Source organism: Muscardinus avellanarius, assembly GCF_963383645.1.
Source record: "Muscardinus avellanarius genome assembly, chromosome: 10".
NCBI classification, from domain to species: Eukaryota; Metazoa; Chordata; class Mammalia; order Rodentia; family Gliridae; genus Muscardinus; species Muscardinus avellanarius.
This window is the reverse complement of record NC_137796.1, coordinates 62,132,760-62,258,682: the sequence shown is the minus strand read 5'-3', so window position 1 is coordinate 62,258,682 and position 125,923 is coordinate 62,132,760. Positions and strand designations below refer to the sequence as shown.

The 125,923-nt window shown below is 53.7% G+C and overlaps 6 protein-coding genes across 7 annotated transcripts; 1 reads left to right on the top strand and 5 right to left on the bottom strand.

The window, feature by feature from the left end:
- Positions 1–22,696: 22,696 nt before the first annotated feature.
- EMC10 (ER membrane protein complex subunit 10) lies at positions 22,697–28,061 on the bottom strand (the record flags this gene model as incomplete). Of its 2 annotated transcripts, none has more annotated exons than XM_080702560.1 (7): positions 22,697–22,804; positions 23,809–23,902; positions 24,013–24,194; positions 24,604–24,708; positions 25,569–25,678; positions 27,050–27,122; positions 27,942–28,061. In XM_080702560.1, 7 exons carry the CDS (start codon positions 28,053–28,055, stop codon positions 22,697–22,699), a joined length of 786 nt encoding a protein of 261 aa, XP_080558686.1. The 2 variants fall into 2 exon arrangements, with proteins under 2 accessions (XP_080558686.1, XP_080558685.1); XM_080702559.1 differs by lacking the exon at positions 22,697–22,804 and adding an exon at positions 22,974–23,060 and having other exon boundaries at positions 27,942–28,055.
- Positions 28,062–28,365: 304 nt separating this feature from the next.
- On the top strand, positions 28,366–36,524 carry GARIN5A (golgi associated RAB2 interactor 5A; the record flags this gene model as incomplete). Its single annotated transcript, XM_080702563.1, has 5 exons — positions 28,366–28,408; positions 28,617–28,735; positions 29,069–29,199; positions 35,753–36,017; positions 36,468–36,524. The coding sequence occupies 5 exons, from the start codon at positions 28,366–28,368 to the stop codon at positions 36,522–36,524; spliced, it is 615 nt and encodes a 204-aa protein (XP_080558689.1).
- Positions 36,525–37,010: 486 nt separating this feature from the next.
- MYBPC2 (myosin binding protein C2) lies at positions 37,011–77,853 on the bottom strand (the record flags this gene model as incomplete). The annotated part of the gene is made up of 28 exons (XM_080703688.1): positions 77,820–77,853; positions 74,239–74,316; positions 72,851–72,937; positions 71,700–71,848; positions 70,770–70,887; positions 68,860–68,908; positions 68,634–68,693; positions 66,122–66,318; positions 65,727–65,859; positions 62,403–62,527; positions 62,226–62,331; positions 61,818–61,990; positions 59,428–59,593; positions 57,980–58,086; positions 57,660–57,689; positions 56,574–56,716; positions 54,889–55,048; positions 54,697–54,801; positions 52,442–52,630; positions 50,579–50,713; positions 48,254–48,421; positions 47,595–47,683; positions 47,313–47,508; positions 45,632–45,771; positions 41,964–42,123; positions 41,672–41,808; positions 39,292–39,478; positions 37,011–37,021 (listed from the first exon to the last, which is right to left on the bottom strand). Exons 1-28 carry the CDS (start codon positions 77,836–77,838, stop codon positions 37,011–37,013), a joined length of 3,417 nt encoding a protein of 1,138 aa, XP_080559814.1. The 5' UTR covers positions 77,839–77,853.
- Positions 77,854–82,431: 4,578 nt separating this feature from the next.
- SPIB (Spi-B transcription factor) lies at positions 82,432–88,385 on the bottom strand (the record flags this gene model as incomplete). Its single annotated transcript, XM_080702555.1, has 5 exons — positions 82,432–82,730; positions 84,875–85,025; positions 86,176–86,390; positions 86,672–86,744; positions 88,332–88,385. The coding sequence occupies 5 exons, from the start codon at positions 88,383–88,385 to the stop codon at positions 82,432–82,434; spliced, it is 792 nt and encodes a 263-aa protein (XP_080558681.1).
- A 2,090-nt stretch (positions 88,386–90,475) lies between these two features.
- On the bottom strand, positions 90,476–102,890 carry POLD1 (DNA polymerase delta 1, catalytic subunit; the record flags this gene model as incomplete). The annotated part of the gene is made up of 26 exons (XM_080702537.1): positions 90,476–90,581; positions 91,006–91,103; positions 91,363–91,415; positions 91,663–91,776; positions 91,850–91,982; positions 92,493–92,595; positions 92,706–92,858; positions 93,201–93,376; positions 93,974–94,111; positions 94,209–94,304; positions 95,781–95,928; positions 96,242–96,355; positions 96,484–96,600; positions 96,671–96,759; positions 96,833–97,024; positions 97,176–97,286; positions 97,355–97,495; positions 99,611–99,715; positions 100,130–100,296; positions 100,594–100,723; positions 100,798–100,879; positions 100,983–101,151; positions 101,219–101,344; positions 101,419–101,565; positions 102,301–102,414; positions 102,689–102,890. The coding sequence occupies 26 exons, from the start codon at positions 102,888–102,890 to the stop codon at positions 90,476–90,478; spliced, it is 3,324 nt and encodes a 1,107-aa protein (XP_080558663.1).
- Positions 102,891–111,071: 8,181 nt separating this feature from the next.
- NR1H2 (nuclear receptor subfamily 1 group H member 2) lies at positions 111,072–117,443 on the bottom strand (the record flags this gene model as incomplete). The annotated part of the gene is made up of 7 exons (XM_080702564.1): positions 117,362–117,443; positions 117,143–117,274; positions 116,138–116,430; positions 115,829–116,008; positions 114,954–115,053; positions 111,581–111,789; positions 111,072–111,218 (listed from the first exon to the last, which is right to left on the bottom strand). The coding sequence occupies exons 1-7, from the start codon at positions 117,402–117,404 to the stop codon at positions 111,072–111,074; spliced, it is 1,104 nt and encodes a 367-aa protein (XP_080558690.1). The 5' UTR covers positions 117,405–117,443.
- Positions 117,444–125,923: the final 8,480 nt, after the last annotated feature.

Below are 125,923 nucleotides of genomic sequence, written 5' to 3'. Positions count from 1 at the left end.
GGAAGCAAGAAAGTGGACAGGTCTTGTGAAGGGGGCAGGAGCAGCTGTGGGAGGTTGCAGGGTCCCCGGAGTTTGGAAACTAGGGAGTAAGCCCAGAACTAAGCCCGGCAGAGCTTCCAGAGCGCGGGGCCCTGAGCAGGGGAGGGGAGTCCAATGGGAGAGAGCCTGAGGGCGGGCAGAGGAGGCATGGAGTTGGGAGGCTGGCCCAGGCGGAGGGCTCTGAGGGGCAAGGGAGAGGAGGAAGAGAGGGAAGAAGGTATCCAGAGGGTCTGGCCCCGGGCTGGAGAGAATGTGAGGAAGTGACTGGAGGAGGGGACCCCGCGCCCAGCCGCGCACAGGCCGGTGGCATCAGGAGGTGCTGGCCCTGGTCAGGGACCCAGGAGATAGGCTCAGGAGGCACCGCCTGCCCTGGGAAGCAATTTGGGGGCCCCCTCAGGTGCCAGGCAGAGTGAGGGACTCAGAGGCACAGGGAGGTGGGGTGGGACAGGCAGGAGGGAACCCAGCTTGGGATTGCAACAAGCACACGCTTGTAATCCCAGCATTTGGGAGGCTGAGACCTGAGGATCGCGGTTCGTGGCCAGCCTCAGCTACTTAGTGAGGCCCTCCGCAACCTAGACCCTGTTTCAAAATAAAGAATAAAAATAGGGCAGGGGGTGTAGCTCTGAGGTCAAATGCCCCTGGGTTCTATCCCCAGACCCGCAAAAAAAAAAAAAAAATCAATTAATTAAAATAAAGTGAAAAGCCAAACTCTATGTGTGTGGGGGGCACTGCTGGGCACCCACGCCCTGTGCCTCCCCATCCCGGCCTCCTCCTGTGGGTGCGGGGAGGAGTGAGTCCTGGACTCAGGAACTTGGGATCTGCCGGGTCCTTGGCTTCTGTGGCAGAAAAGAATTTCAGCACTCACCAGTGAGAGACAGAGGGTGGGCAGAGGAGGCGATGGAGTTGGGAGGCTGGCCCAGGCAGAGGGCTCTGAGGGGCAGGGGAGAGGAGGAAGAGAGGGAAGAAGGTATCCAGAGGGTCTGGCCTTTATTCAGGGAAGTAGGAAGTGACACATTCAGTGGAGAACACGGGCCACCTCGAGAGGCCGAGAGGCCTTTGGGAATGCGGCTTTTCCTTTCCAGGGGACTTTCACGAGGGTGGGCAGGAGGTCTGTGAGGACGGCCTGGGAAGTCACAGGTGACTGAGGGTGGTCCTGGTCCTGACCTGCACCTCGAGGTCAACACAGTGCTAAGGGGCCGCTCTCTCCAGCGGTGCCCAAGGAGAGGCCTCTTCTGGGCGATCTGACAGGCGCCACCCGAAGGACGGTCCGCGGTGCTCAGGGGCTCTTGGGCCCTCAGGACTTTTGGGTCCAACAGTCCGAGTCACCGGCTTCCATATGAAAGTGACAGTTCCTTGTTCTCCCTTACGTCTCCTGTCTGCCTACTTATTTTTCCTACATCACTCCCACTGGACCCCTCCTGTCTCCAGATCCTGGTTCTCTTCTCCGAGGCCAGCGGTCCTCCCGAGGTCTCCTCCATCTCTGTCCCTCCCTTTGTCTATTTGTGTCCCTCTCACTGTCTTTTTTTTTTTTTTTTTTTTTTTTTTTTGCAGTGGATCGAACCCAGGGGCATTCTACCTCCAAGCTACACCCCCAGCCCTATTTTTTATTCTGTATTTTGAAACAGGGTCTCACTAGGTTGCAAAGGGCCTCACTAAGTAGCTGAGGCTGCCCTTGAACCGCGATCCTCCCAGTCTCAGCCTCCCGAATGCTGAGATTACAAGTGTTGCGTCACCACACCCGGCTGTTTCTGACTCTTTGTTTTTTGGTGCTGGGGCTTGAACCAGTAGAGGGGCATTCTACCTCTGAGCTACAACCCCCGGCCCTTTTTAATTTTTATTTTGAAACAGGCCTCACTAATGGCTCTTTATCTCTAGGCCCCGCTCTGCTCTGCAGGTCTCTGGGATCTCTCTCACCTCTCCCTCCTCTATCTCCCCCCTCCTGGCCCATCCAGGGTGGCAGACAGCTGCTGGGGCTCTGAGTGCTTCTATTCCTGGCCTGAGTGGCAGCCGCTCTGACCTTCCAGGTGCTTCTTCAGCTGTGGCCAAATAAGGTCTGGAGCAGGAGCCTTGAGGACGAGGGATGTAGAAGGGGCGCGGCCCCCAGCCCTCCTGGGCACTGGCTGGGCACCTCCCGTGTGCCCCACATACACAGGATGCTGAAGCCAGACCACACTCGGTCCCCACCCACCGGCGCCCCCCCCCCCCCGCTTCTCAGGGAAGCCTTGGGAGGGCACCCCCAGGGCTGGAGCTTCTGAGGACCCCCCAGCAGCCCCCACGTGGCCCGCAGGTCTGGGCGCCGGCTCAGCGGGGGGCGCGGTCACCCGGGGGGGGGGGGCGCCGGGCGCAGCTGTTCCCGCCGAGTGGCGGTGCCGACAGCTGATGCCCCGATTTAGCTCGCAGCACCGGCGTCGGGCCAGATAAGGCGGCGGGGGTCGGGCCCCGGCGCCCCTTAAAGCTAGGCGCAGGGCGCGGGGTGCTGCCGCCGCCGAAGCCAGGTGAGGGCCCGCGCCCGCCCGGCGCTGCCTCGGGCTCCCCTCCGCGCCCCGCTTCTCTTTTCGGACTTTGTCTCTCGGTTCTCTCTCCGCCGGCCTTCTCCTCTGGGTCTCCACGTCTCTGTGCGCGTTTCTCTCTCTGCCTGGATTATTTCTCTCGTCCTGTGTCTTTGCCTGCCTGCCTGTCTGTCTGTCGCCTCTCCTCTCTCCTCTCTCTCCTCTTTCTCTTTCTCTCTCTCTCTCTCTCTCTCTCTCTCTCTCTCTCTCTCTCTCTCTCTCCCAGGTTTGTTTTTTTTGTTTTGTTTTGTTGGGGTTTTTGTTTTTTGTACTGGGGATGGAACCCAGGGGCTGTTCTATCTACTCCCAGACCTATTTTGTATTTTATTTGGAAACAGGGTCTCACTAAGTTGCTGAGAGCCTCACTCAGTAGCTGAGGCTGGCTTCGAACCTGCGCGATCCTCCTGTCTCAGCCTCCCAAGCGCTCTATGACAAGCCTGCGGGCTCTGTTCAGCCTTTTCTTTCTGCGTCTGTGTTTTCTGTGTCTCTGCCTGGCTTTCTCTTTCTGCGTCTCTCCGTCTCTTCCTCTGTCCTCTTTCTCTGTCTCCCCACCCTTTCCCCAGTCTCCCTCCGGTCCCAGCAGCTCCTACGGAAGCCCCACCCTCTACACCTGTTTAATTTTTCCTTCTGCTGAATAAAGCCGGTTCTGTCTCGCCCTCCTCTTCTGCCTCCTTCCTTCCTCCTCCTGCCTGTGCCGGAGCTGGGGCGGCAGCCTGATCCCTGATCCCGGGCAGAGGGGGAGGGCCCTGGGGTGGGGACGGGGTTCAGAGATGGAGGAGTGGGCAGCTGGCGAGCCTGCGACAGACCCAGCAGCAGCACGACACCGAGACGGAGAGACCTGAGAGAGGCGGCGGGTGGTGGACGCAGAGGCCGTGGGGTCCCCAGCCGGTGGGGTGCGGGCCCTTCTCCCCTCTCGCCCAGCTGGGTGGCCTGGGGGCTGGCAGGGGGCGCCACACAGAGGCTGGGCCCACCTGCCCCTTCTCCGCCTCCACCTGCGCCTGCTGTCTGCTAGAGAAGGGCGCCTGCATTTATGTATCGCCTGCTGTTACTCCCTCCCCTCTCCCCCTACCTCAGTGGGTTCTTCCCAGGCTCCCAAATCCACCCTTGGAGGAAATGGGCATTTATTAAGCACCTAGTGTTTGGCCCTCCCAAGGTCCGGGCCCTGCCCCTCACCTCGCCATCCTTGTGACCCCACGCCTTCCACCAGACCCTCTTCCTCTAACACGCCCGTCCCTCCCTCCGCCAGGCTCCCCTCAACCACTCACCTATTTCTTTTCCCGCCAATGGCTTCCACTTTCAGCCCTTCCCTGGGGGAGGGAATGGACACATTTTGAGCGCCTGCTGTGTACAGGGCACTTTCTGTACTTTCTCTCCCCTCCCCGTGCCCTCTTCTAACACGGTCCCTCCTTTGTCCGCTCCTCTTTCTGGGCTCTCTGTCTCCTCCCAAGGCCAGGAACACGCTTATTGAGTGCCTATGGTATACCAAGCAGTGCTGTGCGTTCTCTCCTCTTGCCCTCCGCTGACCTAGGGTCTCTGCCCACCTCTGCTTGAATTCTGTTGTCTGCCAGGGGAGAGGACGGGCACTTATTATACACCTGCTGTGTGCCGGACACTTCTGTGAACTCACACTCCCTGGCTGGTTCCTCTCGCCTTATCTCTGGTTTCTCTTTGCCATCTGCTCCTTCTTGGGGGAAGAAAATAAGCAATTATGAAGCGCTGACTGCATGCCAGTTAAGACCCCATCTCATTTGCCCGTGCCTCTTTCTCTCTCCCTCTTCCTCCGCCAGCTTCTTTCCCCCTCTATTCTGAGTGCAGGCATTTATCTAGCGCCTACTGTATGCCCCATGACTTGCCCCCTCTGCCCTTCCCTCTCCAGATCCCTCTCCTACTCCCACCCCCCAGCCTCCACGCCCAGCCTCACCTCCCGGCCTCCCTGCCTCCTATTCTTCTCCTCCAAAGAAGGCACTTACTGTGTGCCGCCTGTTTGCCAGGCCTCCCCAGGCATGCTCCCCTCTCTCTTGCCCTTCTCTCCTCCAGCATCTCCCTCTCCTCCGGGTCCTCCCAGCCATCTCCTGGGGGACAGGAAGGCAGCGTGCACTGAGTGCCTGCTGTGTGCAGCTCCTCCGCACACACTGAGCCTGGCCGGCTCTCTTCTCCCCTCACCGTTTTCCTCCAGCTTCTTCGTGCTCACTGCCAGGGCAGGGAATGGGCCCATTTATTAAGTACCTACTATATGCCAGCCACTTACATATGTTATGTCTTTACCTCACATCTCTTCTTCTCTTTGTTCTCTCTACTAAACAATTTCTTTTCTCCCCCACCCCAGGAGAAAAGAACACTTAAAAAGCACCTACTGTGTGCTTAGTTGTCTCTGCCATGCCCCCTCCTGCTAGGCTGTCCCTCTTTTTCCTCTGCAGCCGTCTCTCCTCCTCCTTCCTCGCCTGCCTCCCCTCTCCTAGGGAAGGGAACAGCATTTATTGAGCTCCAGCTGTGTGCCAAGATCTTTATAAGCATTTTCTCCCCTGCTTACACTCTGCTCCCCCTTCCTCCCTGTATTCTCCCCCAGGAAAGGGAAGGGGCACTAACTGAGCGCCAGCTGTATGCGAGGCAAACCCCCATGCCGATGCCTCTCTAGTGCCCTCTCCTTCCCTCTCTCCTCCTCCTCTTCAATGGAAGCCCCCAGTTTTCTCTGTGCAAAGGGCTTAGGTGTCCCCTGGAGCCACAGTGTGGAAGGGGCAGGTCAGGGTCGCCTCGTGGTGCTGGGCAGACTGAAATGACGGCAGATTTGGGCTCGAGTCTGATATTTTGGGTACCAGGGATAGAACCAGAGACATTCTACCTTTGAGTTACACCCATGGCGCTCTTTCTTTCTTTCTTTCTTTCTTTCTTTCTTTCTTTTCCTCCTCCTCCTCCTCCTCCTCCTCCTCCTCCTCCTCCTCCTCCTCTCTTTTGGTACTGGGGATTGGACCTACTGGCATTCTACCCCTGAACTACATCGCCACCCCCCCCCTTTTTTCAGTTTTAGTTTTAGTTTTGTAGTACTAGGGATTGAGTCCAGGGCCATAGGGGCATCCTACCTCAAGCTACACCCCCAGACCTATTTTATGTTTAGTCTGAGACAAGATCTTGCCATGTTACTGATAGTCTCACTACTTGGTGAGGCTGTCCTCGAACCTGCGCCCCTCCTGTTTCAGCCTCCCCAGGGCTGAGATTACAGGTGGGCACCACCATGCCGGGCTTCCTCAGAAAGGCTGGACACAACTGCTGCACAGGAGGGGACGCAGGTTCTCCTGGGGATCTGCAGGCTGCCCAAACCCCGGGCCTCCGCCCCCTCGGCTTCCCTCCTCTCTCGCAGGCCCCGCGGCGGCTCGCTCAGGACAGCGGGCGGGGCCCCGCCCCGGGCAGCGGCTGGAAACCGAGGCCCCGCCCCGAGAGGCCGCGGCTCCGCGCAGCCTCCTCCTGGGACCCTCTTCCTCTCCCAGGTTCCCTCCATCCCGGGCTCCCACACGCCCTCCTCCGCCTCTGAGCCTCCTCGACCCCCTTCGCTCCTCTCTTCTCCCTCCCCGCGGGTACCTTGTTCCTGTGCCCCCCCCCGACGGCCTCGGTGCCCCCCCCGTGCCCACCCGCGCCTCCCCACGCTGCCTCCTTTATCCACCCGCCCGCGCCTTCCTGCGCCCTCCTCCGCCTCATCCTTCTTGTCCTTTCTCCTCCTCCCTCTTCCCTTCTCCTTCCTCCTCTTCCTTCTCCATCTTCTCATCATCCTTTCTCTTCCTCACAGTCCTCCTCCTCCTCCTTCCTCTCCTCTTTCTCCTCCTCTCCATCCTCCGCCCGCTACTACTTCCTTGTCTTCCTGTTCTCTTTCTCCTCCATCTGGAACGTCCTCCACCTCAGCCTGCTCCTCCTCCTCCTCCCTCTTTACTTCTCTCTCCTCCTTTCCTGCTCTTCCTGCTCCATGTCATCTGTCCTCGTCCTCCTCATCCTCCCTCTCCTTCATCCTCATCCTCCTTCCTCCCCCTCTTTCTCCTCTTCAGTGCCTGGCAGGTAACACCCCATCTCACACCCTCACCCTCTTGCCTTTATGTAGCACCTGCTGTGTGCTCTTCCTCTTCCTCCTGTCTCCTGCACTTTTATCTCCTTACTCCTCCTCCCCTCCTCCTCCTTTTCACTTCTTTCTTCCTCCCTTCTCTTCCTCTTTCTTTCCTCTCTCATACTTTCCTCCACTCTGTCTCCTTCTTTGTCCTCCTCACCTTTCCTCCCCTCCTCTTCCTTACTTCTCCATTCTCCTTTCATCTTTCCACCTCCTCTTTCTACTCTTCCAACTTAACATCATTCTCTTCCTTTTCCTCTTTCACTTCTATCCTATCTTCCTCTTCTTCCTCTGCCTCTTCCTCCTCCTTTTCCTCCTTCTACTCATCCTCTTCCTCCTGTTCCTTTTTCGACTTCTCTTCCTTCTCATTCTCTTCCTACTTCCACTCTTTCTCCTCTTCATCTTTCTTCAACTCCTCTCCCTCCTCCTTGGCCTTCTTCCTTCTTTCCCTCTTCCTAATTTTACTCTTCTTCTTCCTCCTCCTCTTTTTCTATTTCTCCTCTTCTTCTTCCTTGGCCTTCTTCCTTTTTGCCCTCTTTCTTCTACTATTACTTCTCCTCTTCCTATTTCTCCTCTTTCTCTTTCTACTGCTCCTCTTCCTTCTCCTTGGACTTTTTCCTCCTCTTCTTCCTCTTCCTACTTCTCTTCCTCCTCCTCTTCCTGCTTCACCTCTTTCTCTTCCTCCTTTGCCTTCTCCTTGGCTTTCTCTACCTATTCCTACTTCTCTTCTTCCTCCTCCTCTTCCAACTTGCCCTTTTCCTCCTTCTTCCTCCTACTTCTCTTCATCCTCCTTCTCATACTTCTCCTCTTCCTCCTCCTTGGCTTTCCTCCTCCACCTCTACTTTTCTTCTTCCTCCTCCTTTTCTTTCTACTTCTTCTTTTCCTCCTTTGCATTCCCCTTGGCCTTCCCCTCCCACCTCCTTGACCTTCTTCCTCCACCTATTTCTTCTTCTCTTTCACCTCCTCTTCCTATTTCTACTTCTCTTCTTCTTTATCCTCTTCCTCCTCCTTGGCCTTATTTCTCCTCTTCCTAATTTTCTTCTTCCTCTTCCCTGGCCTTCTTCAAGGCTCTTCTTATAATCTTCTTTTCCTACTTCTCTTCCTCCTCCCCCTCTCCTTTTCCTCCTCCTTAGTCTTCCTCTTTCTAGTTCTTCTTCTCTTCATATTTCTCCTCTTCCTAGTACTTGGCCTTCCTCCCCCTCTTTCTCTTCTTCCTTTTTTTCTTTCTCCTCCTTCTCTTCCTTCTCCTTGGGTTTCCTCCTCTACCTCTTCCTCTTCCACCTCTTCCTACTTCTCCCCCTTCGTGCCCTTCCTTTTCCTCCTCCTCTTCTTTCACCTTCTCCTCCCCCTTCTTTTTCTACTTCTCCTTGGCCATCTTCCTCCTCTCTCTTCCTTTTCCTCCTCCCCTATTCCTCTTCCTATGTCTCTTCCTCCTCTTCCTCTTCCTACTTCTCTTCCCACCTCCTCATCCTAACTTTTCCTCTTTCTTCTCTTCTTCCTATGCCTCCTCCTCCTCTTTCTATTTCTTCCTCTTCCAGCTTCCCTTCCTCTTCCTACTTATCCTTTCTCCTTTTCCTTCTTGGCCTTCTTCCTTCTCCTCATCTTCCTCATTCTCCTCCTTTTACTCCTCTTTGGTTGTCCTCCTCCCTTCCTCCTCTTTGGCCATACTCTTCCTCCTCTTCCTACCTATCTTCCTCCTTTTCCTGATTCTTGTCATTCCTCCTCCTTCTCTTCTTTCTCCTCCTTCTCTTCCTAATTCTCCTCTTCTCTTCTTCATTTTCTTCCTCTTCCTCCTCCTTGGCTCTCCTCCTCCTCCTTTTCTTCTCTTTGGCATACTCTTCCTTCTCTTCCTACTTATCTTCCTACTTATCTTCCTTCTCCTTGGCTTTTCTTTTTTCTCTTCATCTTCCTCCTCCTCTTTACTTTCCTCTTCCTACTCCTTTTCCTCTTCTTACTTATTATCTTTCTCTTTTTTCTTATTGGCTTTTCTCTTCCTCTACTTCTTACTAATTCTCCTCTTCCTTTCCTCCTCTTTGGTCATACTCTTCCTTCTCTTTCTACTTCTCCTCTTCCTCCTCTTCTTTCTACTTCTCCTCTTCCTCCTCTTCTTTCTACTTTTCCTCTTTCTACTTATCCTCTTTCTCCTTCTTTCTTCTTAACTTCCTCCTCCTCCTTTTCCTAATTCTCCTCTTTCTTCTCCTTGGCTGTCCTCCTCTTTTACTCCTCTTTGGCCATATTCTTCCTCCTCCTCTTCTTTCTACTTCTCTTTCTCCTCCTCCCTTTCCTGCTTCTCCTCTTCTTCCTTCTTGGCTTTTCTCCTTCTCTTCTTCCTCTTCTTTTTACTTCTCTTCTTCCTCCTCCTTGGTCCTCCTCCCCTTCCTCCTCCTCCTCTTCTTCTTCCTCCCCTTTCTACTTTTTCCCTCTTCCTTCTTCCCTTTCTACTTTTCTCTCTCTTTGTTTTTATATTTCTTCTTGGCCATCCTCCTACTCCTCTTTCTAATTCTCCTCTTCCTTCTCCTTTTCCTCTTTACTTCTCTTCCCCCTCCTTGGCCCTCCTCCTACTCCTCCTCCTCTTCCTCCTCCTACTACTACTATTACTCTTCTTCTTCTTCTTCTTCTTCTTCTTCTTCTTCTTCTTCTTCTTCTTCTTCTTCTACCTCTTCTCTTTCTCCTCTTTTGGCCTTACTCCTCCTCCTCTTCCTACTTATCACCTTCTTCCTCATCCTTTTTCTCTTTACTTCTCTTCTTCCTCCTCTTTGGTCCTCCTCCCCTTCCTCCTCCTCCTCTTTCTCTTCCTCCCCTTTCTACCTTTTCCCTCTTCCTTCTCCCCTTTCTACTTCTCTTTCTCTTTGTTTTTATATTTCTTCTTAGCCATCCTCCTCCTCCTCTTTCAATTTCTTCCTCTTCCAGCTTTCCTTCCTCTTCCCACTTATCCTTTCTCCTTTTCCTTCTTGGCCTTCCTCCTTCTCCTCATCTTCCTAATCCTCCTCCTCTTACTCCTCTTTGGTTGTCCTCCTCCTTTCCTCCTCTTTGGCCATACCCTTTCTCCTCTTCCTATCTTTCCCTTTTCCTGATTCTTGTCATTCCTCCTCCTCTTCTTTCTCCTCCTCTTCCTAATTCTCCTCTTCTTTCTCTTCTTCATTTTCTTCCTCTTTCTCCTCCTTGGCTCTCCTCCTCCTCCTTTTCTTCTCTTTGGCATACTCTTCCTTCTCTTCCTACTTATCTTCCTTCTTGGCTTTTCTTTTTTCTTTTCATCTTTCTTCTCCTCTTTACTTTTCTCTTCCTACTTCTCCTTTTCCTCTTCCTACTTATTATCTTTCTCCTTTTTCATATTGGCTTTTCTCTTCCTCTACTTCTTACTAATTCTCCTCTTCCTCCTCTTCCTTTCCTCCTCTTTGGCCATACTCTTCCTTCTCTTTCTACTTCTCCTCTTCCTCCTCTTCTTCTTTCTACTTCTCCTCCTCCTCTTTCTACTTATCCTCTTTCTCCTTTTCTTTCTTCTTAGCTTCTCCTCCTCCTTTTCCTAATTCTCCTCTTTCTTCTCCTTGGCTGTCCTCCTCTTTTACTCCTCTTTGGCCATATTCTTCCTCCTCCTCTTCTTCTTTCTACTTCTCTTCCCCCTCCTTGGCCCTCCTCCTCCTCCTCCTCCTCTTCTTCTTCTCCTCCTCCTCCTTCTCTTCTTCTTCTCCTCCTCCTCCTCCTCCTCCTCCTTCTCCTCCTTCTTCTTCTTCTTCTTCTTCTTCTTCTTCTTCTTCTTCTTCTTCTTCTTCTTCTTCTTCTTCTTCTACCTCTTCTCTTTCTCCTCTTTTGGCCTCACTCCTCCTCCTCTTCCTACTTATCACCTTTTTCCTCATCCTTTTTCTCTTTACTTCTCTTCTTCCTCCTCTTTGGTCCTCCTCCCCTTCCTCCTCCTCCTCTTTCTCTTCCTCTCCTTTCTACTTTTTCCCTCTTCCTTCTCCCCTTTCTACTTCTCCTCTTTCTCTTTGTTTTTATATTTCTTCTTGGCCATCCACCTCCTCCTCTTTCTAATTCTCCTCTTCCTTCTCCTTTTCCTCTTTACTTCTCTTTCCCCTCCTTGGTCCTCCTCCTCCTCCTCCTCTTCTTCTCCTCCTCCTCCTCTCCTCCTCCTCCTCCTCTCCTCCTCCTCCTCTTCCTCTTTCCTACTCCTTCTCTTTCTCCTCTTTTGGCCTTACTCCTCCTCCTCTTCCTACTTATCACCTTCTTCCTCGTCCTTTTTCTATTTACTTCTCTTTTTCCTCATCCCTCTTCTTTCTCCTCCTCCTCCTCCTCCTCCTTTCTACTTCTCTTCCTCCTCTTCATTCTCCTCCTTTTTCTCCCTCTTCTTTCCTCTTCTCTTCCTCCTCCTCCTCTTCTCCCTCATCCTCTGTCTCCCCTACCTCCTTCCTTTTCATCTTTCCTCCTCTTCCTCTTTTTCTTTTCTTTCTCTCCTCTTCCTCCTCCTCTTTCCTCCTCCCCCTCTCCTTTCTATTTCTTCTCTTCCTTTTCATCTTTCCTCCTTTTCCTCCTACTTCTCTTCCTTCTCTTCCTCCTCCCTCTTATTTCTACTTCTCTTCCTTTTCCTCTTTCCTCCTGTCCCTCCCCTCTGTTCTCAGTTTTCTCTATCGCTCTCCCTTGTGTTTTCTCTGTATTCCACACACACTTCTCTTCGTCATTTCGAGTCCTTCAATGATCTTCTGGTTCTTTTCCTTCTCTCGCCCCTCCCCTTCCCTGACTCCCCACTTTTCCAGGCCTGTGCCTGCCCAGGCTCGTCCACCCCACGCTGACATGTGCTGGGACAAGGGGCTGAGGCTGGGTCCTGCCTGGAGCCCTGCACCTCTCCCAGCCCGCCTCCCTCTCCCTGGCCTCCCTCCAGGCTCTGTGTCTGTGTCTCTCCCACTCACACACACACCAAGCTCTGCCCCCACCCTTATCCTCTTCCTTGGGTTTCTTTTTCCTTTCTTTCCTTTTCTTTTTCTTCTTTCTTTTTTTTTTTTTTTTTTTTTTTTTTTTGCGGTACTGGGGATGGAACCCAGGGGCATTCTACCTCCGAGCTACATTCTCAGCCCTATTTTTTTGTCTTTTTTTTTTTTTTTTTTTGGTGGTACTGGGGTTCCTGGAAGCCCTTCTTCCTCCGGGCTACACTCCCAGACCTATTTTTACATTTTTATTTGGAAACAGGGTCTCCTAAGCCAGCGCGCGCGGCTGGCTTCGAACCTGTGCGATCCTCCTGTCTCTGCCTCCCAAGCGCAGGGATTACAAGCGTGCGCCACCACGCCCGGCCATCTTTTTATTTTTGAAACGGCCTCATTGAGTTGCCAAGGGCCTCACTAAGTAGCTGAAGCTGTCTGCTGCGAATCGCGATCTTCCTGTCTCCGCCTCTCGAATGCTGGGATTACAAGAATACACCACGAGGCCCGGCTTCTCTGAACCTTTCTATCCTCGCCCCCAGCGTTTTTTCCTGAAACTCCTCTGTATTCTTTTTTTCACTCCTCATTTTCTCCGCTTCCCCCAGGGTCTTTCCAGCTGCGTGCAGCCTCCCACCTTTGTGCCACTTACCTTCCTATCTTAGGCCACTATAAACCGCTTCTAGTTTTCCTCACAGCTTGGGGGGGGGGGGTTTTCGAACCCAGGGGTGGTCTACCTCCGAACTACACCTTCAGGCCACTTAATTAATTAATTAGTATATTTATTTAGTTGTTTTCAAACAGGGCCTAAGTTGCTGAAGGTCTCCCTACGTAGCTGAGGCTGACCTCGAACCTGTGATCCTCCTGTCTCAGCCTCCCAAGTACTGGGATTACAAGAGCGCGCCACCCACCTGGCTTCTCTGCCTTTATCTGTTATTTTATCTTTCTTGACTATTCCCTTCATTCTTTCTTGTCTCTGCCTCCCATCATCGCTCTTCCTTCAAAACTTTGCTGATTCCTGTGCTCCTGTCCCCTCCACCCTGTCTCCCTTCTTCCTGTACCAGGCCCTATCACCGTCTGCCCTGTGCCCCTCCTTCCTGTCCTAGAGGCCCAAAGCTGGTGACCAGCAGGTGGCTGATTTTTCTCCCCCTTGAGACAACTGGCCGTTCCACTGTAGGTCGGCATTTACAGAACATGGCTCCCCTCCTGCCTGGCTCTCAGGTCGCAGCCACATATTCTTGTTATCCGCAGCTCATTGCTGATGGGACACAGGGTCGACTCAGGACCAGGAAGGACCCGTAGTCCCAGGGGAGTCCCAGGGCCCAGCAGAGCCTCCCTTCCCTGTCTCCCTGCCTTCCTCCTCCTGCTCTCTGCTGCCCCATCTCTGGGCTCTGTCCACCTCCCAGGGAGCCCAGCCACTTTGCCCTGAACCGAGCAGTCGCCTCTGGTTACCCCCGGCAAGGCCCTTGCCACCGTCCCCCGTGGCCACTGGCTCTCGCTCATGGTCCCTCTTTTCTTTGCATCCCCCAGTATCCCATCAGGCAGGCGTCAGGGCAAGACTTGAAGGTCCTGAGGTCCAGGGCTGCCAGCCGTTGGCAAGTGGGTCCTCCTCCTGGGTTGGAGACCTTGGGGTTTCCCCCTATTGTGGGCCACTGTCAGGGCCCCAGCTTCCCCTCGTCATCAGGAGCCATCGTCTGAGTCTAAATTCCTTAGATCAAGAGGTAGAGAACCTGCCCTCTGCGCTGACCAGGTTGCCTGTGGTCTTGGCAGTTTGTTATCTCTCTCTCTCTCTCTCTCTCTCTCTCTCTCTCTCTCTCTCTCTCTCTCTCTCTCTCTCTCTTTCTCTCACACACACACACACCTTTTTTTTTTTTTTGGTGGTACTGAGATTGAACCCAGGGGCATTTTACCTCTCAACTACACCCTCAGCCCTATTTTCTTTCTATTTTAGAACAGGTCTCATTAGGTTGATAAGAGTCTCACTACTTAGTTAGACTGTCCTCAAACCTGTGACCCTCCTGTCTCAGCCTCCCAAGCACGGGGATTACAAGCGTGCGCCACCACGCCCGGCTTTGTCCTTTATTTTGAAACAGGGTCTCCCTAAGTTGCTGAAGCTGGCCTTGAATCTGCAATCCTTCTGTCTCAACCTCCCACATCCTGGGATTCCAAGTGTGCACCACCACTGGGGGCTGGAGGCCTCCTTTCATTGCCCCTCCTCTCCTCCTTCCTCCTCCCCTCCCCCTCTCTTTGGTCCCCCCTGTGAGGTGTCCCACCAGGTGCCTGGCTTCCTCCCCTCTCTCCTCCTTTATCCCACCCCCTTCCCCTGGCTTTTCCCTCTGTCCTCTTCCCTCCCTCCCTCACCTCCTGCTCTGGACCCTCTGGGCCTCTGGCTGCTGGTCTCTCCTCCCTGCCCCCCCCCGCCCCCTTCTCCTTGTTCTCCCAAGATCTTCCTCCTCCTCCCTCTCCTGCCCATTTTCTCTTTCCCTTTCTCCTTTCCACTCCTCTCTCCCTTCTGTCCTCTTTTCCTCCCTCCTCCTCTCTCTCCTCTGCCTCTCCCCTCAAGGCCTCCCTGGGCTGGCACTGTGGGGCACACCTGTAAACCAGAACTTGAGAGGCTGAGACAGGAGGATTGCAGATTTGAGGCCAGGATAACAACCTAACAAGACCTTGTTTCAACATAAAATGGGGGCTGGAAAGTAGAATGCCCTGGTCCCCAGTACCACAGAAGTCTCCCCACAAGCTCCCCTCTGCCCCTGTGTGGTTCCCTCTCATCCTTGCCCTGTCTTCTCTCCTCCCCTCCCCTCACTGTCTCTTCACTCCTTCCCTCTTCCATCCTTTTCTCTCTCCTCTCAGACTCTCTTCAGAATCCCCTCTTCCTCTTCTCCTCCTTCCCACGATCTCCTCCTCCTCCTTCTCTTTCTTCTCCTTCCTCTCCCCTTCTCTCTCCTGCCCATTCTCCCCTCTTCTTCTCCCTCCCCTCTGTATTCTGCCACCTTCCGTCTCCTTCCTTTCTCTGGCTCTGAGCCAGTCTCCTCCTCCCTCCTCTCCCCCTTTTCCTCTCCTGGCCCCTCTCTGCTAGTCTCTGCCTGCCTCAGGAGCACCAGCACCCTCCTGGGCAGCTCTCTGCCCTCTGCCTCCCTCCCTTGCTCCCTCCCCTGCCTGGGTGCTGGAGGCTCCCAGCTCTGAGCAGGAGGTAAGCCTGGCCTGGGCAGGAGTCTGGCCACAGGAGCAGGGCTAAGAAGCCAGAGCCCTGGGGTGGAAGGAACTTTGTGACACCAGTTCTCTCTCTCTCTCTCTCTTTCCTGTCTGTTTTGGTCACTGGATCCCGCCCGGAGGAATCAGGCCCAGGAAGGAGGACTGGCTCAGAGACAGGAAGCAAGCTGCCTACAGACACACAGCATAGCTTGTAAGTGGCAGGGCCTGGGGCTGTTGCACTAAGTCTACACTGGGTGGGAAGGGACTGAATCCTGTTCTTTTCCCTCCTGGACACTCTGCCCTCTAATCCTCAGGTGGCAGGGAGCAGCACAGGAGGACCTCATCCACTTCCATTTTGCGGAGGAGAAAACGGGCCACCACGCTTCTGAAGACAGCTCAGCTATGGCGAGGATGAGCAGGACAGACCTTGCGGGAAGACTTTGGGGCTTCCTGTAGGGCACTTCCGGCAGCAGCAAGGAGCCAGTTCTGACTTGTGGGCCCTTGTCGCCACCTGCTGTCCGTGGGTGGAACTGCAACCCTGCTATAGTAGACACCAAAAATGTCCCAACCAAAATAAATTCCCGGTGAGGGAGGGATGTTGGGGGGATTGTTACAAGATTATGTAAAAATGAACACTTTTACTCCTAATATATAAACATCATACCCAACAAGCTCTTTGATGTGCCAGTTTACATCTTGGAACCGCATATGCTGTTCAATGAATCATTCAGTGGGTGGATTCACTCCTGCACCCTCATGGAGATACAACTGGAATGGCATTGTGGGAGAGAAAGAGATCAGGATTTGTTCTACACAAGTTTTCTTGGTAGACTGAATTTCCAGGAATTGGGCCAAATCAATTATGTTCCCTTTGCAACAACATTGTGATGCCTAGCTAAATGGAAGGTGGGTGGACTGACAGCTAGAGGCCCAAGAATGAGCCCTTTCTCCTCCCCATGGAGTCTCTCCAAGGTTAAGAAGCCCATTGAATTATTTCTAGAAGCCATGGTGTGGGGCAGTATAATCTTACACAATCCTAAAACTAGCATTTCATCTTCTAAGATTGTGCACCATACAACCACGTGTCTGAAACAGCTAAATGTGAGTATGAGAGCCTAACCCAGAAAGGGGAGCCTCCTGGCTGTCAGGGGACAGAAAAGGACATTGGAGGGGTGAGGCAGGAAACGGTCAGTGCCTTCACTGAGCTCTTAGACCTGAAGCCATGGGTCGGGAGAGAGGGTCCACGAAAGACAAGGGCTGATCGGGGGCCAGGACAGTGAAGACAGAGAGGAGGGCACATGGCAGACAAGGGCAGGACGTGGGGTGCAGGGGGGAAAAGCAGTGCCTGAGGTCTGGTCTGGTGGCATCTCAATGCTTCAGTCATCAACAGCCTCAAATGCCAAACTGAGGGGCTGAGATTTTGTCCTGGGGGGCACCGGAGGACCTCAGGGGGGTCAGCTGTAGTGTCAGAAGCCCCGATGAGGGGGATGGATGGGGAACGGGGGAGGCTGGAGGCTGGGAGGCCAGGGGGGAGGCTGGCTGATGGCCCAGGAGGAAGAAGATGAGGTTCAGTCTGGGCCTCAGTCACAGGGACAGAGAAGGGATGAGGCCCGGGTGACCCGGAGGGACAGGGATGGTGGTTCGGGGGCCAGGCCTGGGACAGAGCAGGGCCCTGCTCTGCGACGCCGGGCAAGTGGTGGTGCTATTCCAGAATGAGGATCCTGGAGCAACTGTCCAGGTGGGCACCAGGTGGGTGGAGATGTTGGCTTCCTTAGCAGTCCCTGGGGCTCCAGGAGCCAGAAGGCAGAGGCAGGTCTGAGCATGGCAACCAGGAGGGGTCTGAGCCGGCAACGGATCTGGGAATTGGTGAAGCAGGGCTTTTTGGAACCCCTGGTGTGGAGGGTGGGAGCTGAGACGCCAAGGAGCAAGAGGACACTGGGAGTCACGGGCAGACACAAGGCCATGCATAAAATGAAGCAGGAACATGGGGGTTCTTGCAGCACAGCTGGGCACAACTCAAAGACCCATGCACAGGGCAACACTGAAAGAAAGAAACTCTGAGCACCCATTTCACTGAGGATGATGGGAACCTCTCCAACTTGCATTGGGGCAGAGGGAGCAGGAACAACACGCTTTTGCAAAACCATTCACACAGATGTTTGCCTGCCAGTGTAGACACCATCTCCCGAACAATGACCAGGTGACAAAACACCTGGGCTGCCCCCAGCCAGGGGAACTGGGGGTGGGCGCCTGGGGTGCGTGGACGGTGCCTTGTTGTGGATCATACTGGACCTAAGCCCCCAGGTACCCTGGTGAGTAAAATAAGATGGTGAGTGAAAGCCAGGTGTGGTGGCACACGCCAGTACTTGGGAGGCTGACAGGAGGATTGCAGGTTCAAGGCCAGCCTCAACAACCTAGCCAGGCACTCATAACCTAGTGAGACCCTGCTTCAAAAAATAGTAATAAGCCGGGCGTGGTGGTACATGCTTGTAATCCCAGTACTTGGGAGGCTGAGACAAGAGGATCCAAGTTCGTGGACAGCCTCAGCTGTCGGGGCCCACTCGGCTGGACCGAGATGGCACCCAGGCTTGTTGCCAGCGTGGATTCAAGATGGCGCCTAGGCTTGCAGCCAAGTCATGAGACTCACAAGATGGACGTCTCCTTGAGCATGCGTAGTGTGCCATGCTACGTGCCTGCAGAATGATCAGTGACGCAGCACCTCGTGCTACCACCAGCCTGCCTATGAGAGAGTCAGAAATGTGCATGCCCTAGCTGTGGAAAGCTTGGGGTTGGTAGGGAATAGAGGGAGGGATTATGATGCTGATATATATTGTGCTTGCTGTACGCATTGTCAGACATATTAGAGAGATATTAAGACATATTAGGAGACATATTGAGACATATTAAGGATCCATCAAAGAAGAATTCATATTTCAGCTGAAGAGGTGTCTGTGTCGTTCTCTAAGCCCCTGCGGGTCGGAGTCTTAGGGGACGATACTCAGCTACTTAGTGAGGCCTTCCACAACTTAGTGACACCCTGTTTCTAAATAAAGAATAAAAAATATGGCTGGGGTGTATCTCAGAGGTATAATGCCCCAGGGTTCAATCCCCAGAACCAAATAAAAATAAAAATAAAATATGGCTAGGAATGTGTGGCTCAGAGGTAGAATTCCCCTAGACTCAATCCTTAGTACCACAAAATATATATTATATAAATAATTTTAAAAGGGGCCAGGAGTAGAGCTCAGAGGTAGGATTCTCTGAGTTCAATCACCAGTATCATAAAAACAAAAACATACAGCCAGGCATGGTGCCACATGCTTGTAATCCCAGCATTTTGGAGGCTGAGACAGGAGGATCGTGGTTCACAGACAGCCTCAGCTACTTACTGAGGCCCTTTGGAACTCAGTGAGACCTGGTTTCAAAATAAAGAATAAAAAAATAGGGCTGGGGGTGTAGCTCAGGGGTAGAATGCCCCTGGGTTCAATCCCTAGTACCATACACATACCCCAAAAAAAGCATACAAACAAAAAAAAAGTGAATGAATTCTACTGGGACAGGCAAAAATGAGAAGGGATCTTTAATAAGGATAGAGCCCTGGGGAGCCAGAAGGAACTCATATTGACTAGAATACACCACAAGATAAATGCTGGCTTGAAAGCAATCAAAAGTCTTACCAGGCCGGGCATGGTGCCGCACACTTGTAATCCCCTCGCTTGGGAGGCTGAGACAGGAGGATCACGCAGGTTCAAAGCCAGCCTCAGCTACTTAGTGAGGCTCTCTGCAACTTAGTGAGACCCTGTTTCCAAATAAAATACAAGAATATAGGTCTGGGATTATAGCCCAGAGGTAAAGAGCCCTTGGGTTCCACCCCCAGTACCACCAAAAAAAAAAAAAAAAAGTCTTACCAGGAAGCCAGATATGGTGGCATTCACCTGTAATCCTATTACCTGGGAGGTCAAGACAGGAGGATCATAGGTTTGAAGCCATCCTCAGTAACTTATCAAGGCCCTCCACAACTTAGTGAGACCCTATTTCAAAACCTAAAAAAGTGAATTAAAAGTGCTGGGGGTATAGCTCAGAGGTAAAATGCTCTTGGGTTCAACCCCCACCCCCCAAAAAAAATGTCTTAGAGGGGACTGTAATCTCAGTACTTGTTGAGGCTGAGACAAAAGGATTGCAGGTTCCAGGACAGCCTCAGCAAGTAGCAAGCCTCTCATCGACCTAAGGAGACCCTGTTTCAAAATAAAAATAAAGCCAGGTACAAGCTGAGTATGTTGGCACATACTTGTAATCCCAGTACTTGGGAGGCTGAGACAGGAGGACCCAAGTTCGTGGCCAGCCTCAGCTACTTAGTGAGGCCCTTTGCAACTCAGTGAGACTCTGTTTCAAAAATAAATTAAAAATCAGGCTGGGTGGGTAGCTCAGAGGTATAATGCCCCTGGATTCCATCCCCAGCACTACACAATCAATCAATCAATCAATCAATCAATAAATAAATAAAGCAAGCCAGGCAAGGTGGTACACACTTATAATACCAGTACTTAGGAGGCTGAAACAGGAGGATTGCAGGTTCAAAGTCAGCCTCAGCAATTTAGGCAGGCCCTCTGCAACTTAGACCCTGTTTCCAAATAAGAGATTTGAAAGTACTAGGCCCTGACTCACATTGCGGAGGGGCCCACCCTCGGCCCCTCCTCACTCCCCAGACCATGGTGTCTCAGGACCCCTCCCCACACACACTCCCGACACACACAGAGCGCAGTGTGGCAAATGTTCTGAGCGTCCCAAGGGACTGGCCATTCCCCATCTCAGTGTTTACGAGGGGGTCCCTTGAGCCACATGCCTGCTGGCAGGTTTATTTAGTTTTTGGTACTGGGGATTGAAGCCAGGAATGTTCCACCTCTATGTCCTCAGGCTGTTTTATTTCTTATTTCGAAAGGGGGTCTTGCTAAGTTGCTGGGGTGACCTCAAACTTGTGACCTTCCTGTCTCAGCCTCCCAAGTACTACGCTCCCAGGCTTTGCCACCATGCCCGGATTGCAGCGCCACTTTGTCTTTTTTCTGTGTGCGTTCCTCATCGCTCTTCCTAGATGATCCCAGAAGGACTCGCTGACGCTCTTTAGGATGTGTTCTCCACGCAGTTCCTAATCTTTTGTCTAATTTGCAGATGCTTCCTCTCCACTGTCATTTGAAGGCCCATCTTGTTATTTTTTAACGACCTTTGGGATCTGTATGTATCCAAACACATTCTCTGTAAGACTTTTGTGTGTGTGATGCTGGGGATTGAACCCTCCAAGCTATACCCCCAACCCTACTTTATTTTTGTGGTTCTGGGGTGGAAGCCAGGGGCCTTCTACCTCTGGGCTATATCCTCAGCCCTATTTTCTTTTTATTTGGAAACAGTTTCTCACTAAGTTGCTGAAAGCCTCACTAGGTTACTGAGGCTGACTTCAAATTTGCCATCCTCCTGTCTCAGTCTCCCAAGTACAGGGATTACATTTGTGCTCCACCACGCCTGGCTATTTTTCTTGGGGGGGGTGTACTGGGGATTGAACCCAGAGATGTTCTACTTCCAAGTTATACTCCCAGCCCTGTTTTATTATTTTTTTTTTCCAGGTTTGGGGATGGAACCCAGAGGCATTTGACCTCTGAGCTACATCCTCTGCCCAATTTTTTATTCTTTATTTTTGAAACAGGGTCTCACTGAGTTGCAAAGGGCCTCACTAAGTAGCTGAGGCTGTCTGTGAACCACGATCCTCCGGTCTCAGCCTCCCAAATGCTGGGATTACAAGCGTGCACCACCACGCTCAGCTAGCCCTGTTTTATTTATTTATTTATTTGTTTGTTTGTTGGTACTGGGGTTCCTGGAAGCCCTTCTACCTCCGGGCTATACTCCCAAACCTATTTTATATTTTTGAAACAGGGTCTCTTACGCCAGCACAGCTGGCTTCGAACCTGCGCGATCCTCCTGTCTCTGCCTCCCAAGCGCGGGGATTACAAGCGTGCGCCACCACACCCGGCACCCTGTTTTATTTCAAAACAGGGTCTTGCTAAGTTGCTGAGGTTGGACTCAAACCTGTGATCTTTCTGTCAGCCTCTCAAGTGTACTGGAATTATAGGCATGTGCCACCACTTTTTTTTTTTTTTTTTTTTTTTGGTGGTACTGGGGTTCCTGGAAGCCCTTCTACCTCCGGGCTACACTCCCAGACCTATTTTTGCATTTTTATTTGGAAACAGGGTCTCCTAAGCCAGCGCGCGGGGCTAGCTTCGAACCTGCGCGATCCTCCTGTCTCTGCCTTCCAAGCGCAGGGATTACAAGCGTGCGCCACCACGCCCGGCCGTGTGCCACCACTTTTTAAAGCTATCATACCAGCCAGAAAACCAGTTTGAGAAGTGTGGGGTTTCAGGACCCGCGGTGTGCCTGGGCAGGATGGGCTGGGTGAGCCACAGCACACCTGTCTGTTGGGGTGTGGAGAACACGCGCTCTTTGAGCACTGGCAGAGGAAACACCCTGGGACACAGGGGCCAAGCACAGAACAGGGTCCACATTTCTTCTGTGGCACAGAGGGGAAGATGCCTGGCGCCTGCCACCGTGCTGGCAAGCGTCCAGCGCCTCTCCTGCTGCAGCGCCGCGGAGCCTAGTGAGGGTGCGACCGCTCACGAACGCCTTCCGCATCCGCCACAGCAATTCCACTTCCAGTCACACGTGCCAAGGAAACCATCAGAGCACCGGAGAGACTATGGCTTTCACCGAGGGGCCATTTATAACTGTGTAAAACAGGAAGCAGGCTAGATGCCGGACACTTAGGGAGCAGTTTAATCAACTGCCATATGACACAACTGTCTCTCAGCAATTACGATGACGACAATGGCAGACATTTTCTTGTGTTTCTGAATAATATATTAAATGAACAGAATTCGGTAAAGCTTGTACATCATGGTGGTCTTATAGCCAAAACCAGCCACACTTGGCTGCTGGAAGCTGGAACTTTTGAAAACATGTTTCAATATATAGCCTTTATTTTTATTTTTCCCCCCAGTACTGGGGACTGAACCCAGAGGCGCTCTGCCACTGACATACCCGAGTCCTCTTGATTTACTGTTGTGAGGCAGGGTCTCACTAGATTGCCTAGGCTGGCCTCAGCCTCCGGAGTCAGTGGGATTGCAGGTGTGTACCACCTCACTTGCATGGCTGCAAACGTTTTTACAGACAAACGAGGGCAGGAGTGATACACAGCAGGGCCCAGCAGTCCTGTCGCAGTGCTGTGTCTCAGGTAAGAAGACCAGGACACAGAGGGCAGTTTGGAGAGGCTTCTATTTACATCATGTGGCCCTGACTTCACTAATCATTGCTTTCGGTGCTGTCCTGAAGCACTAGTGGGCTGTGGAGGCCGGCGTCCTGAGGGCCAGAGCTCCGCCTGCCGGGGCAGACCGGGTCAGACTCGAGCCCAAGTGAAAGGGCTGGGAGTGGAGCCTGGAGGCATCACAGCTGGCCGGGTACCACATCCTCAGTGGAGGCCGGGGGCGCCCTCAAGGGGGGACAGCAGGAAGGACAAGGTGCCGGGGAGCCTGGCTGGGGCCACACAGGGTGAGAAGGCCCAGAAGGGAGGCAGGGAGGCTGGAGAGAACGCGGCATGTTCCCAAGTGCGGGGTGGGCCAAGGGTGCAGTGGCCTGAAGCCCTGAGCCTGGGCTCAAGCCCGGGGCAGAGGGGAGCCAGAGGGCTGAGACAGTGGAAGGGCACTGCAGGAGCCCTGAACCCACCCTCTGCCAACAGCAACAGAGAGGTGGAGACTCGCCTGGCGGCCCACAGGCTCCTGGGAGGGGGCATCCTCCTAGCCCCAGAGGATGAGGAGATGGGCGGGGCCGGCGAATCCTTCTTGGGGTGACTGAGGACACAGGCTCTGGGTAGGAGGGGGTGCAGCTCACCGGCCACTGCCCCCGCCGCTGCCACCCCCGCCACCGCTCTGACCCCCGGCGTCCGGTGCTCCTGACATCATGAGGAACAGGACGACGGGGATGATGTACATCCACTGCAGGCCAACGGAGGACAGACAGACAACACAGACAGAGAGGAGGTGAGCACCCGCGCCGCCGTGCGGGGGGCGGGGGGCGCGAGTGGGGAGGGCTGGGTCCCTACATCACTACAGGCAGGGCAGGGCTGGGCAGCAGGGGCGGAGGCGGGAAGGGCTCGGTCCTCACTCAGGCCTCCGGCGGCGGCGGCGCGGGCCCGGGGGCAGCAGGACGCAGGGCTGTGAGCAACACGGCCCCCCCCAGGATGAGGTGCCACTGAGGAGGGAGGGGCGCGGGTCAGCCAGCTCCAGGGGCCAAGGGAGGGGTGGCCCTGGGCCAGCTGCAGGGTAGTGTGGGGCAGGCGAAGTCTCCGCCCCTCCGGGCCTGTTTCCCTGCAGCTTGGCCTTCAACTATCCTGACTAGGAGCTAGCAAGGCCCTACAGGGAAGGTGCTCCGTGTTTGGGGGCCACCAGCTCTCCACGCTGTCCCCCTGCCCAACCCGGGGCCTGTGATGCCATCTAACACAGCTCTCCAGACTCGGGACCAGACCACTGAGGGAACCAACCTTCTCCAGAAGAGCTGGCCCCCAACCGCGCAGTGTCCCACCCGCCTCGGCCTCGGGGCTCTCTTTGGGAGCCTGGCCCTTCCCTTCCGGCCCTTCATCTGGGCTGGCCACCTCTGCCCTGCTGCTCCCTGCACGCTCCCCAGGGCCACATGCCTCCCAGCCCACTTCCCTCCAGCCCCCTGCTCTGGCCCCAGCTCCTCAGAACCTCTGCCATCCCTGTTTCTGCACACAGGAGCCCTGCTCAGTCTGAGGCCACTGGTCTCGGATTTGCTCCTGCCTAGCTGGGCTGTAGGCCCGAGGGCCACCAGCTCTGGGGCCATTCTCTGAGAGGACACAGCCAGCGCCCACAGCCCTCACCCCTCCACTCAGGCGGGACTCAGCGCAGGGGCCTAAGAGCACTAGGGCCACGTGGGCAGAAAGGGGGCAGCGCCAGGCCGGCTGGGCGGGAAGCCCACTCACATATTTGGCGAAAAAGGACTTCTGCTCCTGGGGGTTCTTGGCCTTCTGGGCCTGCTCCATCTCTAAGCGCTCGATGAAGGCAGCTGTCTCAGGGCTGGGCGGCAAGTGGGGAAGGAAACAGGTTGAGGGGCTGAAGTCCAGGGATCCTGGGCCAGCCAACCAGGATGCCAGCAAAGGCAGAAGGGCCCGCCCTCCCGTGCTCACCCCGGGGCTGTGCCTGGTGGCCGCAGCTGCACTGAGGTGTTGAACAGCTCCAGGTCCACATCCTCCACCTCATGGCCCCGGCATCCCCCGGGGTGTGTCACCACCGACACCCCCACCACGTTGCCAGCCACATCGACGTGCAGGGTCAGCTGATCTGAGAGGTGCGACTCCACCAGAGAGCACTGAGGAGTGGAGGGGCAGGTCAGGGGAGCGGGGAGAGCAGGGGCCATCCCCTCCAACAGGACCCCAGAGCATCTTTCAAAACCCTCCCTGGCCGGCCGTGGTGGCGCACGCTTGTAATCCCCGCGCTTGGGAGGCAGAGACAGGAGGATCGCGCAAGTTCGAAGCCAGTCTCACTGGCTTAAGAGACCCTATTTCCAAATTAAAAAAAAAAAAACAAAAAACCTCCCTGACCACCTCAGGCTCCAAGCTCTAAGACCTGCCTGAGGGTCCCCAGTGCTGCCCCACTGAAGCCTGGAGCAACCCCAGGGCAGGGCCAGGTCTCCTTCTCTTGCCCTCTGTCCAGTGAGGGGCTTGACAATCGCCAGGGTATGGCTGGAGTGCAGAGGATGGGCCTCATCACTGACTCACCGCGGGAACAAAGGAAGAGACGTAGCTGCCAGCTTCTGGTCCATCAGGGATCCCAGGCCGCCTTGGGACCCGTACCCGGTACAGGCCATTTAAGGCGGCCACATCCTGCAGGGTAGCAGAGGAGGGTGCAGTGAGAGGGAGGTGTGGTGCCCAGCACCGCAGGCCTGGCAGGAAAGCCTTTCCCCAGTGTCACCCACCCAGCGCCCCAACCCCCTGGCCTGGCCCACCTGGCTCTGCCCAGGACTCTTCCTGACAGTGCAGCCTGACCAACGGGTGAGGCCAGCACGGCTGGGCTGCCCTGCCCGGGGAAGCAGAGTCCGGATCAGTGACAGAGTGAGCTCCAAGGACATTTGCCCGGGGCCCATCTCCAGCTCTACCAACAACCGTCTTTTTGGGAGTAACTGGGACAGAGAATCAGGCAGGAACCATGCAGAGAGGCCGACTGCATCCTGCCGCCTTCCACAGGAAAGGTGTCCTGGGCACACAGCTGCCAGAACCAAGCTGGAATTCCCACCTCCCTCACAGCAGACAGGAGCAGGACTGGACAGCGCTGACTTTCACTGGGGAGGAGAGAACCAGGCCTGGGGGAGCCCAGCGCCTGAGGAGGCCTTGCAATAGCATGACAGAAGAAATCTCTCATCTAACCACGGCCATCCTAAGGACACAGACCTCCTCCTAAGATGCTGAAATGAGGGGACTGAGTCTGGGAAGGTAGGAGGAGCCTGGTGGGAGCCTGGTGGGAACTGTGGGGGAAGAGTCAGCTGAACAGCCAGGGGGAGGCCCTGAGGCAGACACACCACCTTCCAGGGTACGAAGGCTGAACCTAGGACAGGCAGAGGGCAAGAGAGAGTGGCGGGGCTGCAGGGACCACACCTGCACTCAGAGAGGCTGCAAGGGCCGCAACGGGGCTGTGGAGGGATGGCTGGATGCCCCCACCCCAGGCTGGACTGGGGACCCCACCTTACCCGAAGTCGGCCCCGCTCCTCCTCACTGAGCTGCCGCTGTGACAGGGACAAGGTGCCATCCTGCTGATTCCAGAGCAGAGAGCCTCGTTTCCGAAAGTGGGCGCTGTCATCTGTTGGGGGCCTCGGCTCAGTGACTACTCCCTACCACATAAGACCTAGACTCAAACCCCAGCCTGGCCTCTGCCCAAGAGTGACCACGTGGCTTCTTTATCCTGAGCTGACGGTTTCCCATCAGCAAATTGGGACATCCTTATCATGTACTGACCCTGGGACAGTTTAATCTCTTTGAGTCTCAGTTTCCACTAGACTGATCAGGGTCTGACTTGATAGGTGGGGGGGGGGGGTCCAGCTTCACTGCAACATGTGCCAGTGTTCTGGGGCCTCTGACTCCATTACTAAGCCCTGGCAATATGAGAGCTGGCTCTGACCTTACCTGCCACAGCTGTTTAAACTGGGCTTTGAAGCCAGGTATGGTACACACCTGTAATCCCAGCACTTGGAAGGCTGACACAGGAGGACAGCAAGTTCAGCCAGCAACTTAGACCCTTACAACTTAGTAAGAGCCTGTTTCAAAATTTAAAAAGTGTGCCAGGCGTGGTGGCGCACACTTGTAATCCCAGCATTCGGGAGGCTGAGACCAGAGGATCGCAATTTGCGGACGGCCTCAGCTACTTAGTGAGGCCCTTCACAACTCAGTCAGATCCTGTTTCAAAAATTAAAAAAAGAGTAAAAATTATGGCTGGGGGTATAGCTCAGAGGTACAATGCCCCCAGTACCACAAAAGAAAAAAATTAAAAAGTTGTTGGGAAGCTGGGCATGGTGGTGCATGCACACTTGTAATCCCAGTACTTGGGAGGCTGAGACAAGAGTATCACAGATTCGCAGCCAGCCTCAGCTACTTAGTGGGGCCCTCCTCAACTTAGTGAGACCCTGTTTCAAAATAAAAGAATAAAAAAATAGGGCAGGGGGTGTAGCTCGGAGGTAAAATGCCCGAGTTCAATCCCCAGGACTGGAAAAAAAAAAAAGTGATGGAGGGTATAACTCGGAGGCAGAATGCCCTTGGGTTCAATCCTCAGTAAAATAAATAAATAAAATAAAATGGGCTTTGGAGCTTGTTCCAGCTCTGTTCACTGAGGGAGGAACTCTGTGTGGTGTCTACTCTGTGTCTGTTTTCTCTTCTGGAAAATGGGACTAACACTTAGATCTATAACCTTGAAGGACTGCCGTGAGAAGACACAGGAAGCGTCCACTTCTAATGCAGGACACATGGAGACGATTCAGAAAAGTCTGCTCTGAAAGCATTAATTCAGTGCTAACTGGAGTGTGGGATTTGTCCTACAGGTCTAGGGGCATTTAAAGACAGCATTCACTGTCCCCCTCCACTCGGGCAATTCTGTTAGTAAATGAGTAATAAGCCTCACAACCTCAGTCTTAACTTCACAGGGCACCAAGTGTCCCAGCGACGACACTACTGAACTCACCGATCTCAAACGAGTGTTCCAGCAGCAGCGCCACCGTGCCGCAGGCCTCATTCTCCCGGCCTTCCACCCCCACCTGCAGAAGAGACAGGGGGCCTTCAGGTTGAGGATTACTCAAGCTCTTGGCAGGGCAGGCCCCACAGGCCCCAGGACAGACAAGACTATAGGACTGAAAGGGAAGCCTTAGCTTCAAATTCATATTCAATCACCATCACGGCAGGACCGCCCATTCATGATTATTCATGATCCCCCAGAAAACCCACCAACCTCCTTGGGCAGTACCTGCAGATCAAGGTCAAGCCTTGCATCGTAAACGTTCATGAGTAGAGAACACCCTCCTTCTCCCTGGTCTTCCTTTGCTTGCTAATATCCCATTTTCACCCTAGCCCCAATAGTCAAGATGCTGAGTTCCGCCCCTATCAAATACATTCAACACTTTTCCTCTAACTACAAAATTCTCCGACCTCCGCCTACTCACGCCCTCCACCTTCGCGACCCCATCTCCTCATGCATATTCAAAAGGTAAAAGTCCTCTCCAGACCCTCGAGCCTCCCCCACGCTTTTTCATCTTAACCTCCCCGACGTCTGATTCGCCAGGATTCTGTCCAGGCCACACCCACTCATGCATATTCATAAATCGCGGGTTCCCCGGGTCCTAAGTGGACCCGGAGCGAGCCCCCACCGCACCAGCGCCTGGGAGCGGGTCCCCAGACCCGCCGCTCGGACGGACCTATCCCTTCAACAGTCCTCCTGTCGTGCCCGCCAACTCTCGCCCTCGCCCGCACCAAAGCGGCCTCGCTCTCCACGGTTCTCACTTCTTCGCTATCTCAATGCAGACCAAGACCCGTGACTTCTTGTCGGGGCTGCCCGCCGGGCAGGCCTAATGCGCACTCACCCCCCGCGCAGCGGCCCCTGCCCGGCAGCCGCTACCCCGGGCTCGGCTGGGCGCTGCTGCCACCACCAACAGGAGCAGGAGCAGCCGGGTCGCCCCGGCGCCGGCCGCCGCCATGCCGGCCCCTTCCCACCAGCCTAGGGGCCGATGTGAGCTAGAGCCGCGGAGCACGCTGGGAGAAACGGAGGGGGCGCGCATCGACGCCTGCGCGCCTGCGCCGCCCTCTGCGCCTGCGCACTGACTTCAAAGGGGGGCTGCCGCCCTCCATCCGGGCCTCCCGTCCTGCTCTTCCAGTGACGTCACCTCTCAGGTGTTCCTGTGATGTCATCAAGCCGTGCCCTCCTCCTTGTGGCGTCACAGGGCTCGCGGTCCCGCCCTCTCGATTTCTCCCCGGCTCCTCCCTCCGCCACCACCAGGGGGCGGGGCGATGAGGCGAGGGCAGGAGCCTAAACCGGCCCTCGGTGGAGCAAGTGAGGCTGGACCTGGTGGGATGGCAGGTGAGAGGCGGAGCCAGGACAGGAGGGTTTGGACCTGGTGAGGGAGCCAGGTAAGGGATGGGGCCAGCCATTCGGAGACATCTGATATCCTCCACCTCAGCGATGGGCTGCCCCGGGCTCTACCTGCTGGAGGGTCAGGGCCCAGCCTCCTGGGCTAGACCCCCGAACTTCACCCCTCTAGAACGCCCCCTGGCTCCAGACTACCCCCAGGGCCGCCCGGGACGGCTCCAGCGCCACCTCCTGAGCGGCGAGTTCGACCAGCTGCGGGACTTCCCCATCTTTGAGAGCAACTTCGTGCAGGTGTGGAACACAGGACCTCGGTCCAGAGCCCGGACCCAACCCCCACACTCCTGACTTGGGGATCCCTGCTCGCCCTGCTGTGACCACTCCCCCACAAGTCACCTTGTGCAATTACTGACTTCCAACTCCTCCTAGTTACCTCTGACCCCGCACCCTCACCTTTAGCTTGTGTATGAATCCTGGCCTGGGAGTCCTTTGCCTCACAAAATCCCCCAAAATCTGGCCCCACTTGATTTTCAACTCCTTTTGACCTGCCAAAGGATTCCTGACCTCTCTTCCCTGCCCCGCTGCTGCCCACCTATTCTGCCTCTAACCTCTGACCTCTGGCTCCAGGTGACCCGGTTTGGAGAAGTCGCCAACAAGGTCACCATGGGGGTGGCGGCTTCCAGTCCAGCCCTGGAACTCCCAGACCTGTTGCTGCTGGCCGGCCCTGCCAAGGAGAATGGACAGTTGGAGCTCCTTGGGTGACTGTCTCCCCTCAGCCTGTGTCCCTGGCTGTATCTCCTCACCCACACCACACAGGAGCAGGAGCTTGGCTGCCTGCCAGCCCTCTCTGGGCTGCTGTCCACCCAGGAGAAGAACAGGGGCCAGAAATCAGGGACTAGATATGAAATGAAGGGAGACAGTCCTTAGCAGCACCGCGCAGAGGTCATGACAGTGACCATTTCTGCAGTGCCTACTGCATGCCAGGTACCCCTTGGGCCATGCACATAATCTCATCTCTTATATCCTCATTGGCAAAGCTGCTTAGCTCATTCTCCAAAAAAAATAAAGTGAGCCGGGTGTGTTGGCGCATGCTTGTAATCCCGGTTTGGGAGGCAGAGACAGGAGGATCGCGCTGGTTCAAAGCCAGCCGCGGGCGCTGGCTTAGGAGACCCTGTTTCCAAATAAAAAAATATATATATAATAGGTCTGGGAGTGTAGCCCAGAGGTAGAAGGGCTTCCAGGAACCCCAGTACCACCAAAAAAAAAAAAAAAAAAAAAAAGAAGAAGAAGAAAGAAAGAAAGAAAGAAAGAGAGGCTTAGAGAGGGGGGTCTAGTTGCCCAGGGTCCCACATGGGTCAGGGGCAAGCTGAGATTGGAACCTTAGGCTCCTCATGATCTCACATCTCCCAATTCTTGAGTCCCAGTGCCAATTACATGCTCCCCCTAGGGTCTTATTTTCTCATTGAAAAATCAACACAAACACATGATAGCTGGGCATGGTTGCACATGCCTGTAATCCCAGAATTTGGGAGACTGAGAGGAGGATTGTAAATTCACAACCAGCATCAACAACTGATTGAGACCCTGTTTTTGTTTGTTTGTATGTTTGTTTGTTTTTTCGCGCGCGCGCATGTGTGTGTGTGTGTTACTGGGGATGGAACCCAGGGGCATTCCACCTCTGAGCTACATCCCCAACCCTATTTTGTATTCTTTATTTTGAAACAAGGTCTCACTGAGTTGCAAAGGGCCTCATTAAGTAGTAGCTGAGGCTGTCCACAAACCATGATCCTCCTGTCTCAGTCTCCCAAATGTTGGGATTACAAGTGTGTGCCACCACGCCCAACTATGAGACCCTGTTTTTTTTTTTTTGGGGGGGGGGGCCTGGGGATGGAACCCAGGGGCATTCAACCTCAGAACTACAACCTCTGCCATTTTTTATTCTTTTTAATTTGAAACAGGGTCTTACTAAGTTATGGGGGACCTCACTAAGTAGCTGAGGCTGTCCGCAAACCGTGATCCTCCGATTTCAGCCTCCCGAATGCTGGGATTACAAGTGTGCACCACCACGCCCGGCTAGAGACCCTGTTTTTTTGTTGTTTTTTGTTTTTTGGTGGTACTGGGGTTCCTGGAAGCCCTTCTACTTCTGGGCTACACTCCCAGACCTATTATTTTTTATATTTTTATTTGGAAACAGGGTCTCTTAAGCCAGCACAGCTGGCTTCGAACCTGCACGATCCTCCTGTCTCTGCCTCCCAAGTGCGGGGATTACAAGTGTGCGCCACCACGCCCAGCAAAGACCCTGTTTTAAAATAAAGGATAAAATAAGCTGGGTGTATAGATCAGAGATAGAATATTCTGGGTTCCATCCTCAGTACCAAAAAATAAAATAAAATAAGAACACAAACATACCCTGAAGGACAAAACCAACATGGCACCAGATATTCCTGTTTCCCATCCCAGGCTTCTGCAAAGATAGAAACATCCACATGATTGTGACTACAATCACCTTACAGGTGGTTCTGCCAGGGGGCCTTCAATTTTTTTTTTTTTTTGTGGTGCTGGAGGGTGGAACCCAGTGGCCTTCTACCTCTAGGCTACACCCCAATCCTATTTTAATTTTTTTTGTTGTTGGTACTGGGGTTCCTGAAGCCCTTCTACCTCCGGGCTACACTCCCAGACCTATTTTTACATTTTTATTTGGAAACAGGGTCTCCTAAGCCAGCGCGCGCAGCTGGCTTCGAACCTGCACGATCCTCCTGTCTCTGCCTCCCAAGCGCGGGGATTACAACTTGTAATCCATGCGCCACCATGCCTGGCTTTAATTTTTATTTTGAAACAGTGTCTCACTAAATTGCTGAGAGCCTCACTAAGTTGTTGGGACTGACTTCGAACCTGCATTCCTCCTGTCAGCCTCCCAAGTACTGAGAGTATAGGTGTGTAGCACCACACCTGGCTGGCCTTTACTTTTTTTAATCACATCTTACAGTTAATGAAAACTAGGGAGAAAATAAAGGGAGGGGGGAGGGAGAGAAGAAAGTAAGGAAAAAAGAACGTACCTGAACTTGCCTGAGACTAATAGCCTTTATTTATACCTCTTTTTTTTTTTTTTTCAGTACTGGGGATGGAACCCAGGGGGATTCTACCTCCGAGCTACACCCCCAGCCCTATTTTTTATTCTTTATTTCAAAACAGGGTCTGAGTTGCAAATGGCCTCACCAAGTAGCTGAGTCTGGCAGAGAAATTGGGATCCTCCAGTCTCAGTCTCCCAAGTACTAGAATTACAAGCTTAGGTCACCACGCCCTAAGTTCTAATTGTGTCCCACCAAGAGATCTCACCACTCACTGACCTGCAGTTGGAAGAACCCTAACAGTGGTGCTGAAGAGTGACCAAGCCCAGGCGTGGTGGGTGGTGGTGCACCCTTGTAATCCCAGTACTTGAGAGGCTGAGACAGGAGGATAACAGGTTAGAGGCCAGCCTCAGCAATGTAGCAAGATGCAGCAACCTAGTGAAACTCTGTTTCAAACTAAAATAAAATAGGGGTGGGATTGTGAACTCCTCTGAGTTTAATCCCAATACCAAAATAAATATAGAGAATAAAAAATAAGGCTGATGGTGTAGCTCAGAAGTAGAAGTCCCCTGGATTCAATCCCTAGGACTCAAAAAAAAAAAAAAAAGAAAGTAACCTAAACCAGGCTTGGTGGTGCATGCTGTAATCCCAGCATTCAGGAGGCTGAGACTGTAAGATCAAGGTTCTCAGACAGCCTCAGATACTTAGGCCCTTTGCAACTCAGTGAGACATTGTTTCAAAATAAAGAATAAAAACTAGAGGACATTATGCTAAGTGAGATTAGTCCGTCACAAAAAAATAACAAATCAGATGCTTTCCCTAATATGTGAAAGCTAAGGAGAAATGGGTCATGGGAGGAACTCTAGATGAAAAAGGAAATTCTATAGAGGAGCAAACAAGACAACAAAAAGGAGGGGATGGGAGGGGGGGAGAGGAAACTCTCTAAAACACACAATGTACTTAAACATATCGAAGTCAACCACTAAGCCAAGCAAGGGAAGGAGGGACGGGGAGGGACTGGGGTGGGAATTGGGTGGGGGTTAAATCGGTGATGTGTACATGTATGTCCTCACAAGTTTTTTACCTCAATATGATGTATGAACATAATGCACTAATAAAAAATTTAAAAATATTAAAAAAAAAACCTAGGGCCGGGGGTGTAGCTCCAAAGTAGAATGCCCCTGGGTTCCATTCCCGGTACGGGGGGGCGTAACCTAGACCTTCTCTTAATCTCCTTTAGCACCCAAACCCCCACCCCAAATAAACACACCACTGAAGTAAACGCATTGCACCTGCTCAGCAAATTGGGCCTCAAGACTCATCCCCAGCCCCTCCCCACACAACCAAGTTGCAGTCCTGAGGGCTCTGGGCCGCAACTGGCAGGGGTACTGTTCACCCTTCTGCAACAGCAGCGGCTGGCCTCCATGCCTCCTCCCTGCTGTGCTCCCCACCAGCTCTGGGCACGACCACTTCCTGCCGGCAGTGCAGCCCGCGGGCCCATTTAGTCCATACACACCAAACACGCTTTGGGTACATATGATGGGGACATTCTTGAACAAGTCTGCCTTCAGACAGCCTGGGTTCAAATTCTGCATTTCTTCTCCACTGGCTTTGGCCAACTTTCCTATTCATATATGCCTCCGTTTCCTCTTTTGGAAAATGGGGTAAGAGGAAGCCCCTGGCGTGGTGGCGCGCTCTTGTAATCTCCGCGCTTGGGAGGCTGAGACAGGAGGATTGCACAGGTTTGAAGCCAGCCTCAGCTACTTAGCAAGGCTCTCAGCAACTTAGTGAGACCCTGTTTCCAAATAAAGTGTAAAATAGGTCTGGGAGTATAGCTCGGAGGTAGAAAGCCTCTGGGTTCCACCCTCAGTACCACACACACACAAAAAAAAAAAAAAAAGAAAGAAAAAGTAAGGGAGGAAGGAAGGAAGGAAGGAAAAGGAAAGGAAAAAGGATCGCACAGGTTCGAAGCCAGCGGCACTGGCTTAAGAGACCCTGTTTCCAAATAAAAATATAAAAATAGGTCTGGGAATGTAGGCCAGAGGTAGAAGGGTTTCCAGGAACCCCAGTACCACCACCAAAAAAAAAAAAAAAAAAAAAAAAACCCACAAAAACAACAAAATAAAATAAAGAATAAAAAGTAGGGCTGGGGGTATAGCTCAGAGGTAGAATGCCCCTGGGTTTCATCCCCAGTAACACACACACACACACACACACACACACACACACACACACACACACAAAAGACCCTGTTTCAAAATAAAAAATTAAAAGGACTGTGGGTCTAGCTCAGAGGTAGGATGCCCAAGTTCAATCAGCCCTCAGTACCGAATAAATAAAAAGCTGGGTGGTGGTGTGCACATTTGTAATACCAGTACTTGGGAGGGTGAGACAAGAGTGTCACAGGTTTGAGTCCAGCCTCAGCAATTTAGTGAGGCCCTCAGCAACTTAGCAAGACCTTGGTTTGAAAAAAAATTAAATAGGGCTGGGAAGGTATAGCTCAGAGGTAGAATGCCCCTGGGTTTAATTCCCAGTACAAAAAAAAAAAGGCCACTACCTTCCAGGGTTGTCAAGGTTACTAAGCAGAGTGTTTATAAAACACACGGAAAAGCAACCGCACAGAATTAGCACTCTCCCTGCCTTCTTCCATTTAAGGGCTATAAATTGCTCACCGAGGGACACTGGAGTTTTGTCCAGTGGCTTGGGGTTGCAGCCAGTGTGGTGAGGACATCTGTGCATACAATTCTCTGCATAGGTGTGGGGTGTCTGTTAGATCAATTCCTTGAGTGATATTTCTAGGCCAGAGAGGGGTATGGTACCAGTGTTGTGGTTATGAACATAGGACGTGGTCCCAGCCCCAGCTGTGTGGCCTGGCCAAGCAGCTTTTTCTTTTCTTTTCTTTTCTTTTCTTTTCTTTTTTTTTTTTTTCGGTACTGGGGATGGAACCCCAGGGGCATTCTACCTCCGAGCTACACCCCCAGCCTATTTTTTTAATTCTTTATTTTGAAACAGGGTCTCACTGAGTTGCAAAGGGCCTCACTAAGTAGCTGAGGCTGGCCGTGAACCGTGGTCCTCCCGTCTCAGCCTCCCGAATGCTGGGATTACAAGCGTGCCCACCACGCCCGGCTGCCCACTTTCTCTTGACTGGTTGCTTCTCTGCCTTGCTGAATCTTCAACTGGGCTTGAGCTATTCATTTATCCAGATATGCAGCTGAGGAGCACCTGCTAGTGTCTGCTCGGGCTTCTGGGGAACATGGTACTGGATAAACCAGGCCCAAGTGTCTGCCCTCAAGAAGCCCGCATTCTATTGGGAAGGCAGACAGAATAAAGGGCAATTTGTCAGACGGGGTAATGTCTTTGGGCACATGAAAGACAGGGAAGGGGAGGTCTGCAAAGGCAGGCGTGGTTATGTACGTAGGAGAGAGCTGGCTGAGAAGGTGTCTCCTGACCTGGGTGGCGGCACACGCCTGTACTCCCAGTACTTGGGAGGCTGAGACAGAAGGATTGCAGGTTCAAGGCCAGCAATTTAGTGAGACCCCGCTTCAAAGTAAAAGTAAAAGGGGCTGGGGATTTAGCTCAGAGGTTGAAGGCTCCAGGATTCGATCCCTAGTACAAAAGAAGGTGCCTCCTGAGAAAGACATGGGGACTTGAAGGGGGGAACCTCCGGCTGCCTGGAGGCTCTCCAGTGTCAAGGTCCTGGGGCGGTGTGGCCGAAGGTGGGCTTTAAGTAACAAAGGTCAGATCCCGGCAGGCCCTGGGGGTCCGGGCTGAGGACCTGGGGAGGGGGCGGCTCGGCGCTAAGGGCAGGTGTTGGTGGGCGCCCTCTGGCGGTCCCGTGGGGAACTGCGCAGCGCCGCAGAGGGGAGCCCGGGCGGACCAGGCGGCTGGACGCGGGGCGCCCGTGGGGTTAGGAGCGGTCGGACCGCGGGTGCCTTTTAAAGGTGCTGCCATCAGGACTGGTGGGAGGATGTGAAGGAGAAGGTCGGGTCCAAGAGCAAGAAGGGGGACGTGGCTAAGATGTGGAGGACGGGGAGGAGTCGGTTTGGGGGACAGAGGAGGGAAGAGGGCAGCGGGAATTGGGGACTCTCAAGGAGGCAGGGCGGTGGGGCAGCTGGAGGCCAGGGGTGACTGGTGGCTGCAGGAAGGCCAGGGCGAGCTTCGCTTCCAGGGCTTCCTGGGGCGGAGGGGGCGGCGGGCGGGCGCCCCGCGGAGCCGCCCCTGAGCCGCGCCCCCACCCCGCCAGGCTGTTCCCCCTGCAGTTCGTCCAGCTCTTCGTCCACGACGAGAGCCGCCGGCAGCTCAAGGTCAAGTTCCGCACGGGCCGCGCCTTCTACCTGCAGCTGCGGGCCCCGCCCGAGGCGCTGGACCGCGAGTTCGGCCAGTGGGTGCGGCTGCTCTACCGCCTGCGCTTCCACGCGGCCCAGGGAGCCGTGCCGTTCACGCAGGAGGACAAGGGCCAGGACGAGGACAGCGAGGACGAGGAGGACTTGGACTACGAGGAGGAGGAGGTGCGAGGAGGAGGGGAGGAGCCGGAGGCGGGCAGAGTGGGCGGCGGAGGGAACAGGGACCTAGGGCAGCAAAGGCTTCTAATCCTGTGCTTGGGAGGCCGAGACGGGACGATCCAGGGTTCGGGGCCAGCCTCTGCCCACTCCTCCTGAGTCGTCCTGGGGTGTGAAGTCTCCGCAGTGAGTCTCGCAGTCTGGAGCAGAGGCGGGTCTGCAGGCCCTGGCCAGGGTGCCTGTAGGTTCCTGACTGGGAGCAACAGACCCCTCGGCCTTTCTCCTTGGCTCCCAGAGCCCGGGGCTGGGAGCGAGTGTGGGCATCATGGGGAGGGGGGGCAGCCAGGCCAGAAGTCAGGGTCCCTGAGAGACCTGGGGAAGGCCCCTGAGGCCTACTCCACGCCCTGGCAGGCAGGGCCAGAGGCCAGGCCTCTGACACTGGCCCTCTCTCCTTCCCAGCTTCAATCCAGGGAAGCCAGACTGGACCCGCAGGCCTCTGAACTCTGGGGACTCTGATCCTGATGACGCCCTTTCAGGTCACCAAGGGACCAGCGATGAAAGCGTGCTACCTCAGGGCCAGACAAATGGATTAAAGTCAATAAAGATCGGCCGCGTAACAAGTGCTCATGGGCACTTTGGGAGGTCACCGACTCAACTCGGTGGAGCCCAGGGCCTTCCCACGTGGCCGCCCTGTGAGGCTGGGTAGCGCCGAGCCCGCCTCCTCCCTGCTGGTGGCAGCTCCCCTCTCCTCACTGGAGTTGCGGTTCCAAGATGGTGGCCCGCTTCACGGTGGCCGCCTTGGGGTGGCCTTTCCACCATCACCCAGCCCAGAGCGGGCACCCTCAACGGGAGGGGGAAGGGAGCTCAGATGGAAGGACAGACGCAGTGGTTGGAGCAACACTATTTTCTTGTCAGGGATAACTCTAGAAAGGAGGACACAGTCCCGAGCGCTCGGAGGTTGGAGGCGGGGCTCAGTTGTCCTGACGGGTGGCAGCCAGGGGTTCACTGTGGCACTGTGGGCGGAATGAGAGAAGGCAGGGGAGGCATGAGGGCACCCTTCCTAAATCCCCCAGGCCCTCTGCGTGCAGTATCCATGGGCCCGGCAGGGGGCGCACGGTGAATATCCCAGTGAGCGCCTGGTTTTTTTTGTTTTTGTTTTTGTTTTGTTTTTTGGTGGCACTGGGGTTCCTGGAAACCCTTCTACTTACGGGCTACACTCCCAGACCTAGGTTTTTATATTTTTATTTGGAAACAGGGTCTCTTAAGCCAGCGCGGCTGGCTTCGAACCTGTGCGATCCTCCTGTCTTCCTCCTGTCTCCGCCTCCCAAGCGCGGGGATGACAAGCGTGCGCCACCACGCCCGGCGCACCTGTTCTTTTTTTACACTGGAGATTGAACCCAGAGAGGTTCCACCCAGGAGCTACACTCGCAGCCCTATTTTTATTTTTTATTTTGAAACAGACCCACACTAAGTCTCTGAGGGTCCCACCAAGTTCCAGAGTCTAGCCTAGAACCTGTGATTCTCCTGTCTCAACCTCCCAAGGACTGAGATTACAGGTGCGTGCCACCGTGCCAAACCAATTACTCCCATTTTCAGCCCCAAACTGGAACATTCCGAGCAGCCACTGGGACCCTGAGGTTAGGCTGCTTATTTTTACTTTTATTTTCTGTGGTACTGGGGATTGAGCCCAGGGGCACTCACTCTACCTCCAAGCTATACCCCCAGCCCTATTTTATTTTTGTTCTGAAACAGGGTCTCACTAAGTTGAGAGTCCCACTACTTGCTGAAGCTGTCCTCGAACCTGCAATCAATCCTCCTGCCTCACCCCTCCCCGTGCTGGGATTACCAATGTGCTCCACCATGCCCAGCTGAGGTCGGGCCACTTCTGAGCAGATTCAGTAGCCGGTCAAGGCGAGCAGGCGCCAGGCGAGCTTGGGAAGTAACGACCTAGGACAGCGGCTAAGGACCTGAGGGGCTGCCGTTGGGCGGGGCGGGGGATCTGAGCGGACCTGAAGTCAAATGTAAGGACCTGGGATGTCCCCACTCACATCAGCACCTCGAGTGCACTTTAAGGCGAGTGTCCGCTTAGCCGGGCCTTCTCTGGCTGACACCCAGGGGACCAGAGCCCAAGCCAAGGTGAGGGAGACCGTGAGGCAGAGGACACGGTGTGTACAGAGTCCAGGGGTGGGAGATAGTCAGTCTGGCCACCAATAGCTTGGTATGGTAGGAGCTGTGTGTCGAAGACAAGGTGGGGGCTGGGCGGGGACAGGACCCCAGGCAAGTCAACTCTGCATCTGCAGACCCTGCTGAGCTGGGAGGGGAGGGACAGGAGACAGCGGAGAGGCCAGGGGGAGGCTGGCAGGAGGAAGAGGATGGAGCATAAGCTGGGGCTGGGGCTGGAGCTCTGGAGCAGAGAGGAGAGGACTGGCTGGGAGCAGCCGGGAGAGAGAGGGACTGTGTGGCAGGGAAGCCTCCATATGAACTATATTCCCTACCCCTCCGCCAACAACACATCTGCCCCCCCCCCGGACCCCCCCCCCCCCGGGGCCTGCTGGAGGCCTTGGGACGTTTGATAAGTTGTCCCCTCTGCTCCCTCATTTGTCCTTCCCCTCCTTTATATAGGCCGGTGGGAGGTGGGTGGGAGGCTGAACTGGGAGAATTGCAAGTTCAAGGCCAGCCTCAGCAACTTGGTGAGACCCTCAGCCATTTAGTGCGACCCTGTTTCAAAAAAAAAAAAAAATTTAAAAAGCCAGGAGGAAAGGCGCACACTTGTGATCCCAGTACTTGGAAGTTGAGACAGGAGGATGGCAAGTTCACAGCCAGCCTCAGCAATTTAGTGAGACCCTCAGGAACTTAGTGAGAGCCTGTTTCAAGACTTAACAAAAAAAAGCCAGGCGTGGTGGCGCACGCTTGTAATCCCAGCATTACAAGCATCCCGGACAGCCTCAGCTACTTAGTGAGGCCCTCTGCAACTCAGTGAGACCCTGTTTCAAAATAAAGAATAAAAAATTGGGCAGGGGGTGTAGCTCGGAGGTCAAATGCCTCTGGGTTCCATCCCCAAACCCGCCAAAAAAAAAAAAAAAAAAAAGACTTAAAAAAAAGGGAATAAAAAATAAAATGAGGCTAGGGGTGGAGCTTGGAGGTAGGACGTCCCTTCTCCCCACCCCTCCTCCCAGGGACTCTGGCCTGGCTCCCCTACACCTTGGCCTTGGCATCACTCTGCTGGGGTGGGGGGTCCCAGCTGGCTTCACCAAGGGCTTGGGAGAGGGCCCACCCTCCTCACCTCGGACATCCAGCCTGCACTCGGCCAGGGCCTCCCCCAGCTCGTTGAAGGCCCGGCAGGAGTAGGTCCCGGCGTCAAAGGGTGAGGGGCGGCGGATGTTCAGCGTCAGGACCCCCTGGTGGTTGGTCATCAAGAACTTGGGGTCTTCATGGATTTCCATCTTGTTCTTCATCCAGACCACCTTCGGCTGTCAAGGGGAGCGAGCAAGGCGCCAACTTGGAGGGGCGCCCTGGGCAGTGGCAGAACAGGGCCGGGGGGCAGATCTGGGTCCTCTCTGGGCTTGGATATCCTCTCTGGACATCCCTGAGCTAGTCACTCCCACTCGCTGACCCTCAGTCTCCTCTTCTGCAAAAACAAGTTGACGATCCCTACTGTGCAGGGCAGTGCCGAGGGCCTCCCACTGACCCCAGGATACAGAGCTCAGGCCTCCTAGGTGGCCAGGCCCCCTCACTGGCGGCCCTCCCCGCTCGCCCTCCCCTCCCCGCCTCTGCTCCAGCCGCCCTGGCTGGGGTGCTGTTCCTGATGGGCCAGAGGGGCTTCTGCTCCTCAACTCTGGCTGCCCCTCTTCAAACAGTGTCCTTCCCCACCCCCTCCTAATCAGTGGCTGCCTGTCCTCCTCAGGTCCCTTCCCAGGTCCAAAAATTAAAAATTAAAAAATTAAAAATAGCCTGGCGTCGTGGCGCACGCTTGTAATCCCCGCGCTTGGGAGGAGGAGACAGGAGGATCACGCAGGTTCAAAGTCAGCCGCACTGGCTTGAGAGACCCTGTTTCCAAATAAAAAGTATAAAATCGGTCTGGGAGTGTAGCCCGAAGGTAGAAGGGCTCCATCCCCAGTACCACACACACAAAAAAAAAGTTAAAATAAAAAATAAACGGTGTTAGCCGGGCATGGTGGCACACGCTTGTAATCCCCGGGCTTGGGAGGTGGAGACTGGAGGATCACTCAAGTTCAAAGCCAGCTGCGCTGGCTTAAGAAACCCTGGTTCCAAATAAAAATATAAAAAATAGGTCTGGGAGTGTAGCCCAGAGGTAGAAGGGTTTCCAGGAACCCCAGTACCACCAATAATAATAATAATAATAATAATAATAATAATAAATAAACGGTATTAGCCAGGCATGGTGATGCACGCGTGTAATCCCAGCATTCAGGATGTTGAGACTGGAGGATCGCGGGGGTTTGTGGACAGCCTCAGCTACTTAGTGAGGCCCTCTGCAACTCAGTTAGGCCCTGTTTCAAAATAAAGAATAAAAAATAGGGCAGGGGGTATACCTCGGAGGTTGAATCCCCTTGGGTTCCATCCCCAGACCCGCAAAAATAAAATAAAATAAAAATAAATGGTGTGAATGAATAATGGTGTAAATAAGGAAATGGGGTGAATGAAGGGAACTGAGTAAGTGGATGAGCTGGTGGGTAACCAAATGAGCCAGATGAATTAATGAGACGTCATGAGCAGAGCAGACACCGAGAGCGGAAGGTGAGCTAAGGAATGTATGATGTGCACCTGGCCAAAGCCAAACACCTGGGGTCTAGACCAGAGGTGAGCAAACTTTTTCTATGGGGGCCAGAGTGTAAATATTTCAGGGGCTTCTCAGGCCCCAAGATCTATCTCATGACTACTCAGCTCTGCGGTGCAGGAGCAACCACAGACAAAACGTAAGCAAATGTGCATGCCCGTGTGCCAGTTAAACTTTATTGAAAGCTGGACACGTTGGCGCACGTTTATAATCTCAGCATTTGGGAGGCTGAGACAGGGTCACGGTTCGCGGACAGCCTCAGCTACTTAGTGAGGCCCTTTGCAACTCAGACCCTGTTTAAAAATAAAGAATAAAAAATAGGGCCGGGAGTGTAGCTCAGAGGTAGAATGCCCCTGGGTTCCATCCTCAATACCGAAAAAAAAAATATATATATATATATAGAGAAACAGGCAGCAGGCAGATTTGGCCCACCAGCTGTAGTTTGCCAATCCCTGGTCTATAGGACCCCTGGCGCTCAAGGTTTCCAGCCTCCATATTCCTGAAAACTTGAATGAGGCAGAAAGAGCCTGGGGGAGCTGTGGAGGTGCAGGCCATCCCTGGAGGTGGGGTTATGTTTCCAAGCAATTAACATCTGTCCTCAAACAGGACCAGAGACATCAATGCCCCTGTCCTCTGGCATGGTCCTGTGACAGAGAAAGAGGCAGGAAGAGAGAGTATAATTGTCTGCAACTCGGGCTCTGGCCAGGGGAGGGGAAAAACAGGAAGTGGAGCGGAGAATAAATCCCACTGGACACAGCTATTCAGGGAAGAAGGGCCGGTGCCATGGTCCTAGGGCCGCATCATGCCAACGATCTCCCTCCGGGCCCTCCACGTAGGCATGCAGCGCACACGGCCTGCCCCACACCTTCGGGTGGCCTCTGACGGCACAGTTGAGAGCCGCGGCGTATCCAGCCACAACCACCCGGTCCATCAGGGGTGTCAGGAACTTGGGAGGCGTCCGGAAATCATGTTCCTTGTACTCTAGTGGTTTGAAGGTGATTCCTGGTGAGAGGGACAGGAGATATAGTAAGGTCTAGCCCATCCCCAACCCCAGCCAGAGAACAGACCCGACCACCTCTGCCCTTTTGCCAGGAGCCACCAAATGGGAGTCTAGACAGGGCCCCGGCTGGGGGGGCCCATGGTGGAGCTGGCGGCACCTGTCTTGAGGATGCGGGCCGTGTTCTTGGAGACCCCGGGCGAGTCGCTGAGACCACAGATGTTCTCACTGAAAACACGGAAATAGTACTCGTTGCCCACGATGAGGTCCGACACCGTGCAGCTGGTGTGGCGGGTGTGTTCGAAGACATTGAACCACTCCTAGAGTGGGGACAGGGAGGGACGGGGAACCAGGGACATGGGGAGGACACACAAGTAGGCACAGACACAGGAGGGCGGGGGGGGGGTATGAAGAAAGTTCGTCATTATTGACTTTCACTAACGATGGGAACTCAGTGGGAACTAACAGCGAACTAAGGTGGGAACAACCCAAGTGTCCATCACACAAGCGGACAGGCAAAATGTGGTCCATCAGGCGGGGCGTGGTGGCGCACGCTTGTAATCCAGCTCTTGGGAGGCTGAGACAGGAAGATCCAGGTTTGCAGCCAGCCTCAGCTACTTAGTGAGGCCCTCTGCAACTCAGTGAGACCTTGTTTCAAAATAAAGAATAAAAAATAGGGCTGGGGCTGTAGCTCAGAGGTAGAATGCCCCTGGGTTCCACCCCCAGTACCGCCAAAAAAAAAAAAAAAAAAAAAAAAAAAAAAAACTGTCCATCCACAAAAGGGAATATTATTCAGCCCCAAAAGAAGGAAGCGTTGCCGGGTATGGTGGCGCAGCCCGTAATCCTCAGTAGGCTGAGACAGGAGCATCGCAGTGTGGAGACCCGAGACCCTCAGCATCTTAGTGACACCTTGTTTCAAAATAAAAAATTAGCCGGGCGTGGTGGCGCACGCTTGTAATCCCTGCGCTTGGGAGGCGGAGACAGGAGGATCGCGCAGGTTCGAAGCCAGCCTTGCTGGCTTAAGAGACCCTGTTTCCAAATAAAAATATAAAATAGGTCTGGGAGTGTAGCCCGGAGGTAGAAGGGCTTCCAGGAACCCTAGAACCACCAAAATAATAATAATAATAATAATAATAATAATAATAATAATAATAATAAATAAAAAATAAAAATAGGGCAGAGGTGTAGCTCAGAGGTATATTTCCCTAGGTTCCATCCCCACTACTTAAGGAAAAAAAAATGAAAAAGAAAGGAAGGACAGTACTGACACACCACGCGAATGAACTCTGAAAATATTATGCTTGCTAAAAGCCACATATTATCTGATTCCATTTATACAAAAATTATCTCTGGAGACTGGGTCAGGAGGTGAAGGTAGAAATTGCTAATGGGTATGGGGGTCTTCTCTGGGGGAAAAACATGTCTTAATCTTTGATAGAGGTAGTAGTTGCACAAAACTGGGAATGAACTAAATGTTCATTTACCAAGTATTCATTTTCTTTCTTTCTTTCTTTCTTCTTTCTTTCTTCCTCTTTTCTTTCTTTTTCTTTTTTTTTTTTTTTTTTTGCGATACTAGGAATGGAACCCAGACCCCAGAGCTACACCCTCAGTCCTAATTTTTATTCGTGTGTGTGTGTGTGTGTGTGTGTGTGTGTGTGTTTTACTGGGGTGGAACCCAGGGATTTTTCTACCTCCAGGCTATACTCCCAGACCTATTTTTATACTTTATTTGGAAACAGGGTCTCACTGAGTTGCTGAGAGCCTCACTAAGTAGCCGAGGCTGGCTTCGAACCTGTGCTGTGAGATCCTCCTGTCTCAGCCTCCCTAGTGCGGGGATTACAAGTGTGAGCCACCACGCCCAGCTTATTCTTTATTTTGAAACAAGACCTCACTAAGTAGCTGAGGCTGGCCGCGAACCATGATCCTCCTGTCTCAGCCTCCCAAATGCGGGGATTACAAGCGTGAGCCACCGCACCCAGCCCAAATGTTCATTTTCAGATGGTTACTGGGAGCCAGCATGGTAACGCATGCCTGTAGTGCCAGTTCTTGGGAGGCTGACGCAGGAAGATCACAGGTTTGAAACCAGTCTCAGCAATTTAGCGAAACTCTCAATAACCTAGTGAGATCCTGTTTCAAAACAAAAAATAAAAAGGGCTGGGAGTGTAACTTAGAGGTAGAATGTCCCTAGATTCAATCCCCAGCACTAATAGATAAATAGAAAAATAAAATTACTGTGCCTGGGTGTGGTGGCAAATGCCTGTAGTCCCAGTACTTGGGAGTCTGAGACAGGAGGCCAGCCTCAGCAATTTAGTGTGACTCTCAGCAACATGGCAAGACCCCATTTCAAAATGAGAAATAAAAAGGACTTAGGGTATAGCTCTGGGGTAGACTACCCCTGGGTTCAATCCCCAGTTCATTTTTTCTTTTTTTGGTACTTGGGATTGAACCCAGGGGCATTATACTTCTGAACTATACCCCCAGCTCTATTTTTGTTTTTAATTTTGAAATGGTCTCACTAGGTTGATGAGAGTCTCAGTACTTGCTGAGGCTGTCCTTGAACTTGAAATCCTCCTGGTTTAGCCTCCCAAGTACTGGGGTCACAAACATGCACCACCATGCCCAGCTCAATTTTTTTAAAATAAATAAATAAGCTGGGCGTGGTGGCACATGCTTGTAATCCCAGCATTTGGAAAGCTGAGACAGGAGGATCAGAGTTCGCGGACAGCCTCAGCTACTTACTTAGGCCCTCAGCAACTTAGTGAGACCCTGTCTCCAAATAAAATATAAAATAGGTCAGAGAAGCTGGGCGTGGTGGCGCACACTTGTAATCCCAGCATTTCGGAGGCAGAGACTGGAGGATCATGGTTCGCGGACAGCCTCAGCTACTTAGTGAGGACCTTCGCAACTCAGTGAGACCCAATTTCAAAAAATAAAAAGACTTCCGGTGTGGTGGCGCATGCTTGTAATCCCAGCATTTGGGAGGCTGAGACAGGAGGATCATGGTTAATGAACAGCCTCAACTACTAATTAGTGAGCCTCTGCAACTCAGTGAGATGCTGTTTCAAAATAAAAAGACTAAAAAATAGGACTGGGGTTGTAGGTCAGAGGTAGAATGCCCCTGGGTTCCATTCCCAGTACCGCAAAAAAAAAAAAAAAAGTCAGAGGTGTAGGTTGGAGGTGTAGCCTGGAGGTAGAAGGCTCCTGGGTTCCATCCCCAGTACCACAAATTAATAATAACAATAATAATAATAATAATAATAATAATAATTAATAATAATAATAATAAACCGGGCATGGTGGCGCACGTTTGTAATCGCAGCATTCCAGAGGCTGAGACTGGAGGATAGCGGTTCATGGACAGCCTCAGTTACTTAGTGAGGCTCTTTGCAACTCAGTGAGACCCTATTTCAAAATAAAAGAATAGGACAGGGGGTGTAGCTCGGAGGTGAAATGCCCCTGGGTTCCATCCCCAGACCTGCAAATAATAATAATAATAATAATAATAATAATAATAATAATAATAAATCTACTGGAGAAGCTGGGGTGTAGCTCAGTGGTAAAGTGCTTTCCTGGGTTCCATTCCCAGCAGGGCAAAATAGTCCATGGATGGATCAACTGGTTACTGGCTAATTTTGTTCAGTGAGGTTTGCCTCAATACAAACAGAAAAGGCCAGGCACCGAGTCTCAGCCTAAGGGCTTCCCTTCCAGTCACAGCCCATTCTCCAGTCTCAGCCTCAGTGTCCCCAGTTGCGAAACGGGACCTGGGGCTCCTGCTCTGCTGACCTCCCCCTCCCCATGCTCCCCCACCCAGGGCCCCTCCGCCCTCACCATGGTTTTCTTGTCAGCTTTCTGGACAAAATACCCCGTGACCTCGCTGTTGCCGTTGTCTTTAGGGGGCTGCCACTCCACCAGCGCATTAGTGCCCCACACCTCCTTCACCATCACATTCTCTGCTGGCCCTGCCTTTTCTGAAAGAAGAGATAATGTCAGACATCAGCCCAAGGGGTCCCCCAAGTGCTGGGCCTTGTACATGGTGATGCATACCCTGAATCCCAGTACTGAGGAGGCTGAGACTGAAAGGATGGCAAATTTGAGGCCAGACTCAGCAATTTAGTGAGACCCTCACCAACTTAGCAAGACCCTGTTTCAAAATAAAAAATAAAATTAGGCTGGGGGTGTATTTTGTAGATAGAATACTCCTGGGTTTAAACCCCAGAACTATAAAATAAAATTTTAAAAATGTAGCCAGGCATGGTGGCCCACGCTTGTAATCCCAGTATTTGGGAAGCTGAAACTGGAGGATCACAGTTCACAGACAGCCTCAGCTACATAGACAGGCACTTTGCAACTCAGTGAGACTCTGTTTCAAAAAATAAAAGACTAAAAATTAGGGCTGGGGGTTGGGGGTGTAACTTGGAGGTAAAATGCCCCTGGGTTCCTTCCCCAGTATCGTAAATAAATAAATAAATAAATAAATAAATAAATAAATAAATAAAAGACTAGGCTGGGTGTGGTGGCACATGCTTGTAATCCCAGCATTTGGGAGGCTGAGACAGGACGATAGCGGTCCGAGGAGAGCCTCGGTTACTTAGGCCCTTTGCAACTCAGTGAGACCCTGTTTCAAAATAAAATATAAAAAATAGGAGCTGGGCATGGTGGCGCACGCTTGTAATCTCCGCGCTTGGGAGGCTGAGACAGGAGGATCGCACGGGTTCAAAGCCAGCCTCAACTGCTTAGTGAGGCTCTCGGCAACTTAATAAGACCCTGTTTCAAATTTTAAAAAAAGGTCTGGGAGTATAGCCTGGAGGTAGAAAGCCTCTGGGTTCCACCCCCAGTACCACAAAAAATATAAATAAATAAATAAATAAATAAATAAATAAATAGGGCTGAAGGTATAGCTCAGAGGTAGAATGCCCCTGGGTTCTATCTTTTAACACAAATGCCCACAAAAAGTACCCCAAAATTGAAAGGACTAAAAAAATAGGGATGGGGTAGTGTAGCTCGGAGATAGAATGGCCCTGGGTTCCATTCCCAGTTCCACAAAGAAAAATAAATAAATAAATAAAATATGAAGACCAAAGTTAAAAAAAAAATAGGGCTGCTGGGGGTGTGGCTCGGAGGTAGAATGTCCCTGGGTTCTATCCCCAGTACCGAAATAAATAAATAAATAAATAAATAAATAATAAAATAAAATAAAAAGACTAAAAAATGGGGCTGGGGGTGTGGCTCGGAGGTAGAATGTCCCTGGGTTCCATCCCCAGAACTGCAAAAAAAAAAAAAAAAAAAAAAAAAAAAAAAAAAAAAAAAAAAAAAAAAAAGCTGGGGCTGTAGCTCGGAGGTAGAAAGCTCTGGGTTCAATCCCTGGTACCAAGGGCGGGGCTGCGCTGCAGGTCCTGCAGCCGGCGCCTCCTCCACGGCCGCCCCGTCTTCCTCTGGCTCCCATCACCTGCCCCGCCCGTCTCCTCCACCCGCGCCCTCCCGGCTGCAGCCCCCCACCCCGGCCGCGCACCCACGACGCGGATGCGGATGGTGGCGGCGTCCTTCATGTTCTCGATCTGCACGCTCAGCTCGTACTCCCCGGAGTCGGAGCGCGCGGCCTGGCGCACGAAGAACACCGTGTCGAAGTCGCTGGTCCGCACGTGCACGCGGGAGGCGTCCAGGGGGGCCCCGCCCTTCGTCCACACCACCTGGGGCCGGGGCTTGCCCTGCAGGAGAGCACGGCTTGGGGTCCGCGGAGCCGGGGCGGGGTCCCGTAGCCCCGACCCCAGCCCAGCCCAGCCCAGCCGGGTACCTGGAAGGGGATGACCAGGTTGAGCGCCTCTCCAACCCTGCGGATGTAGGTCTGGCGCAGGTGGCGGGGGAGGCGGATCTTGGGTTGTTCTGCAGACAAGAGCACGAGGAGGAGGCTGAGCGCTGGCTGGCGGCCTTTGAGGGACTTTTTTTGGGAGGAGGGGTACTGGGAATTGAACTCAGGGATGTCCTATCTCTGAGCTACACCCCAGTCCTTTTTATCTTTCAATTTGCGTGTGTGTGTGTGTGGGGGGGGGGTGCTGGGGTTGGAACCCAGGGGCATTCTACCTCCGAGCCACACCCCAAGCCTGATTTTTTATTTATTTTTTCAACAGGCCCTCACTAAGTAGCTGAGGCTGGCTGCAAACTGCGATCCTCCTGTATCAGCCTCCCAAATGCTGGAATTATAAGCGTGCGCCACCATGCCCGGCAAATTTTTCAGTTTGAAACAGAATCTTGTTAAATTGCCCAGGCTGACCTGGGACCTGTGATCCTCCTGCCTCAGCCTCCCCAGTACTGGGATTACAGGCACACGCAGCCGCACCTGACTTGAGGGATATCTGAGGGTGGCAACATCCCCCCAAGGGAGGCCCCCATGGCTCCGTTAAAGGGCACAGGGGATGGCACCGACCTGGCCTCAGGAGGGCCGGGCTCACTCACCCACAATCTCCCGGATGGTGACGGGCTGGACCAGGGTGGCCGGCTCGCTGCGCCCTGCGATGTTGACCCCAACCACGCGGAACAGGATCCGGGCTCCCGTGGGGAGGTCCTTGACGGTGAAGCCACAGCGCTCCACCGGCTCCTTGTTGGCGGGGACCCAGTCCTCGGCTGCGAGGGAGGGGCCACCCGGTGAACCCGGGCGCCCTCCGCACCCTCTGCCCAGGAGCAGCTGCGACTCACCCAGCGAACATTGGGCACAGGTGCAGAGCACGCACGCACAAACATTCACATGCACACACGCACACACGCACACCCCCACCTCTTGGGACCCCACTTTAGGGACGAGGAAATGGAGACCCAGAGAGGTTCAGGTGTGGGGGACTAGCCACGCCCAAGCCTGTCTGCCTCCAGAACAGCCAGGGGGCAAGGGCCACTGTCAAAGCAGGAGGCTGGGGTGCTGGACAGAGCCTCCCTGGATTTCCTACCTCTCCCTTACATGCCTTCTGTCTTGGGTTTATGGCTGTGGGTTGACCCTAAAGAACCCTAACAAGCTCCGTTCTGAAACATCAGGGGCTCTGGCTTGGGCGGAGTCAGCAAGGTCAGGATGGGGTAGAGAGAGGGACAAGTCAGTCCTGTCCATCCATCACCCCCCCACCCCCCGCACAGGAGCCGCCTCCACCAGGCTGAGATGGAGGTACTGATGACGGAGACTTGCCCAGGGGACACCGCGTGGGCAGGAGGGGAGCCCGCAGCTGCCTGATGCTAAGGCCTGAGATGGAGACCAGGTAGAGACGTCTGTCCTCCCAGGGAGACGCCACCTCAGAGACACCTCCATGCCTGGCTCTGGTATACAGTCAGCGCTCAATGAATGTGCGTTCAGTGCAGGATGGAGGATCGGAGGTGTGGAAACATGGAAGATGGATGGACAGGTGTGGAGATGATAGACACACAGATAAACAGAAGGGAGGGAGGGAGGGAGAAGGAGCCTTTAATTTTAGTACTTGGGGGGCCGAGACAGGAAGTCACAGGTTTAAGGACAGCCTCAGACACTTAGCAAGACCCTGTTTCAAACTAAAATATAAAAGCCGGGAGTAGTGGCGCACGCTTGTAATCCCCGCTTGTAATCCCCGTGCTCGGGAGGCTGAGACAGAAGGATCATGCGGATTTGAAGCCAGCCTCAGCTGGCTTAAGAGACCCTGATTCTAAATAAAATATAAAATAGGTCTGGGAGTGTAGCCTGGAGATAGAAGGCCCCTGGGATCCGTCCCCAGTACCACAATAAATAAATAAATAAATAAGTAAGTAAGTAAGTAAGTAAAGGGCTGGGGCATAGCTCAGAGATAGAATGCCCCTAGGTTCAATTTCAGGTAAAGTAAATAAGTAAAAGAAAGGGAGGGAGGAAGAAAGAAAAGAAACAAGAGAGGCCGGGCGTGGTGGCACACGCTTGTAATCCCCGCGCTTGGGAGGCAGAGACATGAGGATCGTGCAGGTTCGAAGCCAGCCGTGTGCTGGCTTAGGAGACCCTGTTCCCAAATAAAAATGTAAAAATCGGTCTGGGAGTGTAGCCCGGAGGTAGAAGGGCTTCCAGGAACCCCAGTACCACCAAAAAATAAAAAAATAAAAAAATAAAACAAGAGAAAAGGAAGAGGAGAGAGAAGGAGGGAAGAGAGAAGCTGCTGGAGAGATAAATATATGGATGAAAAAATCTTAGTGGCTGGATGGACAATTGATCCAAAAGATTTTTTTTTTCATTACTGGGGATGGAACCCAGGGGCATTCTACCTCCGAGCTACACCCCCAGCCCTATTTTCTATTCTTTATTTTTGAAACAGGGTCTCACTGAGTTGCAGAGGGCCTCACTAAGTAGCTGAGGCTGTCCGCGAACCGCGGTCTCTGGTCGGTCTCAGCCTCCCGAATGCTGGGCTTACAAGCGTGCGCCACCACGCCCTGCTCAAAAGATTTTCTGATGGACGTAGATGAAGGAATGAATGACTGGGTAGACAAGTGGAAGGAAGGGAGGAAGGAAATAAAGGAAGGCAGGCTGAATAGATGGATGGATTAAGAAGGTCCGGGAAGACAGGTGGGTGGATGGAGGGAAGGAGCCACAGAGGCAGTAGACAGATGCTGGAAGAGATGTGTGGGTGCAAAGCCACCGTGCTGTGGGGATGGATGCAGGGGATGGAGAGAGGACACGCTGGTCCTTAAGCTCTGCCTCCACACATCCCATCCTGGGCCTGGAACAAGAGCTGGCTGCTCCGGCCACCACCCGCCGCATGACCCTGCTCAGCTCCCGGGCGGGGCGCCGTGGGGCTCCGGGCCACTCACAGCCTTCCAGGCAGTACTCCACCAGGTATCCGTCGATGCCGCCCGCCCCAATCCTGTCCGGAGGCCTCCACTTGAGTGTGGTGGTGGTGTCTGTCACGTCCTCCACCGTCAGGTGCAGGGGCTCACTCGTGGGTGCTGCGAGGATCCAGAGAAGGGGATTTGGGGGTCAATAAGGGGTCAGGGGTAGGCAGGAAGGGGCAGGAGTCAGAGGTGGAGTCACTGGTCTGGACACAGTGGCACAAGCCTGTTACCCTAGTACTTGGGAGGCTGAGGCAGGGAGGATCACAGGCTGGAGGCCAGCCTTGGCCACTTAGAGAAGCGTTCAACAACCTAGTGAAACCCTGTTTCAAAATAAAAAAAATAAGCCAGGCCTGGTGACGCACGCTTGTAATCCCAGCATTCGAGAGGCTGAGACCTGAGGATCACGGTTCGCGGACAGCCTCAGCTACTCAGTGAGGCCCTCCGCAACTCAGCGAGACCCGGTTTCAAAATAAAGAATAAAAAATAGGGCAGGTGTTGTAGCTTGGAGGTTGACTCCCCCTGGGTTCCATCCTCAGTCCCGCAAAAAGATAAAAAAATTAAAAATAAATAAACTAGGACTTATAGGGTAGCTCAGAGGTAGAATGTCCCTGGGTTCAACCCCCAGTACCAAAAAATAGATGAATAAATGAAAAATAAAACCTGGGCGTGGTGGCACACACTTGTGATCCCGGGATTTGAGAGGCTGAGAGAATAAGATCCCAGGTTCAAAGCCAGCTTCAGCAATTTAGCAAGAGCCTCAGCAAATTAGTAATATCCAGTTTCAGAATAAAAAATAAGCTGAAGCTGGGCGTGGTGGTACATGCTCGTAATCCCAGCACTTGGAAGCTGAGACAGGGGGATCGCAAGTTCGCAGCCAACCTCAGTTACTTAGTGAGGCCCTCCACAACTGAGTGAGACTCTGTTTCAATATAAAAAATAAAAACTAAGGCCGGGCGTGGCGGCGCACGCTTGTCATCCCCGCGCTTGGGAGGCGGAGACAGGAGGATCGCGCAGGTTCGAAGCCAGCCGCGCGCGCTGGCTCAGGAGACCCTGTTTCCGAATAAAAATGTAAAAATAGGTCTGGGAGTGTAGCCCGGAGCTAGAAGGGCTTCCAGGAACCCCAGTACCATCAAAAATAAATAAATAAATAAATAAATAAAAAAAAAAAGCCGGGCATAGTGGTGCCCGTTTGTACTCCCAGTACTTGGAAGGCTGAGACAGGAGGATCACAGGTTCAAAGCTAGATTCAGCAACTTATCGAGGCTCTCAGCAACCTAGTAAGATCCTGATTCCAAATAAGAAATAAAATCAGGTATAGCTGGGGTATAGCTTGGAGGTAGAATGCCTCTGGGTTCAATCCCCGGTCCCAATACATAAATAAGTAAGTAAATGAATGAATATAAAAAGGGCTGGGGGTGTATAGTTCAGAGGTAGAATGCCTCTGAGTCCAACCCCGAGTACCAAAATAGTAACAATAATAATGAAATAATAAAATGAAAAAGGCTGGGGATGTAGCTCAGAGGTAGAATGCCCTTGGGTTCAATCTGCTGTACTAAAAAAAAAAAAAAAAAAAACACTAATAAAGTACGTCCATATCACTGGGAAGGGGACAGTCTCCATGGCGGCTAGCCAGCAGCCCAGGGGCCGTCGGGTGTCCTTGTGGGGAGCCGAGGTGCTCTCCCCTGGGGGAGGACAGCGGGGGGTGGAGGGTGGCGAGGTGGGTAATGCTAACGGGGCCACAGTGGGCGCAGTCGGAGGGGTCAAAGGCCAGGGGCAGGTCAGAGATGAAAGGGGGGCAGAGCTAGGTCAGAGGGCACAGAGAGCCCCGGGGGCGCAGGTCACCGATGGGCATGAAGGGCTTGGTGTTCATGCTGGGCTGCGACACTCCAATGGCGTTGACCGCGAAGACCCGCATCTCGTAGAGGACGCCCTCGATCATCTTGGTGGACTCATAGGTCGTCTCTGTGAACACCTCGAAGTTCAGCTTCATCCAGCGGTGGGAGCCTTTCTTCTTCCGCTCCAGAAGGTACCCTGTGGGTGCCCCAAGCAGACAAGAGCGGTGGTCAGGGGAGGCCGTGGGGTCACGGGTCACGCCAGAAGGATCTCAGGACCTGCAGAAGTCCCAGGCCTCTGCGATCTTGGGTTGGTCTCTGGGGTCACAGAGGCTTCCAAAGCCACCAGTTATGGACTCAGAAATCAAGGGGGTCCAGCAAGGGGTGGCGACTCATGCTTGTAATCCCAGTACTTGGCATTTGGGAGACTGAGGCAGGGGGATCACAGGTTCAAGGCCAGCCCCAGCTACTTAGTGAGGCCCTCTGCAACTTAGTGAGACCCTATTTCAAAAGAATACAAAATTAAAAATAGGACTGGGGGTGTAACTGAGAGGTAGATGTCCCTGGCTTCAATCCCTAGTACTGCAAAAGAAGATAAAGGAGGAGGAGGAGGAGGAGGAGGAGGAGGAGGAGGAGGAGGAAGAGGAAGAGAAGGAGGAGGAGGAAGAAGAGGAAGACAAGGAGGAGGAGGAAGAGAAGGAAGACAAGGAGGAGGAGGAAGAGAAGGAAGAGAAGGAGAAAGAGAAGGAGAAGGAGGAAGAGAAGGAGGAGGAGGAAGAGAAGGAGGAGGAGGAAGAGAAGGAGGAGGAGGAACAGAAGGAGGAGGAGGAGGAGGAGAAAGAGGAGGAGAAGAAAGAGGAGGAGGAGGAGGAGGAGGAGGAGGAGGAGGAGGAGGAGGAGGAGAAAGAAAGAGGAGGAGGAGGAGGAGGGAAAAACTCAAGGGCATCCAGCCTGGCGCGGATTAGGCTTGTAATTCCAGTGCTTGGAGGCTGAGACAAAAGGACGGGAGGTTCACAGCCAGACTCAGCAATGTGAGGCCATCACAGTCTTGTGAGATTCTGTTTCAAAACAAACAATTAAATAGGATTGGGGGTATAGATCAGAGGTAGAATGCCCTTGGGTTCAACCCTCGGTACAAAAAAAAAAAAAAAAGAAAGAAAGAAAAAGGAAAAAGAAATCAAGGGAATCACAGATCATGAATTGCGGAGTCAGGGGACACAGAAAGTCCCCTAGCTATGGGCCAAAGTGAGATTTATTCCCAGGTTGTTGTGGGGTAAAGAATGATGGGGAACAGCCGGGCGTGGTGCTGCACGCTTATAATCCCAGCACTTGGAAGGCTGAGACAGGAGGATCACACAGGTTCAAAGCCAGCCTCAGCTACTTAGTGAGGCTCTCAGCAACTTAGTGAGACCCTGTTTCCAAACAAAATATAAAATAGGTCTGGGAGTATAGCCCGGAGGTAGAAGAGTCTCTGGGTTCCACCCCCAGTACCACACACACACAAAAAAATTTAATTAATTAATTAATTAAAAAATAGGGCAGGGGGTATAGCTCGGAGGTCAAATGCCCTTGGGTTCCATCCCCAGACCTGCAAACACACACACACACACACACACACACACACACACACACACACACAAAACAGGGCTGGAGGCGTAGCTCAGAGGTAGAATGCCCCTGGGTTCAATCTCCAGTACCGCCCAAAAAATAAAAATAAAAATTAAATAATAATAATAATAATAAAACAAAATAAATAAGTAAAAAAGTAAAAGGGTTAAAGTATATGGCTCAGAGGCCCCTGGGTCCATCCCCAGTAGCAAAATAAATAAATAAATTAATTAATTAAAATAAATAAATAAGCCGGGCGTGGTGGCGCACGCTTGTAATCCCGGTGCTTCGGTGGTGGAGACAGGAGGATCGCGCAGGTTCGAAGCCAGCCGCGCTGGCTTAAGAGACCCTGTTTCCAAATAAAAAATATAAAAATAGGTCTGGGAGTGTAGCCCGAAGGTAGAAGGGTTTCCAGGAACCCCAGTACCACCAAAATAAATAAATAAATAAATAAATAAATAAATAAATAAATAAATAAATGGGCAGGGGGATGTAGCTCATAGGTAGAAAAAAAAAAGAATGATGAAGAAAGGCCATAGGGATCAGAGGGCATTAAAGATGAAAGCCAGGTCCCAGGGGAGACCAAGGAGGGTGCTAAGGACTTGGGGGTCACGGGGCTCTTGGAGGTGAAGGAAGGAGGGCGGCCGTGGGGCTCACCAGTGACCGGCTGTCCCCCGTCGTACTTGGGTGGCTCCCAGACCAGGATGGCCCAATCCTCTCCCACCGAAGTGACCCGCACGGCCTCCGGGGGGTCCGGGACGTCTGGGGGAGGGGGCAGGAGAGTCAGGTGACCCCCTCAAGGCCTTCGGAAGCCAGCGCTGGGCTCAGCCCCTCAGCCTCTCTGCTCACCCACGACCCTCACGAAGATGGAGGCCACGTCCTCGCCCACAGGGTTGGCGACTTTGATGGTGTAGCGCCCCTCATCCGCCCGCTCGGCACTCTCGATGACGAAGCTGCTGCAGTCCACCCGCTGCTCCACGCGGGTCCTGCCCTCGGTGGCCGAGAACACCTGCACGCAGCCAGCAGGTGGCCAAGCTTGCCTCAGTGGTCCAAACTCAGACTGCCTCCCGCCTCCCCTGCTCAAACTCCTCCTGCAGCTCCCCGGTGCCCCAGGATCCACGCTCCTCCGCGTCATTCCTGCCTGCCCTCCGCCCTCCAAATGCCATCCTTCATTGAAAACACCAGACTAGGCGGGTGTGATGGCGCACGCTTGTAATCCCCGCACTTGGGAGGTGGAGACAGGAGGATCGCGCTGGCTTAAGAGACCCTGTTTCCAAAAATAAATAAATAAATAAGTCTGGGAGTGTAGCCCGGAGAAGGGCTTCAAGGAACCCCAGTGCCACCAAAACACACACACACACACACACACACACACACACACACACACAAAACCCACCAGACTGTCTTGACCACCAGATTTTTTTTTTTTTGTAATATTGGGAATTGTATCAAAAAGCATTTTATCTCTAAGATACATCCCCATCCCCCCCTTTTTTGTGCTACTGGGGATAGAACCCAGGGGCCTTCTACCTCCAAGCTACACCCCAGCCCTATTTTTTACTCTTTATTTTTGAAACAAGGTTTCACTGCATTGCAAAGGTCCTCACTAAGTAGCTGAGGCTGTCCCTGAACCGTGATCCTCCTGTCTCTGCCTCCCAAATGCTGGGATTACAAGTGTGTGCCACCACACCTGCTTTCCAACCCTTTTAAAAAGGTATGGCTTAAAACACACTAGGGGTTCCATCCCTGGTACCATAAAAATAAAATAAAATAAAATAAAATAAAATAAAATAAAATAAAATAAAGGGCTGGGGTATTAACTGGAGATAGAATACCCCAGGGTTTAATCCCCAGTACCCCCTCCCCAAAATAGCTGATGGATGGATGGATATATGAACACACAGCTAAACAGATAATGAATTTCTGGATAGATTTAGAACTGGATTGATGGATATCTAAATGGTCAAATGGATTCATTATTGGATGGGTGAATTAACCAATCAGTTAATTGAGGTTTGGGAATGTGTTACTGATAGGTAGATGAGTTACTGCTGGATGGACAGATTGGTCCAGTTGTTGATTAATTAGCTTTTAGATGAATGGATAATGGATGGAACATCCACCACATGCCAACCCAACAAAGGTGATGGACAAATATCATTGCTTCCAGGCGTGGTGGCGCATGCTTGTAATCCTAGTACTTGGGAGGCTGAGACAGGAGGATCCCAGGTTTGTGACCAGCTTCAGTTACTTAGTGAGGCCCTCTGCAACTTACTTTGACCCTGTTTCAAAATAAAGAATAAAACATAGGGCTGGGGGTGTAGCTCGCAGGTAGACTGCTCAGATTCCATACCCAGTACTATATATATATATATATATTTTTTTTTTTTCCCCACAAATCTTCAAAACAGCTCCATGAAGAAGGAATCCTTCTGCTTATTTCATAGAGGATAAAACTGAGCCTCCGGGAGGGAAAGCAGCTTGCCTGAAGTCACTTGCCTGAGAGAGAGGAACACAGAGGAAGCCCAATCTACCTCATCTCCCCTCAGCCAGGTGGCGACCGGAGGGGGCTCCCCTGTGATGGCCACGTCCAGCCTTAGCTTGTTTCCAGCCACAACCACAATTGAGTTCTCGGAGGAAGTCTTTCCAGAGCAGTCCAGGTGGATCTTTGGTGGTTCTAGAGGTACAAAAGAGACACTAGGATCCTGGGGAGGGCATCCAGGCCTTCCAGCCCCCCGGAGGTCCCCCTGAGAAGTGAGAATCTAAGAGCAGAGACCCAGGAGTCCGGCACCCACCTCCTCCCCCAGATCCAGAAATCCAGGCCCAGCCCTTCTCCCTCAGACCCAGGGGTCCAGGCCCAGCCCTCCTCCCTCACACCCAGGGGTCCAGGCCCAGCCCTCCTCCCTCACACCCAGGGTCCAGGCCCAGCCCTCCTCCCTCAGACCCAGGGGTCCAGGCCCAGCCCTCCTCCCTCAGACCCAGGGGTCCAGGCCCAGCCCTCCTCCCTCACACCCAGGGGCCAGGCCCAGCCCTCCTCCCTCACACCCAGGGGCCAGGCCCAGCCCTCCTCCCTCACACCCAGGGGCCAGGCCCAGCCCTCCTCCCTCAGACCCAGGGGTCCAGGCCCAGCCCTCCTCCCTCAGACCCAGGGGTCCAGGCCCAGCCCTCCTCCCTCACACCCAGGGGCCAGGCCCAGCCCTCCTCCCTCACACCCAGGGTCCAGGCCCAGCCCTCCTCCCTCACACCCAGGGGCCAGGCCCAGCCCTCCTCCCTCAGACCCAGGGGTCCAGGCCCAGCCCTCCTCCCTCAGACCCAGGAGTCCAGGCCCAGCCCTCCTCCCTCAGACCCAGGGGTCCAGGCCCAGCCCTTCTCCCTCAGACCCAGGGTCCAGGCCCAGTCCTCCTCCCTCAGACCTCAGGAGTCTAGGCCCAGTCCTCCTCCCTCAGACCCAGGGGACCAGGCTCTAGCCCTCCTCCCTCAGACCCAGGGTCCAGGCCCAGCCCTCCTCCCTCAGACCCAGGGGTCCAGGCCCAGCCCTTCTCCCTCAGACCCAGGGGTCCAGGCCTCCTCCCTCCATCCTGGCCATCCTGCCCAGTCCCTAGAGCAGCCCTGGTCCTCACCTTGCTTGGGCACATACTCCACCTTGATTTCTAGAAGACAGAGACGGATGGTTAGGTCTACACACCAGGCCCCCATCCCGCCCTCACAGCCCCTGGGATCTGGGGTGCCGGGAGAGTCCCCTGAGCCGGCCCTGCTCCTCAGCCAGGCTCCGTGCGCACAGCCTCTCTCTGTCTCTCGTGTGACTCCACCTGTGAGCCCGACACTCACGGTCCTCCCGTTTGTATATTGGGGACTTAATCCCGCAGGGAGGTGTCCTGGGGCCCTGGGACTGAGAGGGTGGCTTCCATATCCCCGGGGTAAAAGGAAGGGGTGTCTTCACCCAGGAAGTTGAGTTTGGCGGAGAGGGACAGGGCGTAGCCGTCAGGCACAAACGTGTAGTCTCCCTCGTCCTCAGGTCGCACGTCATCAATCACCAGCTTGTGGATCCTACAGGGTTGAGGGGGAAGGTAGGGGTGCGGCCAGTCACCCCCATTTGCTTCCTCCAATGCCAACTTGAGAAACACCCTGCTCAATGCAGCGTGCGTGCCCCGGATCGAGCCCGGGGCGCTCTGCCTCTAGGCTACACCCCCAGCTCTTTTTTTGTTTGAAACAGGGTCTCACTAGATTGTTGGCTGTCTCACTGAGTTGCTGAGGCTGCCCTCGAACCTGCAGTCCTCCTGTTTCAGCCTCCCAAGTACTGGGATGACAGGCATGCACCATCATGTCCAGGTTTTTTTTTTATTAATTATTTATTTATTTTGCACTGGAGATTTGTGTGTGTGCATGCGTGTGTGTGCATGTGCATGCGTGTGCGTGCACACGGTACTGAGGATGGAACCCAGGGGCATTCTACCTCCGAGCTACACCCCCAGCCCCATATTTTATTTATTTATTTATTTATTTTTGGTGGGTCTGGGGATGGAACCTACGGGCATTTAACCTCCGAGCTACAACCCCTGCCCTATTTTTTATTCTTTATTTTGAAACAGGGTCTCACTGAGTTGCGGAGGGCCTCACTAAGTAACTGAGGCTGTCCGTGCACTGCGATCCTCTGTCTCAGCCTCCCAAATGCTGGGATTACAAGTGTGCACCATCACGCCCGGCTTGTTATTTTATTCTGTGTGTGTGTGTGTGTGTGTGTGTGTGTGTGTGTGTGGTACTCGGGGTGGAACCCAGAGGCTTTTCTACCTCCGGGCTATACTCCCAGACCTAATTTATACTTTATTTGGAAACAGGGTCTCACTAAGTTGCTGAGAGCCTCACTCAGTAGCTGAGGCTGGCTTTGAACCTGTGCGATCCTCCTGTCTCAGCCTCCCAAGCACGGGGATTACAAGCGTGCATCACCACGCCCGGCTTTTATTCTTTATTTTGAAACAGGGTCTCACTGAGTTGCAAAGGGCCTCACTAAGTAGCTGAGCCTGTCCTCAAACCACGATCCTCCTGTCTCACTCTCCCAAGTGCTGGGATTACAAGCGTGCGCCACCAGGCCCGGCTTGCACTGGGTATTGAACGCAGGGGCATTCTACCTCTGAGCTACAGCCCCAGCCCTATTTTATTATTTTTTTAAATTTTGAAACAGGGTCTTCCTAGGTCAATGAGGGTCTCACTCCTTGCTGAGGTTGTCCTTGAACCTGAGAATCCTCCTGTTTCAGCCTCCCAAATACTGAAATTATGGTCTGTGCCATCATATCTGGCTGACCCTTGTTCTTATGACCGAGTATGTTTGTTACACAGCTACAGCTGTCTGCCCCACGGGCCGGGCCGCCACCGCCACCCTGGTGTGCTCACCTGCCCACATGGGAGATGGTGATCCTCTTGCTGGGCCGCACCTCGATCCCATTCTTGTACCACTTGCCCGTCACCTTCTCGTCAGACACCTCGCACTTGAACACTGCCTGGTCTGACGCCTTCACAGTCAGGTCTGCGATGTCTTGCAGGACCTCCAGCTGTTTCTCTGGGCAGGGAGGGAAGGTGACGGGGGGCCCTCATTATGGGGGATCACCCTGTGTACACAAGCTGCTGTTCTGGGCACTGGAGATTCAGCAGTGAACAACCCCCAAACAACCCATGGCCTCAACGCAGCCACATTCCGGTGGAGACGCAGTGAACCAGGAAACCCACAAAAGGGAGGGAGGTGAGCTGGCCAAGGTGGGGAAGAATCCATGCAGGATGCAGAGAAGAGTCCCAGGATGCCGGGCGTGGTGGCGCAGGCTTGTAATCCCAGCGCTTATGAGGCTGAGATAGGAGGATCGCGGTTCACCGACAGCCTCAGCTACTTAGCGGGGCCCTTTGCAACTCAGTGAGACCCTGTTTCAAAATAAAGAATAAGAAACAGGGCTGGGGTGTAGCTTGGAGGTAGAAAATGCCCCTGGGTTCCATCCCCAGACCCGCAAAATAGAGAGAGAGCAAGAGCGAGTGTCAGAGTCCCCGGATAGACAGACAGCAGGTGCAGAGGCCCTGGGGTAAGCTGGGTCTCAGTGGTAAAGCCTTTGTCTAGCACACCAAGGCCCTGAGTTCCATCCATAGCACAGCAATAAAGGGGGGTGCAGCCGGGTGTGGTGGCGCACACTTGTAATCCCCGCACTTGGGAGGCGGAGACAGGAGGATCGCGCAGGTTCGAAGCCAGCCTCTCTAGCTTAAGAGACCCTGTTTCCAAGTAAAATATAAAATAGGTCTGGGAGTGTAGCCCGGAGGTAGAAGGGTTCCATCCCCAGTTCCACCAAAAAAAGGGGGGGTACAGCAGGCTTGTTGGGCTGAGGGGCCACCAGTGTGGAGGGAGGGAGGCAGATGTAATAGGGGTGAGAGGAACAGTGGCAGATGGGCCAGAAGCCACACACAGGTCTCTGCTTTGGCTCTGAGGGATACAGAGGCCACCAGAGGCTGGCAAGAAGGATGTGGTCTAACGGTCTAACATTCAAATGATTATTCGTGTGTGTGTGTGTGTGTGTGTGTGTGTGTGTGTGTGTGTGTGTTGCTTAGACTTGAACCCAAGGTCACTCTACCACCAAGCTACACCTCCAGCCCTTCTTATTTTTTATTTATTTTTTGAGGTACTAGGGATTGAACCCAGGGCCATTCTACCTCTGAGTTATATCCCTTATTTATTTATTTATTTATTTATTTATTCATTCATTCATTTGGGACAGGGGATCGAATCCAGGGGCATTCTATCTCTGAGTTGCACTCTCAGTCCTTTTTTTTTTTTAAGCAAGGTCTCACTAAGTTGCTGAGGTTGGCCTTGAACCAGTGATCCCCTGTTTCAGCCTCCCAGGTATTAAGAGTACAGGCATGCACCACCTTGCCTAGCTATTTTTTATTTCATTTATTTTTTGTGTGTGGTACTGGGGATTGAACCCAGGGGCATTCTACCTCCGAGCTGTATCCCCAGCCCAATTTTTTATTCTTTATTTTGAAACAGCATCTCACGAAGTTGCAGAGGGCCTCACTAAGTAACTGAAGCTGACCCCGAACCTGCGATCTTTCTGTCTCAGTCTCCCACATACCGGGATTACAAGTGTGTGCCACTACGCCCGGCTGCTATTTTTTATTTTGAAACAGCATCTGACCAAGTTTCTGAGGGTCTCGCTAAGTTGCCAAACCTGGCCTGGAACCTGCGATCTCCCCGTCTCAGGCTCCCAAGTACTGGGATCACGGGCGTGGTCCACCCTGCGATCTCCCCGTCTCAGGCTCCCAAGTACTGGGATCACGGGCGTGGTCCACCACACTCTGATATGTTTTACTCTCATAGATTTACAGATTCGGGGGGGTGAGGGGAATGCACAAAGACAGCGCAGAGTCTCGTGGGGCCGTCTCCCAGCCTCCCCAACAGTGACAACGGTATAACTCTGGGGCCAGCATACACACTGGGCCGTACACAGGCTCGCGCTGTGATCTGGGCGGCAGGCCTTGTTCGGTGTTTGCCATGACACAGAGTCACGGGCGCCCTGGCAGCGCTGTGTGTGAGGTGTGGGGAGGTGGGTTGTAATGGAGGACAGGCACCAGGTCACGGAGGCCTGAGCCAGGAGGGGGCAGCAGAGGATGTGTTCTGAAGGTGAAGCTGATAGGATGGGATGGGTTGAAGACATGTGTAGAGATAGAATCAGGTCCAACCCCCAGATTTTCTGGGTGTGAGGAGGGGGTGCCAGGCGCGGCCCCACCCCACCCGCGGAGGCCCATACCTTCTACGATGAGGTCCGCCTCGCACTGGCCGCCGTTGGTTATGACCTGGTAGCGGCCCCCGTCCTCCTGCGTCACGTCTGAGTAGATGAGAATGTGGCGCTTTCCGTCCTTCTTGAAGCGGTACCGGGCCTTGTAGGAGTCCTCCCGCGTCATCTCCACGCCGTCTTTCATCCTGGGTGGAGGGGGAAGTGAGAGGCCCGCACAGCCCTGGGCAGGGGAGACCATAGCAGGGGATGTCAGGGGAGCAGAGGCCTCTTGAGGACTAGGGGACAGGTGATGTCAGAAGTTCCAGAAAGAGGTCAAGGAGGAAAAGACAATGGCTGAGGTCCCCGGTAACTACTGAGTAAAGGTCAGGGCTCTCCTGGGAGTCTCAGGGTCCCGGGGGTCAGGGGTCAGAGGTCACTTACCACATGACCTGGGCACCGTCTTCCGAAACCTCGACTGCCATCTCCACCCGGTCACCCACAAACACCTGCTGGTCCTCAAGGGGCGTGACGATCAGCACTGGAGGCTCTGAGGGGTGGGGGTCAGGAGGTCAGGGCCGCCTAGGGAGCGCCAGCCGCTCTGCAGGGCCCTGGCCTCACCTTTGACGAAGAGCTCCGTGAAGCACTTCTCATCCTTGACGGCCACTTCGTAGGCAGCATCGTCCGCCAGGGTGCATTTGTTGATGGTGAGGATCCGCTTCTTCCCCACGTTCTCGAACACGTACCTGGTGCGGACAGCTCACCTCAGCCCTGGCCTGGAGCAACCGCCTTGCCCCGGGCAGATGGCCGGCTGTTCTCAGGGTTAGCCGCCTGCCAACTGTCTTGATTGAACCCAGGGGCGTTTTACCTCTGAGCTACATCCCCAGCTGTGTGTGTGTGTGTGTGTGTGTGTGTGTGTGTGTGTGTGTGTGTGTGTGTGTGTTTGTTACTGGGGATGGAACCCAGGGACATTTGACCTCCAAGCTACACCCCCCAGGCCATTTGTGTATATGGGTCTGGGGATGGAAGCCAGGGGCATTTGACCTCCAAGTTACACCCCCTGCCCTGTTTTGTATTTTTATTTTGAAACAGGGTCTCACTAAGTTGCAGAAGGCCTCACTAAGTAGCTGAGGCTGTCCCCGAACCACAATCCTCTGGTCTCAGCTTCCTGAATGCTGGGATTACAAGCATGTGCCACCACGCCTGGCTATATTCTTTATTTTGAAACAGGGTCTCACTAAGTTAGTTGCAAAGGGCCTTGCAAGTTGCTGAGGCTGGCTGCAAACCTGCGATTCTCCCATCTCAGCCTCCCAAGTACTGGGATTACAAGTGTGCCTGCCTGGCTCCCAGCTCTAGTTTAGTTTTTACTTTGAAACAAGGTCTCATTAAGTGGCCAAGGGTCTCACTAAGTTGCTGAGGCTGGCCTGGAACCTATGATCCTTCTGTTTCAGCCTCCTAAATACTAGGATTACAGGCATGCACTACCATGTCCAACCAGCCCTTATTTGTTTTTTTTTTTTTTTTTTTTTGTGGTACTGGGGTTCCTGGAAGCCCTTCTACCTCCTGGCTACACTCCCAGACCTATTTTTAAATTTTTATTTGGAAACAGGGTCTCCTAAGCCAGCGCGCGTGGCTGGCTTCGAACCTGCGCGATCCTCCTGTCTCTGCCTCCTAAGCGCGGGGATTACAAGCGTGCGCCACCACGCCCGGCTATTTGTTTCATTTTAAAGCAGGTTCTTGAGCTAAGTTGCTAAAGGCCTGGATGGATTGCTGAGGCTTTCCTCCAACCTGCAATCCTGCTGTCTCAGCCTCTCAAACCCTGAGATTATAGATGCAAGCCACCACGCCCAGCCCTTATTTCTGTTGTGTAGAGTGAAAATGCCAACTGTCCACCCATCTCCACCTTCTCCTCTTTTTAAGCAGGGCACATGGCCACCTACCTAGAGAATTATATTTCCCAGCCTCCTTTGCTAGTAGGAGAGCCAGGAGACTGAGTTTGTCCCAGTGGAAATGGTGTGTGTAACTTCTAGGTTGTCTCCAACTTTTGAGACAAGTCATCTGTTCTTGGACTTCTCTCCTCCCCCTTTCTGGTGAGCAGGAACATAAATGTGCCCAAAGCCCACCTTCATAAAACAATATAAATGAGACTTCTGGAAATAGAGCAGCCAACAATATGAATGAAACCTGGCCCCTGAAATAATGTTCTAGAGAAGAGCTGTCCCACCAGCCTTAATCAACTGAAAAGATGCTCCTCTATCTAACCTAAATGTATTTGGGGACGCTCTTGTTATAGCAACTTAGCCTGTACCTTAACTCACATAAACACTTTTTATCTTTTTTTGTGGGGGAGGTACTGGGGATTGAATCCAGGGCCACTGAGGTACGCCCCCAGCCCCAATTTTTTTGTGTGTGTATATGTGGTACTGGGGATTGAACCCAGGGGCATTCTACTTCCAAGCTATACCTCCAGTCCTATTTTTTATTCTTTATTTTGAAGCAGGGTCTCACTAAGTTGCAGAGGGCCTAAGTAGCTGAGGCTGGCCATGAACCAGCATCCTCCTGTCTCAGCCTCCCAAGTACTGGGATTACAAGTGTACACCACTATACCTGGCTCCATTTTGTTTTTTATTTCTAATAGGGTCTCACTAAATTACTGAGGCTGGCCTTGAACCTGTGATCCTCCTGTCTCAGCCTCAGTACTTGAGTATTGGGTTTACACATATATGCCACTGTGCCTAGCTAAAACTATTTTTATGTATGGTGCTGGAGATTGAACCCAGGGGCATTCTACTTCAAAGCTACATCCCCAGCCCTATACTTTTTTTTTGGGGGGTGCTGGGGATTGAACCCAGGTGTATTTTACCTCTGAGCTATACCCCAAGTTTTATTTTTTTATTTTTTGGCAGTACTGGGGATGGAACCCAGGGGCTTTCTACCTCCCGGCTATACTCCCAGACCTATTTTATATTTTATTTGGAAACAGGGTCTCACTAAGTTGCTGAGAGCCTCGCTAAGTAGCTGAGGCTGGCTTCGAACCTGTGTGATCCTCCTGTCTCAGCTTGCCAAGCGCAGGTATTACAAGCGTGCGCCACCACTCCCGGCTACCCCAAGCTTTGTTTATTATTTATTTTATTTTATTTTTTTATTTATTTTGCGGGTCTGGGGATGGAACCCAGGGGAATTCAACCTCTGAGCTACACCTCCTGCCCTATTTTTTATTCTTTATTTTGAAACCGGATCTCACTGAGTTGCAGAGGACCTCACTAAGTAGCTGAGGCTGTTTGCAAACCATGATCCTCCGGTCTCAGCCTCCCTAATGCTGGGATTACAAGCGTGTGCCACCATGCCCGCCATTATTCTTTATTTTGAATCAGGGTCTCCCTAAGTTGCAGAGGGCCTCACTAAGTAGCTGAGGCTGGCCGCAAACCTGCAATCTTCCTATCTCAGCCTCCCAAGTCCTGGGATTACAAGTGTGCGCCACCACAACCAGCTCCAGCCCTATCTTTTTAATGGTTTGTTTGAAAACAAGATTTTACTAAATCAATAAAAGCCTCACTGAATTGCTGAGGCTGGCAGCAATCTCCTATCTCAGCCTCCCAAAAGTGGGATTACAGGTGTGCACCACCATGCCCAATTTAAAACATTTTATTTTATAAAAATAAAATCCTTATTCTACAGGTTCACGGCCAGCCTCAGCTACTTAGTGAGGCCCTCCACAACTTAATGAGACCCTGTTTCAAAATTAAGAATAAAAAATAGGGCTGGGGGTGTAGCTTGGAGGCAGAATGACCCTGGTTTCCATCCCCAGTACTGCTAAATGAATGAATGAATAAATAAATAAATAAATAAATAAATAAATAAATAATACTGCTCATTCTAGAAAACACAAGCAAGGAAGCAAATGTCTTGGGCGTGCTCCTTGGATTTGGTCCTCCGCACACATACTTGCTGCTGGGTTTGATCTCCTGGCCGTTCTTGAACCACTTGAGAGGAAGATCTGGGTCACTGATCTCCACCACCAACTTGATCTTGTTACCCCGGTCCACCTGGTAGGCCGGGTCCAGCTTCTTTGTGAAAGCTGGAGATCAAGGGAGGCACAAGGGACTGAGTCAAAAGCCCTCCCCCCTTCGTCACCCTCCCCAGGGGAGCCCAGCCTCCCACTGCCCTGCAGGCCACCGGCTCTCCAAGGTCAAGGTGAACTTAGAGACCCCCCCTAGAGCAAGGCCCAACCACTCCTCAGATCGGGGCCTTGTAGGGCAGGTCCAGGGTCTGGGCAACAGTGGCGCACGGCGCTGGGGGCGCCCTGGGCAGCGCCCACGTCGGCTCAGGTTGGTGCTGACCTGCGCTCTTCTTGACCTCGACCTTGGCCTTCTTGAGCCGCTTCAGCATGCCCCGGAGGTCGGTGATGCCGTACTGAAAGGCGATTTTCTCATACTCGCTCTTCTTTGCCCCTTTCAGGAGCTCCCAGATCTCCGGGGGGATGCCCAGGTCATCGTCGTCCTTCTTCTTCTTCTTCTTCTCCTCCTCCACCACCTCCCTGAGGGCAGAGAGCAGGCCAGAGTGACCAGGAGCAAGGAGGTGAGGGGGCCTCTCTACCCGTGTGACTTACCCATGTCACCTCTCTCTGCGCCTCACACTATCCTGCTCCAGCCTCCTCCTGGGCATCCTGGCCTCCAGGCTCTTCCTTTCCAGTCTATCCTCCATGTGGTCAGTAAAGGATATTTCTTTCTTTTTTCCCTTCTCCTACTTTTTTCCCCTTGGGAATTGCACTCTGGGGCATTCTACCTTCAAGCTACATTTCTACTCCCCCTTATTTTCAGTACTGAGGATGGAACCCAGGGATATTCTACCTCCGAGCTACACCCCCAGCCCTATTTTTTATTCTTTATTTTGAAACAGGGTCTTACTGAGTTGCAGAGGATCTCATTATGTAGCTGAGGCTGTCTGCGAACCTGGATCTTCCTGTCTCAGCCTCCCAAATGCTGGGATTACAAACATGCGCCACCACACCCAGCTCTGATTATTTTTATATTATTATTATTATTATTATTATTATTATTATTATTATTATTATTTTGGTGGTACTGGGGTTCCTGGAAACCCTTCTACCTCCGGGCTACACTCCTAATCCTATCTTTTTATATTTTTTAACTTGGAAACAGCGTCTCTTAAGCCAGTGTGGCTGGCTTCGAACCTGTGCAATCCTCCTATCTCTGCCTCCCAAGCGCGGGGATTACAAGCATGCGCCACCACGCCGGTTGCTTTATTCTTTATTTTGAAACAGGTCTCACTAAGTAGCTGAGGCTGGCCACGAACTGCAATCCTCCTGTCTCAGCCTCCCAAGTACTGGGATTACAAGCGTGCACCACCATGCCCAGCTCTATCCACCCATTTACTAACCCAACCATCCACCTGTCTGCCCAGTCACCATTCCATCCACCCACATATCCATGTATCTGGCCACCATATTGCCACATGTCTATCCACCCATCTGCCATTACACTTGACACCTATTTGTCAATCCACCCACTCATCCTCCACACACCTGCTCCACCTATCCACTTCCCCACCTAATGAGGCCCCCACCTACCCACCTCTCCACCACCCACCCACCCATCCTTACCTCCATCCACCTTCCCACCTGTCTGTCCATCTGTCCTGCATTTCTCTCCCAAACAAACCCCCTATCCCACTTACCCATCAAGTCATCCACCCATATATCTAGTTGGGCATTACTCTATCACCTGTTCACTCATTCACTGACTCACCTATTCCCCTAGATGGCTGTTAGATTGAACTATAAGAAATTAGTGTTCTGCAGAGCATGGTGGTACATGCCTGTAATCCTAGTACTTGGGAAGCTGAGACAGGATGGTTGCAAGTTTGAGGACAGCCTCAGCAACTTAGTGAGACCTTGTTTCAAAATAAAAAATAAAAAGGGGTTGGGTAGCCAGGCATGGTGGCACATGTCTGTAATCCCAGTACAAGGAAGGCTAGGACAGAAGGATTGAAGATTTGAGGCCAGCCTCAGCAATCTAGTGAGACTTGCAGCAACCTATTAAGACCCTGTTTCAAAACAAAAACATGGTTCACAGCCAACCTCAGCTTCTTTTTTTTTTTTTTTTTTTTTTTTGGTGGTACTGGGGTTCCTGGAAACCCTTCTACCTCCGGGCTACACTCCCAGACCTATTTTATATTTTTATTTGGAAGCAGGGTCTCTTAAATCAGCGAGGCTGGCTTCGAACCTGTGTGATCCTCCTGTCTCCGCCTCCCAAGCGCAGAGATTACAAGCGTGCGCCACCACGCCTGGCTAGCCTCAGCTACTTAGTGAGACCCTGTTTCAAATAAAGAATAAAAAATAGAGGCCTGGGGGTGTAGCTCGGAGGTATAATAGCCTTGGGTTCAATCTCTGGTAACACACACACACACACACACACACACACACACACACACACACACACACACTGGATGGATAGGCGGCTGGTTGGTTGGATGGATTAATGGGTGTGTGGATTGGCGGGTGGATGGATGGATGAGCAGGTGGTTATGTAGGTGAACTAGAGCCTGAGGAAACAGAAGTAAGAATGTGAGCATGATGGGTGACGGGCGGGCGGGGGAGACTGCTGGGCAGGTGGTTGGGTGAGATGTGAGCGGGGGTTGGGGGAAGGTGGTAGGTGGTGGAAGGACAGGTGGCAGGATGGGTTGGTGGGTAGGGACTGAGTGGAGGAGGTGATGGAGGCTAAGTAGGGAATCCAGGAATGAGCTTGGGAAGTAAAGGGCAGTGGAGCTTCCCCCAGCACCCTCCTCCCCATGAGTCCCCATCTCCCCTCGCGCCAAGGGGAGCGGGCTCACCTCTTCTTCAACAGGCCGCTGAAATCCAGCTCTCCCCCGTCGTCCGGCTTCCCTTCACTCCTGTGGCCATTGGAAGGGGCATGAACCCCACGGAGATCCACCCCGAGGACCCCGCTCCCCGTATGCTCTGACCCTCCCTTCTCCCACCTCTTCAGGTCCCGAGGATAGACTCCCATGGTCCTCGACTCAGGGAGATTCCCTCTCCCCAGAGCCCAGAGTCACTTACGAACGCTTGAAGCTTTCAAGGCTCTCCCCAGAGGCATCCTGGCGAGGTGCTGGGAGGAGGCGATGGGGAGACGGAAGTGAGCTGAGAGGAGGCCCGATGGGAGACCAAGAGCTCCCCTCCAGGCCTGAGCAACCTCTCCCACAACGCTTGCCTCCACCAAGAGGACAAGTACATCCTCTTTCCTGCTCCTCTATTTTTGGGGGAGAGGGTGCTGGGGATTGAAGCTGGGGGCATCCTACCTCCAAGCTACACTCCCAGCCCTTTTTATTTTCTTATTTCGAAACAGGGTCTTGTTAAGTGGCTGACCGTGGGATTACAGATGTGCGCCAGCATGCCTGGTTTGTGCCCCTCATATTTTATTTATTTATTTATTTATTTATTTATTTTGGTGGTACTGGGGGTGGAACCCAGAGGCTTTCTACCTCCGGGCTATACTCCCAGACCTATTTTATACTTTATTTGGAAACAGGGTCTCACTAAGTTGCTGAGAGCCTCACTAAGTAGCTGAGGCTGGCTTCGAACCTGTGCAATCCTCCTGTCTCAGCCTCCCAAGCGCGGGGATTACAAGCGTGCGCCACCACGCCCGGCCTTGTGCCCCTCCTATTTAAACTCACATAATCCAGCTGGGCATGGTGGCGCACGCTTGTAATCCCAGCATTTGGGAGGCTGAGACAGGAGGATCGCAGTTCGCAGCCAGCCTCCGCTACTTAGCGAGGCCCTTTACAACTCAGTGAGACCCTGTTTCAAAATAAAGAATAGAGTAAAAATTAGGGCTGGGGGTGTAGCTCAGAGGTAGAATGCCCCTGGGCTCCATCCCCAGTAACACAAAATATAATAATAATAATAATAATAATAATAATAATAACTCACATAATCCTGAGCTGGAGACCTTCAAAGCCAATATGCCCTCAGCACTCAATACATGTGTCCCCCAAATTGCATAACTTCCTGGCCATCCTGTATGCCCTCACCCCAAACCCATACACCCATACTGTCTAAGCCTGGACCCTCACTCCCCAAGCCTACTTCTCCCTCAGATCTGGAATCCACTCATCTCCTAAGGTCTTGCATCTCGATTCCACATCTTCTGCTATTCTAAGCCCTGTAGATCTCATCTCTCAAAGGTTTTTGCTCTTTGTTTGTTTGTTTGGGATTTTTTGGTGGTACTGGGATTTGAATTCAGGGCATTCTACCTCTGAGCTCACACCCAGACCTTATTTTGAAATAGGGTCTCTAAATTGCTGATGGTGGCCTTAACCAATGATCCTCTTCTCTCTGCTTCCCAGGACTGGTATTACAGGCATGCACCACCATACCTGTCTTGGTGTTTTCTTATTTTTTTTTTCTTTTTTCTTTTTTCTTTTTTAAATCTGTATATGGAACCTAGGGGCATTCTATATCTGAGCTACAGCCTTAGCCCCTTTTTATTTATTTTTTTCTGGTACTGGGAATGGAACCCAGGAGCTTTCTACCACCAGGCTATACTCCCAGACCTATATTTTTATTTTATTTGGAAATATGGTCTCACTAAATTGCTAAGAGCCTCACTAAGTAGCGGAGGCTGGCTTTGAACCTGCACAATCCTCCTGTCTCAGCCTCCCAAGTACTGGGATTACAAGTGTGCGCCACCACGCCCAGCTATTTTTTATTTTGAAACAGGGTCTCGCTAGGTTGCTGAGGCTGGCCTTGAACCTCTGATCCTCCTGTTTCAGCTTCCCAAGCACTCAAGTACTAGGCTTACAGGTGTGCAGCACCATGTCCGACTCTCTCCAGTTTTGATTACCCTGATCCTGTACTCCTCCTTCAGATATCGGTATCTGCCTCTCCTCCACACGGGTACCCTCTCCCTATACCTGACGGGTACATCCACCCCACACCCCAGTTCCACAATCCTGCCCCCACAAGTGCACCTTCCACATCAATGTTGAAGCCGCAGCTGTCACAGGCGTCCTTGGCTTTGACCTCCAGGCGGTAGTCCCCACGGTCCCCCAGAACCACCTTCTCAATGTGTAGCTCCACGGTATATACCTGGGAACCAGGGCCAGGGGCATGGATGGTCAGAATCACACCGAGGCATCCCTCATCCCCAAGCCCACTTCATATCTCTGTCCCCAAGTCCCCACCCCCAGCCCACAGCAAAGGCCAATGCATGGGGCCTCAGCACCCGGGGGCCAGTTCCATCTCTTCTGTCTGGATATATAGATAGATATAGATATATTTTTGTACTGAAATTGAACCCAGGGGCATTCTAACTCTCAGCTACACCCCCAGGCCTATTTTTTATTTTATTTATTTATTTATTTATTTATTTATTTATTTATTTATTGGTGGTACTGAGGGTAGAACCCAGGGGCTTTCTACCTCTGGGCTATACTCCCAGACCTATTTTATATTTTTATTTGGAAACAGAGTCTCACTAAGTTACCGAGAGCCTCACTAAGTAGCTGAGGTTGACTCCGAACCTGTCTCAGCCTCCCAAGCGCAGGGATTACAAGTGTGTGCCACCATGTCCGGCTCTATTTTTTTTATTTTAAGACAGGATTTTGCTAATTTGCTCAGACTTTCACTAAGTTGCTGAGGCTGCCCTTGAACCTGTGGTCCTCCTGTCTCAGATTCCTAAGTACTGGTTCATACCCAGCTGGCCTGGATAATCTTGACTCCAGGAAATCAAGTTCCAGACCCTGCAGGAACTGCAGCCATGCTCAGGTACATCCTGCTATCCCAAACACTCCCTTCCTGCCCAGCATGACTTCCATTCTGGGGGTTGATCTAGGAGGTGGTACGTCAGAGCCATAGCCTGCAGCCTCTCCACACGCCCCCCAGGCCCGCAGGGTGCTCACATTGCTGGCAGAGTCATGGGACTCCTTGAAGGAGAATCGGGCCCCACTCTTGCTCCCCAGCTCCTGCCATTTCCCCTTGAACCACTTGATGGCTGGTTTGCCTGGGAGCTCCTTCCCACTGATTTTAGCCACGATCACAGCATCCTTCCCTGGGTGGGGTGAAGAGGGGCCAGTCAGGAACCCAGTGACCTGCCAGAGGGAACTGTAACCTTAAGAGACCCCTCTCTCCTCCCTCAGATCCAGGGGTCCAGATCCTAGCCCTCTTCCCTCAGACCCTGGAGTGCAGGCCCAGCCCTCCTCCCTCACACCCAGGGGTCCAGGCCCAGCCCTCTTCCCTCAGGCCCAGGGTCCAGGCCCAGGTCTCCTCCCTCAAACCCAGGGATCCAGACCCCAGCTTTCCTCCCTCAGACCCAGGGTCCAGGCTCAGCCCTTCTCCCTCAGACCCAGGGGTTCAGACCCAGCCCTCTTCCCTCAGACCCAGGGGTACAGACCCAGCCCTCCTTCCTCAGGCTCAGGGTCCAGGCCCAGACCTCCTCCCTCAGACACAGGGGTCCAGGCCCAGCCCTCCCTCAGACCCTGGAGTGCAGGCCCAGCCCTCCTCCCTCACTCCCCAGGGGTCCAGGCCCCAGCCCTCCTCCCTCAGACCCAGGGGTCCAGGCCCAGCCCCCCTCTCTCAAACCCAGGGTCCAGGCCTAGCCCTTCTCCCTCAGACCCAGGGGTCCAGATCCCAGCCCTCCTGCCTCAGACCCAGTCCAGACCCCAGCTTTCCTCCCTCAGACCCAGGAGTCCAGACCCCAGCTTTCTTCCCCCAGATACAGAAATCTAGGCCCAGCCCTCCTCTATCAGACCCAGGGGTCCAGACCCAGCCCTCCTCCCTCAGACACAGGGTCTAGGCCCAGCCCTCCTCCCTCAGACACAGACCCAGCCCTCCTCTATCAGACCCAGGGTTCCAGGCCCAGCCCTCCTCCCTCAGACCCAGGCCCAGGCCTCCTCCCTCAGACACAGGGTCTAGGCCCAGCCTTCGTCCCTCCTCCCTCAAACCCAGGGGTCCAGGCCCCAGCCCTCCTCCCTCACACCCAGGGGTCCAGACCCAGCCCTCCTCCCTCAGATCCAGGAGTTTAGACCCAGCCCTCCTCCCCGAGGCTCCTCACCAGTCTCCACCGATACAGAGTCAGGCTTTTTCAGGAAAACACCAGTGGGCTCCTCAGCAGTGGGGGACTGATCCTCAGGCGGGGCTTCTGCTCAGGAGACAGGATGAAGATGTCAAAGGTAGGCTGGGGAGGGGCAGAGGGCCACTTTGGAGAAGGAGCTTAGATCCAGAGGGACCCTCTGCTCAGGAACCAAAGATCATGGGGGAAAGTGGCTTTTCCTGACCTAAGAAAGACGACATGTCACCCCGCTGGCTCTGTGACCTTACCCAGGCTCCCCCAGCCCTGGAAAACTTAGCTTCCCTATCTTACCAGAGGGTAATAGACTAATCCTAAATGAAGCTTTGGATAGGAGAGGTTTTAATTTTTATGTTTTGTTTGTTTATTTTTGTTTTTTGTAGCACTGGGGATTGAACCCAGGGACATTCTACCTCTGAGCTACATTCTCAGCTCTATTTTATTTTTCGTTTGAAACAGGGTCTTGCTAGGTTGATGAGAGTCTCACTGCTGTCCTCAAACCTGTAATTCTATGGTCTCAGCCTCCCAAGTAGTGGAATTACAAGGATGTGCCACCATGCCCAGCTAGAAGAGGTTTAAAGACAGACTGGAGGTGGACGTGGCGGCATATGTTTGTAATCTCAGTAATTGGAAGTCTAAGACAGGAGGATTGCAGGTTCAAGGCCAGCCTTAGCAATTTAGCAAGGCCTTCAGCAACTTAGTGAGACTCTGTTTTAAACTAAAACATACAGTAGGGCTGGGGTGTAGGTTGGAGAATGCCCCTGGGTTCAATTCTCAGTACCAAAAAATAAAAAGATAGACGAGTCAAGCACTGTGGCCCATGCCTGTAATCCCAGTGCTTGGCAGGTTGAGACAAAAAAATTGAAGGTTTGAGGCCAGCCTCTGCAATTTTGTAAGACCCTTTTTCAAAAAACCATTAAGGCATGGTGGCACATGTCTATAATCCCAGTACATGGGAGGCTGAAACAGGAGGATCACAAGTTTGAGGCTAGCCTCATCAATTTAATGAGACTCTGTTTCCAAATAAAAATAAAATAGGACTGGGTTATAACCCAGAGGTAGAACATCCTTGGGTTCAATACCCAGTATTGCCAAAATTAAATTAAAAATTAAAATAAAGACAGGCTGGGATGTTCAGAGCCGGGCAGGACTTAGTGGCCAATTGGTCAGCTGATGGGAGCCTGAGGCCAGACTGGGAGACTGTGTCACCCTGAAGCAGTAGGGAGCCATGGCAGGGTGGTGAGTAGGAGAGGATTGGTTAGTTCTGACGCTATGTGGGGGACGGGCCAGGAGCAGAGACCAGAGGAAAAGGTGGGGTGAGAGTACAGAGGGAGCAGGAGAAGGATGGGACGCCAAGTTAGAGACGCCCCTACCTTTGGGGGGCTCTGCAGGCGCCTCCTTCGGAGGAGCTTCTTTGGGAGCATCTTTACCTTTGGGGGCCTTTTTGGCCGCTGTAAGATAGAAGATATGACAGCTAAGCATGTGCTGACCACCTTCAGACCCGGGGTCCAGGCCCAGCCTCCTCCCTCAGACCCGGGGTCCAGGCCCAGCCCTCCTCCCTCAAAACCAGGGTCCAGGCCCATCCCTCCTCCCTCAGACCCAGGGGCCAGGCCCAGCCCTCCTCCCCCAGACCCAGGGGCCAGGCCAGCCTCCTCCCTCCCACCCTGGGGTCCAGGCCCAGCCTCCTCCCTCAGACCCGGGGTCCAGGCCCAGCCCTCCTCCCTCAAAACCAGGGTCCAGGCCCAGCCCTCCTCCCTCAGACCCAAGGAGCCAGGCCTAGCCCTTCTCCTTCAGACCCAGGGGCCAGGCCCAGCCCTCCTCCCTCAGACCCAGGGGCCAGGCCAGCCTCCTCCCTCCCACCCTGGGGTCCAGGCCCAGCCCTCCTCCCTCAGACCCAAGGACCCAGGTCCAGCCCTCCTCCCTCAGACCCAGGGGCCAGGCCTAGCCCTCCTCCTTCAGACCCAGGGGCCAGGCCCAGCCCTCCTCTCTCAGACCCAAGGACCCAGGTCCAGCCCTCCTCCCTCAGACCCTGGGGTCCAGGCCCATCCCTCTTCCCTCAGACCCAGGGTCCAGGCCCAGCCCTCCTCTCTCAGAGCCCAAATTGGGGGGTGGGCATCATCTGAGTAAATCTTTCTCTAGTCCTGAGTCTGAGATCAGGTTTCCCCTATTCCATTGGGTGGTGCCTCGGCTGCCCAGGCCACCAGGCTCTGACCTTTTGGGTTCTGGGGGTATAATTAGCTCTTCCCCTGAGCTAGAAACAGGATACCTACTGCTGACCACAGCAGCCTTTCCCTGAGATGCTGGCTCCTGGCCACGGGGGCCCTGGCACAGCAGGGGATGGACCCCCCTCCCCACACCTGTTCTGCCTGATGCTTGGGGACCGGACACACCAGGAGGATGCCACCCCCCTCTCAGGGCTTGTCTCCTGTGCCAACTTCCTCAGAGAGAGAAGCTTCATTCCCTTTATATATGAGTGCCCTTCAGTCCTTTTCAAAGAGGAACCCCAAATTCCACATGAAGAAAAGACTCAAGAGTAGAGGGTGTAGCTCAGTGGCAGAGCAATTGTCTAGCATGTACAAGGCCCTGGGTTCTATCCTAAAAGAGAAAAGAAAAGAAAAGGAGAGAGAGACAGACAGACAGACAGACAGACAGAGAAGAAGAGACGGAGTATGAACCAGCCAGGCTTGGTGGTATACACCTATAATCCTAGTACTTGGGAGACTCTGGCAGGAGAATCACAGGTTCAAGCCCAGTCACAGCTACTTAATGAGGCTCTCTGCTACTTAACGAGACCCTGTTTCAAACTAAAAATAAAATCGGGTTAGGGCTGTAGTTTGGGGATAGAATGTCCCTAGGTACAATCCCCAGTATCAAAAAGAAAAGAAGATAAGAAAGGAGAGAGAGAGAGAGAGAGAGAGAGAGAGAGAGAGAGAGAGAGAGAGAGAGACTGACCACAGTGGCACACACCTGTAATCCCAGCACTTGGGAGGCTGAGACAGGAGGACAGCAGGTTCAAAGTCAGCCTCAGCAACCTAGGGAGACCCTGTTTCAAATAAAAAATGAAATAGGGCTCGGGGAGCTGGGCATGGTGGTACATGTCTTTAATCCCAGTACTTGGGAGGCTGAGACAGGAGGCTAGCACATTCTCTGGCAATCTCAGCTATTTAGTGAGGTCCTCTTCAACTTAGTGAGACCTTATTTATTTATTTATTTATTTATTTATGTATTGTGGTATAGGGGATGGAACCCAAGGGCATTCTACTTCCGAGATAAACCCCCAGCCATATTTTTTTTTATTCTTTACTTTGAAACAGGGTCTCATTGAGTCGCAAAGGGCCTCACTAAGTAGCCGAGGCTGTCTGCGAACAGTATCCTCCTGTCTCAGCCTCCCAAATGCTGGGATTATAAATGTGCACCACCATGCCTGGTTCAGACCCACTTTAAACATAAAAATAAGCAGGATACGATGGTATGTGCTTGTAATTCCAGTATTTAAGAGGCTGAGAGAGGAGGATTGCAAGTTTGAAGATGGTCTCAGCAAGTAGTGAGGCTCTTATCAACCTAAGGAGACCCTGTTTAAAAAATAAAAATAAAAATTTGGCTGGGAGTGTATCTTGGAAGTGCAATGCCCCTGATTCAATTCTAGTACCACAAAATAAATAAATAAATAGGACTGAGGGTATAGCTAAGAGGTAGAATGCCTCTGGGTTCAATCTTCAATACCAGAGAGAGAGAGAGAGAGAGAGAGAGAGAGAGAGAGAGAGAAAGAAGAAGAAGAAGAAGAAGAAGAAGAAGAAGAAGAAGAAGAAGAAGAAGGAAGAAGAAGAAGAAGAAGAAGAAGAAGAAGAAGAAGAAGAAGAAGAAGAAGAAAAGAGAAGAGAAGAGGAGAGAGGTGAGAGGTGAGAGGTGAGAGGTGAGAGGTGAGAGGTGAGAGGAGAGAGGAGAGAGGAGAGAGGTGAGAGGAGAGAGGGAGCGCTGGGGTGCCCCTGGGTTTAATCTTTAGTTAAAAAAAGAAAATAGGGAGGGAGAGAGATTTAGAGAAAGCCTCTAATTCCTGGATAGAGAAGTCAAATATCGCTGGGCGTGGTGGCGCACGCTTGTAATCCCCGCGCTTGGGAGGCTGAGACAGGAGGATCGCACAGGTTTGAAGCCAGCCTCAGCTACTTAGTGAGGCTCTCAGCAACTTAGCGAGACCCTGTTTCCAAATTAAAAAAAAAAAAAAAAATAGGTCTGGGAGTATAGCCCGGAGGTAGAAAGCCTCTGGGTTCCACCCCCAGTACCACCAAGAGAGAGAGAGAGAGAGAGAGAGAGAGAGAGAGAGAGAGAGAGAGAGAGAGAGAGAGAGAGAGAGAGAGAGAGAGAGAGAGAGAGAGAGAGAAATATCCATTAAAAAGGGGGTTGTTTCCATCCTTATATGGGGAAAAAATTCCTAAGTCTCCATGCAGACAGGAACTCCTAATCACACAAGTACCCCAGGTCCTACAGAGATCCTAGTCTTCTCTCAGTGAAAAGACCCAATTCTTAACTAGAGGATCCAGATCAAATGCAAAGGACCCATCATTATGCAAAGACTCCCCTATTACAGGGAGACCTTTTCCTCATTGAGAAAAAGGAGCTCCCCCCTCAATAAAAATCAGAGAATCTCCGTCCAACAAAGATGGGTTCCTGATTCCCTAAAGAAAAAAGACTTCCCTCTATTCCGAGGAAAGGGGGTCTCCCACCCTACAGAGATATAGCACCCCTCCATATATCTTCCTGTGAGTTCCCCTCTTCACACGTGCAAGGAACCCTCAGCCTACACAGACTTGGGTCCCTCCATCCCACACAGAGAAGGAAGTCCCCTCCTCACACAGGGAAGGCATCTGTTCTGTCCGACCCACAAAGGGGGGAGCCCCGGACCCCATTCCTAAAAGAGGACCCCTTCCCCTCTTAGGAGGGGGTCCTAAGCAGCCACCTGGTTTGGCCTCAGGCATCTCTGCGGACCTCCTCGCTCCTCCGACGGCAGCTGCGCTTAGCCAGGCCCTAGGGAGGCCAGGTGGGCCCTCAGGGGGGGCTCTTTAAGGAGTCCCGGGACTCCCAGGAGGCTCCGGGAGGCATCAGACCGCCGCCCCACATTCCTCTCGCGTGCTCTAAAGGGCGAGAAATAACTGCTGGACAGAGAAGGATGGGTGGATGCCAGGTCCCCAGAGAGGGTAGACTGGGGGGCTCGGACACCTGAGGCTGCAGGAGGCGGTGCGGGAGACGCAGACACCAGGGTCTCCAGGGAGGAGGGGGCTGGGCGCCCGGACTCCGGGTTCTGAGAGCCGAGGAATGGGGTGGGGTCCAGATTCTCAGGTCCCAGAAAAAGAAGAGGAGGGGGCGGACCCTGGGTGTGGGAGGAGGCGAGGAGGGGGCTGGGGTCTCAGGTGGGTGAGGGCGGAAGCCCGACTCTGGCATCAAGGGGGCGGGGAGAGAGACGGGGTCTAGGAAGCCATTCTTAGCAAGTGCAAGTCAGGAGTTTTCGGGAAACCAGAGCCCGGAGGGAGGGTCCGGTTTCCCCGCGTAGGCAGGGCGGCTGTCCTGGAGAGGTCTCTGTACCCCTAGGGAGGTGCTGGGGCTCTGGAACTGCCGGGCCCGTCCCAGGCGGGCGTGGGGGGCCCGCAGGCCTGGGGTCCTCCTGCCACCTGGGCTGGGGTCGGCCGCCGGCCCCCCTGGGGCTGCAGCTCGGCTTCCCGGAGCGGGCGGGGGCGGGCGGGGAGGCTGGGAAGGCCCTGGAGGGCTGCCCGGACCTTGGCGTCCTTCCCAGCAGCGGACCCGTGGGTTTCTGAATTGGGCTTCTGAATGGGGGCTGTGGTGGGGCGCTGGGGCGGGAGCGGGGCTCGGGAGCCCGGGCGTGGGGCGGGAGGCGAGGCGGTGTGAGAGGAAGGGGTGCGGTGTGAGGGGCTGGGGTTAAGGCGGGGGTCGTCTGGGAAGCAAGGTCTTTTCTTTTTTGTATTGGGGATAGAACGCAGGAGCACCCTACCTCAGAGCTACATCCTAGCGCATTGGTACTAAGGATCGGATCCAGGGGCATTCTACCCCCCTAGCACTTTTTATTTTATTTTGAAACAGAGGGAGGCTGGCCTCGAATCCCGAACCTCCTGTATTACCCTCTCAAGTACTGGGATTATAGATTTACTTGCGCCACCGCGCCCCGCTCCCCTTTTTTCTTCCCAAGGGTCTCCGCCCACCCCCTTTTCCAAAACCCCCTACGAGCCGGAAACCTCTCCGCCTCCAGGGAGCGCCAAGCCAACCATCTGGTAGTTTCCAGGTGACGTCAACAGTTGCCAGGCAAACTGCCACGCTACCCCTGAGAGCCGGGTGAAGTGTACAGGCATGGCCACTAAAAGCCTCACGCCCCTCGCCTCCAGCCCGGGGGCTTCATCCAGAGAGAGGAAAACAGAGATCTAGAGAGAGGGGGATAGAGACTCAAACGGAAGGGAAAGCGAGGAGCAGGTGGGGAAGAACTATAATTGGTGGCGCTGGGGATTGAACCCAGAGGCATTCTTTTTTTTTTTTCTTTTTTCTTTTTTTGTACTGGGGATGGAATCCAGGGGCATTCTACCTCCCAGCCCTATTTTTTATTCTTTTATTTTTGAAACAGGGCCTCACTGAGTTGCAAAGGTCCTGACTAAGTAGCTGAGGCTGTCCACGAACCGCAATCCTTCTGTCTCAGCCTCCCAAATGCTGGGATTACAAGAATGCGCCACCACGCGGGGCAGAACTATAATTGGCCAGAAGGGGGGGAGGCAGAAAAATTAAATGGAACCCAGAGTGCCTTCATCTCTTATTTTGGTATTCAAGACCCCTACCTGTCTCTTTGATATCTCTCATGGCAGCTGCAGTGTCTCGGAGCCAGGGGGCCCCTTTTTATTGGCAGGTTGCAATCCTGACAAAAGGTCCCAGGACATCTGACTACCTTGATCCTTTTAATTTTTTATTTCACATTTAGTCTGGCAACAATGGCTTTTGCAGAAAGTACCTTCTTTGTAGGAAGAGGCCCTCAGGAGAATATTATGCATTCCCCCACCCAGTCTTGAGAGCAGGCGCCAGCTTGGGTGTGCACCAGCTGCTGTGTGCCCTGTGTGTGGACCTCTTGCCTCTCTGGGCCCTTGAGGCTCCTTCCTCTTCTTCTTCCTTCCAGCCATTCTCGGTAGTAGAATTCAGGAGATGTATCAAAGGGTCAACAGGGCTGCAATGGCTTTTTGGGGGGAAGAGGGAGGGTGCTGCTGGGTATTGAACCTACAGGTGCTCTGGCACTGAGCTACACCCCCAGTCCTCTTTATTTTGAGACAGAGTCTCACTAAGTTGCCCAGGCTTGTGATCCTCCTGCCTCAGCCTCTGGAGTTGCTAGGATTACAGGCATGTATCCTGCACCTGGCTGGCAAGATTTTTTTTTAGATCCTCTTCCTCTCCCACATTCTCAGTGGGGATAGTCCTGGATCACCCAGACCACCCATCCTCAAGGCTTTGGACCTCTGGTCCTTGGGGATCCCAGTGAGACTGCCCCAGCTCATGCTGGCTTCAGCTACAGCTCGGTTTCTACTGGTGTGGAAATGCAAATGGTTGGGACCAAACAGGATGCAGAGAAGACTCGCAGGGGTGAAGCAGCCCAGGGGTGGCAGGGAAAGGGGCAGACTGAAAAACAGATGCCCCATCATGAGGCGCCACTGCCCTGCTCCTGCCCCTCCACATGGCAGAGCTGGCCGGCTGTCACCAGAGAGCCAGCGTTTTAAGTGGAGCCAGAAATTTAGATTATGCGAAATCTCCTTATTTCAAAAGGTTGGCTGTTAATTCAGGTCCCCTCCCCAAATACTTTGCTGAGCTAAAGAAAACACCACAAGGGACCTACTTTGCCCAGGGGTAAGGGGGGATTGACCAGCTTAAGACTTCTGGTTAGAAATGCCACGGGGTAGCCGGGCGTGGTGGTGCACGCTTGTAATCCCAGCATTCGGGAGGCTGAGACAGGAGGACCCAGGTTTGTAGACAGCCTCAGCTACTTAGTGAGGCCCTTTGCAACTCAGAGACCCTGTTTCAAAATAAAGAATAAAAAATAGGGCTGGGGATGTATCTCAGAGGTAGAATGCCCCTGGGTTCCATCCCCAGACCCGCAAAAAAAGAAAAAAAGAAAGAAAAAGAAAAGAAAAAAGAAATGCTGTGGGATAGCTGGGCGTCGTAGTGCATGACTGTAATCCCAGTACTTAGAAGGTTGAGACAGGAGGATTGCAGGTTTGAGGACAGCCTCAGCAGTGTATTGAGATTCTCAGCAACCTAGCAAGACTCTGTTTCAAAAACAAAAAATAGCCGGGCGCGTGGTGGCACACGCTAGTAATCCCTGCGCTTGGGAGGCAGAGACAGGAGGATCGCGCAGGTTCGAAGCCAGCCGCGCTGGCTTAGGAGACCCTGTTTCCAAATAAAAAATATAAAAATAGGTCTGGGAGTGTAGCCTGGAGGTAGAAGGGCTTCCAGGAACCCCAGTACCACCAAAAAAAAAAAAAAAAAAAAAAAAAAAAAAAATTAAAAAAATAAAATAAAATAAAAAGGGCTGGGGGTGTAGTTTGGAGGTCGAATGCCCCTGATTTCAATTTCCAGGACCGAAAAGAAAAAAAGTGCCACAGGGTTGGTGGAAGATACTGTGACTCTCACATGGAAATCACCTGAGTGGGGAGATGGACCCATCATGAGCGGTCCTACAGGCAGACAGTAGACAGAGGGCACCCTAGGAAGGGCGGGGTCCCCATGAGAACTCATGCTGCTTGTGTGGGGGGCTCAGATGTAATGAGAAGTTCCAGGTATGACAAGGGGGGGGGGGCTAGACTGTCACCAAACACTCCCCACCCTCACCCCAGACCTGACAAGTCATTTCAGACATGACTAAAGGATCCCAGAGAACTCCCCCAGATGTAATTGAAGAATTCAACACTCCCCAAAGTGACAGCAGAGTGGTTCCGGAGAATAAGGGGGGCTCTCGAAGGTGACAAAGGGTTCAGGAGGACTTAAGTGATAAGAATAATAGATGGGCAGAGACAGCTGAGAGAGACAGCTGAGAGATAAAGGGTTCCGGAGGACCCCAGACATAACTAGGAGATCTCAGATCTGACAAAGATCTCAGATGTGAGTAGGGGATCCCAAAAGTCCCCCCCACACACACACATACACACACAAGAGGGCTTGGGGTTTCTGTCAATGCCTCCTGGGTGATGCTCCGTGGGTTCTTCCCCCACCCCAGGAGATCGGGGGTTCTCAGAGAGGTACCTGGCCTGGATGGGGGGCCTCAGACATCATTAAGGGGATCCCAGAGAAGCGCTCTGGATGCTGGAAGCGCTGCTCCTCCTCCCCTGCACAGGATAATGGTCTACGGATTCTGTGACCGAAAACATGGGGAGGGGGGGGATCCTGTACATCAAAGAAATCCCAGAGGCACAAGGGGGATCCTAGAGGGCCCTGCACGGGGCCTAGGGAGCGGGGCAGCGCCACCCCAAAGGCAGGGATCCACGGGTCCTATGGCCCAGGGCGTGGGGACGCCAAGGTGTCCGGGGTGGGGCTGGTCAGGCGCGGCGGGCGGCGGGCAGCAGCGCGCTGTCGAACTGGTAGGTGAGCTTGCGCTTGACCTTGCGGATCTCCCCGGTCTTGGCGTAGTTGCGCAGGGCCCGCGCCAGCTTCTGGTAGGTCATGCGCTTGCGGTTGCCCTTCTGCTGGCCCCAGCGGCGCGCCAGGAGCTCCTTGTGCTTCGAGGAGAACTGGAAGACGCCGGCGCCCGGCTCCACCCACCACACGCACTCGCGCATGTCCCCGCGGGTCAGCAGCCCCAGCAGGAACTGGTACAGGCGCAGCTTCTTGCGGGCCCCTGCGGTGGCGTGGAGAGCGGGTCAGGGGTCCCCCGGCCGCCCCTCCGCCCAGCCGCGGCCCCGTGCACCTGCCGCTGCCGCCCTCCCTTTCCGCGTCCTCTCCCCAGCTCCCACCCCTCTGCCTGCTTCAGTTTTCAGGGTGTGCATCTGCAAAAAGTTGACTTTTGCCGTGCTGGGAATGGTACCCAGGACATTGCACATGCTAGGCAAACGCTCCGACACTGAGCTACACCTCCAGCCCGGTGCACACGGTCCCTCCAAGGATTCAGAGCGCCAGCCGGGAGGGTGTGAGGACGCACACCTGGGATGCTTGTAGTGCAAGGGTTTGAGGCCAGCCTCGGTAATTTAAGGAGTCCCTCAGCAGCCTAGGGAGACCTCGTTTCAACACAAGAAAAGGGCTGAGGGTAGCTGGGGGCCTTGGTGTACGTCTGTAATCTCAGTACTTGGGAGGCTGAGACAGGAGAATCAAAGGTTTAATGCCAGCCTCAGCAATTTAGTGAGACCCTCTTTTCTTTTCCTTTCCTTTCCCTTCTTTTCTTTTCTTTTCTTTCTGTGGCACTGGGGATTGAACCCAAGAGCATTCTACCCCTGAGCTACACTCCAGCTCTATTTTAGTTATTTATTTGTGGTGCTGGGGATGGAACCCAGTGGCATTCTACCTCCGAGCTACACTCTCAGCCCTATTTTTTATTCTTATTTATTTATTTATTTATTGTGGTACTGGGGTTTTTGGAAGCCCTTCTACCTCCGGGCTACACTCCCAGACCTATTTTATATTTTTTATTCGGAAACAGGGTCTCTTAAGCCAGCAAGGTTAGCTTCAAACGTGAGCGATCCTCCTGTCTCCGCCTCCCAAGTGCGGGGACTACAAGCGTGCAGCACCACGCCCAGCCTATTTTTTATTCTTTATCTTGAAACAGGGTCTCACTAAATTGTAGAGGGCCTCACTATGTAGCTGAGGCTGGCCGCAAACCTGCGATCCTCCTTTCTCAGCCTCCTGAATGCTGGGATTACAGTGCACACCATCATGCCCGGCTTTTTTTATTATTTATTATTTAGTGGTGCTAGAGATGAAATACAGGGGTATTCTACCTCCTAGCTACACCTCCAACTCAAATTTTTTAGTGTGTGTGTGTGTGTGTGTGTGTGTGTGTGTGTGTGTGAGAGAGAGAGAGAGAGAGAGAGAGAGAGACAGACAGACAGACAGACAGAGACAGAGACTGGAAATTGAACACAGGGAAATTCTACCTCTGAGCTAAACCCCAGCCCTATTTTTATTTTTATTTTGAAATAAGGTCTCAGTAGGTTGATAGGAATCTCACTATTTGCTGAGACTGGAGGATCGCAGTTCGCAGACAGCCTCAGCTACTTACTGAGGCCCTCTGCAACTCAGTGAGACCCTGTTTCAAAATAAATAATAAAAAATTGGGCAGGGGATGTAGCTTGGAGGTCAAATGCCTCTGGGTTCCAACGCCAGACCCGCAAAAAAAAAAAAAAAAAAGGGTCTGAGAGTATAGCCCAGAGGTAGAAAAGTCCCTGTGTTCCACCCCCAGTACCACACACACAAAAATTAATTAATTAATTTAATTTAATTAAGTAAACCTTGGCCGACAGAGGCATTTAGCACCAGGCATGTTGCTGGGCGTTTTGCAAGGAGGAGGTCATTCCGGCTTTATCCTAACTCATGAGACAGGATAATGATGCCCGTGTTAGGGAGGGGAAAGTGAGGTCCAATAGGGAAAATAACCAGTGCGCCCAGCTTCCTAGCCGGGGACAACAGATGCCAGGCACACAGGCAGCAGCAAGGGTGGACTGGTTGGGGGGTAGGCGTTGAGATTCTTTTTGCTGCAGTTGCCTTGGTAACGAGGGCAAAGATACCCATGTACTTGAACTTTGTGCCAAGTGCCGTTATCCCCTCTAATCCTCCCTACAGCCTAGAAGCCATGCTGGCTATCACTGCCATCCTCAAAGTGCAGACTGAAAAGCAAGGCACAGAGAGGCCGAGGCGGTCGCCCAAGGCCACACAGCCAGCAGGCGGCATGCCCACAGGGCTGGACAGTGTAGTAGATGCCCAGAAAACACAGTTCCTTCAGACCTCCCCCCAACTCCATCTGTACCCCCCCACCTCCCTGCTCCCACATACCTGCCTCGGATCCCCTCCCCTCAGAGGCAGCCACAAGGGCCTCGTCCGTCTCGCTGTCAGAGACCTCTAGGGCAGGACCGTCCAGCAGCAAGTCTTCCTCCTCTGACAGCACAGGGCTGGGGTACGGGGCGTAGGCCAGGGAGCCCAGAGTCTACAGAACACCAGGGTCATATGAACATCCAGGGCCCTTCTCCTCCTCCCGCGCTTCTCTCTCTACTTCCTCCTCCTCCATGGCCTTCCATCTTTATTTATAGAGTGGACGCTGGCCTTGGCCAGGGGACACCTAGCTACCTGCAAAGTAGCTACCAGCAAAAAAAAAAAAGTCTGACCAGCAAAGCCAGTCTTGGTGACACACACTTGTAATCCCAGCATTTGGGAGGCTGAGACGGGAGGATCACAGTTCGCAGACAATCTCAGCCACTTAGGCCCTTTGAAACTTAGACCCTGTTTCAAAATAAAGAATACAAAATAGGGCTGGGGTTGTAGCTTGGAGGTAGAATGCCCCTGGGTCCCTGGGTTCCATCCCTAGTACTGAAAAAAAAAAAAGTCTGACCAGTAGCTGGGCACAGTTGTGTTCACCTGCAATCCCAGTATTTGGGAGGCTGAGACAGGAAGGTCACAGGTTCAAGGCCAGCCTCAGCAAATAGAGACACTCTTATCAACCTAGAGAGATCTTATTTCAGAAAAAAGAAAAGTGCTGGGGGGTGTGTGGCTTGAAGGTAGAATACCCTGGGTCTAATTCCCAGTAACACACACACACACACACACACACACACACACACACACACACACACACAATAAATTTATAAAGTTGAGCCGGGCATGGTGGCGCATGCTTGTAATCCCAGCATTTGGGAGGCTGAGACAGGAAGATCAAGGTTCGCAAACAGCCTCAGCTACTTAGGCCCTTTGCAACTCAGTGAAACCCTGTTTCAAAATAAAGAATAAAAAATAAGGCTAGGGGTATAGCTTAGAAGGTCCCTGGGTTCCATCCCCAGTACTGCAAAAAAAAATTTTTTTTTTAATTAAAAATAAAAAGGCTGAGGTATAGCTTGGAGGTAGAATGCTCCTGGGTTTAACCTCTAGGACCAAAAAGAAAGGAAAAGTAAGGCCCGTGCTGTGCCTTGGCCGCTGCCTGTGCCTCCGTGGGCCCCTTTGCTCATGGAGGAAGGACGCTCTAGCCTTAGTGAGCTGGACAGACAAGAGGGGTTGCTGCGTGTACAGGTTGACCTCAGCGCCTGGCCCCAGGGAACCTCCACCAGATGATGGGGCTTCACTCTGGCGGTCTCCCTGTCCCTCACCTCACTGGCGAAGTCCTCCGTGGAGTACGCAGGAAGGCCGGGGGCCGGGGCCTCCAGGCTGGGGGCCAGGTCGAGGTTCCCCGCCGGGCTGTAGGCAGAGGGTCCATAGCAGAGCTGGATAGCCTGCGGGTGGCCAAAGGCGGCTGCTGCCGGGTCGAAGGCTTCATAGTGGGCGACAGGGGCCGAGGGGCCCTCGGTCCAGCCCCACAGGGAGTCTGGGGAAAATCAGCGGGTCAGAAACCACTGGGAGACCTGACCTAGGCCCTCCTCCTCAAAGTCCCCAGCACAGAGGGGCCATTGTAGGCTGTGCAAATCTCTTGACCCCAGGATTTGCATGGGGGAGCAGTGGGTGGGAGAGGAAAGGAAGGCGGACTGGAAGTCTGGGACCACCCTTCTCTTGCTGCACTAAGTGAAATCTCCCCTGGGCCTCAGCTTCCCCATCTGTAAAATGGGCCCAAAGCTCAGGTGGGGAGGGGGCTGGGCCAGGGCCACTCACCAGGAGCCCCCTCTGAGTCGGGGTAGCTGGAGTGTTTGCAGCTGTCCAGGTCATAGAAGACGCCGTCTGGGTACTGCTGGGGTGGAGGAGGGAAGAGGGTCATCCCAGGCTCGGGAGCCCCTGGCCCACCCTGTACCCTTGGGGAGACTCTTGACACAGGCAGGGAGAGGGGAGGTTGGAGAACACAGAGACAGAGAGCACAGAGACAGGAGCAGGGAGGGGCATGGAGAGACAGAACAGAGACAGCAGCACAAGTCTAGAGGACACACAGCTCCTGCCGCAGCTGTGGCTGTTGAGAACCCTAGCAGCTCGCCAAGAATGTTCTTGATCTGGATCTGGTCAGTGATACACAGGTGTGACTTGTAAGTTATATCTCAGTTTAATAACACTAGCCAGGCATGACGGCGCACACCTATAATCTGAGTGCTTGGGAGGCTGAGAAAGGAGGATTGTAGGTCCAAGGCCAGCCTCAGCAACTTAGTGAGACCCTCAGAATCTAGCAAGATCCTGTTTCAAAATAAAAAATCAGAGCTGGGCATGGTGGCGCACGCTTGTAATCCCCGTGCTTGGGAGGTGGAGACGGGAGGATCGCGCAGGTTTGAAGCCAGCTGCGCTGGCTTAAGAGACCTTGTTTCCAAGTTAAAAAATATATAAAATAGGTCTGGGAGTGTAGCCGGAGGTAGAAGGGCTTCCAGAAACCCCAGTACCACCAAAATAAATAAATAAATAAATAAATAAATAAATAAATAAATAAAATAAGAGCCGGGGGGGTGGTGGCGCACGCTTGTAATCCCAGCATTCGGTAGGCTGAGACAGGAGGATCGAGGTTCGTGGACAGCCTCAGCCACTTAGTGAGGCCCTTTGCAACTCAGTGAGACCTTGTTTCAAAGTAAATAAAAAATAGGGCTGGGAATGTAGCTCAGAGGTAGAATGTCGCTGGGTTCCATCTCCAGTACGGCTAAAATAAAATAAATAATAAAACCCCCAAAAGATAAAATAACCCTGAGTTCAATCCTCAGCGCCAACCCCCCCCTAAAAATAAAATAAAACTTGAAGTGATGGGTAGGGCTCCAGCAGGGTTTTTCTTTTTTCTTTTCTCCCCCCCCCCATCACATCAGGAAGGTTTTCTCTCTTGCCTGGGCTGTGGGCTCAAGGGTTTGGGGTATAGTATTATTTGTCTGAAATACTCTAAGGAAAAGAAAAACAAAACCAGGCATAGTGGTGCACACCCGTAATCCCAGAGACTCCGAAGGTTGAGGGAATCGGATTATTGTGCTTGGAGTCAGCCCGGGTAATTTAGCAAGACCCTGTCTCAAAACTAAGAAATGAAAAGGGCTGAGGGCACTGCTCAGCAGTAGAGAGCCCCTGGGTTCAATCCCCAGTACTAAAAAAAAAAAAAAAAAAAAAAAAAATAGGAGGAACAAATAAATTTGCCAAACAGACAGACACACAGATGTCACAAGGAAGTAGTGACCTCCAAGCCTGAAAAAAGGACCAGAAATGGATTTGTGATGGGGGCAGGGAAGATACCCAGGTGGAGTTCAGAAAGACAGGAAGAAGCAGAGGGCAAACTGAGGCAGGGGGCAACCGCCCTCTCTGAGAGGACTCACAGGCTCCCTGGCTCCCTCACACCTTGCTGGCCCCCAGGGGCCCAACTCACCAGACAGCTGAAGTGTGGCCCGTCGAGCCTGGCGGGGGAGAGACACAGGGCCATGTCAGGGCCGCCTGAGCCACCTGGGTCTCACAGTGGCGGGCGACCGATGAGGCGGCAGCAGCTGTAACCACCGCAGCTCGGCAGCTGGCTGGGTGTCCGTGTGCCCCACCACACTCCCCTCCACATGCCCCCCCCGACAGGAAATGGGGGGGCCGGGCAAATATCCCCCCTGGATTTGAATAGATAGGCAGGGGGGCAGGGAAAGTGAGGGAGAGAAAGTCCCCCGAGAGAAGGTGTGGGTCCCGGCGGGCGGGGCAGGTGGCAAGGGACCCGGCCAGCGGGGCCCCGGGTGGCCAGTCTGATAAGCGGGTCCACCTGGGTCCAGAGGAGGGAGATGGGAGATTTTTTTTTTTTTCTTTGTGGTACTGGGGGTGGAACCCAGAGGCTTTCTACCTCCAGGCTACACTCCCAGACCTGTTTTATACTTTATTTGGAAACAGGGTCTCACTAAGTTGCTGACAGCCTCACTCAGTAGCTGAGGCTGGCTTCAAACCTGTGCGATCCTCCTGTCTCAGCCTCCCAAGCGCGGGGATTACAAGCGTGCGCCACCACGCCCGGCTGGAGATGGGGAGATTCCTAGGCAGAGCTGGGGAGATGTTGAGGGAGCCAGATGAGGAGCAAGGGCAGGCGGGAGGAGGACGTGGACAGACATCCACACAGGGACGGATCACATGTTTCCCAGAAACAGAGACGCGGGGGTCCAGGGTAGAGCTGGAAGGACAGAGCAGATGGACAGAGAGAACTGCAGAGACAGCAAGAAGCTGAGAGCGGAGCCCCAGACCACAAAGACAAGGCGTCGGCGCGCAGCGAGCGACTGCAAGCATGGAGCCAGTGACCCCCCGAAGTGGACGGCAGCAGGGGGAGAGGAATTTGTGGCCCCAGAAAGTGAGCTCTTTGGGGGCCTGGGAAGGAGGATGGAGGGAAGTCTGGTTGTGAGGAGTCCGAGGGAGGAGCCAGCTGGGCCTCCAGATCCGCCCCTCCACCCCCGGTGGGGGCCCACTGAGGCGGGGAGCAGCAGTGCAGGGCAGGGGGTTCTGAGCTTGGGTTCAGGGGTGCCCACTTACTGTGCAGCTTCCAGGGCGAGCATGGTGGTGCTGGCGGCTGAGCTTGCTGTGGGCTGCAGCCACACCCCTATATATACCTTGGCCCAGCCCTCGAGGGGGGGGCAGGGGCACTGGCCCCTCCTCAAAAATCCCCTCTGGGAGGGGTCAAGGAAGGGACTGGGTTGCGCAACCCTTTGGTCATGTGGTGGGGAGGGTGGGCCCAGGGAGGTCTAGACTTGGGGATCCCCACAGTTGGGGGGCTGACTCTGAAGGGTGAAGACCTAAGAGCTGGATTTGGGGGGACCCTAGGAAAGAAGGGGCTGGGTGCTGCTGTGGTCAGTGAGATCGGGTTGGAAAGCCGGGTGCTCCAGAGCCGCATCTCAGGAGCAGAAGGGATGAGGGTGCTGGGTCCCCAGCCGCAGGATGGATGTAATAGGAGGCGACATGCTGAGTGCTGAGGGGCTCAGGATGGCTGTGGGGACCCACAGGGTCTCTCAAGCAGACACAGCTGGAGGAAACCCAAGTCGATGCAGACCATTGGGACCCCGAGGTGGAAACATCCGTGGGTGTGATATGTGGGGGGGGGGTCCCCTTGTTCGTGCCAGGGGCTGCCCCAGGGCCCGGAGGAAACAGGTTAGCACCTGGTGGTGGGCTGCTGGCCCCCAGGGAGGGGTGGGCACCCTGAGGCAGGCTGGGATGGGCTCGGCAGCACAAGGGGGGGCACGTGCCCATGGAGCTGGCCCAGCAGAAGCCTTAGGAAGTGTGGCAGGCCAGAGCCTATGAAATCGGACCTGGTTCCCCCAGAGACCACACAGTGCAGGGTACAAAAGGCTGGATCTTTTTATTTATTTTGGTACTGGAGGTTGAAGCAGAGGCATTCGACCCATCCCAGCTATTTTATTTTGAAACAGGGTCTCACTAAGTTGCTGAGGCTGACCTCAAACCTGTGATCTTCCTGTCTCAGCCTCCCAAGTATGGGATTCTGGACAAGCACCAGTGCGCCCAGCTAGGCTGGGTTTTTATTAACCCCCAGGGGCTGCCTGCAGGTCACCAGGCCTCGGAGCCGGGGGGTCCGAAGCGGCGCAGCAGCTGATCCTGGTCCTCCAGGTCCTTCCGCACCTTCTTGCGCATGTAGAAGATGGGGCAGTCCCGGCTGAGGAGGCGGGTGTGGTCAGCGGAGACTCCGGGTGGGGGGGCGCAGATAGCTGTCCCCGGCCTTTCCCAGGACTTTGGCCCCCCTGGCCGCCCACCCCCTCCCGCAGGGGCTGTTTGCTCAGTGGGCACGAGGGGAGCTGATAACAGCAGGTCTCTGGCAAGGCACGGGTGGCCTGGCCGTATATCACCTGTCACCTGGTGTGGGAACCCGCCCCGCCCATCTGTTCCCTGGGGAAAGCCCGGCCCCACCCTGGGGGGGGGTATCAGGAAGATGGCCATTTCCCTGGCAGACATCGGGTGCCTGAGCCTGCGCCACTTTGCAGGTGGGGACAGCCAGAAGGTGACCGGGTCAGAGACCCTGGAGCCGGGAGTTTAGTCCCCAACCAATAAGCCCTGGGAGCAGGGGTTCCCGGAGGGTGCACCTGGTGCAGATGACGTCCTCGTGCAGGCTGCCCTGGCAGCGCTGGCACTGGGTCCAGAGGCGTGAGAAGCGCTCCTCCAGGGCGTTGAGGTGGGACACCTGGGGATGCAGGGGGTGAGCAGGGTTTGCTCCCAAGCTTCTGTCCCTCGCCTTACTTTTTGGCGCTGACATGGAAGCCAGGGGCGCTCTGCTGCAGAGCTGTACTCCCAGCCCTTCTTATGCTCTATTTTCAAGCAAGGTCTTGCTAAGTTGCTGAGTCTTACTAAGTTGCTAAGGCTGGCCTCGAACCTGCAATCCTCCTGTCTCAGCCTCTCCAGGACTGGGATGCTAGACTGTGTCACCAAGCCTGGCTCCTTACCTCCTTCTGATAAAGTTCAGACTCCCGGGGCTGGCAGAACTCGCACACGGCTCCTGGAAGGGGAGGTCAGCATGGGGCGCCGGGGCTGAGCCAGGGCCGGGGCCACCCTCTCCCTGCCCCTTCCCCGCCCGCTTGCCCATCCCAGATTCTGAAAGTCCCCAGAGGCTGGAGAACAAGGGATTGAGTGTGTGGGGAAAACTCCCCTGGGGAACTCCCGGGGCCCCCAGCTGAGGACCCTCTGGGGGTACAGGCAGAGGGGAGCCCCCAACTCAGGGCCAGGCATGGTGGCTGGGGTCTCACCCTGATGGTTGAGCACCGTGCGGCAGCCGATACAGCAGTTGCGGCGCTTGGCAAAGGCCAGGAGGCCGCCCACCTTGCCGGTGAGCACGGTCTTGCAGCGTGTGTGGTCACCCCCTGCAGGAGAGGGGGCATGAAGTGGCCGTGCCCCCTTGCCCACCCCAGGCCCGTCCAGCGCCCCCGCACTTACGCAGCAGCACAGATTCCGCGCGGCCCTCGCCCAGGATGGGCTCGAAGATGCGCAGGAGCGGCTTGGCGAGCTGCTGCTCCAGGTAGTACTGTGTGTCGATGGGCAGGCTGTGCTCCAGCACGAAGAGGGGGTCCTGGGGAGGGCGGCAGGTCACACGGGGGGCTGGGCACCAGGGCTGGCTAAGGGCTCCTCGTGGGGCACAGCCGGGGGTGGGTCACAGAGTTTCTAGACCAGGCTCAGTGCGCCACGTTGGGAGCCCGCAGGTCACCCAGGATGGGTCAGAGTCCAGGGGAGGGAGCAAGGCTGAAGAGAGGACTGTAGGGTTCAGGGGACCTGGGGTGGAGAACCAGGTCACAACACAAATCTGAGAGAATCAGAGGCTGAGTAGGAACTAGAGAGACAGAAAGAGACGATGGACACAGGCACTGCATCTGGGGGGCGCACCTGGGCCTTTCTATGGGAGCAGGGGAGGACCAGAATACCGGGGCCCCTGCAGAGCAGGCTGGGATGCGCCAACAGAGCCCCGTGGGGCCGTGTCCCAGGGGTGTATGGGGGTGTTCTCAGGGGCCCCGGACCCGCCCATCCTGGAAAGCAGAAGTGAAAGTGGCGGCCAGGAGGGAGCGGGCGGCCAGGTGGGCCTGACCTCCGACTTCATGTAGGCGGCCACGCCCTTGGCAGCGCCGATGATCACGTAGGGGACACGGTCGCCCAGGCTGGGCGCGCTCCCGGGGTCCCGCTTCCTCATCCTGTGGGGAGACCGAGGCAGTGGGTGGGCGAGGGCAGGGGGGCGGGCCAGGAAGTGGCAGGCCCAGCTGGCAGGAGGGGTTATTTCTGGCTGCCTCTGCCCCAAGCAGACCTCTCGGCCAGCTCCACATGGGCCTGCTTGCCGGCGTAGTCAGCCGCGGCGCGGGTCAGCTCCTTGGTGATGACCAGCTGGGAGATGTCGATGCGGTTACACAGCAGGTCTGAGATGACGTCCTTTGCGTGGGCCACGGCACCCTCGGGGTCTCTGCAGGGGGTGGGGAGGGGACAGCAGATGTCCCCAGTGGCCACTGAAGGCCACCCTGGAACCTGCATTGGCTCTGGGGCTAAGGACCAGGACAGCTCTGTGGGCTGAGATCCAGGCAGGGAGGGGCGACCACAGGGTGCAGCAGTGCCGGGGGTCACAGCTGCCCAACCCTTACCACACTTCACCCAGGGGAGGAGCGCGGCCTGACACCTGTGTCCCCAAGGGACAGGCGGGCTGGGCCAGACCCTGGGTCTGAGGGGGGAGGGTTGGGGCCTGGCCTACTAGGTCTGAAGGAAGAGGGCTGGGGCCTGGACCCCTGGTCTGGGGGGAGGGTCTGCACACCGGTCCACTAGCAGGCGGCGCAGCGAGGCCGTGACGAGGTTGGCCACCAGGGGGCAGTTGTCCCTGCGCACAGCCTCCAGGCCCTTGCAGTCCATGCGATCGTGGGCGTCGGGCCGGGAGGAGAAGAGCAGGCCGGCGTAGCGCTTCTTGCTGATGAGCAGGTAGGGGAAATAGACCTGGGGGACCCATGGCAGAGACCTGAACGTGAGAGCCACACAGGGAAGCAACGAGGCACAGTTCGCCCATGTCCACAGGGAGAAGAGACCAAGGTTTCGAGGCGCCTGGGGCAGAGACTCCCCCAAATCAGGAGGCTCCAGATCTGAGTGTAGCAAGGGGGGATGTTTGAACCCTGGGGGAGGATGCGGTGAGAACTCCCAGATCCAAGCCAGGGCACGCCCCTACCTGGGTCCACTCTAGAGGGCAACCCCACACCTGACAGGTACCAGGAAGTGAGTTTCCAAAACGCCAGCACAATGCAACAGAAGCCCCAGGCCTGGCAGGCTCCCCAAACTCAGAGAGGCAGCAAAACACTCTAACACGGCGCGCACGAACCCCAAGAATGGGATGCCCAGAGCACTCTGAGTAGGGTACCCCAAAAAAGAGGCCTTGGGCCACACTGGGGCCCCCACAGCCTGTCAGATCAGAGGATCCCCAAACCAGCACATTCTCAGCCTTGCGGGTACCCTGAAGTTTGGAGACGACCTCCCCCTGGGCCTAGCGAGACCAGTGTGCGCTTCTACTGAGTCCTAATGGGGGTGAGGGGACCCACGTACCTTCTCAAACTCGAGCCGGATGGGCGGCGGGAAGTGACCTGAGACCCAGTCTGCAGCCTCCCGCCCCAGGGCCATGGCCTCGGCCACAGAGGAGACGCCAAATCGGCACATGACGGAGTCGGTGTCGCCGTACACCACCTGGAAAGAGGAGTGAGTGAGGCAGGGCCTGAGTACACCACGGGACAGAACAGCAGGCAGGGGCCATGCTGGGTGTGGACGGCAGGGCGTCCCTGACCTTGGCATCAGCGCTGTAGCCGTTCTCCGTGGTATACTTGGACTCAACCAGTTGCTTGGTTTTCTCAATCATTTGGCGCCCAAACCCGGTGACACTCTGTGGGGCACAGAATGAAGCTGAGTGAAGGCTCAGGAGGTAGCCTGGGAGGGCCCCACCTCTGCTAGCTGTATGGGCTTGGGTGAGCCATTTTGACCCTCTGGGTCTCCAGTTCCAAATTTGCAAAATGGGTTAATAGTTTGCCCAACAGTATGTTAGAAATATTGGGTGTCACAGCCCTGAACTCTAGGAATGACAGGAACTGACTCCCCAGGAACTGAGAGAGGCTGGAGTCTGAGGAGGCCATTGGCTGGGTGTTTGTCTTGACACTGCCATTCTGGCAGCTCTCTGCAGTCCAGGACCAGTGAGTTCAATACCTAGTTACCCCCTGCCACACACATACACACACACAAAGCCCAGAGAGAGAGACAGAGCCGGGCGTGGTGGCACACGCTTGTAATCCCAGCATTTGGGAGGCTGAGACAGGAGGATCTTGGTTCTAGGCCAGCCTCAGCTACTTAGTGAGGCCCTTTGCAACTCAGTGACACCCTGTTTCAAAATAAAGAATAAAAAGTAGGGCTGGGGGTATAGCTCGGAGGTAGAATGCCCCTGGGTTCCATCCCCAGTACTGCAAAAAATAAAAGTTAAAAAAGAACGAGAAAGACCGAGGGAAGGAGATGAGAGTGCCTGGTGTCCCGACATACCCCCTTTCCTCCAGGGAGGCACCTGGGAGTTACGAAGGTCAAACAGAGGAGCAGGGCGATGTGGAATTAGGGATTCACCTTGACCACAGAAAGCTCTGGCCTGGCCCCTGGGAGGGGACCTCTAAGTGCCTAGAACTCTGGCCTGATAAGAGTCTCTGATTACCTGTGACCTGGAGCCACCCAGGCAGTTCAGCTAACAAGGATTTACGATGGAGGCCTTGAGCCGTGAGTATCGGTGTGACCTTTGGGGATGGGGAGAGCTGGAACCTGAGGACCGACTGAGGCCAGTCACGGTGGCTCTGTGCTTACATGTCTAACGCCCACGAATGTCCTGAACACCAGGGCTCCAGTGAGCATCCCCAGGCTTCCCTCGGTCCCTGAGCAGAAACGTGGCCTGTTCCCCCTCAGCAGGGGACAAACCTGCTCTTCCCGCCCAGGGAGGGACAGGGGAGATGCTAAGGCAGGGAGCCTGCCCGAAGACGCTGTGACACATGGAATAAGTGAGCCTGCGACCCTCCTCAGGTCACTGAGGTCCTCGTGGTGCCCCTGCCTCACTGTGTCCCTCGGAGCCCTCGCACCACCACCGTCTCAAAGGTTCCCTGCATTCACGGTCCACACCTCCCCTGGGCCGAGCGTGCTGCGCAAGCGCGGGGGCCTCCGTATTCCCAGTCCAGAGCTCAGTCACTGTTAACCAACAATCACTCAAGCTCCCTCCCCAAAAGGCAAGGAGCCAGGGGTGCCTGGGCGCTGACCTCCCCACACAGCTCCACCAGATGGAACCCTGGCTCCCCTCCGCACCTCCTGCCTGCCCACCAGGGACCCGGGGCCTCACCTGTGAGATCTCCAAGCATGGCAACTTGCCCACCTGGGCACCGGTGAAGCCGTATACGGAGTTGGCGCTCACCTTCAGCGCCAGCTGCCGCCCATCCAGGACCTGCCGTCGCAGGGGGTCTGTCTCCTGGGCCAGCTCAGCCTTGGCCCTGGAGGGGGCAGGATTGAAGGCTGCTCAGGCAGTCCCCCAGGTCTCAGGAGGAGACTAGAGGTCTAGGGGGGCCCAGATCCCTGCAACATTGAGAGGGGTGCTAGGTGCAGCTGGGCGTGCTGGGCACTGCGCAGAGGAGGTGCCTGGCTGAGGGCAGGAAGAACTGCCCGGCGGTGCCTTGTTCGAATGCTCTAATTAGTGCTGCAGAACACACCAAGGTAGTCCTGGGGGGTCCGGGGAGGGACAGGTACTGCTGCGACCCTCTGACCCTGAACTCTGGGCAAGGGCAGGTAGGGGGCTCTGGACGGCACCTCTTCCGGGCGCTGAGAAGGTTCTCCAAGATCTGGGGCAACAGCCCTTTCCGCACCGAGGTCTTCACAAACTCGTCCCCCGTGGGCGTCTTGATGAACTCGTCTGCAGTCAGGCTGGGCGGAAAGATGGGGGCAGGTGCAACTGGGCTGCTGCCCCCAACCCGCAGCCCAGCCTTGGCTGTGGCACCTCCTGGGCCCCACTCCCTTCCCACTGTTCCTGAGCTGAGCAGGAACACCCGTACCCCAGCTTCTGGGCGGCCCCGGGCCGCAGCAGCGTGGTGTAGCACAGGTTGTGAGCCATCATGATGGATGGGTACAGTGAGGAGAAGTCCAGGGTGGCGATGGGGACGTCGTAGTACCTGAAGGGGGGGTGGGGGAGTCAGGACCAGGGCGCCCCAGCAGTACCCCACCGCCGGGCCTCAGCCTCACCCTTTGAGGGGTTCAATGACGGTAGCTCCGGTGTAGTCCTCGCCGCCCTCCGTCTTGACCACGGGCATCAGCAGCCCCTCACGCATGGCCTGGGGGGAGGCAGGCGGTAAGCGCAGTGGGGGTGCCTGGCGGGTGCCCCGTGTGGGTGGCCTGGCCACTGACCTGACGCAGCAGCTGGGACACGACCTTGACCTGCTGGCCCCGGCTGAGCAGGTAGCCGAGGGGCACGCCAGTGACCCGCGCCATCTCCACGGCGTTTACCAGCACCATGAGCCGCTCCAGCAGCCGCAGCGGCAGGAAGGCGTCCTTGAGGCAGTACACGGCCAGGCGCCGACGGGTCTGGTCGTTTCCATTCTGCGGCCAGGTACCCAGGGCTCAGAGTTAGGAACCCAGGCGGGATGGGGGCGGGGGCGGCTGGAGCTTGGGGGTCAGGGAGTCACGGCACCCGAAGGGCTGGCGTGGACAGGGTTGGAGTGCAGAGGCAGGCCCCGCAGGGCAGCGGCACCTGCAAGTCGGTGATGATGCTGTGCTGGACGTCCTCCTTCTGCTCGCCCAGGAAGTGGAAGCTCACCGCGTTGAGCGTGTAGGAGCGGAGCTTGTACTCCCGCAGCAGCACCTGGGGCGGGCGAGAGCGGCTGGGCGCGGGTCCTGGCCGCGGCCCTCCGGCCCTGGGGCCTGCCATACCTGCAGCATGTCCATCTGCACGCGGCCCACCATGCTGACCACCTTGCTGTCCCGCCGGCCCATCTGCTTGGACTGGAACGACGAGTCCCGGATGTTAGAGCGGAGGCCGGTCACACGGCCCAGGAAAGGAAAGGCCGCCACCTGTGGGGAGGGGGCGACAGCCATGTGGCCTTGATGCTGTGGCGGGGCACAGGCTGGCCCCCACTTGGGGCCCCAGGCTGCACCAGAGTACAGAGACCAGAAGACGTCCTCAACACGGCAGAGACCTCGGGCTGTGGGGCAGAGGGCAGGGAGGGAATCGGGGGAGGACACACATTCAGTGCGGCCGAGATAAGGTTGGGGGTCCGATGTGCTTTGGGTAGAGACAAGGACAGTGCCCGGGGCTTGCGCCCTGATGGAGAAGGAAGGAGAAATAGATTTGGGGATGCTGCTGAGCTTGGGAAGACAGGGAGCGATGGGGCCCAGAGACAGCTGGTGGGAGCAGAGGCAGGAGGTGCCTGAGCTGGGCTGGGTCAGGAGAGGGCTGAGTGTGCTACGAAGGGGGCGGGACCGAGGGGCCTTTTAAGCTCATGGGGGCAGAGACTGAAGACGACACTGAGGCTGCGGTGAGGGCCCTGAGGGGGTGCTGGGCGCATTGGCCGGCATGAGGTCTGGATTTCTCTCTGGTGCTTAGAGGCCCAAAGAGTTTGTTTTGTTGCAAAATTGGCAAAATGTACAGAAAAGTAGAAAAATAATATGATTTACTCTGTTGGAGGTTGGACTATATCACCTAAAAAGTCCTAGACCCAGTGCCTCAGAAAGTGGCCCCATTTGAGGGCCAGGTGTGGTGGTTCACACTTGTAATCCCCGCACTTGGGAAGCTGAGACAGGAGGATTGCAGGTTCGAAGCCAGCCTCAGCTTCTTAGTGAGGCTCTCAGCAACTTAGTGAGACCCTGTTTCCAAATACAGTATAAAATAGGGCTGGGAGTGTAGCCTGAAGTAGAAAATCCCCTGGGTTCCACCCCCAGTACCACTACCAAAAACAAAAAAAAGTGACCCCTTTGGAGACAAGAGTCTACAGAGGTCAAGTTAGTCGATATGACCATGTCAGAGAGTAGCAGCCTTAGTGTGTGTATTAAGGAACCACAGAGATCCTTTCTCCAAGTAGTGGGTAAGGCTCAGACTTTTTTTTCTTTGTACTGGGGATTGAACCAAGAGGCACTCTACATCTGAGATATGCCTGCCTCTAGCCATTCTGATTTTTATTTATTTTTGGTGATACTGGGGATGGAACCTAGGGACATTCTACCTCTAAGCTACACCCTAAGCCCTATTTTATTTGAAACAGGGTCTTGCTAAGTAGCTGAGGCTGGCCTCCCACCTGCGAGCTTCCTGTCTCAGCCTCCCAAATACTGGGATTACAGGTGTGTGTCACCGCAGCTAGCTGACCGTGTCCTTAGAAAAGAGCAAATCTGGACACAGCGGCAACACAGAGAAAGATGACGTGGAGACATGGGAGCAGCTCGCCATCAGCAAGCCAGGGAGCGGCCTGGGCAGATCCTTCCTTCCCTCCCAGGCTCAGAAGAAGTCACCCGCTGACACCGCCACCACCAACTTCCAGAGCCACGAGAAAACCCCTTGGCTGCAACCCCTTGGCTGTGAGCCTCTAGGTCTGTGGCTCTTCGCTACGGCAGCTCTGGGGGACGAAGGCTCTTGCAAACCCACTGCGGGCTCGGCAGCATCCAGCCTTTGCCACAGAGTTCGCAGGCTCCCCGCACTGTCCACAGTACTTTGCTTTTGTTGTTTTTTTCCCCTTGGTACTGGGGACTGAACTTAGGGGCATCTACTTCCAAGCGATACCTCCGGCCCTTTTTATTTTGAAACAGGGTCTTGCTAAGTTGCCGAGACTGGCTTCAAATCTGCAATCCTCCTGTCTCAGCCTCCCAAGTACGGAGATCACAGGTGGGCACCGCCACACCCAGCTACTCTGCTTCCCTTACAGTTTCCTAATTGCTTGCTAACATTCTAAAAGCAAGCGCTGGATCCCAGGGTTTGCTGCACCCTGCAAGCTGCAGTCTGTAGCTCAGAACACACGGGCCTCTTCTCACTAACCACGATGCCTCATCTCGGATGAAGCCACAGTAACCTGGACTTTGAGCAGGGTGGGGCCAGGCCCAGAATGTCACTGGGGATGACGGGCTGTGAGAGCACGCAGCAAGGACAGCCACGAGGGGACAGGGCCACGAGAGGGCGCCTCCCACCGGTCATGCCCTTACCTTGAGGGTCTGGGCCCGGGAGATGAGGTAGGGGAGGTCAAAGTTCTGAATGTTGTAGCCGGTGATCACATCGGGGTCCATGTTGCGGACAAAGGTGGACCAGGCCTGGGGGTGGGAGCACCAAGGGCTTCAAAGTCTGCGTGTCTCCCACCTCAGATTCACCCACTCCCAGGATGCCTCTTGGCACTTTTAAAAAATATCTCAGAGGCCGGGCGTGGTGGCGCACGCTTGTAATCCCTGCGCTTGGGAGGCGGAGACAGGAGGATGGCGCTGGTTCGGAGCCAGCCTCACTGGCTTAAGAGACCCTGTTTCCAAATAAAAAATATAAAATAGGTCTGGAAGTGTAGCCCGGAGATAGAAGGGCTTCCAGGAACCCCAGTACCCCCCCCCAAAATAATATCTCAAAACCCAGAGGAGAAACACTTGGTCTTCAATACACAAGCACACAAGCCCGTGGCCATCTGCCCAGGGCTGGGGTGTAGGGGGGGATGCTGAGGAAAGTGCTGGGGGCACCGGCACCTGAAGCAGCTCCTCTTCCTTCTCATAGCTCTGCACCTTGGCACCCAGGATGGGCGCACAGGGCCGCAGGGTGAGTGCCAGACGCAGGAAGGGCTCTGGCTCACCCCAGCGCAGGCCCAGCGAGCAGATCTGGATCACAGGGTCCCGCTCAGGCTCAGGGAAGATGCCTGTGGAGAGAGAAGGGGACTGACCTGCCTCTCCCTCACAGCGCACCAGGGCAACGGCATCTCTGGATTTCCCCTCATCTCTGCCTCAACTGCCTGCAAATCCTGCAGGATTCACGCTGGCCCCCTCCCCCTTGCTCACTCCACTCCAGCCACACAGGCGGGAACAGTTCTGCCCCGGGGCCTTTGCACTTGTGAGCCCCTCTGCGGGGAATGCCCTCGCTGCCCCTCACCGGGCCAGAGTCTGGCACCACACCACTGATGTCCAGAGCGGGGAGGACCCTGGCCCTGGGGACAGACCTTTGCGACCAGCGCACTCGATGTCGAAGCTGAGCACACGTAGGGGTGCGATGCGCTGCCACGTCCCTTCTGGGGGGTGACTGACCACGTCTGACCACAGCACATCTGCCTCCAACTGGCACAGCGTGGCCTGTGGGGCGGGGTGTGTCAGAGACAAGGGCAGGTTGCAGGTTCCTGGCTCTTTGCTCCTGGAGAGCCACTGACCTTTTCTGTTGCCCTCAGGACGTATTTCCCAGCTGGGAGTTCCAGCCAGTTGCAGCCGACGATGTCTGTATCCACCATGAACCTGGAGGGGGCTGAGGGTCAGCGGGGGAACAGAGACTGACTGAAGTTGGGAGAGGGGGTGTACTGGGGGCAGAGGTCAGAGAGGAGGGCCTGGGGAGCTGTACCGGATCTCGAAGTCCACGTTGGCCTCATAAGGCGCGAAGCTGGGGGTGCCCAGGCCGGCCACACGGATGCCCTGCTCCAGGAGGCGGCGGGCAGGGGCCACAAGGCGGGGCAGCGCCAGGGTGATGCGCAGGAAGGGCGAGGGGCCGTGCCCGTGGTACCCGAACATGCCTGTGGACAGAGAAGGGTAGGACCGGCCCAGGGCCCCCGTCCCACCCATCCGCAGGGCGACACTCACTCTCCCGCGAGCACAGCTCCACGGCCAGCACCGCCAGGCCGCTGAGCTCCTTCCCGCCACGCTGGTCCCTGCTGATGGCCGCATTGAGCTCCCGCTGGAGGTCACTCAGGTGCTCTGTCCCGAAACCTGGTGTGGCAGGCCAGTCAGAGGGGCCTCCGGAGGCCAGGGGCGGGCGGGTGTCCAGGTCCAGGTCCACTCACCGGGGGGTGCTGGGGTGTAGAAGTAGGGCGCAAAGCCGTGGATGTGGCAGCAGACGGAGACGCCCTCATCGGTGACCCCGAAGGCCCGGAGCACAGGCACAGAGCCACGGGATGGTGGGGGGCCCCCTGGCAGGGGCCGCGCTGGGCCTGGGGGGGGAGTCACAGTGTAAGGCAGGGCACCCCTCAGGTGCCAGGAAGGTTTCCTCCACAGCCCCATGGACTCTCCATCCACAGCTGGAAGGAGCCTCCTAGCCTCTTCTCTACAGGATATAAAACATTTCTTGTAAAGAGTAAAGCTGACCATTGGTGCCTGGGTCTAGTGTTATAACATTAAAGCACACAGAGATTCCCCAGCCACTGAAAATCTGGAACCCAAATAGACTTCCCCTATCTCCCCAGACAAATCCCCTCTCTCCCAAGACATAGCTCCCTTTGCAAATCTCCTCATGACACCCGACGGTCCAATCATTTGTCTTTTTTTTTTTTTTTTGGTGGTACTGGGGGTGGAACCCAGAGGCTTTCTACCTCCGGGCTATACTCCCAGACCTTTTTTATATTTTATTTGGAAACAGGGTCTCACTAAGTTGCTGGAAGCCTCACTGAGTAGCTGAGGCTGGCTTCGAACCCGTGCGATCCTCCTGTCTCAGCCTCCCAAGTGCGGGGATTACAAGCGTGCGCTACCATGCCCAAGCAATCATTTGTCTTCTGTCACCCTGGTTTTATCTTCTCAAGATCGTGCATATAAATGCAATCACCCAGGACATGATATTTTGAGCCTGGCTTTTCATACTTGGTGTGGTGAGTTCCCTCCCCGCCCTGGCCACTGTGGTGGGGGCACCTGCATCCACAGCGCCCACGGGCTGGCCCTGCCCCCAAGCTCACCCACATAATGGTCGATCTCCAGCTGCTGGAAGATGAGCGGCTCTGTCTGGGGGTCCAGGTGTGGCGGGGTGGGCCGCAGCCAGCGGGGATCTATGGCTGCCGAGGAGAACTGCCCTGAAGAGGGTGGGAGAGGGGGGTTCGATGGACTCAGGGTCCAGTCTTGGAAAGACGAGACTACCTTCCTGAGCCAGTCCATGGCTCCTCCACAGCCAGACTTAGGGGAGGGAAGTCAGATGCAGGTGGTGTTGTGAGTCAGGTAGGAAATGTGGGAGACGCTGGGGGTCAAGGGTCAGTTCTTAGGAGAACTCCAAGCAGGCCAGAAGCCAAAGCTGGACTGACTCCGGAGGAAAGGCCAGGACTGGGGTGCTGGGGGCCACCCGAGCCTCACCATCCGTAGCCCCCTCCGGAGCTGACTGCAGTGCCTCCTCCTCTTGTTCCTGCAGCCTGTGCTCTGCCTCCATTTCTTCCATCAGCGCCAGGTCCTCCTCAAACGAGGATGCCGGAGGGGGCTCATCCTCATCCCAGAGGTCCCCACGGGCCCGCTTTGGGGGCACCCCAGGACCCGGGCCTGGCCGCCGCTTGCCATCCATCCTGCTGGACAAGTCAGGGCTTAGTGAGCCTCATCCCTGCCTTCTCTGGGGTCCCCTGTGCCTCCACCATGATCATGAGCTTTTTTGTGTGTGTTACTGGGGATGGAACCCAGAGGCATTCTACCTCTGAGCTATACCTCCAGCCCTGTTTTATTATTTTATTGAAACAGGGTCTCACTAAGTTGCAGGTGGCCTCAGTAAGTTGCTGAGGCTGGCCACAAACCTGTGGTCCTCCTGTCTCAGCCTCCCAAATACTGGGCTTACAAGCATCTGCCACCGTGTCTGGCGACTGTGAGCCTTTTTTTTTTTTGGTGGTACTGGGGTTCCTGGAAGCCCTTCTACCTCCGAGTTACACTCCCAGACCTATTTTTATACTTTTTATTTGGAAACAGGGTCTCTTAAGCCAGCGCGGCTGGCTTCAAACCTGCGCGATCCTCCTGTCTTTGCCTCCCAAGCGCGGGCATCACAAGCGTGCGCCACCACACCGGCTTTTTTTTTTTTTTTAATGGTATTGGGGATTGAATCCAAGAGGTTCTACTGCTGAGTTAACCCTAGCCCTTTTTAGCTTTTTTTTTTCCCTTCTGATGCTGGGGATTGAACTCAGAGGCATTCTACCTCCCAGCTATACTTTTAGCCTTATCTTATTTTTATTTTGAAACAAGGTTTCCTCATTGGTAGGTTGATGAGAGTCTCACTACTTGCTGAGGCTGTCTTTGAACCTTCAATTCTCCTGTCTCAGCCTCTCAAGCACTGGGATTACAGGGATGTGCCACCACACCCAGCTTAGTTTTTATTTTTAAAACAGTGTCTTGGTAAATTGCTGAGGCTGACCTTGAACCTGTAATCCTCCTACGGGGATTATAGGCTGAGTAGTTCACTTTACAATGACTAATTTCATCTCAGTATAAAAAGGAAGCCTGACAATATAGTACGGTGCCATTTACACAATGGTGCAGAACAAACATGTGGTGCTAGAAACCCACGACACTGCTTCTAAGGTGGGGAGACTGACGGGGAAGGGGCTGGAGGCATTTTTCCAGGACGACAGAAACCTCATGTCCATCAAACTGCACACTCAAGACCTGCACATTTCACTAAGTATAAATTACACCTCAATTTAAAACATCAAAGTCTGGAGGCTGCAATTCCACCTTTAGGGATTTAAGCTACAAATACGTTATCACATACAAGAACAGTATATTTACAAGGTTATTTCCGACAGCATTGTTTGAAACCCCAAAAGACTGGAAACCACCTAAATGTCCTTCTCTAGGGGACTGTTCAAATAAGTTACAACAATTCTGCTCAATGGAATACTATGCAGCTCTGTAAAGGAATGAGGAAGTTCTGCAGACTAATGTGGCTGGCTTTCAAAGAGGCACTGTTTAGTAGATAAGGCAAGGTACAGAACAGTGCACATAGACTTTTATGTTTTCTATTTAAAAAGATAAAAATGTCTAAGAAAATGTTTACCCTGACTCTAATCACTAACAAATAATCAAATAAATCCAAAGTAAAGGTTGGCAATTTCTGGCCTGAAACATTTATTTATTTGTTTGTTTGTTTGTTTATTTATTTATTTTGTGTGTGTGTGTGTGTGTGTGTGTGTGTGTGTGTGTGTGTGTTTTACTGGGGATGGAACCCAGGGGCTTTCTACCTCTGAGCTACACTCACAGATCTATTTTTTAAAATATTTTATTTGGAAACAGGGTCTCACCAAGCTACTAAGAGCCTCACTATGTAGCTGAGGCTGGCTTTGAACCTGCGCAATCCTCCTGTCTCAGCTTCCCAAGTACTGGGATTACAAGCGTGCACCACCATGCGCGGCTGGCCTGAAATTTTTAAAACTATGAATGTCATAAAAGAAAAAGAAAGCTGGGCGTGGTGGTGCACACTTGTAATCCCAGCATTTGGGAGGCTGAGACAGGAGGATCCAGGTTAGCAAGCAGCCTCAGCTACTTAGTGAGGCCCTTTGGAACTCAGTAAGATCTTGTTTCAAAATAAAAAGAATTTAAAAAAAAATAGGGCTGGGGGTATAGCTCCAAGGTAGAATGCCCCTGGGTTCCATCCCCAGTACCACACACACACACACACACAAATGGTTGGGCGTGGTGGCCCACGCTTGTAATCACAGCATTTGAGAGGCTGAGACTAGAAGATTGTGGTTCACGGACAGCCTCAGCTACTTAGTGAGGCCCTTTGAAACTCAGTGAGACCCAGTTTCAAAATAAAAAATAGGGCTGGAGGTGTAGCTCAGAGGTCGAATGTCCCTGAGTTCTATCTCCAGTACTGTTAAAAAAAAAAAAAAAAAAAGGAAATGAGTGTGATGGATGAGACGGCTGGGTACATCTGAGGAAGGAAGAACTGTCTATCCAACAACAGTCCACACTACCTGGTGTTAAACTGCCTCGTCATGATAATCATACTCTACTTACAGGAGGTAGACAACCCAATTCTTAGCAAGATTTCCTTCTGGAGTTTTTGGAGGTGAAGTATCATCAGCATAACTTTTTTTTTTTTTTGGTGGTACTGGGGTTCCTGGAAACCCTTCTACCTCCGGGCTACACTCCCAGACCTATTTTATACTTTTTTTATTTGCAAACAGGGTCTCTTCAGCCAGCGCGGCTGGCTTCGAACCTGCCCGATCCTCCTGTCTCCTCCTCCCAAGCGCGGGGATTACAAGCGTGCGCCACCACGCCCATTTCTCAGCATAACTTTTGTGTGTGGTGCTGGGGGTTGAACCCAAGGGCATTCTACCTCTGAGCTACACCCCCAGCCCGATTTTTTATTCTTTATTTTGAAACAGGGTCTCACTAAGTTGCAGAGGGCCTCACTAAGCTGCTGAGGCTGGCTGCGAACCCAGATCTTCCTGTCTCAGCCTCCCAAGTACTGGAATCACAAGCGTGCACCAGGCTAGGAGCATAACTTAATAGTTCAGCCCCCCCTAAATTAAAGGTGTGTGTGTAAGCATGTTTAGATAAAGCAAATGGGTCACCAAATCGACAACCAATGACCTCGGGCAAAAGGTACGTGGCAGTTCACTGTGCTCATTGCAATGTCTCGGCAAGTTCAAAACCTTTTAAAATAGTTAAATGGGCCCGGCATGGTGTTTGTAATCCCTTCGCTTGGGAGGCGGAAACAGGAGGATCGCACTGGTTCGAAGCCAGCCTTGCTGGCTTAAGAGACCCTGTTTCCAAAAAAATATGTGTGTGTGTGTGTGTGTGTGTGTGTGTGTGTGTCTGGGAGTGTACCCCAGAGGTAGAAGGGTTTCTAGGAACCCCAGTACCACCAAAAAACCAAAAAGTTAAATGGGAGAAATAACATAAAACAGTAACATTTCTAACCAGGGGTGTGTGTATGCACACACATATTTGTGCTTTTTTTTCCTGTGGTACTGGGGATTGAACCCAAGGGTGCTCTACCTCCAAGCCACACCCCCTGTCTTATTTTTTATTTTGAAACAGGGCCTAAGTTGCTGAGGCTGGCCTCATGCAGTGTCAGGCAGTGGTAAGTCAGCCAGAAAAACAGCAGGGGAAGGGGTAGGAGAGAGCTGGGAAAGGCAACTGCACCTGCCAGAGGCCTCACCAAGATGGCAACGGGAGCCAATGGGAGCGGAGGCTTGGAGGAAGGGCGGGCCACTCATCCATCTGTACATCAAGTGCACTCCGTGTGCAGGGCCAGCCACTGTTAGAGGCTCCTAGGAGTGTGTGTGTGTGTGTGTGGTACTGAGGATTGAACCCAAGGGCATTCTACTTTTCTGATCTCCATCCCCAGCCCAACTTTATTTTTTATTTTGAAACAGTATCTAAGTTGCTGAGCCTGTCCTGGAACCTATGATCCTCCTGTCTCAGCCTCCCAAGTACTGCTATCACAAGCGTGCGCCACCACACCCGGCTTCCCAGGATTCTGACAGCACATGAGTCTAGGAAGCATTGTGCACTCACCCTCCTGTCTGTTCCTGCTACTAGGGTGGGAGCACCGTCAGCGCAAGGACTCCCCTTTGGTTTTCTGTGGTATTTCTTGTACCTAGAAGAAGCTCCTGTGGGGGCAGAAAAGGGGCTCAAGAGCCCTCTTTTGAATGAAGAATGGGGTGCTGTTATTACCCCATTTTACAGTATCAGCCCAGAGGCAAAGCTGCCTGGCTGAGGTGGCACCGCAGCCCAGTGGGAGAGAGCCAAGAGGTGACACTCTAGGCTAGCTGCCAGTTACAGGTCACCCAGCACTCCACCCGTGTGCCAGGCCTGTGCCAGGGGAGACGCAGGCTGCCCCTGCCACCTGGGGGAGTCGTACTCTAAGGCTGGTCTGATGCTGGCTTTGTCCTGGTTCACACACAGCTGCTGAGGAGATGATTAATCACCAACATAACTATTCACTTGCCCCCCATGTAATTTCTACACACTTTTCCCAACTGGGCCTTGGTCCTCCCCTGGGCCTCTCTGCTGCTGTTTCAGTCTATGAGCTCCTCAAAAACAGGCATCCGGGTCTCGACCAAGTCAGGCACCCCAGCACTAGCGAACACGGTGCCTGAACTGCAGGCCACCTAGAGAATGTGATTTTAGACTCATGAAGTGTCACCAAGTCTGGCGAGCCTTCCCTGGGCCTTCCGTTCTTCTCTAAGCTCCCAAAGACAAACACTGCCTCCCCATGGCTCAGACCACCCTGAACTGAGGCCTCCTGTCCTTCCCCCAACCAAACCGAATTATCATCGGCTCCCCAGGACCCTATAAAGGTCCTGCCACAAGAGCAGCTGCCCGGAGAGCATCGAGGAGGAGGGAAGGGTGAGGCAAGGGCTGAAAGTGGGGAAAGAAGCACTTTAAGGGCAGCAGAGGCCTATGTGCAAGAAAGAACAGGAAGGTGGGGAAGGAGAAGGCAACAACGGGTTTCTGGGTAGAGGGCCAGGCAGTGACAGCACCCTACCTTCTTGCTCCTCCAGCTAGACTCTGCCTTGAGTGGTACCCCCACACCCACTTCTTCCTCAGCCTTCCCCATGCGGCCTGCTGCAAATCACAAATCCAGGGGTCACCCCAGGCTCCTCCTCCTCCTCCATCACCAGCATGGCCAGTCAACTCTATGTGCACAAGGCGTGAGCCACCCACCATGCCCTCTCACCTCCCTACTCTCTCTCTCCTCCCACTTTTTACTTGTTTGTTTGCTTACTTGGTGGTATTGGGGTTGAACCGGCACATTCTACCTCTGAGTTATACTCCCAGTCCTTTTAATTTTGAAACAGGGTCTTAGTAAATTCCGTGCGCTGGACTTAAACTTGTGATCCTAATTCAGTCTCTCAAGTACTGGGATTATAGGCATGTACCACCAGCCAGTAAGTTTTTAAAAATGCAGAGCAGATGACATTGCTTCCGTGCCCAGACCTGCCCTGGCTTCCCAGTGACCCTAGAATAAAGGGCAACCCCCATCCTAAAGTTTACGAAGCTCCACAGGACCCGATTTCCCATTATGTCTCTGACCTCATCTGATTTCTCTCCTGTTCCTCCAGCTCCAAACACACCATCCTGTTCCTCCAGCTCCAAACACACCAAGCTCCCTCCTACTTCAGAGCCTTTGAACTTGCAGGCCCCTTTGCCCAGATCTCTCCTTACTAGGCTGACTTATCTCAAACCTCACTCCCCAGCGGGGTGACTCCAGACCACTCCAGCTAGAGGAGGAGGATGCTCCCAGCTACCCGTCATGATAAGGGAGCCTGCCTTTTACTTCATTTAAGGCATCAAAGCTTGAATGCATGGTTTTATTACTAAGTACTTGTCTGCCACCTGCCTTCCCCTGCGGGCAGGGACCTTCTCTAACTTATTGGTGCTGTAGCCCCTTGTCCTAGAACAGAGTACTATAAACATTTAGCAAACTACAAGAGACACCCTACTCGCACGTACACCGTCCAGGGACCCCAGGCCTCCGGGCCCTTGCGCAGGCGCCCTGCAGCCCGAGAAGTGCCCGGCTCCCGCAGGCTCCCGCATGGCCCCGGCCCCCTCACCCGCGCGCCCCCGAGCAAGGCTGGCCCCCGCCGCCGCGCCCCGCGCCCTCTCACAACCCTCTCTCAGGCTTGCGTGCCTGGCCCCTCTCCCTCCTGTCCTGCCGGGCGGAGTATCCCTGATCCCCCTTCCTCCTTACCCGCTTCAAACAGCGTTTCCCGCCACTGCGTAAGCCGCCTTGACCCCTGACTCCGGCGTGCGCAGGCCCAGAGCCGCGGCGCGCCGAGCTGACCACGCCCCCTAACCGAAGCAGCGCGCGAAGCCACGCCCAACCCGGCGCGGGCCACGCCCCATTCCCCTAAGAGGAGGGAGCCGCGCCCCTTGCCAGCCAGAAAGTGGCCCCGCCCCGCCGCTACTAGACCCTAAGCCCCGCCCCCTGGGCATGCACAGGAAAGCCACGCCCCCTGACGGTGCCTGGCGAAGTTGGCCAAGTGGGTCTGATCCTGGTTCTGGGCTCCGCAGGTCCCATCCCTCCAGGCCTCGCGTCTTTCACCGAGGCCTCATCTGGACGACCACTTGGATGGCGCTGGCCTCAGGCCCACCCTCCCCGTAGAGGTTGGGGTTACAGGGTCAGTCCTCAGCCTGTTTCCTCATATATATAAATAACTCAGTGCAGGGCGAGGACACCGGCACATTACTTGAAATAGGGTGATGTGCAACTACTCTCATTTCCTCTGTCCCTGGTGCTGCCCACCCACCCACCCACCCAGCTCACTTAGGCTTCCCTTTCTGTGTGGTCCCTCAGCGTGGAGGCCCGATCCCTGGTTCTCACGTTTTGTGCGCCCTGGGAGACAAGGCTTCCCTAGACCTCCCCCTGCCTGGTGTTGCCCCAACCAAAGCTCTTCCTCTCCTATATTCTACTAGTCCCTGTCCACCTCCCACTGTCCAGCAGGGGCCTCAGAGGTCCCACCATGGTGTTTACCGAGGTTTCCCGTGCCTAAAGCTATGTTGGACCATAGAAAGCACCCCATGGAGGCTGTGGGAGGAATGCCTTGCATTGACGGGTCAGCCAGCACAGCACAAGACCACAAGTTCCTACTGACTGGGCACCGCCCCATCCCAGTCAACATAAATCCTATTCTTCCTAAAAAGAGTGGTTCCAGTTTGGCAGGTGTGGTGGCCCACACTTGTAATCCCCGTATTTAGGAGGCTAAAAGAATATGGCAGATTTGCAGCCTGCCTCAGCACTTTGGTGAGTCCCTCTACAACCTAGTGAGACACTGTTTCAAAATAAAAAATAGCCAGGCCTGGTGGTGGAACATGCACACTTGTAATCCCTGCGCTTGGGAGGCTGAGACGGAGGATGGCACAGGTTCGAAGCCAGCCTCAGCTACTTAGTGAGGCTCTCAGCAACTTAGTGAGACCCTGTTTCCAAATAAAGTATAAAATAGGTCTGGGAATATAGCCGGGAGGTAGAAAAGCCCCTGGGTTCCACCCCCAATACCATAAAAAAAAAAAAAATTAAATGCCCCTGGGTTCAAGCTCCAATGACTGCCCCTGGCCCTGCACACACCAAGAGGGGCTCCGATTCACTTTGCACAGGAAGGTGACCCTGAGGCTCTCAAGGCACCTGCCCTGGACCCCCACAGCAGCAGGATGCAGAGCCCTGGCCTGGGATGGCCTGTCATCCTCACCAGCCTGGTGGCCCTGGTAGGCTGCTGGTCCTGCCTACTGAATCAGGTTCAGAGACTCGTGCCTACGAAGATTGTGGAAGCCCACCCCTCCCTGCTTCTCACAGTCATCATGGGCTGGCTTGAACTCATAGTTTATTGTTTTTGTTGTTTTTAGTTTTTATTAAATAAAAGGAGCAGGGGAAGAGGGGGGCCTATGGTGGCCTGGTCTGTGAAGGACTGCCATGAGCCCTCCCCTCCCCCTGTTCAAGGTGCATTGCGTAGTAGGCTTGAGGTGTAAGCTGGGCAGGAAGGGCAGGTGGGAAAGGTCAGAGGTCGGGACCTGCGACCCATCACCCTTCTGGAAGACTCAGTTGGCAGGGAGGAAGCCTCCTGGACCTCAACTGAGATTCATCTTGAGGGTTGAGGCCTGGTGGGGCCAGGGCCTATGCTTCAAGCCACAGGTGGGACCACAGGCTTGTCCCTGGCCCCATTCCACCCCAGGAGGAGGAAGGGTAACAGAGTCCATGTGTTAGAGGGTAGTCAGGCAAGGCTGTGGGCCAGGGGTAGGGCTCCCGGCCTGTCCCTTACTCGTGGACATCCCAGATCTCAGACAGCAGAGGTGGTAACTTCTTGTCCTGGAGCCGTAGGGCAAAGACCTGCTCCGAGTGGACAGAGCTCAGTGTGCGCAGGCTCACAAGCTTCATCAGCATGCGTGGGAAGCGAAGCTGGTCCTGCAGGCCAAAAGAAGGGAGGTGGTTGCTGGTGGGGCCCCTACCCAGCAAGGACGGCCTCCCTGCCTGGCCAAGCCAGGAGAGCCAACATGGGAAGCAGCCAGGCATAGCACGGGCTCCACCCATAGCCTGGTTAGGCCTCGCTCCTTTGGGAGCGGGGCAGGGATCTGAGGACAACTCTGCTAGCAGACCATGGCTAGAGCTCAGGTATCACCAGGGGTCAGGCAGAACCGAAGTTCAGATGAGGAAGCAAGACCTCTGCCTCAGACTGACCCCACTTAGGCCTGGACTCCACCCCCAGGACCAAATGTGCTCTGTGGAGCAGGAGCAGCGGGGCTCCGGGCAGCTCCAGGCCCCAGTACCTGTGGCCTCTTGATGCGTGTGTAGGAGAGCAGGGCCTCCACGTACGGCTGCTGCAGGGCCTCCACACGGCTCGGCTCCTGCACATTGGGGCGGTCGGCAGAGAAGATGTTGATGGCGATGAGGAGGGCGTACTCGGCATCATCCAGGCCTAGCCGCCGCATGGCCCGTGAGAACTCGAAGATGGGGTTGATGAACTCCACCTGCAGGCCTGTGGGAATGGAGAACCACCAGTCAGTTCCCTCGGCCTGAAACCGGCCTCCAGGCCCTGGTCCCTTGTGTGGCCCGGGCGGCAAGTCAGGGAAACAGCAGTGATCAGTGTCCTTTCATTTCTGTTCACCTGTGTCCCAGAGCCTGTGTGTCCCTGGCACAAAGTGGGTGTGCCATAAACTCTGCCTACAAAATGAGTAATGAGCCCGAGAATCCATTCATAATTCCAATTACCCTACCTCCATCCCAAATCCTGCCTATGATGGGCAGCTCCTGCCTAATCAGCCTGGTATCCAACCCTGCCCTGTATTAAAAGCAAAGGGTTTAACCAAGATGGCACAGTGCCAGTCCCTGCGTGCTCTGGTGGTGCAGGTCATATTCATTTCTGAGACTGACTTGTTCATTTACTCATCAAATGTTATTTGGACTAGGGATTGAGCACAAGGGTGTCTTACTTCTGGGCTACAACCCCAGCCTTACATTTTATTGGTACTGGGGATTGAACCTAGGGTGTAACTCTGGAGATACACCCCGCCCCTACTGTTATTTTTTATTTTGAAACAGAGTTTCACTAAGTTTTGGAGGGCCTTGCTAAACTGCTGAGGCTGGCTGCGACCCTGTTATCCTCCTGTCTCAGCCTCCCAAGTACTGGGATTACAAATCGTGAGCCCCCATGCCTGGCCTTTATTTTTTGTTTTGAAACAGGGTCTCACTAAATTGCTGAGGTGGGCCTGGAACTTGGGATCTTCCTGTCTCAGCTTCTCACATACTGGGATTAAAGTATAGACTGCCATACCCATCTTCATCAAACATTATTAAGCACCTACTGTATGCCAGGCCCTGAGGGTAAGAGAGTTTTACACAACTCTTGCAGAACTCTGGGATCGAAGGAAGAGATGACAGATACAGCAGTAAACACCCAGAGGAAGGCATGGAAGAGTAGTAGGGATGGCTGAGACTCATGTGCATGTTTTACACCTTTTGGACAGGGACGGCCTCACTGCAGGGCAACGTTTAAGCAACCTGAGGAAGGAGGAGTGCTGGTCATAGGCTCTGTGCATGTTCTGGTGAGGGTGGTCTTCTGTCTTCCCTGCCCAGGACTCAGGGCTACCCAGGCCACAAACTTTTTTTTTTTTTTTTTTGGTGGGTCTGGGGGTGGAACCCAGGGGCATTCGACCTCCAAGCTACACCCCCTGCCCTATATTTTATTCTGAAACCGGGTCTCACTGAGTTGCAGAGGGCCTCACTAGGTAGCTGAGGCTGTCCGCGAACCGCGATCCTCCGGTCTCAGCCTCCCGAAGGCTGGGATGACAAGCGTGCGCCACCACGCCCGGCCACAAACTTTCCCTTTCAACCTGAGAAGGTCCTGGGAACACGGGGATGAGCTAGTCACTCTCATTTCAGGAGAGAGAAGGGCAAGCGGAAAGGCACCGAGGTTACAGAACATGCTCAACGGACTCCATCAGGAGTGAGAAGGAGAATCAAGCATGGTGGCGCACACCTGTGATCCCAGTGCTTGGGAGGCTGGCGCAGGAGGATTGCAGGTTTCAAGCTAGCTGCGGCAATTTAATGAGGCTCTCAAAAATTAGTGAAACCCTCTTTCAAAATAAAAATACGGCTGGGGTGTAGCTCAGAGGTAGAACGGTAGAATTTTCCAGAGTTCAATTCCCAGCACCCCTTCCCACCCACCCACCCCCCAAAAAAGAGCAAGAAGGAGCCAGGCGTGATAGCACATGCCTGTAATACCAGTACTTGGAAGCTTGAAACAGAAGGATTATAGGTTAGAAAACAGCTTCAACATCTTAGGCCCTCCGCAACCCAGTGAGACCCCGCTTCAAAACAAAACAAAAAAAAGGGTTGGGGTGTGTGTAGGTTATAGGCAGATGGCCTTGAATTCAATCCCCAGTTAAAAAAAAAAAAAAAAAAAAAAAGAGTGCCAAGGCCGGTGAGCGAGGGGAGTGGGCAGGAGCTGAGGACGGAGAGCAAGGAGAGGTTCTGAGGGTTCTGTGGGCCATCGTGAGGACTCTGGCTTTTCTCCCAGGATGACAGGAGCCATGAAGATCCTGAGGTAGGGAGACAAGCTGACCTGGGTGCAGACAGCATCTTCTTTGCTGCTGTGAGAAGTCACACTGGGAGGATAAAGGAAGGGAGCCCAGGGAGTTCTGGGGGGCGGGTGACCGAAGCCTAGGCTGGAAAGTGGCAGAGGAGGGAATGGGAAGTGGTGAGGATCCCCGTCCCCTCAGCCCATCTGCCTACACTATGACTGCCGGGGCATTTTTTTTTTTTTTTTTGGTGGTACTAGGGGTGGAACCCTAGTACCATGGAGAAACATTTCTACCTCCAAACTATATTCCCAGACCTGTTTTATATTTTATCTGGAAACAGAGTTTCACTAAGTTGCTAAGAGCCTCATTAAGTAGCTGAGGCTGGCTTCGAACCTGTGCGATCCTCTTGTCTCAGCCTCCCAAGCGCTGGGATTACAAGCGTGCGCCACCACACCCAGCTTGCTGGGGCACTTTGTAGTTCCTTGAAACCTTCCAGCTCTTTTCCAACTCAGGGCCTTTGCACATGCAAATTCCCCTTGGGCAAATACTCTCTCCCTGGTCCTGTCCTGCTGAACTCACATGGGGTTACTGGAACTGCTGGAAGGTGGAAGGGCCAGGAGTTGGAGGAAGACAGGAAGTGGATGACCAGGAATGCCAGGGGAGCGTGACGGCGTGACAGCTTCCTCAGAAAGCCCAAAGGATGTACGAGCGAGGTCTCTACACACAACCCGGTGTGTGGACAACACCTTTCCCAACTCATTTGCCCAGATGATACCACTCACTCCCAGGCCTCAGGTGAACTGTCCTTGGTCTAGGAGCCCCCTCTGCCTAGGTCACAGGCCCAGGCAAATGCTCTTGGAGGGTGGGCCCAGGGCTGCCCTATACAGCTGCAGAGGCTGCACAGCTCATGAGGGGCTGGACCCAGCAGCCTGCCTCCCCATTTCCACCAACGTGCACTATGTGATGGCAGAAACGCTTCCTGTACAAGAGTCAGCGTGCAGTAAATGCACTCCCCTCTTGCTTTTAGGTTGGCTTGGTCCTCAGCCCTACTTTGGAGGCTCAAACAGGGATGAGACAGCTGAAATCCCCCACACCTCCCGCACTCTCAGTGCCAGGCAACCTGCTCGGTGGAAGTCGTCCTTGCTGTAGGTGAAGTCCTTCAGGAAGGTGATGCACTCTGTCTCGTGGTTGTAGCGCCGGGCTGTCTCCAGCAGCATGATCTGAGGGCGGTGGGGGGAGGTGTCAAGAGAGGCCATAGCTGTGCATCCCTCCCCATCCGGCTTAGATGGGAGTCCGGTCTGGCCAGGATCAGCCTGCACCCCTCTGCCGCACCGTCGGCATGCCCACACTCCACAGTCTGCCCTCCTCTGGGCTTGGCTTCGGTACATGCTACCCCAATTTAGGACGCTCTTCCCTGAGGGGGTTCTAAGACACAGGCCAGGGACTTTGTCTGGTTTTTTTTCATGTGTATGTGTTGGGGGTTTTATTAGGGATGGATCCCAGGGGCATCCTACCTCTGAGCTATACCTCCAGTCCTATTTTTTATTCTTTATTTTGAAACAGGGTCTCACTAAGTTGTGGAGGGTCTCACAAGTTGCTGAAGCTGGCTGTGAACCTGTGATCCTCCTGTCTCAGCCTCCCAAGTACTGGGATTACAAGCATGTGCCACCATGCCTGGCGAATTTGTCTGTTTTGCTCACTGCCATAAGCTGCTGCCAGGAATGAAGCTTATTCAATTCTTCTTCGTTTTCCTTGGTTTGGTTCAAATGTCAACTTCTCTGAAAAGCCTTTTGAGTGTATGAACCCTAATCCTCTGTTATTTTCTGCCTTGGCCCCTTTCTCCTCCTTGGCTCCTGGGAGATTTGGGCCCTCCTCTAGAATGTCATCCCCACAAGGGGAAGGGCTGGTCCTGCTCATCACGCTGTTCCCAGCATCCGTCCTGGAGCTACCTCTGGGGTTCCTTATAGGCAGAGAGGAGGGAGGCCTGGCTGTTACCTCGATGGTGGATGCCTTTAGGAGGGCAATCTGGTCCTCACGGCCCAGCTGCAGGAAGCCAGGCACCTGCTTGGCAAAGTCCACAATCTCTTGGACGGAGATGATGGCCAGCTCCGTGAAGTGGGCGAAACGCTGCTGCCGAGCATCTCGGGACTGCGGGTCCGCGCCCAGGGGCCAGGGCTGGGATACAGGAAGCCAGGCTCACTCCTGGGACCCTTCACCCCGGGACCCTTCTCTCAAGGCCCCTCACACCCTCCCAACGCCCTGGGCTTGGGCTGGCATCGCCCAAGGCTGTAGAAAGGGCCGTACCGTGACTTTGGGCTGGTCAGAGAAGGAGCGCTTGTTGCACTGCAGCTGGGCTGCCACCAACTGCTGGATCATTAGTTCCTGAGCCGCTGTTAACTGGACACCCTCACCTTCCCCAGCGCCCTGGCCGCCTGCCTCAGACCCTCCAGGAGATGCCCCTGGCCCAGAGGCTGAGCTGCTGCCGCCCCCCGGCTCCACGGGTAGTTGCTGTTGCTGCTGCTGTTGCTGCTGTTGCTGCTGCTGCTGCTGCTGTTTCCGAATCTTCTTCTTCCGGATCTGCTCCTCAGAGAGGACATCTATGGGGGACATGGGCCTCAGTAGAGGCCTCAGGCCCAGGAGGGCCAGGTGGGCACTGCCCCCTCCCCAGCACTCACACTGCTCCCGCATCCCCGCCTCCTTGCACTTGCGCAGTCGGCACTGCTGGCACTTGCGCCGCATGAAGGCGTCCATCTGGCAGGTTCCTCCGCCCCGGCAGGCATAGCGCCCATCCCCACCACGGACCACACTGCGCCGGAAGAAGCCCTTGCAGCCTTCACAGCTGAGCACATTGTAGTGGAAGCCGGAGGCCTTGTCCCCACACACGCGGCAAAGCTCGTTGCCCAGCATTTTCGGAGCTGGGCCCTTCTTTCGCTTGCGCTCCGGCTCCTCCTCTGGCTCTAGGATGACTGGGATGGGTACACAAAGGCCATGAGAGAGAGCCACAAAGAGGATCGGCAGCCAGAGGGACAGGCCCGCGATCCCAAGGCGAAGAGCCAGAGGACGGAGGGTGAGAGGAGATGCGCACGCCCAGAAGGACTGCAATGCAGAGGGAAAGATGTACAAGTCAGCGGACCACAAGAACGAATCCAAGAAGGAGGCATCGAGGAGAAACAGAAGGAAAAGCAAACAAACAAAAAAGAAACAGGGCCTCCCATCTCCCTGTCCCCATTTCTGCTCTTTCTCCCTTCCTAAATCCCTCCCTGAGCTCCCACACCAACTCCCAGATGCCATCTTGGGGCCCTGTCTCACCCTCAATATAGGCTGAGCTGGCCCCTTCTGTGCTTGGGGCCTCAGAGTCCACATTCTCGGGCCACGGCTCAGGACCCTCCTCCTTTATAGTGGGTGGAGAAGAGGAGGTGCTGGGCTGAGAAGACCCATTTCCTATAAGAGGGAGGAAACAGAGAGAGGAACAGTGAGTGTCTCCTGCCAGTGTGTGATGGGGAATGAATGGGGAAGAGGGTTACTCACCAGGCAGGGCGGTGTCCAGGGAACTTGTAGTGGGGGAGGACATGGCGGGGTCACGGAGCAGCCTGCAGAACACAGAGGGATTGAGAGCCTCATGGGACTAGGAAGGGGTGGGTCAGGCCAGTTGTAGATCCTGATAGAAATGACCTTTTTCCTTTCATCTCCAGATCTTTTTTAAAAAATAATGTATATTGACCCTAATTCCAGCTCCATGTCCCTACATACCCTCCTGCCTTTGTGTGCCCGCGTGTGTGCTGCTGGGGATTGAACCCAGGGCCTGGCCACATGTTAGGCAAGCACTTTGCCATTGAGCCACATCCCCAGTCCTTTTTATTTTTTTTTTTTTTGCAGGTTTGGGGATGGAACCCAGGGGCACTCTACCTCCGAATTACACCTCCAGCCCTATTTTTTATTCTTTATTTTGAGACAGGGTCTCACTGAGTTGCAAAGGGCCTCACTAAGTAGCTGAGGCTGTCCGTGAACCGTGATCCGTGATCCTCCTGTATCAGCCTTCCAAGTGCTGGAATTACAAGCGGGCGCCACCATGCCCCGCCACACCCGGCCTTTTAGTTTTTTTAAACAGGATCCCACTGAATCTGAGATGGCCTTGAACATGTGATCCTCCGGACTAAGCCTCCAGAGCAGCTGAGATCACAAGCTCCGGTCATTCTGCCCATTTTAAAAAGGTCCACACCCTTCGGTTCCAGACCAGCAAGCCTTCCGTTTCCTTCTGACCCGCCCCCTTACAGGCCACACCCCCTCCAGATCCCGCCCACTTACTCTCTCCCAGTACTCGTCCTTCTTCAATCATGCTTTGTCCTCAGGTCTTCCCTCCATAAAGTTTCACACTATCTACTCCTTTCATTATTTCTTTTTGAGATGCCAGACACCGAGCCCATGGCCCTGCCCATGTGAAGCAAGCGCTCTCCAGCTGAGCTACAGACCTTGCCCCACACCATCTATTCTACAACTGCACCTGGTTTCTGCTGAGAACCCAACTCTCTGATCCCGTCTCCTATTATTCTCCGCTCCATCTTTTCCTCCTAAGTCCCGCCCCACCTTTCAAAGCATCCACCCTTACTTCTATCAGAGGTCCCAAAATAACTTTGCCCCACTCAAACTCGGCCCCCACCATCCGACTTCATCTCCCGCCCCATCTCCCACCATGCTCCGCCCCCAACCTCACTCCAGGTCCCGCCCCTCTCAGAGCTCCAGGGGGAGGCCGGGCTCATGGCTGCGCGCCGGGGTCCGCTTGGGGGCCTTTCGCCGGGTATCCTACTTCGGTTGCCTTGGAAACGGCCGAGAGACGAGCAACCTGCGGAAGGGAGGAAAAGGAAGGAGAGAAGGAGGCTAAGTGAGAACGCGCGGACAACGCTGGGAAGCCCCTGGCCAGGCTCCTCCTCTGTCTCCCGCTCTCGGACACACTTACCCCCGTCCCTTGGCTCCGTTTCTCTCCCTCCTCCTCGGTGGCCCCCGGCACGCCGCCGCTGCTGGGTCCCCTCAAAAGTAACTTTGAGGGCCTACGGGGTGTCTCTCAGAGGCAGAGAGCTTGCCTGGCATGCGCGGAGCCCTGGGTTTGGTTCCAAACACCGCAAAGAAAAAAAGGAAGAAAAGTAACTTCGCCACTTCTTCCGGCAACCCCGCCGAGCGTCATTTCCGGAGGAGGGCGGGGAGCCGAGTGATGGACTTCCTGTACGCCTGGGTCCGGCCGGATGAACGACCCGGCCCGGAAGTGCCGTGGTGTCCGAGGTATAATTCACCGGTGGCTCCACTGGGGGCCAGACAGAAAAGTTCCGGGAAATTCAATCCAGTGTTTCTTACTACAGCGGAGTGTGTTTCCCCCCAAAGCTTCCTAGCTCCAGATTTGTGGCTTTATCCCGTCTTCTCTGAGCCTGCTGCCCCAAACTTAATAGAAATAAATCTCCCCAGCAGTGGCTGCTTTTTGCACATAATTTGTGCAACAATATGATTTGAAGCATATTTAGCTTTTTTTCTTTATTTTTTTCGTGGTACCGGGGATGGAGCCTAGGGGGCCTTCTCTCCGGACTACACCCCCAGACCGATTTTATTTCTTACTTGGAAATAGGACCTCGTTAAGTTGCTGAGAGCCTCGCTAAGTTGTTGAGGCTGCCGCAGAACCTGCTGTCTCAGCCTCCCAAGTACTGGGATTTCAAACAGGCACTACTACCACACCTGGCATGTTCACCCTTCTTTTTTTTTTGGTGGTACTGGGGTTCCTGGAAGCCCTTCTACCTCCGGGCTACACTCCCAGACCTATTTTTTTATACTTTTTTATTTGGAAACAGGGTCTCTTAAGCCAGCGCGGGCGGCTGGCTTCGAACCTGCGCGATCCTCCTGTCTCTGCCTCCCAAGCGCGGGGATTACAAGCGTGCGCCACCACGCCCGGCAGTGTTCACCCTTCTTTGGTAGATACAAGTGTTCTGATACTGTAGGCATGGTGCGTGTTGCTATTATGTTTTTGTACTGAGAGTTGAACCTATGGACATTCTATCTCCGAGCTATACCACCAGCCCCTATTGTAATTTTTATATTGAAACGGGCTCATTAAATGCTGAGGCTGGCCTCGAACCTGCGATACACCTGTCTGCTTCTCCCGAGTACAAGGATTACAAACCTGCACCACCGCACTCAGCTCTTTTTTTTTTTTTTTTTTTTTCGGTCCTGGGGATGGAACTCGGAGGCATTCTACCTCCGAGCTACACCCCCAGTCCTATTTTTCAGTCTTTATTTTGAAACAGGGTCTCACTAAATTTGGGAGGGCCTAAGTAGCTAAGGCTGGCCTCGAACTTGTGATCCTCCTGTCTCAGTCTCCCAAGTACTGGGCATTACAAGCTGTGTCGCCATGCCCAGCTTCCTGATGGATTTATTTATTTATTTATTTATTTGCAGTACTGGGGATGGAAACCAGTGACATTCTATTTCTGAGCAACACCCTCAGTGTACCAGTACTGGGAATGGTTTAGAAAGATTTAAGAAAGCTCTAATTATTAATAGATATATTTCAAAAATAATGATGGCAAGACCTGGGGAAAGAAAGACTTGGTTGGCATTGGTTTCAGTCAGGAAGCAAACAGCTATTGAAATTTAAATTAATTTAGATAAAAGTAATTTCTCTGTTTAAAGACAGATCTACATAACAATTAGATAATCTAGCTAGGATGGGAGAAGGAGGTAGACCTGACCTGACCTTTGATCATGACCTTTGTGAAAAGAGATGTAGGAGAAAGGACACCTTGGCTCCACCTTGATGGGGAAGTAAGGGGAGGTACCTTACAGGGACGTTTACTACGTCAGAATTACTGAACAAGATGGAAGTCATGTGTATAAAAAGTCGGGTCCACATGTTGTATTTTTGGTGCATTCGCTCGAATCACCCCCCTATGCCATTCTTGAATGGCATGGGGCTGTAACTATCTTCTGTGTTTCTATATTTTTTAATAAACTCTCTTAAATCTTTAGCAAGAATCTGGACTATTGTATACTTATCCTTAGCTCAGGACAAGAACCTGCGGTCTTTCTGTTTTGGGGTTTTCTGTGGTTTGAGGAAAATTGTGTCCGGAACCCTAATAGGGGTCCTCGGGGACAGTTTCCCCAAAACCATGACATATTCTCAAACCGTAACACTCAGCTCTATTTCTTATTCTTTATTTTGAAACAGGGTCTCATGGAGTTGCAAAGGATCCTTCGGTCTCAGCCTCCCAAATGCTGGGATAACAAGCATGTACCACCACGTCCAGCTCCCGTTGGCTTTAAATTTAGTGAGACCCTCTGCAACTTAGAGCCTGTCTCAAAATAAAAAATAAGAGCCGGGCGTGGTGGCGCACGCTTGTAATCCCCGCGCTTGGGAGGCGGGACAGGAGGATCGCGCAGGTTCGAAGCCAGCCGCGCTGGCGTAAGAGACCCTGTTTCAAAAATATAAAAAATAGGTCTGGGAGTGTAGCCCGGAGGTAGAAGGGCTTCCAGGAACCCCAGTACCACCACAAAATAAAAATTAAAAAATAAAAAATAAATAAATAAATAAAAATAAAATAAAATAGAGCTGGGATGTAGCCTGCAGGTAGGATGCCCCTCATTTCAATCCCCAGTGCTCCACACACACCCAAGTCATGCCAGGTATGGTGGTGCACACCTGTAATCCCAGTACTTGGGAGGCTGAGAAAGGAGAATCACGAGTTCAAGACCAGTCTCAGCAGTTTAGTGAGGCTGACAGCAACCTAGCAAGACCATTTCAAAAACAGCAACAACAAGCTGGGCGTGGTGGCACATGCTTGTAATCCCTGCATTCAGGAGGCTGAGACCTGGGGATTGCGGTTCTCCACCATCCTTGCGGTTTGAACGCCAGCCTCAGCTACTTAGTGAGACCCTGTTTCAAAAGTAAAGAATAGGCCAGGCATGGTGGCGCACGCTTGTAATCCCCAGGCTTGGAAGTGGAGACAGGAGGATCGCGCAGGTTCAGTGCCAGCCTCGCTGGCCTAAGAGACCCTGTTTCCAAATAAAAATATAAAAAATAGGTGCCTGGGAGTGTAGCCTGGTAGAAGGGTTTCCGGGAAACCCAGTACCATCAAAGAAAAAAAAAAGTAAAGAATAAAAAATAGGGCTGGGGGTGTTATCTTGGCGATAGAATGCCCCTGGATTCAATCCCCAGCACCACAATAAAACAAAATAGGGCAGGACTTGCTGGTGCTCACTTGTAAACCCAGTACTTGGGGGGCTAAGACAGGAGGATCGCAGGTTGCTGGGCACCTCAGCTACTGAATGAGGCCCTCTGCAACTTAGTCAGACTCCAAATAAAGAATAAAACAAAGGGCTAAGCCGGGCATGGTGGCGCACGCTTGTAATCCCAGCGCTTGGGAGGCTGAGACAGGAGGATCGCACAGGTTCGAAGCCAGCCTCAGCGACTTAGTGAGGCTCTCAGCAACTTAGTGAGACCCTATTTCAAAATAAAATATAAAAAATAGGTTTGGGAGTATAGCCTGGATGTAGAAAGCCCCTGGGTTCCACGTCCAGTACCATAAATAAATAAATAAATAAATAAATAAATAAATAGATAAATAGATAAATAAATACAATAAAAAAATAAAAAATCAGGCTGGGGTTGTAGCTTGGAGGTAGAATGCCCTGGATTCCATCCCCAGGACTGCAAAAAGAATTGATTAAAAAATAAAGGGGCGTGGTGGCACACACTTGTTTTCCTAGTCCATAGGAGGATTGCGGGTTGGAAACCAGACTTGGCAATTTAGACATTCTTTCAGCAACCTGGTGACACCGTTTCCAAATAATAAATGAAATCGTGCTACGGTATAATTTGGAAGTAGAATGTCTCTTGGATGCTTTAACCAGAGGGGCAGAAAGCGAGCGACGAGGCCTTTCAGGTCGTGGGAACCAAGGGGCCAAATTTGAAGAGCTGGAAAGAGCCCAAGAAATTTCAGCGGCGGCCGGGGATGTGGTCTGCGAAAATGGGCCCACAGCACCACCGTGTGGTCATAGGGGGACTTGCAGGCAAGGCTGAGAAAACTGCTCGAGGTGTTCGATCCTGGGTGATGGGGACCCGGTGGGTGGGGCGTGAGCTCAGGAGCCGTCCGTGGGAGGTTCTGGCTCCTGAAACCAATAGAGTGGGGGAGATGCGGGCTACTATGGAGACCCTGCCTGTCTGTCTTCTGTGTCACAGAAATGCCCCAGAGCGATCACCAGGAAAGTAGTATCACTGGAAAAAACAGAGTTCCCAGGAGTTCTCTGAAAATGGGGAAACCCCATCAGAACAAACAGAATCCTTGATCTATCAGTCGGACAATCTCAGCGCCTAGCAGTAGAGGCAAAGGGATTTATTTAGGAAAGCAAGAAATACATACTCAGAGCAGAATGTGGGCCACTTGGAGAGTGAGAGGCATGACTTGGGGGTCCCAGGTCCCCTTCCCCCTCCTTTGGCTGGTCCTGGGGATTGAACCCAGGACTTCACACATTCTAGACAAGTGCTCTACTGCTAAGTGACATCACCAGCCACCGTGTGTGTGTGTGTGTGTGTGTGTGTGTGTGTGTGTGTGTGTGTGATGCTGGTGGTTGAACACAGGGCCATTCTACTTCTGAGCTACACCTGAGCCCTATTTTTTTTTTTTTTTTGGTGGTACTGGGGGTGGAATCCAGAGGCTTTCTACCTCCAGGCTATGCTCCCAGACCTTTTTTATATTTTATTTGGAAACAGGGTCTCACTAAGTTGCTGAGAGCCTCACTAAGTAGCTGAGGCTGGCTTCGAACCCGTGCGATCCTCCTGTCTCAGCCTCCCAAGCGCGGGGATTACGAGCGTGCGCCACCACGCCTGGCATCCCGAGCCCTATTTTATTTTTTATTTTGCAACAAGGTCTTTTGCAACCTCACTATGCTGCTGAGGATGGACACAAACCTGTGATCCTCCTGTCTCAGTCCCCCAAGTACTGGGATTATAGGCGTGAGCCACCACGCCAGCTTTTTTTTTTTTTTTTTTTTGGTATCGAGGATTAAATTCAGAGGTATTCTACCTCTGAGCTGTACCCCAGCCCTTTTTATTTTTTTTGTTTGTTTTTGTTTTTAAACAAGGCCTTACTAGGTTGCTAAGAATGTTGTTACATTGCTGAGGCTGGCCTTGAACCTGCAGTCCTCTTGTCTCAGCCTCCCAAGTATTGGGATTACAGGTATGCACCACAGTGCCTGTCTGTGAGACCTTGTTTTACAAATTAACAAATAAGCCAGGAAGCCGGGCATGGTGGCGCATGCTTGTAATCCCAGCATTTGGGAAGCTAAGACAGGAGGATCACGGTTCAAGGACAGCATCAGCTGCTTAATGAGGCTCTTTGCAACACAGTGAGACCCTGTTTCAAAATAAAAAGAATAAAAAATAGGGCTAGAGGTGTAGCTTGGAGATGCCCCTGGATTCCATCCCCAGTACCACAAAAAATAAGATAAAATAAAAATGAAAAATAAAATTGAAAAATAAAAAATAAGGCAGGTGTAGTGGCACATGCCTGTAATTCCAGTACTTGAGAGGTTGAGATAGGAGGATCACAGGTTCAAGGCCATCTTCAGCAATTTACCAAAACCCTATGTAAAAAGGGTGAAAGATGTATCTTGGAGGTAGAATACCCCTGGGTTCAGTTACCAGTACCCCCAAAAAATAAAAAAGTGGGCCAGGTGTGGTGGCACATGCTTGTAATCCCAGTATTTGGGAGGCTGAGACAGGAGAATCATGGTTCACAGCCAGCCTCAGCTACTTAGTGAGGACCTTTACAACTCAGTGAGACCTGTTTCTAAATAAAGAATAAAAGATAGGGCTAGGGGTATAGCTCAGAGGTAGAATGCCCCTGGGTTCCATCCCCAGTACTGCAAGGGAGAGAAAGAGAGAGAGAGAGAAAGAGAGGGGGGGAGGGGAGGAGGGAGGGAGAGAGATGGGGGGGCTGGTGGTATAGCTTATAGGTAGAATATTACCAGGTTTAATACCCAGTACCAAATCAAACAAAACACCATAAACTCTTCCTGTACACACACACCCCAAAAAAACCCACTTTTTTTTTTGTACTGGGGATTGAACCCAGGGACATTCTGCTTCTGAAGTACCCCCAGCCTTTTTTTTTTTTTTTTTTTTTTTTTTTTAAATTTGAAACGCGGTCTGGCTAAGTTGCTAAGAGCCTTACTATATTGCTGAGGCCGACTTCAAACCTATAATCAGCCTTTCTCAGCCTCCCAAGTACTGGGATTACAAGCGTGTGCCAGCACACTCAGCTTTTCATTTTTATTTTGACACAGGATCTCACTAGTTTGATGAGAGTCTTACCACTTGCTTGAGGCTGTCCTCAAACCTGTGATCCTCCTGGCTCAGCCTCCCCGGGGTTACCGGCCTGCACCAGGCTCCTTTCTCATTTCTTCTTTTGCTGAAAAATCATAGCAATCCAAAGAAATATCCCTGCAGTCATGGGAGGGTCACTGCTAGCTCTCCTGCAGTAGTGCACGTACCCCGCGTGCCTCCTGTGATCGCGGCTGGGCAGGCTGTGACGGGCCCGCCCCTCCGCTTGAGCAGGGCCCCTGCTCCCCACTCAAAGCCTCTCCTTGTGCAATCTTTCCTTCTCCCTTGCTTCATTATCCGTGCCACCCCGGAACCTTTGTTCCTTTCAATGGCTCCTTCACTGAAGTCTACACTCCCTCACGGGGCTGCCGAGGCTCTGGCTGAGTTGCTGAGGCTGGTCTCCAACCTTCAGTCCTCCTGTGTCAGTCTCCCAAGTACTGGGATTACAGGCGTGCACCCAGCTTATTTATTTACTTATGTATTTATTTATTTATTTATTTATTTATTTATTTATTTATTTATTTATTGGTGGTACTGGGGGTGGAACCCATGAGCTTTCTAACTCCGGGCTATATTCCCAGACCTATTTTATATTTTATTTAGAAACAGGGTCTCACTAAGTTACTGAGAGCCTCACTAAGTAGCTGAGGCTGACTTTGAACCCGTGCGATCCTCCTGTCTCAGCCTCCCAAATAAGTACTGAGATTACAGGTGCGCGCTACCATGCCTGGCTC